Genomic DNA, 113,581 nt, shown 5'->3' with positions numbered 1-113,581 from the left:
AGAGCCGCCGGCCAGTCCGCACATTGAGGGTATGTGCACACGTAGATGGAACCTCTGCACATTTTTCCGCACCTGTTTTGAGAAATCCGAAGGTAAAAAGCACTGCGTTTTACCTGTGGGTTTAATGCGGTTTTGTGCAGATTCCACCTGCGGATTCCTATATTGGAGCAGGCGGAATCCGCACAAAGAATTGACATGCTGCGAAATAAACAATCCAGCGTTTAAGCACAGTTTTTTCTGCACAATGTGCACTGCGGATTTTGTTTTCCATAGGTTTACATGGTACTGTACAACGCATGGAAAACTGCTGCAGATCCGCAGCGTCAAAATCTCTGTGGATCCTCAGCAAAATCCGCAACGAGTGCACATAGCCTGAGGTCTGAATACTGGCCAATTTATACATCCGTCTGAATCCTCGGGGCTAGTGCAGATATCTGTATTTCCGGTCCAATCTATCCGAAAACATTGGATAGCACTTGTCCCCGCTATGGAGTTGTGCACATGTCCGATTTTTTCCTCGGATTGAGTCTGTTCAAGGAAGAAATCGCAGCATGCACAATTTGCATCCGTAAATCTGATCACACTCGTCCATGCAAGTCAATGGGTCTGTGGAAAAAAAATCGAACCACATTCCGATGACAGAGTTTGATCAGAGGATGTTTAGCACAATTGGACCAAGATGAGAGAAAATACAGCTGTGTGACCCTAGTCTTAATTTTGGGGTACAGTGTAATATGTGAGGTAATGTGAGTATAGAGTGTAATATGTGAGGTAATGTGGAGGTACAGTGTAATATGTGAGGTAATGTGGAGTTACTGTGTAATATGTGAGGTAATGTGAGTATAGAGTGTAATATGTGAGGTAATGTGGGGGGCAGTGTAATATGTGAGGTAATGTGAGTATAGAGTGTAATATGTGAGGTAATGTGAGTATAGAGTGTAATATGTGAGGTAATGTGAGTATAGAGTGTAATATGTGAGGTAATGTGGAGGTACAGTGTAATATGTGAGGTAATGTGGAGTTACTGTGTAATATGTGAGGTAATGTGGAGGTACAGTCTAATATGTGAGGTAATGTGAGTATAGAGTGTAATATGTGAGGTAATGTGGGGGGCAGTGTAATATGTGAGGTAATGTGAGTATAGAGTGTAATATGTGAGGTAATGTGAGTATAGAGTGTAATATGTGAGGTAATGTGAGTATAGAGTGTAATATGTGAGGTAATGTGGAGGTACAGTGTAATATGTGAGGTAATGTGGAGTTACTGTGTAATATGTGAGGTAATGTGGAGGTACAGTCTAATATGTGAGGTAATGTGAGTATAGAGTGTAATATGTGAGGTAATGTGGGGGTACAGTGTAATATGTGAGGTAATGGGGTTCAGTATATGTGAGGTAATGTGGGGGGCAGTGTAATATGTGAGGTGATGTGAGTATACAGTGTAATATGTGAGGTAATGGGGTACAGTATAATATGTGAGGTAATGTGGGGGGGGGCAGTGTAATATGTGAGGTGATGTGAGTATACAGTGTAATATGTGAGGTGATGTGAGTATACAGTGTAATATCTGAGGTAATGGGGTACAGTATAATATGTGAGGTAATGTGGGGGGGCAGTGTAATATGTGAGGTGATGTGAGTATACAGTGTAATATGTGAGGTAATGTAAGGGTACAGTGTAATATGTGAGGTGATAGGAGTATACAGTGTAATATGTGAGGTAATGTAGGGGTACAGTTTAATATGTGAGGTAATGTGGGGGTATAGTGTAATATGTGTGGTAATGTGGGGGGCAGTGCAATATGTGAGGTAATGTGGGTATACAGTGTAATATGTGAGGTAATGTGGGGGGCAGTGTAATATGTTTGGTAATGTGGGGGTACAGTGTAATATGTGAGGTAATGTGGGGGGCAGTGTACTATGTGAGGTAATGTGAGGGGGCAGTGTAATATGTGAGGTAATGTGAGGGGGCAGTGTAATATGTGAGGTAATGTGGGGGGGCAGTGTAATATGTGAGGTAATGTGGGGGGGCAGTGTATTATGTGAGGTAATGTGAGGGGGCAGTGTAATATGTGAGGTAATGTGAGGGGGCAGTGTAATATGTGAGGTAATGTGGGGGGGCAGTGTAATATGTGAGGTAATGTGAGGGGGCAGTGTAATATGTGAGGTAATGTGGGGGGGCAGTGTAATATGTGAGGTAATGTGAGGGGGCAGTGTAATATGTGAGGTAATGTGAGGGGGCAGTGTAATATGTGAGGTAATGTGAGTACACAGTGTAATATGTCATTACAGTGTAATATGTGAGGTAATGTGGGGGGGCAGTGTATTATGTGATGTGAGTACACAGTGTAATATGTGAGGTGGTGTTGGAGGGTGCACACTGACATGCACTCACTAATATAGGGGGGCAGACAAGCATTCAGTAATGTCGAGGTGCACACACATATGAGGTGGTGTTGGGGGGGTGCACTCAGGAATGTCGGGGTGCGCACATGAGGTGGTGTTGGAGGCACACACATAAGAAGTAATGTTGGGGGCACCCCTACAAGAACTTAGTGATGTGGGGGTGCACACATATGAGGAGGTGTTGGGGGGCACACATGTAAGCAGTAATGTTGGGGGCACCCAGACTGGCACTCCATGGTGTCGGGGTGTGCACGGCCCACACTATGGCTCCCGGCTGACGCGCCGTTGCTGGTGACCGTCGGCCCGGCCGTTGTTTGCTCCCGGGGACAGTCAGGGGGAGGAAGCGGAGGATCAGCTGAGGAGCCAGGAGGAGGAGGAGCTCGCAGCGGCCCCGCAACTTGTGTCTAAACAGCTCGGTGCTTCCGTGGCTGCCATGTCTGTATGACGAGTCCCGGATCACAGGGCGAGCCCGGGCCGTGAGCTGCCGCCATGAGAAGGGACGGGGGTTGCGGCATGAGGTCGGTGGTGGGCTTCCTGTCCCGGAGGGGCCTACACGGGGATCCGCTGCTGAAGGAGGACTTACAGCGGCGGAGGCTGCAGGCCTGCAGGAACCTGTATAAGAAGGACCTGCTCGGGCACTTCGGTTGTGTCAATGCCATCGAGTTCTCCAACAACGGTGGACACATGCTGGTGTCAGGTAAGTGGCGTGTGCCCCCATATCTGCCGGCCGCACCCCGGGATCTGCGCCTCGGCCCTGTCTGCTGCCTGTGGCCACCAGCTGTGGGGGAACTACAAGTCCCTGTGTGCCCTGACAGCTGCGCAGCCACAGGTTGCCTGTAACATGGTGTCTGACATCTGAGGGGTCTCTGGTCACCCCCGAGGCTGAGCACTGGGGCCAGGTGTGCTCTGTACCGCAGCCTTCCAGGGGTCTCTGCTTTTTGGTTATGTACTAACATTGTCACAATATGACTTGTGATCTGGGGGGTAAAGCGGTGGTCACAGTGCAGACGATCAGTCACCCCTGTGTAAGGCCATCTTACGGGGTACACATGTATCGGCAGCCCACCTCTGTGTAAGGCTATCTTACGGGGTACACATGTATCGGCAGCCCACCCCTGTGTAAGGCCATCTTACGGGGTACACATGTATCGGCAGCCCACCTCTGTGTAAGGCCATCTTACGGGGTACACATGTATCGGCAGCCCACCCCTGTGTAAGGCCATCTTACGGGGTACACATGTATCGGCAGCCCACCCCTGTGTAAGGCTATCTTACGGGGTACACATGTATCGGCAGCCCACCTCTGTGTAAGGCCATCTTACGGGGTACACATGTATCGGCTGCCCAGCCCTGTGTAAGGCCATCTTACGGGGTACACATGTATCGGCAGCCCACCCCTGTGTAAGGCCATCTTACGGGGTACACATGTATCGGCAGCCCACCCCTGTGTAAGGCTATCTTACGGGGTACACATGTATCGGCAGCCCACCTCTGTGTAAGGCCATCTTACGGGGTACACATGTATCGGCTGCCCAGCCCTGTGTAAGGCCATCTTACGGGGTACACATGTATCGGCAGCCCACCCCTGTGTAAGGCCATCTTACGGGGTACACATGTATCGGCAGCCCACCCCTGTGTAAGGCCATCTTACGGGGTACACATGTATCGGCAGCCCACCCCTGTGTAAGGCCATCTTACGGGGTACACATGTATCGGCAGCCCACCCCTGTGTAAGGCTATCTTACGGGGTACACATGTATCGGCAGCCCACCTCTGTGTAAGGCCATCTTACGGGGTACACATGTATCGGCTGCCCAGCCCTGTGTAAGGCCATCTTACGGGGTACACATGTATCGGCAGCCCACCCCTGTGTAAGGCCATCTTACGGGGTACACATGTATCGGCAGCCCACCCCTGTGTAAGGCCATCTTACGGGGTACACATGTATCGGCAGCCCACCCCTGTGTAAGGCCATCTTACGGGGTACACATGTATCGGCAGCCCACCCCTGTGTAAGGCCATCTTACGGGGTACACATGTATCGGCAGCCCACCCCTGTGTAAGGCCATCTTACGGGGTACACATGTATCGGCAGCCCACCCCTGTGTAAGGCCATCTTACGGGGTACACATGTATCGGCAGCCCACCTCTGTGTAAGGCCATCTTACGGGGTACACATGTATCGGCTGCCCAGCCCTGTGTAAGGCCATCTTACGGGGTACACATGTATCGGCAGCCCACCCCTGTGTAAGGCCATCTTACGGGGTACACATGTATCGGCAGCCCACCCCTGTGTAAGGCTATCTTACGGGGTACACATGTATCGGCAGCCCACCTCTGTGTAAGGCCATCTTACGGGGTACACATGTATCGGCTGCCCAGCCCTGTGTAAGGCCATCTTACGGGGTACACATGTATCGGCAGCCCACCCCTGTGTAAGGCCATCTTACGGGGTACACATGTATCGGCAGCCCACCCCTGTGTAAGGCCATCTTACGGGGTACACATGTATCGGCAGCCCACCCCTGTGTAAGGCTATCTTACGGGGTACACATGTATCGGCAGCCCACCTCTGTGTAAGGCCATCTTACGGGGTACACATGTATCGGCTGCCCAGCCCTGTGTAAGGCCATCTTACGGGGTACACATGTATCGGCAGCCCACCCCTGTGTAAGGCCATCTTACGGGGTACACATGTATCGGCAGCCCACCCCTGTGTAAGGCCATCTTACGGGGTACACATGTATCGGCAGCCCACCCCTGTGTAAGGCCATCTTACGGGGTACACATGTATCGGCAGCCCACCCCTGTGTAAGGCCATCTTACGGGGTACACATGTATCGGCAGCCCACCCCTGTGTAAGGCCATCTTACGGGGTACACATGTATCGGCAGCCCACCCCTGTGTAAGGCCATCTTACGGGGTACACATGTATCGGCAGCCCACCCCTGTGTAAGGCCACCTTACGGGGTACACATGTATCGGCAGCCCACCCCTGTGTAAGGCCACCTTACGGGGTACACATGTATCGGCAGCCCATCCCTGTGTAAGGCCATCTTACGGGGTACACATGTATCGGCAGCTCACCCCTCTGTAAGCCCATCTTACGGGGTACACATGTATCGGCAGCCCACCCCTGTGTAAGGCCATCTTACGGGGTACACATGTATCGGCAGCCCACCCCTGTGTAAGGCCATCTTACGGGGTACACATGTATCGGCAGCCCACCTCTGTGTAAGGCTATCTTACGGGGTACACATGTATCGGCAGCCCACCTCTGTGTAAGGCCATCTTACGGGGTACACATGTATCGGCAGCCCACCCCTGTGTAAGGCCATCTTACGGGGTACACATGTATCGGCAGCCCACCCCTGTGTAAGGCCATCTTACGGGGTACACATGTATCGGCAGCCCACCCCTGTGTAAGGCCATCTTACGGGGTACACATGTATCGGCAGCCCACCCCTGTGTAAGGCCATCTTACGGGGTACACATGTATCGGCAGCCCACCTCTGTGTAAGGCTATCTTACGGGGTACACATGTATCGGCAGCCCACCTCTGTGTAAGGCCATCTTACGGGGTACACATGTATCGGCAGCCCACCCCTGTGTAAGGCCATCTTACGGGGTACACATGTATCGGCTGCCCAGCCCTGTGTAAGGCCATCTTACGGGGTACACATGTATCGGCAGCCCACCCCTCTGTAAGGCCATCTTACGGGGTACACATGTATCGGCAGCCCACCCCTGTGTAAGGCCATCTTACGGGGTACACATGTATCGGCAGCCCATCCCTGTGTAAGGCCATCTTACGGGGTACACATGTATCGGCAGCTCACCCCTCTGTAAGCACATCTTACGGGGTACACATGTATCGGCAGCCCACCCCTGTGTAAGGCCATCTTACGGGGTACACATGTATCGGCTGCCCAGCCCTGTGTAAGGCCATCTTACGGGGTACACATGTATCGGCAGCTCACCCCTCTGTAAGCCCATCTTACGGGGTACACATGTATCGGCAGCCCACCTCTGTGTAAGGCTATCTTACGGGGTACACATGTATCGGCAGCCCACCCCTGTGTAAGGCCATCTTACGGGGTACACATGTATCGGCAGCCCACCCCTGTGTAAGGCCATCTTACGGGGTACACATGTATCGGCAGCCCACCCCTGTGTAAGGCCATCTTACGGGGTACACATGTATCGGCAGCCCACCCCTGTGTAAGGCCATCTTACGGGGTACACATGTATCGGCAGCCCACCCCTGTGTAAGGCCATCTTACGGGGTACACATGTATCGGCAGCCCACCCCTGTGTAAGGCCATCTTACGGGGTACACATGTATCGGCAGCCCACCCCTGTGTAAGGCCACCTTACGGGGTACACATGTATCGGCAGCCCACCCCTGTGTAAGGCCACCTTACGGGGTACACATGTATCGGCAGCCCACCCCTGTATAAGGCCATCTTACGGGGTACACATGTATCGGCAGCCCACCCCTGTGTAAGGCTATCTTACGGGGTACACATGTATCGGCAGCCCACCTCTGTGTAAGGCCATCTTACGGGGTACACATGTATCGGCTGCCCAGCCCTGTGTAAGGCCATCTTACGGGGTACACATGTATCGGCAGCCCACCCCTGTGTAAGGCCATCTTACGGGGTACACATGTATCGGCAGCCCACCCCTGTGTAAGGCCATCTTACGGGGTACACATGTATCGGCAGCCCACCCCTGTGTAAGGCCATCTTACGGGGTACACATGTATCGGCAGCCCACCCCTGTGTAAGGCCATCTTACGGGGTACACATGTATCGGCAGCCCACCCCTGTGTAAGGCCATCTTACGGGGTACACATGTATCGGCAGCCCACCCCTGTGTAAGGCCATCTTACGGGGTACACATGTATCGGCAGCCCACCCCTGTGTAAGGCCATCTTACGGGGTACACATGTATCGGCAGCCCACCCCTGTGTAAGGCCATCTTACGGGGTACACATGTATCGGCAGCCCACCCCTGTGTAAGGCCATCTTACGGGGTACACATGTATCGGCAGCCCACCCCTGTGTAAGGCCATCTTACGGGGTACACATGTATCGGCAGCCCACCCCTGTGTAAGGCCATCTTACGGGGTACACATGTATCGGCAGCCCACCCCTGTGGCTGGTGACAGAGCAGTAGTCAGGGATCCACGGTGCTGCTCACACGGGGACCTTGCACATGGACCACCATTGATCATACATGCAGGTAATGGCTGGAGACCCCCCACATTGTCCTGTACAGAGGGGTTATTGGCGGCAGATAATGCGCCCCTCGGGAAGGTTTCTTATTTATGGCTGAACATCCCCCCCGCAGACCTCAGTTTGGTTTGGGGATGGCGATCCGACCTCCGATGTAATGGCTGCCGGCCGGGCCTCAGATGTTGTGTGTAAACACTGCTGTTGTGAGCACAACATTATACCAGAGACTCCGATTGTCATTTCTAGAGACCAATGGTTTTATGAAAATTTCACATAAAGCCCACCCTGGGTCCGAGAAGGTATCGGACTGATTATTCACAGATAATCGTGCTGATATCCTACACAGTGCGGCGTAGTGTTTCTCAGCATCCCTCACTTGTTCAGTGTCTGCAGTATCTGCTAGAGTGAACTATTTCCTAAAGAGGTTGTCCGGCATCGTTATATTCATGCCCTATTATTGAGGCCAATAATATGGGGACTTGGTGTTTGTAGACCCCTCTAAACAAGTCAGCAGTCGCCAGATTAAAGAAGCCCTCCCGACAAAAATTGTGTTAGGCTACTTTCACACTGGCGTTTTTTGCCATACGTCGCAATGCGTCGTTTAGGGGAAAAAACGCATCCTGCAAAGTTGTTTGCAGGATGCGTTTTTGCCCCATAGAGTAACATTACCGACGCATTGCGACGTATTGATACACGTCGCAACCGTCGTGCGACGGTTGCGCCGTGTTGTGGCGGACCGCCGGGAGCAAAAAACGTTAAATGTAACGTTTTTTGCTGCCGACGGACCGCTTTTTCCGACCGGCATGTGCGGCCGGAACTCCACCCGCACCTCACAATGGGGCAGCGGATGCGCCGGAGAAATGCATCCACTGCCCCCGTTGTGCGGCGCATCAAACGCTGGCGTCGGAATCTCGGCCCGACGCAATGCGACGGGCCGAATCCGACGCTAGTGTGAAAGTAGCCTAACAAATCTTCCTCGGATTCCTGAGTCACTTGATTTCAACTCCAACTACCCCGATCCCACCAGGGCTTAGGTGCAGTGCTGGGATAAGGTGTTTTCTGAGCATGCTCGGGTGCTAACTGGGTGTCTCTGGCGTGCTTGAATAATATATTCAAGTCCCCATGGCTGTTTGACAGGTGCAACACATGCAGAGATTGCCTAAAAAACAGGAATTCCCTGCATGTGTTACAGCTGCCGAACAGCCGCGGGGACAGGAACATGTTATTCGAGCACACCGAAGATGGTTAGCGCCAGAGCATTCTCGGATAACGCCTTATCCCAGCACGATCGCTCGTCACTATGTGTGAACCAGAAGTGGCTTTTACAATGCAAGGTCCTGAAAGGGCGCCGGGTTTCACGTGTCCCAACACCACATCACAGCCCCGGAGAGTGCCAACACTGCGGGAATGGTGACTGCACAGGAGGTGAGTATAAGCTTTGTTATTTTATTTGGGCTGAGCATTTAGTATAAGACAGGGTTGTCCTAGTACTGGACAACCCCTTTAAGTTACAGCTGATCGTAGGTGACTCTGACTTTTCCTAAAACCATGTAAGTTAGAAGATATGTGCCCCAATGACTCCAGCGCCTCTAATAATCTAGACTAAAAAAAAATGTTATGTGTCATCCGCGAGACATTTTAACCTTTATTCACACTGATTATAGATTTTGCCGAATATCCATTCATTTTTGACAGGCAGATCTGCATATAGCTGAAACAAAGGAGGGTTTTTAGTAGGAAGAATTATTACATAATTGTACTCCCCACTATACAGCAATTGTGGAACTTTTAAAAAAAAAAATATCTATGTGGCAGATGTACTATCTACATTAAATTGAGGCAGAATTCTGGTATCCATGCCCCATGCCACATGAATTAACTTCTCCAGAACTGGGTGTTTGTTTTTTTTTCTTTCATTATTTCTTCATCTTCTTCCAAGGGCCATAACTTTTTTATTTTGAGGGTTTTTTTTCTTCGACGTACGAAGGCTTGTTTTTCGTTGGTCAAGTTGCTGTTTTGACGCCATTCATTTTGCCATGTGATGTACTTGAAAATGGGAAAAAAAATTCCAAGTGCTTTAGACATTTGTGTTTTTTGACTTTCATTGTGTTGTAAATATGACCGGGCAGCATGCTTCTGCATGTCAGTACAATTACAATGATTCCATAGATTGGCATAGATTTCTTTTTTTCTTTCAGTGATAAAAAAATATTTTTTAAGATTGTATATTATTTTTTTTTTAGAACTGTAATTAGTGATACCACTTTGGGGTATCTACTATATAATTGTCTAAGGGTCACTTCCGTCTTTCTGTCTGTCCTACGTGTCCTTCTGTCTGTCCTTTCTGTCACGGATATTCATTGGTCGCGGCCTCTGTCTGTCATGGAATCCAAGTCTCTGATTGCTCTCGCTAGCTGCCTGTCATGGCTGCCGCGACCAATCAGTGACGGCCACAGTCCGATCAGTCCCTCCCTACTCCCCTGCAGTCAGTGACCGGCGCTGTATATATACGGCACAGAGCCACGTAGTATATTGCCCAGTCACGTAGTATATTGCCCAGCCACGTATGTCACAGGTTAAAAAATCAAAAATAAACATATACTCACCTTCCGAGGGAGCCCTTGTAGTCATGTCGCCTGTGTGCGGTGCACTCGGCAGCTTCCGGTCCCAGGGTTGGATGAGCGCAGGACCCATGATGACATCGCGGTCACATGACCGTGACGCCATGGCAGGTCCTTCTCACGCAAGCGCAAAGGATCTGTGATGAGGTCGCGGTCACATGACCGTGACGTCATAGCAGGTCCTTGTCGCATACCATCCTTGCCACCGGAACCTGCCGCTTGCATGGAGCGGTTACCGGAGCGTCGCGAGGAGCGGGAAAGGTGAAGGAGGGTGAGTATATAATGATTTTTTTATTTTTTTTAATTATTTTTAACATTAGATCCTTTTACTATTGATGCTGCATAGGCAGCATCAATAGTAAAAAGTTGGTCACACAGGGTTAATAGCGGCGGTAAGGGAGTGCGTTACCCGCGGCATAACGCGGTCTGTTACCGCTGGCATTAACCCTGTGTGAGCGGTGACTGCGGGGAGTATGAAGTGGGCGCCGGGCACTGACTGCAGGGGAGTAGGGAGGGACTAATCGGACTGTGGCCGTCGCTGATTGGTCGCGGCAGCCATGACAGGCAGCTGGCGAGACCAATCAGCGACTTGGATTCCATGACGGACAGAGGCCGCGACCAATGAATATCCGTGACAGAAAGAAGGACAGACAGAAAGACGGAAGTGACCCTTAGACAATTATATAGTAGAGACTGTGTAGTTTTACAGATACATCTATATTAAATGCATTTTATTTTAATTTCTTTATTTTTAATAGGGCAAAGGGTATGATTCAATTTTTTTTTGTTTTTGAAAACCTTTTTTCTTTTTAAAGGGAACCTGTCACCCCGTTTTTTGAGATTGAGCTATAAATACTGTTAAATAGGGCCTGCGCTGTGCGTTACTATAGTGTATGTAGTGTACCCTGATTCCCCATGTATGCTGAGAAATACATTACCAAAGTCGCCGTTTTCGCCTGTCAATCAGGCTGGTCTGGTCAGGTGGGCGTGTTCACAGCGCTCTTTTCTTCCCCAGCTTTCTGTTGGTGGCGTAGTGGTGTGCGCATGTCGCAGTGACGAATCCACTGCGTGCACGTGAAGAAGCAGCGCGCGATCTGCGCTATTACCCCCTGTCATCGGTGGGGGCGGCCATCTTCCTGGGGCCGCGCGTGCGCAGATGGAGTGCTCTGCTGCACGGGGCTTCAGGAAAAGGGCCGCGGGATGCCGCGCGTGCGCAGATGGAGATCGTGGCGGCCATTTTCCCAAAGCCGAGTTTGCATCTCGGCTTTGGGAAAATGGCCGCCGCGATCTCTAATGCGCACGCGCGGCATCCCGCGGCCATTTTCCTGAAGCCCCGTGCAGCAGAGCACTCCATCTGCGCACGCGCGGCCCCAGGAAGATGGCCGCCCCCACCGATGCAAGGGATTACAGCGCAGATCGCGCGCTGTGTCTTCACGTGGGCGCAGGGAAGTCGGAACTCTGGACATGCGCACACCACTACGCCACCAACGGAAAGCTGGGGAAGAAAAGAGCGCTGTGAACACGCCCACCTGACCAGACCAGCCTGATTGACAGGCGAAAACGGCGACTTTGGTAATGTATTTCTCAGCATACATGGGGAATCAGGGTACACTACATACACTATAGTAACGCACAGCGCAGGCCCTATTTAACAGTATTTATAGCTCAATCTGAAAAAACGGGGTGACAGGTTCCCTTTAACATTTTTTTTAAATTTTTTTTTTAGTTTCTTTAGGGGATTTGAGCCTGCTATTGTCTGAGTGCACATACTATATGCTGCAGTGTAAAGGAATTGCAACTGAGATTCACAGGAGTACCAAAATGGCAGTGATGGGGTCTTCAGCAGCAATCTGAATGCTATAGTAATCCATTGGTCTCCCATGATTGTGTCACGGATCACGAAGGGTCAATGGGAGTCGGAGCTCATGCGCACTGGCAATTATGTAAGGGAGCCTGTCACTTTGTAGTTGCAGCCTGATATGTAAGTTTCTGGGAAAAGATTCAGTATAAGGCTAGGTTCACATTGCGTTAACAGCAGTTCGTTCAACACATGCATTAATGGGCTGCTGTGCTAGTGCAGGCAAATCTGCAACTTGTGCACATACCCTTATTCCTCCAAGGCATTTAGTAATATACCCCTATAACATAAAAGAATTGTAATGCATGGCAGTCAGTTTCTTCTCAAGTGTTGAGGAGGTATGGCACAACATACAGGACTAGTGATTTGTGGGGTTCTTCCCCCCTCTGTGTATGGGTGGTAAATGTCTATTGTGGGAAACCTATTGAATCTTAAAAATATATTATTTACCGTATCTATACCAGGGGTGGGGAACCTTTTTTCTGCCTGGAGCCATTCAATTGTTTATACCATCCTTCGAGGGCCGCACAAAAATATCAACTTGAAAATTATCCTGCTATATTTGGTCAAACGTTTACTTAAGTCACCCCTAATGTGACGGCTGGATCTGCTTATCTTTGGTGGCTAGATATGCTTATCTTGGGTGCGGATGTGATGTTAGGGTACTGTCACACAGTGCAATTTTCATCGCTACAACGGTACGATCCGTGACGCTCCAGCATCGTAACAATATCGCTCCAGCGTCGTAGACTGCTGTCACACTTTGCAATCTACGACGCTGGAGCGATAATTTCATGACGTATGTGCGATGTAGAAGCCGTTGGTTACTATGCGCACATCGTATACGATATATGTTACACCATGCGATCATGCCGCCACAGCGGAACACTAGACGACGAAAGAAAGTTTCAAACGATCTGCTACGACGTACGATTCTCAGCGGGGTCCCTGATCGCAGGAGCGTGTCAGACACTGCGATATCGTAACTATATCGCTCGAACGTCACGAATCGTGCCGTCGTAGCGATCAAAATTGCACTGTGTGACGGTACCCTTAGGTTGTATGGATGAGTTTCTACTTGTAACTGCTTTTCCAGGTTTGTATTGGTCTGGAACGCAGGAGACTCTTTGTGATAAGTTTTGTAAAGAACTCGAAGCAGAGGAGGTACTGTCACACTCAGCGACGCTGCAGCGATATAAACAACGAGCCGATCGCTGTTTAGGTCGCTGTAGAGACGTCAAACACAGTAACTCCAGAACGATGCAGGAGCGATCCAGTGACGTAACGGCGACTCACTTATCGTTCTCGCTGGTTGTTAGCTCCATGCAAAACATTGCTGGCATCGTTGCTTTTGCTGTCAAACATGACGATACACGCCGACCTGGCGACGAAATAAAGTTCTGGACTTCTAGCTCCGACCAACGATGACACAGCGGGATCCAGATTGCTGCTGCGTGTCAAACACAACGAGATCGCTATCCAAGATGCTGCAACGTCACGGATCGTTGTCGTTCTCGTTGTAAAATTGCTGAGTGTGACGATACCTTAAGTCGTACCGATACAGATGAATAATACACTGCAGGCAGAGCTGTGGAGCCCATTTTGGTGGAGTTTGAGTCAGTGTCATGGAAATTGAGATGGAGTCGGAGGTTTGGCTTACCGACTCCACAGCCCTGACTGCAGGTCTCCTCACAGGGGGACATTTATCATTACTGCTCATGTTACATTTATAGAACTCAAGCACTGGGAGAGCTGCAGTATATATCACATAGGAGACACCTATACTGCCGTATATACATCGCATAGGAGACAGCAAGACTGCGATATATGCATCACATGAGACACAAAGACTGCTCTATATACATTACAAAGGACACACCAATACTGTCGTATATACATCACATAAGAGACACCAAGACTGCTGTATATACAGACAGGAGACACCAAGACTGCTGTATATACATGACATAGGAGACACCAGGACAGCTTTATATACATGACATAGGAGATGCCAAGACTGCTGTATATACATCACAGTCAACAAGGGCCTGTGGCATATACATCGCAGGAGACATGGTGCTGGACCATATACATCGCAGGAGGCAAGGGGCTGTGGTATAAACATCCCAGGAGGCACAGGGCTGCAGCATAGACATCCCAAGAGGCACGGGGCTGCGGCATAGACATCCCAGGAGGCACGGGGCTACGGCATAGACATCCCATGAGGCACGGGGCTGCGGCATAGACATCCCAGGAGGCACGGGGCTACGGCATAGACATCCCAGGAAGCACGGGGCTGTGGCATAGACATCCCAGGAGGCACGGGGCTGTGGCATAGACATCCCAGGAGGCACGGGGCTACGGCATAGACATCCCAAGAGGCACGGGGCTGCGGCATAGACATCCCAGGAGGCACGGGGCTACGGCATAGACATCCCAGGAAGCACGGGGCTGTGGCATAGACATCCCAGGAGGCACGGGGCTACGGCATAGACATCCCAAGAGGCACGGGGCTGCGGCATAGACATCCCAGGAGGCACGGGGCTACGGCATAGACATCCCAAGAGGCACGGGGCTGCGGCATAGACATCCCAGGAGGCACGGGGCTACGGCATAGACATCCCAGGAAGCACGGGGCTGTGGCATAGACATCCCAGGAGGCACGGGGCTGTGGCATAGACATCCCAGGAGGCACGGGGCTTCGGCATAGACATGCTAGCAGACTCTTTGGGGCTGGGGCATAGGCATCACAGCAGACTCTTTGAAGCTGGGTAAGTTGAAATTTAAGGGCCGGCAGAAGTAAAAATGCAGCTGCTGACACAAGCACTGCGGTTCGTGGGAATTTGTCCGGGGGCAAGAGAAAAGTTCATTACGAGCCGTAAATGGCCTGTGCGGCTGAGGTTCCCCACCCTTAATGTAAATAATTATTCACCAACTCATCCAATAATTTACACACGTGGTCAAAATTGTTGGTACCCCTTGTTTAATGACAGAAAAACCCACAATGGTCACAGAAATAACTTGAATCTGACGAGAGTAATAATAAATAAAAGATCTATGAAAATGAACCAATGAAAGTCAGACATTTCTTTTCAACCATGCTTCCACAGAATTAAAAAAAAAATAACTCATGAAATAGGCCTGGACAGAAATGATGGTACCCCTGAAAATAATATGACAAAAGGGACATGTTAAATCAAGGTGTGTCCACTAACCAGCATCACAGGTGTCTACAATCTTGGAATGTATATAAGGCTACAGATACTCACTGTGCTGTTTGGTGGCATGGTGTGTATCACACTCAACATGGACCAGAGGAAGTGAAGGAAAGAGTTGTCTTAGGAAATTAGAAAGAAAATTATAGACAAACATGTTAAAGGTAAAAGTTATAAGACCATCTCCAAGCAGCGTGATGTTCCTGTGACTACAGTTGCACATAGTATTCAGAAATTTAAGATCCATGGGACTGTAGTCAACCTCCCTGGATGTGATTGCAGGAGGAAAATTGAAGACAATGATAATAAGAATGGTAACAAAAGAGCCCAGAAAAACTTCTAAACAGATTTAAGGTGAACTTCAAGCTCAAGGAACATCAGTGTCAGATCACACCATCCGTCATTGTATGAGCCAAAGTGGACTTCATGGGAGATGACCAAGGAGGACACCATTGTTGAAAAAAAATCATAAAGTCAGACTGGAGTTTGCCAAACTACATGTTGACAAGCCACAAAGTTTCTAGGAGAATGTCCTATGGACAGATGAGACGAAAATGGAACTTTTTGGCAAGGCACATCAGCTCTGTGGTTCACAGACTCAAAAATTAAGCATATCAAGAAAAGAACACTGTCCCTACTGTGAAACATGGAGGAGGCTCTGTTATGTTCTGGGGCTGCTTTGCTGCATCTCGCACAGGGCGTCTATAATCTGTGCAGGGTACAATGAAATTTCAAGACTATCAAGGGATTCTAGAGAGAAATGTGCTGCCCAGTGTCAGAAAGCTTGGTCTCAGTCACAGGTCATGGGTCTTGCAACAGGATAATGACTAAAAACACCCAAGAATGGCTAAGCAGAAAACATTGGATTATTCTGAAGTGGCTTTAGGTACCGTCACACTAAGCGACGCTGCAGCGATACCGACAACGATCCGGATCGCTGCAGCGTCGCTGTTTGGTCGCTGGAGAGCTGTCACACAGACAGCTCTCCAGCGACCAACGATGCCGGTAACCAGGGTAAACATCGGGTTACTAAGCGCAGGGCCGCGCTTAGTAACCCGATGTTTACCCTGGTTACCATCCTAAAAGTAAAAAAAACAACCACTACATACTTACCTACCGCTGTCTGTCCTCGGCGCTGTGCTTCTCTGCTCTGGCTGTGAGCACAGCGGCCGGAAAGCAGAGCGGTGACGTCACCGCTCTGCTTTCCGGCTGCCCGGCGCTCACAGCCAGAGCAGAGAAGCACAGCGCCGAGGACAGACAGCGGTAGGTAAGTATGTAGTGGTTGTTTTTTTTACTTTTAGGATGGTAACCAGGGTAAATATCGGGTTACTAAGCGCGGCCCTGCGCTTAGTAACCCGATGTTTACCCTGGTTACCAGCGAAGACATCGCTGAATCGGCGTCACACACGCCGATTCAGCGATGTCAGAGGGAGATACAGCGACGAAATAAAGTCCTGGCCTTTCTGCCCCGACCAGCGAAATCACAGCAGGGGCCTGATCGCTGCTGCCTGTCACACTGGACGATATCGCTAGCCAGGATGCTGCAACGTCACGGATCGCTAGCGATATCGTCCAGTGTGACGGTACCTTTTCTATGAGCCCTGACCTAAATCCTATGAGCATCTTTGGAAAGAACTGAAACATGCCGTCTGGAAAAGGCAAGCTTCAAACACGAGACAACTGGAGCAGTTTGCTCTTGAGGAGTGGGCCAAAATACCTGTCGAGAGGTGCAGAAGTCTCATTGATAGTTACGGGAATCGTGTGATTGCCTCAAAAGATTGTGTAACAAAATATTAAGTTAAGGGTACCATCATTTCTGTCATGAGTTTTATTTTTTTTAAATTCTGTGGAAGCATGGTTGAAAAGCAATGTCTGACATTCATTCGTTAATTTTCATAGATTTTTCATTTACTGTTACTTTTGTCAGATTCAATTTATTTCTGTGACCATTGTGGGTTTTTCTGTCATTAAACGAGGGGTGCCAACAATATTGACCACGTGTGTATGTATAGAAACAGGACATTTCTAGATCATTGGTCAATGGTCAAGACAATCCTGTTCAGTTCTGCACTATATAGTAAATAATAGCAATGCTCATAAAGAACTACAGACTGCAGCAGTTACCACACATGATAGCCATTTCACTACTACATAGATCTGAACAGAATTTTGTTTTATTAACTAATAAACTAGCAATGTCCTTCCCATTTATACAAATCGGTCCAAGACTGTAAGCCCTTTCCTAATGCCTCTCCGTCTTATCGGTGTCTGTGCCTTCTTATCTGACCTGTAACAGGCTATAGCTACAACAGGCATAATCTTAAGGTACCGTCACACTAGACGATATCGCTAGCGATCCGTGACGTTGCAGCGTCCTCGCTAGCAATATCGTCCAGTGTGACAGGCAGCAGCGATCAGGCCCCTGCTGTGCTGTCGCTGGTCGGGGAAGAAAGTCCAGAACTTTATTTCGTCGCTGGACTCCCCGCAGACATCGCTGAATCGGCGTGTGTGACACCGATTCAGCGATGTCTTCACTGGTAACCAGGGTAAACATCGGGTAACTAAGTGCAGGGCCGCGCTTAGTAACCCGATGTTTACCCTGGTTACCATCCTAAAAGTAAAAAAAACAAACACTACATACTTACCTACAGCCGTCTGTCCTCCAGCGCTGTGCTCTGCACTCCTCCTGTACTGGCTGTGAGCGTCGGTCAGCCGGAAAGCAGAGCGGTGACGTCACCGCTCTGCTTTCCGGCCGCTGTGCTCACACAGCCAGTACAGGAGGAGTGCAGAGCACAGCGCTGGAGGACAGACGGCTGTAGGTAAGTATGTAGTGTTTGTTTTTTTTACTTTTAGGATGGTAACCAGGGTAAACATCGGGTTACTAAGCGCGGCCCTGCGCTTAGTTACCCGATGTTTACCCTGGTTACCGGCATCGTTGGTCGCTGGAGAGCGGTCTGTGTGACAGCTCTCCAGCGACCAAACAGCGACGCTGCAGCGATCCAGATCGTTGTCGGTATCGCTGCAGCGTCGCTAAGTGTGACGGTACCTTTAGTGAGGAGTCTCAAACTTGGCCTGGTGAAATTTTAAGTTGACAGGCCACACTGCTTGCGGGACAAAATGATGTTTTCAGTGATGCCATTTTTTCTGTACTACTTGTTGTTCAGTTTTTCGGGTGCATTCTCACTATCCATGTTTGTTCAGGTTTTCATGCAACCTACTTTCCGCATGATTCCTGAACCTCAGCTCAATTGCGTTATTGTAATGCATTTTGTATGCGTCAAAAACACATACGTTTTTGTGAAGTATAGATATGGGTTAGATACAGTGAAGGAAATATTTATTAGATCCCTTGCTGATTTTGTAATTTTGCCCACTGACAAAGACATGAACAGTCTATAATTTTAAGTGTAGGTTAATTTTAACATTGAGAGATAGAATACCAAAAATAAAATCCCGAAAATCACATTGTATAAATTTATTTGCGTTTTGCAGTGAGAAATAAGTATTTGATCCCTCTGGCAAACAAGACTTAACCCCTTCATGACCCAGCCTATTTTGACCTTAATGACCTGGCCGTTTTTTGCAATTTTGACCAGTGTCCCTTTATGAGGTAATAACTCAGGAACGCTTCAACGAATCCTAGCGGTTCTGAGATTGTTTTTTTCGTGACTTATTGGGCTTCATGTTAGTGGTAAATTTAGGTCGATAATTTTTGCGTTTATTTGTGAAAAAAAATGGAAATTTGGCTAAAATTTTGAATATTTCGCAATTTTCAAATTTTGAATTTTTATTCTGTTAAATGAGAGAGTTATGTGACACAAAATAGTTAACAAATAACATTACCCACATGTTTACTTTACATCAGCACAATTTTGGAAACAAAATTTTTTTTTTGCTGGGAAGTTATAAGGGTTAAAATTTGACCAGCAATTTCTCATTTTTACAACGAAATTTGCAAAACCATTTTTTTTTAGGGACCACCTCACATTTGAAGTCAGTTTGAGGTGTCTATATGGCTGAAAATACCCAAAAGTGATACCATTCTAAAAACTGCACCCCTTAAGGTGCTCAAAACCACATTCAAGAAGTTTATTAACCCTTCAGGTGCTTCACAGCAGCAGAAGCAACATGGAAGGAAAAAATGAACATTTAACTTTTTAGTCACAAAACTGATGTTTTAGCAACAATTTTTTTTATTTTCCCAAAGGTAAAAAGGGAAACTTGACCCCAAAAGTTATTGTACAATTTGTCCTGAGTACGCCGATACCCCATATGTGGAGGGGACCACTGTTTGGGCGCACGACAGGGCTCGGAAGGGAAGGAGCGCCATTTGACTTTTTCAATGAAAAATTAGCTCCAATCGTTAGCGGACACCATGTCTCGTTTGGAGAGCCCCTGTGTGCCTAAGCATTGGAGCTCCCCCACATGTGACCCTATTTTGGAAACTAGACCCTCCAAGGAACTTATCTAGATGCATAGTGAGCACTTTGAACCCCCAGGTGCTTTACAAATTGATCCGTAAAAATGAAAAAGTACTTTTTTTCACAGAAATTTTTTTTTAGCCTCAATTTGTTCATTTCCACATGGGCAACAGGATAAAATGGATCCTAAAATTTATAGGGCAATTTCTCCTTAGTACACTGATACCTCACATGTGTGGGTAAACCACTGTTTGGGCACACGGCAGGGCTCGGAAGGGAAGGAGCGCCATTTGACTTTTTGAATGAAAAATTAGCTCCAATCGCTAGCGGACACCATGTCTCGTTTGGAGAGCCCCTGTGTGCCTAAACATTGGAGCTCCCCCACATTTGACCCCATTTTGGAAACTAGACCTCCCATGGAACTAATCTAGATGTGCGGCGACCACTTCAAACCCTCAAGTGCTTCACAGAAGTTTATAATGCAGAGCCGTGAAAATAAAAAATAATTTCTCTGATCGCCCATGACGGCACCACGGAGAGAGGGGATCCGCCCACCAAGGACAGGAAACCTACGGATAAAAAGGCGGTACCACTCTCCTGCATCAGTTGGTTTCCTGTCCTTGATGGGAGACCTACGGACTTACCAGTTCGACGTTGGAATTCCGGGGCCAACCAGTCCGACTCAGGCAGCTGGGGTCCCTCTGCCTCGGCTAGGGTGGTGACCCGAAGCGCCACCGCTGGGAGCCAGTGGGCCGACAGGGTGTGCGGGGGAGGTGACAAGGAGTTCGCGGTCACCTCCCCAGGTAAGATGCAGCAGCGGCAACATCCAGGGGGTCCCTCTGTGGTTGCGGGAGGTGCAGCGCGACCCTCCCTAAAACAAGCATCAGTCTGCATGCTGCACTGTCATCGGGCGTGCAGAGTAACGCGCTATAGGGACTGCATAGGACCGGGGGTGCCGGTCAGCAGCGCCATATCTGCTTTCCGGGCGCCATCTTGAAAGTTCGGCGCATGCCCGGGATCTAGGCTGGTCTCGCGAGGTTGAAGGACGCTTCCGCGCAGGCGCCGGCGGATCGCCGCTCGGGCGCTTGGTGCGGTCTGCGCAGGCGCCGGCGGGGTTGCCGCTCGGGCGCTTGGCGTGGTCTGCGCAGGCGCCAGCGGGGTTTCTGCTCGGGCGCTTGGGGCGGTCTGCGCAGGCGCCGGCGGGGTTGCCGCTCGGGCGCTTGGCGCGGTCTGTGCCGCTCATGCGCAGGCGCCGGTTAAGGCTTGATGCGCAGGCGCCGGCGTTCGGCGCTCCTCGCCGTGGACAGGCGCTACTGCGCAAGCGCAAGAAGAAGAAGAAAAAAAAAAGCGGCGGGAGGGTTTAAATAGGAGAATCCACATCCTCCCAGTGGCTCTGCAATAATATGCAGGAGCCTCAAGAGCTAATAGTCGCCGCAGCGCCAGCTCAGCTCGAGTATCAAGGCAGCATCCGCAGACCAGCAGCAGTATGAGCGACCCGGCATCACCTTTGCCCGAATCACCTCCACCTGTAGCATCGCCGCAGCAGCAAAAAAGGCGACAGCAGAAAGGGCACCAGGACACCAGCAAAGAAAGCCAAAGGTCCCAACACAGTAAGGAGTCCAGTACGGCGTCGGGGAAAAAGCCAGAGGCAGAGAATCCCCAACCGGTATTTATGGGTCCTGGAGGTGGTAAGTGGATCTTCGTGAAAGTCAGAGACAGTAAGATTGTTATTTGTCTCTTTTAGGGGAGGAAAAGCGTAGGTAAAACTAAGCACAAAATTGGTGCCATCTGTAGAGAGGATCTTCCACCTACCTGGGAGAAGAGACTATGCAATACTTGCATTCAGCAGACTGTATCTGAAAACCTTCCTGGGTTTGCAACAGATCTAAAAAGCCTAATTAAGGAGCAAGTGGAGGACACCTTTAGATCACTAAAAAGTGGGAAAAAAAGGAGAAAGACCAGACACAGGTCTCCATCTCCAGTCTCAAAATCCGACAGCGATAGTGAGAGTTCAGTGTCCTCCGACTCCTCCTCCGCATCTTCATCGTCTACTTCTTCCTCGGGGGGACATAACTGTTTCCCACTAGAGGATACCGATGGCCTCCTAAAAGCTGTGAGAAGTACCATGGGTTTGGTAGACTCCCACCCTAAAAAAATCGGTACAAGACATCATGTTTGGGGGCCTGGAACAGAAAAAGAGAAGAGCTTTTCCGCTTAACGAAGCAATAGCAGCCTTAATTAAGAAAGAATGGAAGATACCCATGAGAAAGACTCTTTTAACTCCAAAAAGGAAATACCCCTTCGAGGAGGAATCCTGCTCCTTTTGGGAGAAGACCCCCAAATTAGACGTAGCAATTGCTAAAGCATCAAAAAAATTCGCTCTCCCGTTTGAGGACATGGGGGTCCAAAAAGACCCTATGGACAAGAAGGCAGATGCCTTTCTCAAAGGCTCCTTGGAGGCAGCGGGAGGAGGCCTGAAGCCGGCAGTAGCAGCAGCATGTACTTCACGCTCCCTGATGATTTGGCTGAACCAACTAGAGGGTCAATTAAAGGGGAAAACTTCCCGGGACTCAATGCTGAATACATTACCAGTAATGAGGGGGGCCGCGGCTTTCCTAGCTGACGCCTCGGCCGACTCCATCAGGCTATCAGCCAGAGCAGCAGTGTTTGCTAATGCGGCCAGGCGCGCCCTATGGCTTAAGAATTGGCCAGGCGACCTGCAAACGAAAACAAAACTGTGTACCATCCCCTGCGAAGGAGAATTTCTGTTCGGTTCTACCTTAGATGACATCTTGGAAAAAGCAGGGGACAAGGAAAAGTCCTTCCCCTCTCTGGGTCTCCCTTCTTATAGGAAGCCCTTTCGGAACAAGAGGTTTTTCCGTAAGAACCCAGGGAGAGGCCATGGGAAATGGGAAGATAAGAAAAACAAAAATAAGGGGTTTATCTTTAACAAAAACCTCAATGACAACAAAAAACCTTCACAATGAAGGTTCGCCCCAGGTGGGAGGGAGATTATCTCTCTTTCTCCCAGCCTGGGAAAAGATTACCTCCAGTCAATGGATACTAAACATCATAGAATCAGGACTGAGGTTAACATTCAAGAGGTGCCCTCGTCCCTCTTTCAAGATAACATCCACAAGATCCTCGGCAGAAGAGCAGTTGACGCTAGAAAACGAGGTTGTCGGGTTAGTAAAAAAAGGAGTACTCCTGGAAGTTCCCCCTCAAGAAAGAGGGCAAGGGTACTATTCCCCTCTATTCCTGAGAAAGAAGCCAGACGGTTCCTTCAGGACCATTATCAATTACCTAAACAACTACCTAGAGGTTCAAGCATTCAAGATGGAAACGATAAAGTCATCTATCAAAATGCTGTTTCCTCAATGCTTCATGGTGGTCCTGGACCTGAAGGACGCATATTATCACGTCCCAATACACAAGGATCACCAAAGATTCCTCAGAATGGCGGTCCACATCAAGGGAGTCCTAAACCACTTCCAGTTCTCAGCTCTACCATTTGGCCTAGCAATAGCCCCGAGGGTTTTTACAAAGCTGGTCGCGGAGGTAATGGCTCACCTCAGGGAAGAAAACACCCTGATCGTACCATATCTGGACGATTTCCTGGTGATAGGCTCCTCCCCGCAACATTGCAAGAATCAACTAGATTTAGTGATTCATTCTCTAAAGGATCTGGGTTGGCTAATAAACCTAGAAAAATCCAGACTGGTGCCTTCTCAGGTTCAGGAGTACCTAGGTCTCACTCTAGACTCCAAAAAAATGGAATGTCGGCTCCCAGAGAGCAAAATACAAAAGATAAAAAGTTTAGTGTTAAGAGTACAATCTCTCCCCTCCATAACACTCCGTCAGGGCATGTCCCTATTAGGCTCTATGACCTCTTGCATCCCTGCGGTCCAGTGGGCCCAACTACATTCAAGAGATCTCCAATGGCAGCTACTGTCAGAGCAAATTCTTCTAGGAGGGCATTTAGACGGGCGGTTAACATTGTCTCCTCGCACCAATCACTCTCTGACTTGGTGGACGTTGCAGGAAAATCTTTCCCAGGGAGTCCCATGGGTAATCCCGATCTCGAAGGTCCTAACTATGGACGCAAGCCCCTCAGGGTGGGGGGCTCATCTGGGCGACCTAGTAGCCCAGGGCATTTGGTCTCCGTCCCTGGCAAACAAATCCTCCAATATGAAGGAACTCCTGGCAGTAAAATTTGCCCTTCAGGAATTCTTGGGAGTCCTTCAATCTCACCATGTAAGGGTGATGTCGGACAATCGGGTGGTAGTATCTTACCTAAATCACCAGGGGGGTACCCGTTCCAAAAATCTAATGGAAGTGACCAACTCTATCCTTCAAATAGCCGAGAGCAACCTTCTATCCCTGACAAGCCTGCACATAAAGGGAGTAGACAAGGCAGACTTCCTCAGTCGGTCCAGCCTAAAACAGGGGGAATGGGAACTAAATCCAGTGATATTTACCCAGATCACACAAAAATGGGGTGTTCCCAAAATAGATCTCTTTGCGAGCCATTTAAACAAAAAAGTAGCCTCCTTTTGCTCCCTATCTCCCCTCGGGAACCCAGTAGCTGTGGACGCTTTCCTGATTTCTTGGGGTCACCATCTGGTCTATGCCTTCCCTCCTCTCATTCTGATTCCAGCAGTGCTGAGGAAGATTCGGGAGGACGGGGCGCTGGTCATCTTAATTGCCCCGTTCTGGCCGAAGAGACCTTGGTTCTCATGGATGAGGAAGATGTCAATATCCGACCCTTGGGTATTACCAGACCTCCAGGATCTGTTGTCACAGGGCCCAGTCTGTCATCCACGAGTCAAGAACTTGCACTTGACAGCCTGGCTCTTGAGAGGAAAATATTAGAAAGCAGAGGGTTCTCTTCGGGGTTAATCTCAACTCTGTTAAAAAGTAGGAAGCCGGTTACAACAAAACAGTGTGGCAAAATATGGAAAAAGTTTGTCTTCTTCAGGTGCAAAAATAGGGAAAGAAATTCCCCTTAATTCCATATTAGAGTTCCTACAAAACGGGTTGGAGATGGGTTTAGCCACTAGTACCCTAAAAGTTCACGTGGCGGCATTGGGAGCCCTATTCAATTTTGACTTAGCTTCAAATAGGTGGGTCTCTAGATTCATCAGGGCGACAGGAAGATCGAGGCCTCTGCCAGTAAAAGTGGTTCCTCAATGGGACTTAAACTTGGTCCTTAAAGCCCTGACTAGTCCTCCATTCGAACCATTACACGAATCTACAATAAAAACGCTATCTCTCAAAACAGCTCTATTAGTCGCCCTCACTTCTGCCCGTAGGGTTAGCGACTTACAGGCTCTCTCAGCCAACCCTCCTCACACACAATTTCTAGAGGATAGGGTCGTTTTAAAAACAGACCCAGCATATCTCCCGAAAGTGGCTTCAAAATTTCACAGGTCTCAAGAGATATCTCTCCCCTCCTTCTGTCCCAACCCTAAAAACAAGGAGGAACAAACATTACATACACTAGATGTAAGAAGATGTCTCTTACATTACCTAGAAGTCACTAGAGAGAGTAGGGAGGATTCCTCTCTGTTTGTGTGTTTCCAGGGTCCCCGGAAGGGGAAAAAAGCATCTAAAGCCACCATAGCAAGATGGATCACAGACGCCATCAGTCTCTCATACTCGGCAAGTGGGATGTCCGTTCCCGGGGAGGTTAAGGCTCACTCAACAAGGGCAGTAGCAACTTCCTGGGCGGAGAAGGCCGGAGCTTCCATTGACCAGATATGTAGAGCTGCTACCTGGTCCTCACCATCCACATTCTATAGGCACTATAGATTGGACCTAATCTCCTCTTCAGACCTTACTTTCGGTAAAAGGGTTCTGGAGGCGGTGGTCCCTCCCTGAATGTACTATCTATGCAATTCTCTCCGTGGTGCCGTCATGGGCGATCAGAGAAAAATATAGTTCTTACCGATAACGGTATTTCTCTGAGCCCATGACGGCACCCGTACATTCCCTCCCTTCACTTATGGGTGCACACATTAAAAGAGTGCCATAGTCTATTTATAGTCTATTTATAGTTTAAAGTCACGCGGTATCTTATGCTAAACAGTTAAAATTTACAAATGTCTTAGTAGTCTCCCATCGTTCTCTATGTAAACAACTGATGCAGGAGAGTGGTACCGTCTTTTTATCCGTAGGTTTCCTATCCTTGGTGGGCGGATCCCCTCTCTCCGTGGTGCCGTCATGGGCTCAGAGAAATACCGTTATCGGTAAGAACTATATTTTTTTCTTTCCTCAAAAATTATTTTTCAGCCCGCAGTTTTTTATTTTCACAAGAGTAACATGAGAAATTGGACCCCAAAAGTTGTTGTCCAGTTTGTCCTGAATACACTGATACCCCATATGTGGGGGTAAACCACTGTTTGGGCACACGTCGGGGCTCGGAAGGGAAGTTTGCAGAGCCCCTGATGTGCCTAAACAGTAGAAACCCCCCACAAGTGACCCCATTTTGGAAACTAGACCCCCCAGGGAACTTATCTAGATATGTGGTGAGCACTTTGAACCCCCAAGTGCTTCACAGAAGTTTACAACGCAGAGCTGTGAAAATAAAAAAAATAATTTCTTTCCTCAAAAATGATGTTTTAGCAAGCAATTTTTTATTTTCACAAGGGTAACAGGAGAAATTGGACCCCAATAATTGTTGCCCAGTTTGTCCTGAGTATGCTGGTACCCCATATGTGGGGGTAAACCACTGTTTGGGCGCACGTCAGGGCTCGGAATGGAGGGAGCACCATTTGACTTTTTGAATGCAAGAATGGCTGGAATCAATGGTGGCGCCATGTTGCGTTTGGAGACCCCTGATGTGCCTGAACAGTGGAAACCCCTCAATTCTAACTCCAACACTAACCCCAACACACCCCTAACCCTAATCCCAACTGTAGCCATAACCCTAATCACAACCCTAATCCCAACCCTAACCCTAATCGTAATCCTAATCCCAACCCTAATCCCAACTCTAACCACAACCCTAACCCCAACACACCCCTAACCATAACACTAGCCACAAGCCTAACCCCAACACACCCCTAACCATAACCCTAACCACAGTCTAATCTTAACCCTATTTCCAACCCTAGCCCTAATTTCAACCCTAAGGCTATGTGCCCACGTTGCGGATTCGTGTGAAATTTTTCCGCACCATTTTTGAAAAATCCGCAGGTAAAAGGCACTGCGTTTTACCTGTGGATTTACCGCGGATTTCCAGTGTTTTTTGTGCAGATGTCACTTGCGGATTCCTATTGAGGAACAGGTGTAAAACGCTGCGGAATCCGCACAAAGAATTGACATGCTGCGGAAAATACAACACAGCGTTTCCGTGTGGTATTTTCCGCACCATGGGCACAGCCGATTTGGTTTTCCATAGGTTTACATGGTACTGTAAACGTGATGGAAAATTGCTACGAATCCGCAGCGGCTAATCCGCTGCCGATCCGCATCCAAATCCGCACCATGTGCACATAGCCTAAGGCTAGGTTCACATTGCATTAGTGCAATCCATTTAGCGCATATGCTAATGAAATGCGCTAACGCAATGTATAAAAAGGGTTTGCGTTTAGGGATCCTGCTAGCGCAGGTGCCCGATCTGCGCTAGCGAGAACGGACCCAAAAACGCTGCAAGCAGCGTTTGAGGTCCGTTAGAAAATAACGGGACATCGCTAACGCATGCTAAAAATGGCATACGTTAGCGATGCGTTAGATACATTGCGGTCAATGGCTGCGATAACGGATCCGTTACATTGCGTTAGTGGCGCTATGTAACGGATTCCGTTAGCGAACTGCCACTAACGCAATGTGAACCCAGCCTAATTCTAACCCTAACCCTAATTCGAGCCCTAACCCTAGCCCTAACCCTAACCCTAGCCCTAACCCTAGTGGGGAAAAAAAATATGTTTTCTTTATTTTATTTTTTACCCTACTTATGGGGGTGATAAAGGGGGGGGTTATTTATTATTTTTTTATTTTGATCGCTGTGATAGGTTCTATCACAGCGATCAAAATGTACTTGTAACGAATCTGCCGGCCGGCAGATTCGGCGGGCGCACTGCGCCTGCGCCCGCCATTTTCCAAGATGGCGGCGCCCATGCAGCAGCCGGACGGACACCGGGAGGGACACGGGAGGTCAGTAAGTATGATGAGGGGGGAGATCGGACAGCGGGGGGAGCGGACAGGAGGACGGAGGGGAGCGGAGGACAGGAAATGACAGGACAGAGGACGGAGGGAAGCAGATCGGTGGCGGTGGGGGGTCAGATTGCGATCTCCAGCCGTGGCTGATGCTATTGCAGCATCGGCCATGGCTGGATTGTAATATTTCACCAATTTTCATTGGTGAAATATTACTATCGCTCTGATTGAAAGTGAAACGTCACTTTCAACAGCCAATCAGAGCAATCGTAGCCACGTAACCCCCCCCCTGGGCTAAAGTACCACTCCCCCTGTCCCTGCAGATCGGGTGAAATTGGAGTTAACCCTTTCACCTGATCTGCAGGGACGCGATCATTCTGTGACACAGCATATGCGTCACAGGTCGGATTGGCACCGACTTTCATGACGCATACGCTGTGTCACGGGTCGGGAAGGGGTTAATACTTGGTGGCAAAACCCTTGTTGGCAAGCACAGCAGTCAGACTTTTTTTTGTAGTCGATGTCGAGGTTTGCACACATGTCAGGAGGAATTTTGGTTCGCTCCTTTTTGCAGATCATTTCTAAATCATTAAGATTTTGAGGCTGTCGTTTGTCAACTCGGAGCTTCAACTCTCTCCATAAGTTTTCTATGGGATTAAGGTCTGGAGACTGGCTAGGCCACTCCATGACCTTAATGTGCTTCTTTTGAGCCACTCCTTTGTTGTCTTGGCTGTATGTTTTGGGTCATTATCTTGCTGGAAGACCCAGCCACGACCCATTTTTAATGTCCTGGCAGAGGGAAGGAGGTTGTCACTCAGGATTTTACGGTACATGGCTCCATCCATTCTCCCACTGATGCGGTGAAGTAGTCCTGTGCCCTTAGCAGAGAAACACCCCCAAAACATAATGTTTCCACCTCCATGCTTGACAGTGGGGACAGTGTTCTTTGGGTCATAGGCTGCATTTCTCTTCCTCCAAACGCGGTGAGTTGAGTTAATGCCAAAGAGCTCAATTTTTGTCTCATCTGACCACATTATCTTCTCCCAATCACTCTCAGAATCATCCAGGTGTTCATTGGCGAACTTCAGACGGGCCTGCACTTGTGTCTTCTTGAGCAGGGGACCTTGCGGGCACTGCAGGATTTTAAATCTTTACGGCGTAATGTGTTACCAATGTTTTTCTTGGTGACTGTGGTCCCAGCTGCCTTGAGATCACTAACAAGTTCCCCCCTTGTAGTTTTAGGCTGATCTCTCACCTTCCTCATGATCATGGATACCCCACAAGGTGAGATTTTGCATGGAGCCCCAGATCGATGTCGATTGACAGTCATTTTGTATTTCTTCCATTTTCTTACTATTGCACCAACAGCTGTGTCCTTCTCACCCAGCGTCTTATTGTTTTGTAGCCTATTACAGCTTTGTGCAGGTCTATGATCTTGTCCCTGACATCCTTAGGCTATATGCACATGTTGCAGATTTGACTATGGAATATTCTGCCAGAAAATGCAGGTCAGAATCTGCACATTTTTTTTTGCGTTTTCGGTGCGTTTTTGTGCTGATTTGCTGCGGATTTCATCCTTTTTTTTTTTTTTTTTTACCCCTACGGATTTCTATTATGGAATGGGTGCAAAAACACAGCAGATCCGCAAAAAGAATTGACATGGTCCTTTTTTGAATCTGCTGAGTTTTCCGTGTGGATTTTTCTGCACCATTAGCACGGCCTTTTTTTTCCCCCATTGATTTACATTGAACTGTATATCACTTGCGGATCTGCAGCGTTTTTGCGCTGAAGAAAAACGCTGCGGAACCGCAGGAAATCTGCAACGTGTGTACATACCCTTAGAAAGCTCTTGGTTTTGCCCATGTTATAGAGGTTAGAGTCTTTCTGATTGAGTCTGTGATTAAAAGGAAAGGCGTGCAGGCTGAACCTGGAATGAATCCAGTAGAGTCATATACTTGAAAAAACGGCCGCATTCAAGAGATGGAGTTTCAAATGCATCATATAGGTGAAATTTTATTAGAAACACCACAGTGGTAATAAAGTGCTGAGGTAACGTTTCGACCCTTTGGTGGGTCTTTATCAAACCTCACTTTACAGTAGAGATTCAAAGGAAGGGGAAACACCGCATTGGAGAAAATCGTATGGAGGCTCCTAGGAAGAGCTACCGTAATTGTCCAACCTATTCTTTTACATACTCCATTGAAGAATAATGATACCCACACAGATAGATGATGGATAGATCGATCTATCTATAGCTATATCTATCTATCGATATATCTATCTATAGCTAGATAGATCGATGATAAATAGATGATAGATCATAGTTGATTGATAGATAATAGATAGACTTGTGTAAAAAAGAAAAAAAAGGCACTCACCGATCTAAAATTCCTTGCTTTATTGAATCTTCATTAAAAAATTCATGGCCGGGAGAGTGAGAATAGGAGCTAGTGTGAGCAGGTATGAACGACAGCCGTTTCGCGCTATGCCAGCGCTTCTACGGGCCTTTTTTTCTTTTTTACACAAGTGGATCAATTTGTTGGAGTATAGCTTACAACAGTTCAGGTTGAAAGATGCACCTGTGGGGAATATCAGTTAAAGGGAACCTGTCACCCCGTTTTTTAAAGATTAGATAAAAATAGTGTGAAATAGGGGCAGAGCTGGGCTTTACATTAGTGCCTTTTTGGTGCCTTTATTCCCCCATTAGGCTGCCGAAATACCTTTGTGAACTGGCCGTTTTGTCCTGTCACTCAAGTTGGTCAGATCGGATGGGCGTGGTCAAATAGCGGTTCCTCCCCCACCTCTTGCGTTTCCCTGCACAATTTAGTCCCGCCATTGGCGTTGTGTTTAGCGCCTGCGCAGTAACGTCTAATTTGGCGCCTGCGTATTATGCTTTGCCCAACTGTGGGCATAGCATAATTTACATCACTGCGCATGCGCGGGTTGTAACTAGTGTTGAGCATTCCGATACCGCAAGTATCGGGCGATACTTGCGGTATCGGAATTCCGATACCGAGTTCCGATACTTTTGTGGTATCAGGAATCGGTATCGGATCCATATTAATGTGTAAAATAAAGAATTAAAATAAAAAATATTGATATGCTCACCTCTCCGGAGGCCCCTGGACATCACCGCTGGTAACCGGCAACCTTCTTTGCTTAAAATGAGCGCGTTTAGAGCCTTCAATGACGTCACGGCTTCTGATTGGTCGCGTGCCACTCATGTAACCGCCACGCGACCAATCACAAGCCGCGACGTCATTCTCAGGTCCTAAACTCCTCATTCTAGGAATTTAGGACCTGAGAATGACGTCGCGGCTTGTGATTGGTCGCGTGGCGGTCACATGAGCGGCACGCGACCAATCAGAAGCCGTGATGTCATGGAAGGCTCTAAACGCGCTCATTTTAAGCAAAGAAGGCTGCCGGTTACCAGCGGTGATGTCCAGGGGCCTCCGGAGAGGTAAGTATATCAATATTTTTTATTTTAATTCTTTATTTTACACATTAATATGGACTGGGTGCCCCGGAAGTGATCATATGGGCATAGTGTTTATTTGGATGCCGGTAAAATTTTCTCAGCCCGAACTGCGAGCGTAATTTTGGCACCAAACTTAAGCTCGCAGTTCGGGCTGAGAAAATTTTACCGGCATCCAAATAAACACTATGCCCATATGATCACTTCCGGGGCACCCAGGCTAAAGTTACGACCCGCGCATGTGCAGTGATGTAAATTATGCTATGCCCACAGTTGGGCAAAGCATAATGCGCAGGCGCCAGAGGCGAATTCACTGTGCAACTGCTAAGAAAGAGCGCGATCTGTGCGATTCACAGATCGCGTTTACGACAGACACGCCGAGAAGCAGGGGGGAGGAACCGCTATTTGACCACGCCCATCCGACCTGACCAACTTGAGTGACAGGACAAAACGGCCAGTTCACAAAGGTATTTCGGCAGCCTAATGGGGGAATAAAGGCACCAAAAAGGCACTAATGTAAAGCCCAGCTCTGCCCCTATTTCACACTATTTTTATCTAATCTTTAAAAAACGGGGTGACAGGTTCCCTTTAAACAGTATAACGTTTGGAGAAGTGCCGTACATTTTTTTTAATTTTCTTTCTGTTAGATAGATAGATATATCGATAGATAATATATAGATATATATATCGATAGGTAATACCAAGCCCGATGTTTAGTAATAAGCATAATAAAATGGTAATCAAGAGTTAGGCCGGGATCACACATGCAAGAAATTCAGATGAGTCTTGCCTCTTAATACCTGCCACTGCTGCCAGCACTCGGGAGCGGAGCGTGCGGCTGCATGTATTTCTATGTAGCCGCACGCTCTGCTCCCGAGTGACGGTGGCAGTGCCGGGTATTAAGAGGCGAGACTTGTCTTGAGTTTCTTTCATGTGTGATACCGGCCTTAAATAAAGACACACACACTCTCTCTCTCTCTCTCTCTCTCTCTCTCTCTCTCTCACACTCACACACACTCTCACACTCACACACACTCTCACACTCACACACACTCTCACACTCACACACACTCTCACACTCACACACACTCTCACACACACACACTCTCACACACACACACTCTCACACACACACACTCACTCACTCTCTCATACCCATGGAGCTTCCCAGGCTATGAATATCAGCCCGCGGCTGCATATTTAGCCTTTACTGGCTATTAAAATAGGGGACCCCCCCCCCAAAAAAAAACGATGTGGGGTCCCCCTATAATTTATAGCCTGAAAGGCTACGCAGACAGCTGCGGGCTGATATTCATAGCCTAGGAAGGGACCATGGATATTTGCCCCCCTCCCCCCGGCTACAAATACCAGTCGCCCCAGCAATGGCGCAATTGTAACATTTCAGGGAATTCCCTCCACTATGCCGTAACATCTGGACACCATGCTAGTTTGACGCTGCGGCTCTATGCAGCGTCAAACACGCAGCGTTTCCTGACCGTGGAAACATACCCTTAACCCCTTCCCGACCTTTGACGCCACGTAGGCGTCATGAAAGTCGGTGCCATTCCGACCCATGACGCCTATGCGGCGTCATGGAAAGATCGCGTCCCTGCAGATCGGGTGAAAGGGTTAACTCCCATTTCACCCGATCTGCAGGGACAGGGGGAGTGGTAGTTTAGCCCAGGGGGGGTGGCTTCACCCCCTCGTGGCTACGATCGCTCTGATTGGCTGTTGAAAGTGAAACTGCCAATCAGAGCGATTTGTAATATTTCACCCATTATAACGGGTGAAATATTACAATCCAGCCATGGCCGATGCTGAAATATCATCGGCCATGGCTGGAAATACTAGTGTGCCCCCACCCCACCCCTCCGATCGCCCCCCCATCCCTCCGATCTGGCCGGTACACTGCTCCGGCTCCCCTCCGTCCAGTGCTCCGCTCCCCCCCGTGCTCTTGTCCGCTCCCCCGTGCTCCAATCACCCCCCCCGTGCTCCAATCACCCCCCCTGCACTCCGATCCACCCCCCCCGGTGCTCCGTTCCACCCCCCCCGTGCTCCATTCCAGCCCCCCCGTGCTCCGTTCCACGCCCCCCGTGCTCCGTTCCACCCCTCCCGCACTCCGATTCCCCCCCCCCGTGCTCCGATCCCCCCCCCCTGTGGTCCCCCCCCACCCCATCATACTTACCGATCCAGCCGGGGTCCCGTCCGTCTTCTCCCTGGGCGCCGCCATCTTCCAAAATGGCGGGCGCATGCGCAGTGCGCCCGCCGAATCTGCCGGCCGGCAGATTCGTTCCAAAGTGCATTTTGATCACTGAGATAGATTATATCTCAGTGATCAAAATAAAAAAAATAATAAATGACCCCCCCCCCCCCCCTTTGTCACCCCCATAGGTAGGGACAATAAAAAAATAAAGAAATTTTTTTTTTTCCACTAATGTTAGAATAGGGTTAGGGCTAGGGGTAGGGTTAGGGCTAGGGGTAGGGTTAGGGCTAGGGTTAGGGTTTCGGTATGTGCACACGTATTCTGGTCCTCTGCGGATTTTTCCGCTGCGGATTTGATAAATCCGCAGTGCTAAACCGCTGCGGATTTATGGCGGATTTACCGCGGTTTTTCTGCGCATTTCACTGCGGTTTTACAACTGCGATTTTCTATTTGAGCAGTTGTAAAACCGCTGCGGAATCCGCACAAAGAAGTGACATGCTGCGGAATGTAAACCGCTGCGTTTCCGTGCAGTTTTTCCGCAGCATGGGCACAGCGATTTTTGTTTCCCGTAGGTTTACATTGAACTGTAAACTCATGGGAAACTGCTGCGGATCCGCAGCGTTTTCCGCAGCGTGTGCACATACCTTTAGAATTAGGCTATGTGCACACGGTGCGGATTTGGCTGCGGATTCGCAGCAGTGTTCCATCAGGTTTACAGTACCATGTAAACATATGGAAACCAAATCCGCTGTGCCCATGGTGCAGAAAATACCACGCGGAAACGCTGCGTTGTATTTTCCGCAGCATGTCAATTCTTTGTGCGGATTCCGCAGCGTTTTACACCTGTTCCTCAATAGGAATCCGCAGGTGAAATCCGCACAAAAAACACTGGAAACGCAGTGCCTTTTACCCGCGGATTTTTCAAAAATGGTGCGAAAATATCTCACACGAATCCGCAACGTGGGCACATAGCCTTAGGGTTAGGGTTGGAATTAGGGTTGTGGTTATGGTTAGGGGTGTGTTGGGGTTAGGGTTGTGGTTAGGGGTGTGTTGAGGTTAGGGTTGTGTTTAGGGTTATGGCTACAGTTGGGATTAGGGTTAGGGGTGTGTTGGGGTTAGTGTTGGAGGTAGAATTGAGGGGTTACCACTGTTTAGGCACATCAGGGGTCTCCAAACGCAACATGGCGCCACCATTGATTCCAGCCAATCTCGTATTCAAAAAGTCAAATGGTGCTCCCTCACTTCCGAGCCCTGACGTGTGCCCAAACAGTGGTTTACCCCCACATATGGGGTACCAGCATACTCAGGACAAACTGCGCAACAATTACTGGGGTCCAATTTCTCCTGTTACCCTTGTGAATCAAAAAAAATGCTTGCTAAAACATAATTTTTGAGGAAAGAAAAATGATTTTTTATTTTCACGGCTCTGCGTTGTAAACGTCTGTGAAGCACTTGGGGGTTCAAAGTGCTCACCACATATCTAGATAAGTTCCTTGGGGGGTCTAATTTCTAAAATGGGGTCACTTGTGGGGGTTTCTACTGTTTAGGCACACCAGGGGCTCTGCAAACGCAACGTGACACCCGCAGACCATTCCATCAAAGTCTGCATTTCAAAACGTCACTACTTCAATTCCAAGCCCCGGCATGTGCCCAAACAGTAGTTTACCCCCACATATGGGGTATCACCATACTCAGGAGAAACTGGACAACAAATATTGGGGTCAAATTTCTCCTGTTACCCTTGGGAAAATAAAAAATTGCAGGCTAAAAGATCATTTTTGAGAAAATAATTTTTTTTTTTTTCATGGCTCTGCGTTATAAACTTCTGTGAAGCACTTGGGGGTTCAAAGTCCTCACCACACATCTAGATTAGTTCCTTTGGGGGTCTAGTTTCCAAAATGGTGTCATTTCTGGGGGATCTCCAATGTTTAGGCACACAGGGGCTCTCCAAACGTGACATGGTGTCCGCTAATGATTGGAGCTAATTTTCCATTTAAAAAGCCAAATGGCGTGCCATCCCTTCCGAGCCCTGCCGTGCGCCCAAACAGTGGTTTACCCCCACGTATTGGGTATCTGCGTACTCAGGACAAACAGGACAACAATATTTGGGGTCCAATTTCTCCTATTATCCTTGGCAAAATAGGAAATTCCAGGCTAAAAAATCATTTTTGAGGAAAGAAAAATTATTTTTTATTTTCATGGCTCTGCGTTATTAACTTCTGTGAAGCACCTGGGGGTTTAAAGTGCTCAATATGCATCTAGATAAGTTCCTTGGGGGGTCTAGTTTCCAAAATGGGGTCACTTGTGGGGGAGCTCCAATGTTTAGGCACACAGGGGCTCTCCAAACGCGACATGGTGTCCGCTAACAATTGGAGCTAATTTTCCATTCAAAAAGTCAAATGGCGCGCCTTCCCTTCCGAGCCCTGCCGAGTGCCCAAACAGTAGTTTACCCCCACATATGAGGTATCGACGTACTCGGGAGAAATTGCCCAACAAATTTTATGATCCATTTTACCCTACTGCCCATGTGAAAATGAAAAAATTGAGGCGAAAAGAATTTTTTTGTGAAAAAAAAGTACTTTTTCATTTTTACAGATCAATTTGTGAAGCACCTGAGGGTTTAAAGTGCTCACTAGGCATCTAAATAAGTTCCTTGGGGGGTCTAGTTTCCATAATGGGGTCACTTGTGGGGGAGCGCCAATGTTTAGGCACACAGGAGCTCTCCAAACGCGACATGGTGTCCGCTAACGATGGAAATAATTTTTCATTCAAAAAGTCAAATGGCGCTCCTTCCCTTCCGAGCCTTACCATGTGCCCAAACAGTGGTTTACCCCCACATGTGAGGTATTGGTGTACTCAGGAGAAATTGCCCAACACATTTTAGGATCCATTTTATCCTGTTGCCCATGTGAAAATGAAAAAATTGAGGCTAAAAGAATTTTTTTGTGAAAAAAAAGTACTTTTTCATTTTTACGGATTAATTTGTGAAGCACCTGGGGGTTCAAAGTGCTCACTATGCATCTAGATAAGTTCCTTGGGGCGTCTAGTTTCCAAAATGGGGTCACTTGTGGGGGAGCTCCAATTTTTAGGCACACGGGGGCTCTCCAAACGTGACATGGTGTCCGCTAAAGAGTGGAGCCAATTTTTGATTCAAAAAGTCAAATGGCGCTCCTTCCCTTCCAAGCCCTGCCGTGCGCCCAAACAGTGGTTTACCCCCACATATGAGGTATCAGCGTACTCAGGACAAATTGGACAACAACTTTCGTGGTTCAGTTTCTCCTTTTACCATTGGGAAAATAAAAAAATTGTTGCTAAAAGATAATTTTTGTGACTAAAAAGTTAAATGTTCATTTTTTCCTTCCATGTTGCTTCTGCTGCTGTGAAGCACCTGAAGGGTTAATAAACTTCTTGAATGTGGTTTTGAGTACCTTGAGGGGTGCAGTTTTTAGAATGGTGTCACTTTTGGGTATTTTCAGCCATATAGACCCCTCAAACTGACTTCAAATGTGAGGTGGTCCCTAAAAAAAATGGTTTTGTAAATTTCGTTGTAAAAATGACAAATCGCTGGTCAAATTTTAACCCTTATAACTTCCTAACAAAAAAAAATTTTGTTTCCAAAATTGTGCTGATGTAAAGTAAACATGTGGGAAATGTTATTTATTAACTATTTTGTGTCACATATCTCTCTGGTTTAACAGAATAAAAATTCAAAGTGTGAAAATTGCAAAATTTTCAAAATTTTCGCCAAATTTCCGTTTTTATCACAAATAAACGCAGAATTTATTGACCTAAATTTACCACTAACATGAAGCCCAATATGTCACGAAAAAACAATCTCAGAACCGCTAGGATCCGTTGAAGCGTTCCTGAGTTATTACCTCATAAAGGGACACTGGTCAGAATTGCAAAAAACGGCAAGGTCTTTAAGGTCAAAATAGGCTGGGTCATGAAGGGGTTAATGGTTGGTAGGGGATCAAGTACTTATTTCTCACTGCAAAATGCAAATACATTTATACAATGTGATTTTCTGGATTTTATTTTTGATATTCTATCTCTCAATGTTAAAATTAACCTACCCTTAAAATTATAGACTGTCTGGGTATGTGCACACGATGCAGATTTAGTTCAGATTTAGTGCAGAACTGCAGCACATTTTTCTGCAGCAGAAACGCTGCAGAACTGCACTGTGATGTACAGTACAATGTAAATCAATGTGAAAAAAAAAAAAGCTGTGCACATGGTGCAGAAAAATCTGCGCAGAAATGCTGCAGATTTCAAAGAAGTGCATGTCGCTTCTTTTGTGCAGTTCTGCAGCGTTTCTGCACCCCTCCATGATAGAAATCCACAGTGGTAAAATCTGCACAAAAAACGCACCTGCGGATTCTGCCAGGAGATGCAGATTTAGTGCAGAAAATTCTGTACCACATTTCCTACGTGTGCACATAGCCTAAATGTCTTTGTCAGTGGGCAATCTTACAAAATCAGCGAGGGATCAAATAATTATTTCCTTCACTGTAAATAATAGCTAGCTAGATATCCGTGAGATAAATTAGTGTCTTGCGTGTGTAGCTTACTGTTCTTGTATTAACCTAATAATTTAAAAAAACGACGAGGGGTCTCCCCTATTTTTGATATCCAGCAAGGGCAAAGCAGACAGCTGCAAGCTGCAACCCATTTCACACATAGAACATATTCTGCACAGAGATAATTGCATGTTTATTCTTGCAGATTACAGCGTTTCAATTTAAAGGGTAAAATTCACAGTACAAATATCACAACAGTATTAATAAAACTTTTAGTGGAAAGAAAAAGTTCAGATGAGCACTGAATTTATTGTACCTGTCTCGGGACAAGTGCAGGAGCTGCTGGCTCTAACTTGCATTATTCGGGTCTGTAAATGGACCAAGCTAGTGAACTCTGCATTTGTCTCACACATAGCTAAGGTCTATGGAAATTTGCCTGTGTGTGTTAGGATATAGGCTAAATTAAATTAATACATTTTAAAGATCGGAGGTGTAATGTGCAAAATTTAGCCAAACTGCAAATCCCTCATCTGACCAGGATTTTGTAAAATATGTTCATGCAGGGGGATATTGTGTAATTGTCATCACATAAAGATGTTTTTGCTTCCTAAATATAACGTCTGACTTGCCTTCTTATTACAGGGGGAGATGACCGCCGTGTGTTGCTGTGGCACATGGAAAAAGCCATCCAATCAAAAGCGAAGCCCATTCAGCTTAAAGGGGAGCATCATTCAAACATATTTTGTTTAGCGTTCAATAGCTGCAATACTAAGGTGTTTTCCGGAGGTAAGATCTTTAAAGTGGTTTCTCTGGGATAATTTTTTTTTATTTTAGAGAAGTTCCTTGGGGGGGGGGGGGGGGGGGGGAAGGTCTAGGTTCCAAATTATGTCACTTGTGAGGGGTTTCCACTGTTAAGGCACACAGGGGCTCTCCAAACGCGATATGGCATCCGCTAATTATTCCACCAAATTTTGCATTCAAAAAGTCAAATGGCGTTCCTTCCCTTCAAGCCCTGCCGTGCACCCAAACGGTAGTTTACATATTGGGTATTGGGGTATTGTATGGTACAATTTCTCCTGTTACCCTTATGAAAATTCAAAATTTGGGGCTAAAAAAAAACATTTTTTGTGGGGAAAAATGTGATTTTTATATTTTCACGACTCAACGTTATAACACCTTATCCAAGTTCGCTCATCACTAGTTATCAACAAACTTTCACAGGAAGAGATACAGTTAGGCCAAAGATAAACACTGCTTGTGTCACAATACCTGACCATGGCAGATGGTCTCCTGACCAGAGCGCATTAGTTTACGTCAGGAGACCCGCAATCTGAGCACAATCTGTGCTTCAAAACTACATCTGGAAAGAAGTAATCTCCAGCTTGCAATCATTTTTTTGTTTTATTAAAGTAGGCCATTTTTATTGCAGCATTCTTATTAAAGTCGGACAATAAAATAAGTTTAACAAGACACCCTGCAGGAACTTGCTCAAAAAGAATTCAATTTTTAACTTTACTGTGTGAATCACAATTTACGTTGTAGCTGAACTGCAGTACCAGACATGGACAGGTGAGGTGTTGTTTCTCAATAAATCATCCATTTATATATTACTAGATGGTGGCCTGATTCTAACGCATCGGGTATTCTAGAATATGCATGTCCACGTAGTATATTGCCCAGCCACGTAGTATATTGCCCAGCCACGTAGTATATTGCCCAGCCACGTAGTATATTGCCCAGATCCACGTAGTATATTGCCCAGATCCACGTAGTATATTGCCCAGATCCACGTAGTATATTGCCCAGATCCACATAGTATATTGCACAGATCCAAGTAGTATATTGCACAGATCCAAGTAGTATATTGCACAGATCCACGTAGTATATAGCACAGATATGTGGTATATTGCACAGCCACTTAGTATATAGCACAGCCCACGTAGTATATTGCACAGCGATGTAGTATATAGCACAGCCACAGAGTATATACTCACCTTCCGTCCGCAGCTGTCACCGCCGCATTTGCTGCGCTGTTTCCTGCAGTTGCAGCCGTCATGAATAACCGCGGCCGTCATCACTGACCGCGGCTGCAAATTTAGTCCCCGGCTTTTGGTGGCGGTAGGCACAACAGCGCCCATGGTCCCGGGCAGCTCCGCCTTCCTCACGGCGACTCCGCCCCCTTTGCAGCGCTTCTGGCTGGCCTGTATTGGCTGGCGACGGCTGCTAATTTAGTCCCCGGCCTTTTGCTGCGGTGGGCCCAACAGCGCCCATGGTCCCGTCCGACTCCGCCCCCTTTACAGCGCTTCTGGCCGGGCCTGTACGGAGTGGGCGGGGACTTGCTCTGCATACTTCCTTGCTTCCCCTGCCCTTTTGTCTACGCCAACTGGCTGGCCTCGACCAATGAATATCCGGGACAGAAAGACGGAAGTGCCCCTTAGACAATTATATAGATAGATAGGCCCCATAGTGCAGCCCATTGTTAATGCCCTCAATGGCCAAATGTGTGTGGTCATCGCACCCATGTAAGCTTGTTGGACATCCCAGGGATGTAAATGTGGAATTGGACTTCCTTTTGTCACCTTTTATCAACCTTCACCCTTCTGGAAGATTTTCAACAAGATTTTGTAGCGTGTCTGAATTTGCGCTTATTTGACGTCAACATTCTATTTATTGCAAAAAATTTCCTCCCCTCTTCTCGTCAAAAATATATTTCTTTGGATCTTTGTATACAAGGGCACAGTCATGGTGGAATAGGATAGTGCTTGCCCCTAATTTGGAAATAGTTTTTTACCAAATGTTACTGGATGCATTGTGCATTACTAATGTTCCCTGGCATCTGCCAATCCTAAATCAATCGATCAGGCTGCCGAATAGTGACCATCTGCTCCAGGGTCCGGCATAGGTGTAGTGAAAATACACTATAATAATTCTGATGTTATGAACATTTTATTGACAGACTTTTTAAAACGTTTCACTTACTTTGCAGGAAATGATGAACAGGTGATCCTCCATGATGTGGAGAGGTAGGTGTGCTTTACATTAAACAGCCATTGTGAATGTGCATACCAGAATAAACATTGTTTTTCAAATATTTCTCTACTTTTTAGTGGTGAAACACTGGATGTCTTCACTCATGAAGAGGCAGTGTATGGACTGTCGGTCAGTCCAGTGAATGACAATGTGTTTGCCAGTTCATCAGATGATGGAAGAGTGTTAATATGGGACATCAGGGAGTCTCAACAAGGTGGTAAGGAGCATTATTTTTATTATTTTCTGTAAACTCCACTTTTACCTATTAGTTTACTTTAACCACTTTACCCCCAAGGGTGGTTTGCACGTTAATGACCGGGCCAATTTTTGCAATTCTGACCACTGTCCCTTTATGAGGTTATAACTCTGGAACGCTTCAACGGATCCCAGTGATTCTGACATTGTTTTCTCGTGACATATTGTACTTCATGATAGTGGTAAAAATTCTTTGACAGTACCTGCGTTTATTTGTGAAAAAAAAAAAAGGAAATTTGGCGAAAATTATGAAAATTTCGCAATTTTCCAACTTTGAATTTTTATGCAATTAAATCACAGAGATATGTCACACAAAATACTTAATAAGTAACATATCCCACATGTCTACTTTACATCAGCACAATTTTGGAACCAACATTTTTTTTTTTGTTAGGGAGTTATAAGGGTTAAAAGTTGACCAGCAATTTCTCGTTTTTACAACACCATTTTTTATTTTAGGGACCACATCTCATTTGAAGTCATTTTGAGGGGTCTATATGGTAGAAAATACCCAAGTGTGACACCATTCTAAAAACTGCACCCCTCAAGGTGCTCAAAACCATATTCAAGAAGTTTATTAACCCTTCTGGTGCTTCACAGGAATTTTTGGAATGTTTAAATAAAAATGAACATTTAACTTTTTTTCACAAAAAATTTACTTCAGCTCCAATTTGTTTTATTTTACCAAGGGTAACAGGAGAAATTGGACCCCAAAAGTTGTTCTACAATTTGTCCTGAGTACGCTGATACCCCATATGTGGGGGTAAACCACTGTTTGGGAGCATGTGAGAGCTCGGAAGGGAAAGCGCCGTTTGACTTTTCAATGCAAAATTGACAGGAATTGAGATGGGACGCCATGTTGCGTTTGGAGAGCCACTGATGTGCCTAAACATTGAAACCCCCCACAAGTGACACCATTTTGGAAAGTAGACCCCCTAAGGAACTTATCTAGATCTGTTTTGAGCGCTTTGACCCACCAAGGGCTTCACAGAAGTTTATAATGCAGAGCCGTAAAAATAAAACAAAAAAATTTTCCCACAGAAATTATTTTTTTAGCCCCCAGTTTTGCATTTTCCCGAGGGTAACAGGAGAAATTGGACCCCAAAATTTGTTGTCCAATTTGTCCTGAGTGCGCTGATACCCCATATGTGGGGGGGAACCACCGTTTGGGCGCACGGGAGGGCTCGGAAGGGAAGGAGCTCCATTTGGAATGCAGACTTAGATGGAATGGTCTGCAGGTGTCACATTGCATTTGCAGAGCCCCTAATGTACCTAAACAGTAGAAACCCCCACAAGTGACACCATTTTGGAAACTAGACTCCCTAAGGAACTTATCTAGATGTGTTGTGAGAGCTTTGAACCCCCAAGTGTTTCACTACAGTTTGTAACGCAGAGCCGTGAAAATAAAAAATCTTTTTTTTCTATTCGCCACGACAGCACCCACTAGAGAGAGGGGATGCGCCCCTAGGAACAGGAAACCTACAGAGAGATGAAAGGGGCGGCCCCCCCTCGCTCCTCAGTTGGTTTCCTGTTCCCAAGGAGGAAACCCTCAGAGAGAATCTCTGCAGCTAAGAAGAGGAAAAGCTCGCCTGGAACACAGCCTGTACGTCTCTGTTGAGCGACAGGGGCCCCAGAGCGAGCGTCAGAGACGGGTGTTCCTGTTGGTTCCCCCCTCATCTGGATACATCAGCAGCATGCCGGGATCACAACAGTCTCCCTGTTGGGAGACCGTTGGTTTTTGCTCCACCGCCTAAAGAATCCCCGTCGGCACATCAAGTAAGTGTCGCTATGGAAAGCGCTTACCCTCCGGCCACAGTGGGGCATGAACGGCCGCGGTAGCAGGAGCTTCTCTTCCTCTGCAGCATAGAAGGAAGACGCGCGAGCGCACATGCAGGCGCTGTATGGTCGGCGTACCCGGATGTAAAGAGGAACTTCCGGGTATGCGGGGTCAGCTGAGCGTGCTGGCGTGGACGCCTTGGCGCTCAACAGCGGTGGAGAGGGCCAATAAAGTTGGTCAGGTAAAAAAAAAAAAAAAAAAAGGGGGGAGGAAAGATGGGGGCGTGTATCCCTTGTAAGAACGGCACTATATAAGGCTGAAGACACATGGCACTGTGCGCACCATGTCGTCTCAGGAAGATATTGAGCGCCCACTGGAGGTCGTAATCCTGCCTAGTGGTGATGCTAATAAGAAAATCAGTGGACACTCAAAAATGAGTGATTCCACGGATAAATCAGGGAAAAAATCGTCCCGTTCCAAACCCCAGGCCGACCAGACAACTCTGCAGCCGGTATATATTTTATTTTCCGGATAAGTGTATATATAGCTTCATATCTCTTAGAGTAGTCTCCTCTGCTTGTGTCTTTTTTGTAGGCTAAGCGGACGTCAAAATCTAAACATAAGCAGTGTAAGATATGTAATGAGCCCCTACCTGACTCATATATTAAGGAGCTATGTCAACATTGCATTGATAACACTTTACAGCAGGAGAGTTCGGTCAGGATGAATGACATACGTCTCATGATCCGGGAAGAGCTTCAGTCCTTGAGGGGTAGTCCGGCGGTTAATATGGAAAGGAGAAGTAGAAGGACTCTTTCACCTATAGCCGACACATCAGCAGAAAGTGGAGAGGTGGACTCAGACATCTCTCAGAGATTGGATTCCTCGGAGGAGGAAGATTGTCTGTTTTCCTACAGACAATGTAAATAATTTGGTTAAAGCTGTAAGAGGAACAATGGGGGTGTCAGAGTCTAAAGATCCCCAGACACCACAGGACATCATGTTCGCAGGTTTATCGCAGCGAAAGGGCCAAGTATTCCCTGTGAATCAGGCCATTAAAGACCTTGTTAAAAAAGAATGGGCTAAAGGACAGAAGGGCTTTGTACCGGTATCATGTAAGAGGCGGTACCCCTTTGATGATGAGGACTTGGCAGTTTGGTCTAAAATTCCTAAAGTGGATGCGGCTGTAGCATCAACTTCTCGCCGATCCTCCTTACCCGTAGAGGATGCGGGCTCCTTGCCTGACCCCATGGATAGAAAATCAGACGCTCTGCTTAAAAGGTCATGGGAAGCTTGTGTCACGGCATTTAAACCGGCGATCTCAGCCACGTCCACTAGTAGATCTATGCTGGTCTGGCTGGAGCAGTTGGACCAAAATATTAAGAGTGGTGTATCTAGGGAGAAACTACGTGCCTCTATCCCTTTGATTAAGGGGGCGGCAGCCTTCATTTCTGATGCCTCTATAGACTCTCTCCGCCTAGCAGCCAGAACAGCCAGCCTCACTAATACGGCACGGCGCGCTTTATGGTTAAAGAATTGGAAAGGGGATGCCCAGTCCAGGGCTAAATTGTGTACTATACCCTGCCAGGGTGAGTACCTCTTTGGAACGGTCTTAGACGAAATTCTCACTAAGGCAGGTGAAAGGAAGAAGGGGTTCCCTAATCCCTTTATACCTTCTTACAGAAGGGCGTTCAAGAAGCCACCATTCGGAAGGAAGGGAGGCTTCAGGGACCGATGGAATAACAAAGATTTCAAACAAAAAGGAAATTTGTTCAATAAGCGCCCCTTCAAGCCAGCAGATAAATTCCGCTGATTATATTTCACCGGTGGGAGGAAGACTAAAACAATTTAGTAAGCAGTGGAAAGACATAACGGTTAATCCATGGGCCATTGATTTAATATCTTCAGGCCTCACATTAGACTTTATTAGAAGGCCTCCGGACTCCTTCCTCCTTACCACCTTAAGATCCAGGCCTCAACAAGAGGCACTTGAAACCGAAGTTAAATCCCTCTTACTCAAACAAGTCCTGGTAGAGGTTCCATCTTCCCAGATAGGGAGGGGATTTTACTCTCCCTTATTTCTGATTAGTAAGCCTGATGGCTCTTTCAGAACTATAATTAACTTGAGAAAACTGAACTCCTTTATAAGACCCAAAACATTTAAAATGGAATCCATACGTTCGGCCATAAAAAATCTATTTCCAAACTGTTACATGGTAGTATTGGATCTTAAAGATGCTTATTACCATATTCCTATACACCATTTACATCAGCAATTTCTTCGGGTAGCAGTTTGTATAGAAGGGCAAATTCGTCATCTACAATACCGGGCAATGCCCTTCGGTTTATCTATGGCCCCAAGGGTTTTTACTAAATTGCTAGCGGAAGTAATGTCCTTTTTACGGGTAAAAGATACCTTGGTCATTCCGTATTTGGATGACCTATTGATTGTAGGTAAGAACTCCCTACAGTGTGAGCAGAGGTTACAGGAGGTAGTGTCATCCTTACAAAACCTGGGCTGGCTGGTTAATTGGGAAAAATCTAGACTCCAGCCAGTAACGTGTCAGAAATTCCTTGGGCTCCTTCTAGATTCAGTTGACCAGATTTGCAAGCTTCCTGAGGATAAGAAAACTTCCATATTCGATAAAGTGTCCTTAGCAATCAGAAAGCGTAGTATGTCATTAAGGAATGTCATGTCACTACTAGGTTCTCTAACATCGTGCATTCCTGCGGTCCAGTGGGCGCAGTTCCATACTAGGCATCTACAAAAATTTGTATTGGATGAGGACATTAAAAATAGAGGATGTCTGGATAGAACAGTTTTCCTAACGTCAGAAGTAGTACACTCCCTTATGTGGTGGTTGAATCGAAAAAATCTTTCGAGAGGGGTTCTATGGGTAATCACCCCTTCTAGTATAGTGACCACAGACGCTAGTCCTGAAGGCTGGGGGGCACATTTTCGGGATCAGTGGGTCCAGGGTCTTTGGTCCAGTTCAGAACTTAATAATTCCTCAAATGTCAAAGAGTTGAGGGCTATATACTACTCCCTACTTCACTTTCTTCCTCAGCTCAGCGGCTCTCACACAAGAGTATTCTCCGACAACACCACTGCGGTGGCTTATCTGAACCATCAAGGAGGTACAAGGTCGGACAAACTCAGAGAAGTGGCTTCAGACATCATGGAGTTGGCCGAAGGTCATCTGCTATCCTTGTCAGCAGTGCACATCAGGGGCATAGACCATTTTCATGCCGATTTCCTCAGCCGTCACACTCTTCATCAGGGAGAATGGATGCTGAACAGGAAGATTTTCAGATTAATAACAGCTCGATGGGGTGTTCCTCAAATAGACTTGTTTTCCACAAGAGCCAACCGTCAGGTCAGGAGGTTTGCCTCTCTATGCAGGGAGGACAAGCCGGACATACTCGATGCCCTCCAGGTACCATGGACATTCGACCTGGCCTATGCTTTCCCCCCATGGAATCTATTACCTATAGTAATAAGAAAAATAAGGGAGGAAGGCGCAAGAGTTCTGTTAATAGCCCCATTCTGGCCCAAAAGGCCATGGTTCTCATGGCTGAGGGCGATGTCAGTGTCAGACCCGTGGATTCTGCCTCAGTCCAAGGACTTGCTCTCTCAGGGACCATTCCTCCATCCTCAGGCAAAGGGCATGAACCTATAAACCAATCAAAAAACTACTTGAATATAAATAGTCAAAAAAATATATATAAAAGTTCAAAAATATTTTATTGACACCAATAGAACAATACACAAATAATAATTAAAAACAAGAGGAGTAGCTTTGGACATCCAGAATAATAATATATATCTACTGTTTTATTGATGGATATATCCTATTCTAATAATAAAGTACTGTTAGTAGCAAGACAATAATAACTGCTTCTCAGAACTGCTGTACAAGTATATATCTTAGGGCTGCTGTATTGGTATATTTCCACCATGGGACATAAGTGTAGGAGAAGGTACAACAGTATCAATAACCAAGTGGAGATCCTAAAGATGACCTTTCATATCCCACACCTACCCTTTACATAAAGCAGTTTTGAAGCCAAAAAAAGTGCATAGTGCATAGTGCAAAAAGTATACATACTAACCAGTAGTCATGATAGATGGACCGAAGCTACCTCCTCACACTCCAACGCGCGTTTCACACGTCTTGCTTCTTCAGGGAGTGATGACATCACTCCCTGAAGAAGCAAGACGTGTGAAACGCGCGTTGGAGTGTGAGGAGGTAGCTTCGGTCCATCTATCATGACTACTGGTTAGTATGTATACTTTTTGCACTATGCACTATGCACTTTTTTTGGCTTCAAAACTGCTTTATGTAAAGGGTAGGTGTGGGATATGAAAGGTCATCTTTAGGATCTCCACTTGGTTATTGATACTGTTGTACCTTCTCCTACACTTATGTCCCATGGTGGAAATATACCAATACAGCAGCCCTAAGATATATACTTGTATAGCAGTTCTGAGAAGCAGTTATTATTGTCTTGCTACTAACAGTACTTTATTATTAGAATAGGATATATCCATCAATAAAACAGTAGATATATATTATTATTCTGGATGTCCAAAGCTACTCCTCTTGTTTTTAATTATTATTTGTGTATTGTTCTATTGGTGTCAATAAAATATTTTTGAACTTTTATATATATTTTTTTGACTATTTATATTCAAGTAGTTTTTTGATTGGTTTATAGATTTGTGCATCTGCTTGAAGCATAATTGTTTCTATTTGGGGATTCTTTCCTTGTCGGATTAAAGGGCATGAACCTGACTGCCTGGAGTTTGAGAGGCAGTTACTAAGTATAAGGGGGTTTTCTAGTGGGTTAATTAACACTCTTATGAAGAGTAGAAAACCTTCAACTACTAGAATTTATGTTAGAATTTGGAGAAAATTTCTTCAATTCCATACTGCACAACTTTCATCTGAAGTTCCTATATTTCCAGTGTTGGAATTTCTACAAAGAGGTTTGGAATTAGGACTCTCCGTAAGCACTCTGAAGGTCCAGGTTTCAGCTTTAGGAGCTCTTTTTAATTATGATGTTGCGGGTAATAGGTGGATATCCCGATTTATATCTGCCTGTGAGCGTTCAAGACCAATTAGCATACCGCAGGTTCCTCAGTGGGATTTATCCATAGTCCTGGAAGCATTGACACAGCCACCGTTTGAGCCTCTCCATACAGCCTCACTGAAAAATATTTCTTTGAAAACGGTATTGTTAGTGGCATTAGTTTCTGCTAGAAGAGTGAGCGATCTCCATGCATTATCTATAGATCCTCCCTTTTTATCGGTAACATCAGATAGGATAATTTTGAAAACAGACCCTTGTTATCTTCCTAAAGTAGCCACTACTTTTCATAGAGCCCAGGAGATCTTGTTACCTACCTTTTATGAGAACCACTCAACTCCAGAAGAAGTAAAACTTCATACTCTAGATGTAAAAAGGATTGTGTTAGCCTATTTAGAGAGAACCAGGGACTGGAGGAAGAGTAGGGCTCTCTTTGTGTCTTTCCAGGGTAAAACCAAAGGTACCAGAGTGACAAAGAACACATTATCTCGCTGGATCAGAGAGGCCATAATCTTGGCGTATAAAGCTGGAGGTAGAGATCCTCCAATGCATATAGGAGCACACTCTACAAGAGCCTTGTCGACTTCCTGGGCAGAACGGGCGAATGTGCCAATAGACCTTATATGTAAGGCTGCAACTTGGTCTTCACCTAATACCTTCTATAAACATTATAGATTAGATCTATCTTCTGCTTCTGATCTGACTTTTGGGGTATCGGTCCTTGACTCAGTAAACCCACCCAGTCTATAGTCTCTGAAATTCTCTCTAGTGGGTGCTGTCGTGGCGAATAGAAAATACCGGATTACTCACCGGTAATGCTCTTTTATAGAGCCCACGACAGCACCCTTTCACATCCCTCCCTTTTCTGTATATAGTCGCACGTGGTGCTTCTTTGGTGAGGTGTAAATATTAGAAGAAAGTAGCATAAGGTTGTAAATATGTGTATATATATATATATATATATATATATATATATATGGATATACCTGAACCTGTTAACTAAAACCTGGCGGCGGTTATTCCTATTCTCTGTAAAACAACTGAGGAGCGAGGGGGGGCCGCCCCTTTTATCTCTCTGTAGGTTTCCTGTTCCTAGGGGCGGATCCCCTCTCTCTAGTGGGTGCTGTCGTGGGCTCTATAAAAGAGCATTACCGGTGAGTAATCCGGTATTTTTTTCCCACAAAAATTATTTTTTAGCCCCCAGTTTTGTATTTTCCCAAGGGTAACAGGAGAAATTGGACCTCAAAAGTTGTTGTCCTATTTGTCCTGAGTACGCTGATACTGCATATGTTGGGGTAAACCCCTGTTTAGGCGCACGGGAGAGCTCGGAAGGGAAGAAGCACTGTTTTACTTTTTCAACGCAGAATTGGCTGGAATTGAGATCGGACGCCATGTCGCGTTTGGAGAGCCCCTGATGTGCCTAAACAGTGGAAACCCCCCAATTATAACTGAAACCCTAATCCAAACACACCTCTAGCCCTAATCCCAACAGTAACCCTAACCACACCCCTAACCCTAATCCCAACCCTATTCCCAACTGTAAATGTAATCTAAACCCTAACCGTAACTTTAGCCCCAACCCCAACCCTAACTTTAGCCCCAACCCTAACTGTAGCCCCAACCCTAGCCCTAACTTTAGCCCTAACCCTACCCCTAACGGGAAAATGGAAATACATACATTTTTTTTTAATTTTTCCCTAACTAAGGGGGTGATGAAGGGGGGTTTGATTTACTTTTATAGCGAGTTTTTTTAGCGGATTTTTATGATTGGCAGCTGTCACACACTGAAAGACGCTTTTTATTGCAAAAAATATTTTTTGCGTTGCCACATTTTGAGAGCTATGATTTTTCCATATTTTGGTCCAGAGTCATGTGAGGTCTTGTTTTTTGCGGGACGAGTTGACGTTTTTATTGGTAACATTTTCGGGCACGTGACATTTTTTGATCGCTTTTTATTCCGATTTTTGTGAGGCAGAATGACCAAAAACCAGCTATTCATGAATTTCTTTTGGGGGAGGCGTTTATACCGTTCCGCGTGTAGTAAAATGGATAAAGCCGTTTTATTCTTCGGGTCAGTACGATTACAGCGACACCTCATTTATATCATTTTTTTATGTTTTGGCGCTTTTGTACGATAAAAACTATTTTATAGAAAAAATAATTATTTTTGCATCGCTTTATTCACAGGACTATAACTTTTTTTATTTTTTTGCTGATGATGCTGTATGCTGGCTCGTTTTTTGCGGGACAAGATGACTCTTTCAGTGGTACCATGGTTATGTATATCTGTCTTTTTGATTGCGTGTTATTCCACTTTTTGTTCGGCGGTATGATAATAAAGCGTTGTTTTTGCCTCGTTTTTTTTTCTTTTCTTGCGGTGTTTACTGAAGGGGTTAACTAGTGGGCCAGTTTTATAGGTCGGGTCGTTACGGACGCGGCGATACTAAATATGTGTACTTTTATTGTTTTTTTTTTTTAAATTTAGATAAAGATATGTATTTATGGGAATAATATATATATATATATATATATATATATATATATATATATAGAATATATATATATATATATATATATAATTTTTATTTTTTTTATTTTATTTTTTTTTTTCATTATTTAGGAATATTTTTTTTAATTTTTTTTTTTTTTTTTACACATTTGGAAATTTTTTTTTTTTACTTTGTCCCTGGGGGGGACAATACAGATCGGTGATCTGACAGTTTGCACAGCACTCTGTCAGATCACCGATCTGACTTACAGCACTGCAGGCTTCACAGTGCCTGCTCTAAGCAGGCTCTGTGAAGCCACCTCCCTCCCTGCAGGACCCGGATGCCGCAGCCATCTTGGATCCGAGTCTGGAGCAGGGAGGGAGGTAGGAGCCCCCTCCCTGCGCGATGCTTCCCTGTACCGCCGGCACATCGCGATCATGTTTGATCGCGGTGTGCCGTGGGTTAATGTGCCAGGAGCGGTCCGTGACCGCTCCTGGCACATAGTGCCGGATGTCAGCTGCGATAGGCAGCTGACACCCGGCCGCGATCGGCCGCGCTCCCCCCGTGAGCGCGGCCGATCGCTATGACGTACTATCCCGTCGGTGGTCATAGGGGCCCACCCCACCTCGACGGGATAGTACGTCTAATGTCAAAAAGGGGTTAATTTCCATTCACAACAACATTTGTCATCATTGTCAACTTCTGGGATGCTTATTTATAGGTACCGTATATACTCGAGTATAAGCCGACCCCCCTAATTTTGCCACAAAAAACTGGGAAAACTTAATGACTCGAGTATAAGCCTAGGGTGGAAAATGCAGCAGCTACCGGTAAATTTCAAAAGTAAAAATAGATACCAATAAAAGTAAAATTAATTGAGACATCAGTAGGTTAAGTGTTTTTGAATATCCATATTGAATCAGGAGCCCCATATAATGCTCCATATTACAATATGCCCCATATAATCCTGCATAAAGAGTAATAAGGGCCCCATAAGATGCTCCATAGAGATATTTGCCCTATATAGTGCTGCACAAGTGTTATGGCCCCATAAGATGCTCCGTACAGTCACTTGCCCCATATAGTGCTGCACAAACGTTATGGCACCCTAAGATGCTCCATACAGTCACTTGCCTCATAGAATGCTGCACAAGCGTTATGGCCCCATAAGATGCTCCGTACAGTCGCTTGCCCCATTATAGTGCTGCACAAGTGTTATGGCCCCCTAAGATGCTCCATACAGTCACTTGCCCCATATAATGCTGCACAAGTGTTATGGCCCCATAAGATGCTCCGTACAGTCACTTGCCCCATTATAGTGCTGCACAAGTGTTATGGCCCCATAAGATGCTCCATACAGTCACTTGCGCCTTATAGTGCTGCACAAGCGTTATGGCCCCATAACATGCTCCGTACAGTCACTTGCCCCTTATAGTGCTGCACAAGTGTTATGGCCCCATAAGATGCTCCGCACAGCCACTTGCCCCTTATAGTGCTGCACAAGTGTTATGGCCCCATAAGATGCTCCGTACAGTCGCTTGCCCCATTATAGTGCTGCACAAGTGTTATGGCTCCATAAGATGCTCTGTACAGTCACTTGCCCCATATGCTTTTGCTGCAATATTCTCAGGACCCCGGCACTTTCAATATTTACCTGCTCCTTGTGCGGCTCCGTCTTCTGCACTGACTTTCAGCAGAGGGCGCTCACTGACTACGTCACCGCGCCCTCTGACCTGAGCGTCACAGCCAGAGGACGCTGGAGACGGAGCCGCACCGGAACTAGGAGCGGTAAATATCGCGCAGCGCTCCCCTCCCTGTATACTCACCTACTGCTGGCGCGGTCCCTGGACGTCCCTGCTTCTTCCAGCGCTGCATCTTCTTCCTGTATTGAGCGGTCACAGTTACTGCTCATTACAGTAATGAATATGCGACTCCACCTCTATGGGAGGTGGAGCCGCATATTCATTTCTGTAATGAGCTGTACCATGTGACCGCTCAGCACAGGAAGAATCTGCAGCGCTGGAAGAAGCAGGGACGTCCAGGGACCGCGCCAGCAGTAGGTGAGTATAATTACACAGCCCCCGCTCCCCCTCTCCTGCCGACCCCGGGTATGACTCGAGTATAAGCAGAGAGGGGGACTTTCAACCCAAAAAAAAGGGCTGAAAATCTAGGCTTATACTTGAGCATATACGGTAAGTTGATATCTGTAGAGGACTTTATGACAAAACACCCCATTTAATGCAACAAGGAAAGTGTCAAAAATGTTTAACTGAGCATTTTCCCCTTTTGACCTCCATCTACATTTTCCTCCTTTAATTCGATAGGCAATGTTTCCTAAAGGTGGCAAAGAAACACCCTTTTAGGCCAACTTTTAGAAGGCTCATGCTTTGTAAAAACTCCAGATGTGTGCTCGAAAGCAACAGCCCTCAGCTTAATGCTTGTACCACTCATAGTGTCTGGGGGGGATTCAACAGCTCATTTTAAGAAAACGTCAATGACTCTTTAAGGTATAGCTCACCAATTTACATGGGTTTTCCAGGACTGTAATATTGATGACCTCTCCCTAGCATAGGTCATTAATATAAGATCGATTGAGTCTAACTTCTGGCACCCACACCAATAATGCTAATTTAAAGGGGTCATCCAACCTTAGTGAAATCTTTGGCAAACGGTTGTCATGTGACCACAAGTGTTGAATTCGTGGTCATGTACCTATTAGAGTCTGTCGTGTCTCAAAGTTTTCTATATAATTGCAGATAAAGCTCATCACACAGAGGTTTGAAATCCAATGATCTCTGATGTAAATCCCTTAAAGTTTAGAAGAGACAGAGGAGTTTTTCTGACGCGTTTCGAGTCAATCCAACTCTTAATCGTAGATGTATCTAACAAAGCTAATTAGGTTTACTTCTCAACCGCTGGAACCAAAAAGCGTAGCTGAACCCTAATGCTATGTGCATTACTCACTGTCAGAATTTGGCAAGCTGCAGCGCTTGACAAAGATTTTACAAGGGGCAGACAATCCCTTTGAAGGTCTTGGTGCCCCAGAATAGGCACAGCTTCTTACATTGTGTAGAAGCTATGAATGGTACTGCAATTCTAACAGGAAAAATAAGTTTATTGTATTGGGATGGACCCCGCCTTTTGATTTCACAATTACTTTATTTTTAACCCCTACAAAAGTATGACAAGCTTGACATTTTTCAGTCACTAACCCTTGGTGGTTGTAGCTTGTAATTGATGGGTTCATACTTTTGACCGTGAGAGCTGTCGCATGTAAGAATGTGACTTAATCTGGCTGCTGGCTTTTCCAGAACTATTTTTGCTGCTGTGGGTCTCTGGGAGGTTACCGACTACCACAGCGTACCCCTCTGTGGAATCTCTTCCCACTGCTGCCACCAAGTGTGGAGACATGGGGGTTAGTGGGTGCTGTCGTCCGCTGGCCCGAGACCGCATGGACCAGGGCTCATTCCACTGAACGCTCGCTCTCCTTCCTCGTGGGCAGAATACTAATCAGACAACACAGGGTGAGAATAAAACTGCGTTACAATACTCTATTGAACCACCAAACAGACAATAACTTATAGAACAGGTCCAGCAAAATACCCAAGATAGTGCAAATTACAGGGTCTCATCTTTCTGCTGGCTCGTCAGGATTTGAGCAGTTGTGGCTTTGGTGCTTCCAGGGCCGACTAGCCCCACGAATGTTATTTTGCTTTTGCGGTCACCCTCAGAGTGGTGGTAACGTCAAGCTTAGGAGCTGACAGTCCATTGAGGTACGTGGCCAGGTGACCTGATAGTACCAGCCTGGATTATTCAAACTTCTTTGATGGTTTGGTGGTGGTCAATGGAGCATCTCTGTATTTCTTCAGTTGGAGCCATTATGCCATGGCTAATGTCATGTAGAGTTTCTCTTCATGGAGTCATGGTGTCCTGGCTGTCAAGTCATGGTGGAAACAGAGGCAGATCCCCATTTATAGTACACAGCTGTTATTCAGGCATTTTTTCCTCAGGATTGGGGGAAGGTGGCAGAATCTCCTTTCACATTGTTGGAAAGTTCATAGTTTATCCTTCAGTATTTTGCAAGTCAGCAAACTGCATGGCCTGGTACAATGGCTAATCAACGTATTATCAAAGATCAATTGTTCAATGACCCTGTGTTCCTGTCCTCCAAAGATAGCAGACAATAACCTGTAGGAGCTGATCTAAGAAGTAAACAGCAGGCATTCAATAATTAACAAATATCAACTGAAGTGTCGACGTTCAGACTCTTATGAACAATAGTCTGTGTTTATTGACCAACCAAAGAAAAAATACATAAATTCAATTGTCAATGTTCAGACAATAGCCTATGTCTCTGGGCCTACTGAAAATAGCCACGCTTAGTGCTTATTTACTCGGACTCCCATGACAGCACGACGAGAGAGGGGATCCGCCCATTAGGAACAGGAAACCTACAGATACAAAAGGGCGGTACCTCTCCCTTGCCTCAGTTGGTTTCCTGTTCCTGAGGGGACGGGTGCCTACAGACAGAAGGCCCAGGCCGGCCGGCCGATTACGGTAGCGGGGGGGTCTCCTACCTCGGCCGGTGCGGAGATCCCTGGAGACGCCATGGTGGTCCTTGCTGGACTTCATGGCAGTGGCGTTCGCAGCAGGGAGCGGAGTCCGGAGGATTTCCTGCATCCATCAGCGCAGGTAAGTATTCCCATTGGTGGTGCAGCGGTGCGGCATGGCTGCGGGTGCCGGGCTCGGATGTGTGGGGAGCTCCGGAGCGCTGCCGATCCGCCCCGGCGTCCTGCACCGCTCTCAGCATGTGCTGGAGCGTTTCCGGGTGCGGTGACGTGGGGGGGTGGAGTTTGGTAGCCGCTTCCGGGTCGTCGGACGTCTGCGCATGCGCGGACGATCCAAGATGGCGGCGCCCATCGCATCTGAACGCCGGTTCGTCCAACAGCCCTCTGCCCTCCTTGCTGTGTCCAGAACCAATAGGGATAGCGCTGGCCTATCTGCTGACCGGATCCAAGGGGGATATAAGCAGGTTACAATGGCAGAACCCTGCTTTTGGTCGTAATCCGTCATGGAGAGTGGTGGTGAGCAGCAGCAGCTGTCAGACGAGATGCGTCAGAAGCCCAAAAAGGATAGAGGCGACCAACCCAGTCGAAAAAGCTCATCCGAACAGGGATCCAGAGCTTCGACTAGGAAAGAACCCCCTCGGATTCCGGTACTTGACTTGGGCGCACGGGTAAGTGACCTACGTGAAAGTTTACTCTGTGACGCGGGCCCCTTATACTTTATCTTTCCAGGGGAAGAAAAGTACGGAAAAATCCAAGCATAAGGAGTGTGCCCTCTGTGGAGTCCCCTTACCCGACTCTTGTACTAAAAAGTTATGTGCCCCCTATATACAACAGACGGTGAGGTCTACAGGAGTGGTTGGGTGGAAGTGACCTTAGGTCAGATAGTGGTTATCACCTATATTGTCCTCCCCCAGGTAGCAGAAGAGTCCGTGAGTACGGCAAATTTAAAAGAAATGATCCGGCTAGAGGTAAGGGAGTCATTACGATCCCTATCCCAAGCGGAAGGCCCGAAGCATAGGACCCCTCTGGACTCTAATTCGTCAGAAGAGGAAAGAGGAGAAAGTATCTATCTCTCTAGTCCTTTCTCCTCTTCATCAGATGAGGAGTCTGGACGATTTTGTCTACCCTTGGATAAGATTGACAAGGTAGTCAAATCAGTTAGAGGCACGATGGGTATAGAGGAACCCAAATCACAGCCCTCAAAACAGGAGTTAATGTTTAGTGGTTTAGATCGTAAGAAACATAGATCTTTTCCGGTAAATGAGAAAATCCAAGAATTGATACTCCGAGAATGGAAGAAACCGGAAAAAAAGGGGGCCTTACCGCCAGCTTTAAAACGCAGGTATCCCTTTGATGATCCGGTGGTGGAGACATGGGATAAAGCTCCGAGGTTGGACGCGGCAGTAGCAAAGGCGTCAAAGAAAGCCTCATTACCCTTTGAGGATATGGGGTCCCTCAAAGATCCCCTAGACAGAAAGGCGGATATCTTTCTAAAAGGTACCTGGGAGATGGCGGCTGGATCCCTCAGACCAGCAGTGGCCGCAACGTGCACAGCCAGGTCATTAATGGTCTGGCTAGATCAATTAGAGTCTCAGCTGAAGGATGGGGCATCCAGAGATTCTATTCTGAAAGCGCTTCCGACAATTCAGAATGCTGCAGCCTTCCTATCGGATGCTTCTGTGGACTCTGTCAGGATGGCGGCCAGAGCGGCAGGTCTATCTAACGCGGCTCGCAGGGCCCTATGGTTAAAGTGCTGGTCAGGTGACATCCAGTCCAGAACTAAGCTCTGCGCCATTCCGTGCGAGGGACAGTATCTCTTTGGTCCAACGCTGGACGAGTTGCTGGAAAAGGCAGGCGATGATAAAAAGAAGTTTCCAAGCCTGTACTCGGCATCCTACCGCCGACCCTTCAGTCGAAGAAGATTTGGTCGTGGGAAGAAACGCGGGTCCTCTCCCACTAGAGAGAGTTTCAGATGGGAAGACAGACGCGGTAGAGGTACGGGATATATGTTTCGCCGTTCCTCAAAGGATCAGAAAAAACCAGACCAATGACTAGCAATCCCTGTGGGGTGTAGACTGTCAGCATTCTCCTCAGCATGGCTTGACATAACGAACAGTAGATGGGTCAGAGGCATTGTTACTAAAGGTCTAAAGCTGGACTTCAATCATTGGCCTCGGGATAAATTCAAATTAACCCCTTATCGTTCCTCCCCCCTGGAGCAAGCAGCCCTAGAGGCTGAAGTCATGAACTTATGCGCCAAGAATGTATTGGTGGAAATTCCAGATTCAGAAAAAGGAAGGGGGATTTTATTCTCCTCTTTTTCTGATCAAGAAGCCGGATGGATCATTTAGAACGATCATTAATCTAAAGTGTCTTAATGAGTTCCTGGTTAATGAATCCTTCAAAATGGAAACGATTAATTCAGCAATAAAGATATTGTTTAATCACTGTTTCATGGTAGTTGTAGATCTTAAAGATGCATACTATCATGTTCCAATACATGAAGATTTCCAGAAGTTCCTGAGAGTAGCGGTGTCAATGGAGGGTAGCATTCGCCATTTCCAGTTCAGAGCTCTCCCCTTTGGCTTATCAGCGGCTCCTAGGGTGTTCACAAAACTAGTGGCCGAGGTCATGGCGCACTTACGAGAGTCCGACATCCTGATCATTCCCTACTTGGATGACTTCCTTATAGTAGGGAGCTCAGCAGACCATTGCCTGTCCCAGCTAGAAACAGCCACATCCAGACTGGAGCGTCTGGGGTGGATCATAAATTATGAGAAATCTCGTTTACAGCCTCAAAAAATACAAAGATTCTTAGGACTGTTATTAAACTCAGAATCCCAACAGTGTTGTCTTCCACCCGACAAATCATTACATATCCAGCAACAGGTGTCTAAGGCAATTGACAAACCATCCATGACCCATAGACAGGCTATGTCACTATTGGGTTCCTTAACCTCTTGCATTCCCGCTGTCCGTTGGGCCCAATTCCACACCAGACCATTACAATCTGAGGTGCTGGTTAATGACAAAATCTTACAGGGGTCCCTGCAGAGTCAGGTTACTTTAGGTCCAAAAGCACTCACATCTCTTAAGTGGTGGCTAGTCAGTGAAAATTTATCGGCGGGGGTTCCCTGGGTGTCTCAGGTAACACGTGTGGTAACAACTGATGCTAGCCCTGCGGGTTGGGGAGCACACATGGATGACATGATGGTTCAGGGTCTATGGCCCCCTTCCCTAATGTCAGCCTCCTCCAACCAGAAAGAGTTAATGGCAGTAGAGCTTTCAGTGAAAAAATTCCTCTCATATCTGCAGGGTCATCATGTCAAGATCCTATGGACAACCGGGTGACGGTCGCGTACATAAATCATCAGGGTGGAACTCATTCCGAGTCACTGATGAGAGTGGCGGATCGTCTGTTCCAGACAGCAGAGAATCACTTTTTATCCCTATCCGCTCTACACATAAGAGGAAAGGAAAACGACAAAGCGGACTTTCTTAGCCGCAACACCTTGAAGCAAGGGGAGTGGTCCCTAAACAATCGTGTGTTCGATCAGATTGTCCACAAATGGGGGCATCCAGATGTAGATCTATTTGCTACCAGGGACAACCGGAACACAACAAAATTCTGTTCCCTAAATCCCAGGGAGAATCCTCTAGCCGTAGACGCTTTTCTGATCAATTGGGATTTTCAGCTGGCATATGCATTTCCTCCACTAGGCCTATTACCCTTAGTAGTCAGGAAGATAAGAGAAGATCGAGCCAGGGTTATATTGATTGCCCCATTCTGGCCCAGAAGGGCCTGGTTCACTTGGCTCAGGATCATGTCAGTGGAGGATCCCTGGGTGCTTCCGGAGATTCCGGATTTGCTCTACCAGGGTCCGATCAGTCATCCGCAAGTAAAGAACCTTCATTTAACGGCATGGATTTTGAAAGGGCGTTACTGAAAAACAAAGGGTTCTCCCCGAGTTTGATTGAAACCCTTATGAAAAGTAGGAAACAAATAACCACAACGATCTACGCCAGGACCTGGCGGAAGTTTCTGGCCTCTTCTGATTTCAAATTAGAAGAAGGAATACCTGTAAAACAAATTTTAGAATTCCTGCAAAAAGGCTTAGAGCTAGGTCTATCCACTAGTACTCTAAAGGTACAGGTCTCGGCCCTAGGGGCTCTATTCTCCTGTAACGTCGCCAATAATTACTGGATCTCAAGGTTCATTAAGGCATCCAGTAGATCTAGACCCATTCAGAAAGATAGATCTATGCCTTGGGATCTCAACTTAGTCCTATCAGCATTGACTAAAGAGCCATTTGAACCTTTACAATCAGCTTCAATTAAGGCCCTATCCCTTAAGACAGCTTTTCTGGTAGCAATTACATCTGCCCGTAGAATAGGAGACATACAAGCTCTCTCCAGGGTATCCACTTATACAGAGTTTCTACCAGACAGAGTAATCCTCAGACCGGACCCAGCCTATTTACCAAAAGTGTCATCACGGTTTCACAGGTCACAAGAGATAATTTTACCATCCTTCCTCCCTAATCCTGCTAACCCTAAGGAAGAACTACTCCATACATTAGACGTTAGGAAATGCCTGCTAGAATACATCTCTGTTACCGACACATGGAAGAAAGATGATGCATTATTTTTATCTTTCCAAAATCCTAGAAAGGGACTCAGGGTATCAAAATACACACTAGCAAAGTGGATTAGGGAGGCTATCTCTTTGGCTTATACTGCAGGTGGGGGTCCGGCTCCGCAGAGTCTGAGGGCGCATTCCACCAGGGCCATGGCTACATCCTGGGCGGAAAAATCTGGAGTATCAATCGACCAGATATGTAAGGCGGCCACATGGTCATCCCCGTCCACCTTCTTTAAGCACTATAGGTTGGATTTGGGGGCTTCCTCTGATCTCACATTCGGGTTAAGGGTGCTACAAGCCATAGTCCCTCCCTAAGGTAGTTTTACATCTCTGTAATTCTCTCGTCGTGCTGTCATGGGAGTCCGAGTAAAGCATTAAGCTACTTACTGGTAGCGGCATTTCTCGGAGGCCCATGACAGCACCCTTAGTTCCCTCCCTATTCACGTGGGGCTTGCACTTCCTATAGATGTATATATCTCACACATGATACCAGTTCCAAATATATAGCTGGAGATTTGTATATAATCTGTATATAATTTGTATATAGTGTATATTTTTTGTGCCACTAACCGCGGTAGTCCTCTCAAGACTCTGAAATACAACTGAGGCAAGGGAGAGGTACCGCCCTTTTGTATCTGTAGGTTTCCTGTTCCTAATGGGCGGATCCCCTCTCTCGTCGTGCTGTCATGGGCCTCCGAGAAATGCCGCTACCAGTAAGTAGCTTAATGCTTTTTTTGCTGATACAAAAGGAACCACCGTCACCAATTCAATAGAACTTATCATGGATACTGTAAAGGAGGAAACCGTGTCAGCCGTGGGAAGTAAGTTTTAAACACTAAACCATGGTGTGGTAACACTCATGAGAGGCAGGGATACTTATGCTGTCTGGGCATTCAAGGCGTCATGTGTTGCTCCCCCACCTGTACATTCTGATAGCTCTTTTGTCCCATGGGAAGAATGCCATATTTTTAAACTGGTGCTCTGACGACACATCATTTAATCTTAAATATCCAGTTGTGAATTTTCAGTAGACTAGTGGGCATAGACTATTATCTTTAAGTTGACTTTTGAATTTGTGTTTTATTCCTTTGGTTGCTCAAGAAACACAGACTATTGTTTGTATGAGCCTTCAATGTTGATTTTTGAGTTGATGTTTGTTCTTATTGTTTATTTTGGATGACAAGGATGCAGGGTAATTGAACAATAGATGTTTTTAATATGTTGATTACATATTGTCCGGCCAGCTAGCTAGTTTGCTGACCTGCAAAACAGAAGATGACAAACTATGCAGATTGATTAAATACTCAAATAATGAATGATAAACTCATCCCACCTCCCCCTGATCTGTGCATGATGACCTGAGACACAGAAGTGGGTATAAAGAGGGATTTCTATCTTTTTGCATGGAGAAACAAGTGACTTGCCAGAACAGTCTAGACACCATAACTCCATAAAGGAACACTACCAGGATAACATGTATACGAAAGAAAACACATACCAGCGCCTATAATCAATATCCAAAGATCATAAATCGTAGAGTTCAGGCACTGACAAAGGACTTATAGTAGACAGACTGCAACTCAGAATACAATAAAAAACACAAGAACAAAAGCAGTCCAAAAAGTCCAATTATATGCAAAATATCAAAAATGTTTATTAAGAATATAGGTGAACAGACAGCAGGGAATGGATTCCCCATGATAGCCTCAACACATCTAGAAAGGGCACAGATAGGTGTGCAGCAGAGTATCCCATAAAAAGCATAATACACAGCCCATTCAGTAAGCACATATAACAGTCAGGTGACATGCATCGCTATAAAGCATAAACATATGAGTGGTACATACCCGTAGATACAGATAGTGGTCACTGCGCACACCTAATCGCGCGATTAGGTGTGCGCAGTGACCACTATCTGTATCTACGGGTATGTACCACTCATATGTTTATGCTTTATAGCGATGCATGTCACCTGACTGTTATATGTGCTTACTGAATGGGCTGTGTATTATGCTTTTTATGGGATACTCTGCTGCACACCTATCTGTGCCCTTTCTAGATGTGTTGAGGCTATCATGGGGAATCCATTCCCTGCTGTCTGTTCACCTATATTCTTAATAAACATTTTTGATATTTTGCATATAATTGGACTTTTTGGACTGCTTTTGTTCTTGTGTTTTTTACAGGATAACATGTCTCCATCAAGAGGGACACAGATTTGACATTCCACAGGATGTCAGCTTAGGGGGCTACAGCTCCACACACAAAGTAGTGACTCAAAAAGAACAACATTAAGGTCATGGAGTGGCCTAGCCAGTCTCCAGACCTTACTCCCATAGAAAACTTATGGAGGGAGTTGAAGCTCCGAGTTACCAATCGCCAGCCTCAAAATCTTAATGATTTAGAGATGATCTGCAAAGACGAGTGGACCAAAATTCCTCCTGACATGTGCGCAAACCTCATCATCAACTACAAAAAAAAGTCTGACTGCTGTGCTTGCCAACAAGGGTTTTGCCACCAAGTATTAAGTCTTGTTTGCCAGAGGGATCAAATACTTATTTCTCACTGCAAAATGCAAATACATTTATATAATTTATACAATTTGATTTTCTGGATTTTATTCTTATAGTCGGTCTCTCAATGTTAAAATTAACCTACCCTTAAAATTATAGACTGTTCATGTCTTTGTCAGTGGCCAACTTACAAGATCAAATACTTATTTCCTTCACTTTATATTTATTATATACACACACCATAAAATGTTTAGTGAAGAAACCTGATGATTTGAATAGTATGTAATTATCTGATAATAACTATGACAATATTCATGTAGCATAGGTGAAATATCCAGGTTGAGAACATACCCCAATATTTTAAGGTGTTCTCCCTACAATTTAATAGAAAGAGAATAAAGCGGTGGAGTATTCCTATACATATTGAATACTCGTGAAATCACCTTGCTTCCCCAGCACGTGTTTCGCCTAACTGCTTTTTCAAGGGCATTTGTGGTCGCTAGGACATTATGGGTGGAAGCACATGTCATTCTGAACTTTGTATCTACCGTAGTAATTATCCAGGTGTTCAGGGGATCCTTACTAGCACTATGATTATTTCTATGTGCAATTGCTGATATTTGACCTTGGTGTATTTGCTGGGGCTCCCCCAGGTTTCTCCCATATCCCACACTGTACTCTGCCTATCCTTACACTTTTTCTTGTTTCCTCCTTATTAGACCTTGATATTTTACATTGATATTTGTCATTTTTAAATTTTCACAATAAACTTGTACTTTTTAATTGGTGGTTTGTGGTTACTCCAATTCCTGGTGGTTTCACAAATTTACATGATTTGATAAAGCCTCCTCATGCCTATAAAATACGCAGAGAAATGGATTGATAATTGTTTCCTGTGTTTGGACCAATAGTAACTACACTTGTATAGAATTAGTGTTTTTTAACACCACCTTATATCCTTTTACTTGTGGTAAGTAATTTGCCAAATATCAGTAGTTGAAATGTTTAGTAAGGTTTCCGAGTCCTACATATTATATTTTTTTTATAATAACAGTTCCAGAATTCTGTAAAAAATAAATAAATAAAGACATACATATCCAATGCATTGATGCTCCATCCTGGCGTTTTCTGGGACCCTTTGCCCGTCTCTGCTTCCTTTTATCACTTGACACAGAGGAAGTGACTACTCAGCTAATCACTGATGACAGTGGGGACCCACTTGAGCCAGGCGGTGGCCGCGGCGGGGATCCACTTGAGGCAGTCAGTGGCTTAGTTTCATATCTTGTGTGTCGAGTGGGGACCAAGAAGCAGAGATTGACAGGAAACCTGGGAAGTGTTGGAAAGAGAGTGGCGTGGGTTATTGCTGCAATGAGTATGACTTTTTTATTAGAAAAAAATGTCAGCCCCTTTTAAAATAATCTTTGCCCAAACTTTTTTTTTAGGTCTCATGCATGTTGTGTTAATAAAATAACGGGCCTTACTTACCCCCCGTTGCTCCACGCTGCCTCATAGCTGCTACTCTTGGTCTCTGTTAATATGGCTGCAGTGAGGATGTCTATAGCACGTGACCTTTGCAGCAGTCCTCACTGCCGGGCTGTCATGGTCACGTGCTGTTGTTTTGATGACAATGTGGCATCCACTTTTCCAAAGACGAGGGGCAGCAGCACAAAAGCAGCAAATGCTAAGTGAAGCTGATTTGAGGTTATTTTTTAACCCCTTCCCGACCCATGACGCCACGTAGGCGTCATGAAAGTCGGTGCCAATCCGACCCATGACGCCTATGTGGCGTCATGGAAAGATTGCGTCCCTGCAGGCTGGGTGAAAGGGTTAACTCCCATTTCACCCGATCTGCAGGGACAGGGGGAGTGGTAGTTTAGCCCAGGGGGGGTGGCTTCACCCCCTCGTGGCTACGATCGCTCTGATTGGCTGTTGAAAGTGAAACTGCCAATCAGAGCGATTTGTAATATTTCACCCATTATAACGGGTGAAATATTACAATCCAGCCATGGCCGATGCTGCAATATCATCGGCCATGGCTGGAAATACTAGTGTGCCCCCACCCCACCGATCGCCCCCCCAGCCCACCGATCTGGCCGGTACACTGCTCCGGCTCCCCTCCGTCCAGTGCTCCGCTCCCCCCCGTGCTCTTGTCCGCTCCCCCCGTGCTCCAATCACCCCCCCGTGCTCCAATCACCCCCCCTGCACTCCGATCCACCCCCCCCCGTGCTCCGTTCCACCCCCCGTGCTCCGTTCCACCCCCCCGTGCTCCGTTCCAGCCCCCCCGTGCTCCGTTCCAGCCCCCCCGTGCTCCTTTCCACGCCTGCCGCGCTCCGATTCCCCCCCCCCCCCCCGTGCTCCGATTCCCCCCCCCCCCCCACCCCATCATACTTACCGATCCTGCCGGGGTCCCATCCGTCTTCTCCCTGGGCGCCGCCATCTTCCAAAATGGCGGGCGCATGCGCAGTACGCCCGCCGAATCTGCCGGCCGGCAGATTCGTTCCAAAGTGCATTTTGATCACTGAGATAGATTATATCTCAGTGATCAAAATAAAAAAAAAATAAATGACCCCCCCCCCTTTGTCACCCCCATAGGTAGGGACAATAAAAAAATATTTTTTTTTCCACTAATGTAGGGGTAGGGGTAGGGTTAGGGGTAGGGTTAGGGCTAGGGTTAGGGTTTCGGTATGTGCACACGTATTCTGGTCCTCTGCGGATTTTTCCGCTGCGGATTTGATAAATCCGCAGTGCTAAACCGCTGCGGATTTATGGCGGATTTACCGCGTTTTTTCTGCACATTTCACTGCGGTTTTACAATTGCGATTTTCTATTGGAGCAGTTGTAAAACCGCTGCGGAATCCGCACAAAGAAGTGACATGCTGCGGAATGTAAACCGCTGCGTTTCCGTGCAGTTTTTCCGCAGCATGTGTGCAGCGATTTTTGTTTCCCGTAGGTTTACATTGAACTGTAAGCTCATGAGAAACTGCTGCTTTTCCGCAGCATGTGCACATACCTTTAGAATTAGGCCATGTGCACACGGTGCGGATTTGGCTGCGGATTGGCCGCTGCGGATTCGCAGCAGTGTTCCATCAGGTGTACAGTACCATGTAAACATATGAAAAACCAAATCCGCTGTGCCCATGGTGCGGAAAATACCGTGCGGAAACGCTGCGTTGTATTTTCCGCAGCATGTCAATTCTTTGTGCGGATTCCGCAGCGTTTTACACCTGTTCCTCAATAGGAATCCGCAGGTGAAATCCGCACAAAAAACACTGGAAATCCGTGGAAAATCCGCAGGTAAAACGCAGTGCCTTTTACCCGCGGATTTTTCAAAAATGGTGCGGAAATATCTCACACGAATCCGCAACGTGGGCACATAGCCTTAGGGTTAGGGTTGGAATTAGGGTTGTGATTAGGGTTGTGATTAGGGTTATGGCTACAGTTGGGATTAGGGTTAGGGGTGTGGGGGGGTTAGTGTTGGAGGTAGAATTGAGGGGTTACCACTGTTTAGGCACATCAGGGGTCTCCAAACGCAACATGGCGCCACCATTGATTCCAGACAATCTCGTATTCAAAAAGTCAAATGGTGCTCCCTCACTTCCGAGCCCTGATGTGTGCCCAAACAGTGGTTTACCCCCACATATGGGGTACCAGCATACTCAGGATAAACTGCGCAACAATTACTGGGGTCCAATTTCTCCTGTTACCCTTGTGAATCTAAAAAAATGCTTGCCAAAACAAAATTTTTGAGGAAAGAAAAATGATTTTTTATTTTCACGGCTCTGCGTTGTAAACGTCTGTGAAGCACTTGGGGGTTCAAAGTGCTCACCACACATCTAGATAAGTTCCTTTCGGGGTCTAGTTTCCAAAATGGGGTCACTTGTGGGGGGTTTCTACTGTTTAGGCACATCAGGGGCTCTGCAAACGCAAAGTGACGCCCGCAGAGCATTCCATCAAAGTCTGCATTTCAAAACGTCACTACTTCAATTCCGAGCCCCGGCATGTGCCCAAACAGTAGTTTACCCCCACATATGGGGTATCACCGTACTCAGGAGAAACTGGACAACAAATATTGGGGTCAAATTTCTCCTGTTACCCTTGGGAAAATAAAAAATTCTGGGCTAAATAATTATTTTTGAGGAATGAAAACGTATTTATTATTTTCACGGCTCTGCATTATAACCTTCTATGAAGCACTTGGGGGTTCAAAGTGCTCACCACACATCTAGATAAGTTCCTTTGGGGGACTAGTTTCCAAAATGGGGTCACTTGTGGGGGGTTTCTACTGTTAAGCCACATCAGGGGCTCTGCAAACGCAACGTGACGCCCACAGAGCATTCCATCAAAGTCTGCATTTCAAAACGTCACTACTTCACTTCCGAGCCCCGGCATGTGCCCAAACATTGATTTACCCCCACATATGGGGTATCAGCGTACTCAGGAGAAACTGGACAACAACTTTTGGGGTCAAATTTCTCCTGTTACCCTTGGGAAAATAAAAAATTGCAGGCTAAAAGATCATTTTTGAGAAAATAATTTTTATTTTTTATTTTCATGGCTCTGCGACATGGTGTCCGCTAATGATTGGAGCTAATTTTCCATTTAAAAAGCCAAATGGCGTACCATCCCTTCCGAGCCCTGCCGTGCGCCCAAACAGTGGTTTACCCCCACATATGGGGTATCCGCCTACTCAGGACAAACTGGACAACAATATTTGGGGTCCAATTTCTCCTATTATCCTTGGCAAAATAGGAAATTCCAGGCTAAAAAATCATTTTTGAGGAAAGAAAAATTATTTTTTATTTTCATGGCTCTGCATTATAAACTTCTGTGAAGCACCTGGGGGTTTAAAGTGCTCAATATGCATTTAGATAAGTTCCTTGGGGGGTCTAGTTTCCAAAATGGGGTCACTTGTGGGGGAGCTCCAATGTTTAGGCACACAGGGGCTCTCCAAACGCGACATGGTGTCCGCTAACAATTGGACCTAATTTTCCATTCAAAAAGTCAAATGGCGCGCCTTCCCTTCCGAGCCCTGCCGAGTGCCCAAACAGTGGTTTACCCCCACATATGAGGTATCGGCGTACTCGGGAGAAATTGCCCAACAAATTTTATGATCCATTTTATCCTACTGCCCATGTGAAAATGAAAAAATTGAGGCGAAAAGAATTTTTTTGTGAAAAAAAAGTACTTTTTCATTTTTACAGATCAATTTGTGAAGCATCTGAGGGTTTAAAGTGCTCACTAGGCATCTAAATAAGTTCCTTGGGGGGTCTAGTTTCCAAAATGGGGTCACTTGTGGGGGAGCGCCAATGTTTAGGCACACAGGAGCTATCCAAACGCGACATGGTGTCCGCTAACGATGGAAATAATTTTTCATTCAAAAAGTCAAATGGCGCTCCTTCCCTTCCGAGCCTTACCATGTGCCCAAACAGTGGTTTACCCCCACATGTGAGGTATTGGTGTACTCAGGAGAAATTGCCCAACAAATTTTAGGATCCATTTTATCCTGTTGCCCATGTGAAAATGAAAAAATTGAGGCTAAAAGAATTTTTTTGTGAAAAAAAAGTACTTTTTCATTTTTACGGATCAATTTGTGAAGCACCTGGGGGTTCAAAGTGCTCACTATGCATCTAGATAAGTTCCTTGGGGCGTCTAGTTTCCAAAATGGGGTCACTTGTGGGCGAGCTCCAATTTTTAGGCACACGGGGGCTCTCCAAACGTGACATGGTGTCCGCTAAAGAGTGCAGCCAATTTTTGATTCAAAGAGTCAAATGGCGCTCCTTCCCTTCCAAGCCCTGCCGTGCGCCCAAACAGTGGTTTACCCCCACATATGAGGTATCAGCGTACTCAGGACAAATTGGACAACAACTTTCGTGGTTCAGTTTCTCCTTTTACCATTGGGAAAATAAAAAAATTGTTGCTAAAAGATCATTTTTGTGACTAAAAAGTTAAATGTTCATTTTTTCCTTCCATGTTGCTTCTGCTGCTGTGAAGCACCTGAAGGGTTAATAAACTTCTTGAATGTGGTTTTGAGTACCTTGAGGGGTGCAGTTTTTAGAATGGTGTCACTTTTGGGTATTTTCAGCCATATAGACCCCTCAAACTGACTTCAAATGTGAGGTGGTCCCTAAAAAAAAATGGTTTTGTAAATTTCGTTGTAAAAATGAGAAATCGCTGGTCAAATTTTAACCCTTATAACTTCCTAACAAAAAAAAATTTTGTTTCCAAAATTGTGCTGATGTAAAGTAAACATGTGGGAAATGTTATTTATTAACTATTTTGTGTCACATATCTCTCTGGTTTAACAGAATAAAAATTCAAAATGTGAAAATTGCGAAATTTTCAAAATTTTCGCCAAATTTCCGTTTTTATCACAAATAAACGCATAATTTATTGACCTAAATTTACCACTAACATGAAGCCCAATATGTCACGAAAAAACAATCTCAGAACCGCTAGGATCCGTTGACGCGTTCCTGAGTTATTACCTCATAAAGGGACACTGGTCAGAATTGCAAAAAACGGCCAGGTCTTTAAGGTCAAAATAGGCTGGGTCATGAAGGGGTTAAACAGCTATGCCTGTGAATTAAAAAAAAAAGTGGACAACCCCTTTAACTCACTTACATGATACAGGATATATCAATGAGAAATGTCTGTTTTATCCCCAGATCCTTTCTGTTTGGCTCATTATCCCTCGGCCTTTCATAGTGTTATGTTTAACCCCGTTGAGCCCAGGCTGCTGGCCACTGCCAATTCCAAGGAGGGTGTCGGACTGTGGGACATCAGAAAACCTCACACGTAAGTTTTGTTTTTAACTCTGTTGCCAAGAATTTGCTGATAAGTTACATGAGCACAGTATACATCTTCTGACCTCCAGTCATTTAGTCTATGATCATTTATCATACTGAAACAGAAATGTACTATATAAAAAAATTATCTATACATTACCTGGATTACTGGATTACAGTGTATGTTTTATAATATAATAACACCAACTCGTCCATGAGATTATCTGGGCGCACAAATATTAGGGCACAGGCTAGATAGGCTCCAAAATGCTGTTTCCAACTGGCTGCTCTTTATAGGGCTACAGATGTGACCTCACGTCTACAACAAGGAAATGCTGCCCACTGATTGGCTGCAGCAGTCACGTGTTGTAGACATGACCTCACTGACTGAGCCCTGTGTACAATAGGCCCGTAGAGAGCATCAGGAATGTTTTCATCTGGTAAGCACTGCTGGTCTTTATTATTTTAAAGTATTTCCTGCCTGTCCTCCAATGTTCTTGAAAACGGACATTGTTTTTAGTGAATTATTTTGATACAATTTTTTGGAAAATGAGAAAGCAAGAGAAATAAATGCATATTGCATGTTCACCAGTAGGTGGCACCGGCTGCTCATTCTGCGGGAGGCTTCTCTCTGTGACCACAGTACTAAAAAAAAAAATCTTGTCTTGTACTGACAAGAAGCCTTCCAGACTTCACACAGGGAGCCACATTCTTCAGATTCCGATCCTTTCTTGGATGGCGGGATTTATCAAACATGACACCCTATTTACACTATGCCTCCGGCTGGGAGCACACCGAGGGGTGCAGAAAGTCAGGCACTCGCTTAGGAGAAAGCATATTTACAACCGTTGATCATATAAGGAAGAGTAGTGGGTGAGATGAACGGCTACGTATGCTAATGGTAGCACACCGCATAACAAATAAAGCTTATACAAGGTACTAATCCCATCTGTCATCTGATAGAGCTGGATGACATAGTGATAATTGGTGCACACCCCAGCAATTTACTAGAAATTACTTTTATCTGGATTACTGCGCCTATTGTATCCACATTTAGTACTGCCGCCTCCACCGTGTGCCCAGTATCATTTTTCTGTAGTTCTGCGATGTTGCACCACTGCACTACTAAAGTCCCAGTTACAAAAGCTATTACCTTCCAGTGACCCAAGAGCTTAACCAGATCTGTTGTATACAAAAAAGCTAGTCTTTTATCCCTTTAATGATTACCAATATGCCTTTTCACAGGGCTTTACTTTTTCACATTGCGTTCTTTATTCATGGAGTAAGTTCATAGCGTCTCCCAGTGGGTGCAGAATGAGTGTGTCAGCAGCATAGTCTACAGTCTGTAGTAGCATCCATTGTGGTTGTTTAACCCCTTAGATGTCACTGTCCTCAACGACGGCGGCATCTAGATAATTAACAGTTAGATGAGGCTCCCTCTTTAACACCATTGACACCCCCGCAAAACAGTCACAAGGTGCCGATGGTTGATCTTGGGGTCTGCTTGACGCAGTGGGCTATTAGGCCATAAGCCAGGTCTAACTGGCAGTATGTCAGTGTAATACTAACAGGTCTCGTGTCCTGCAATTCAGCGTTATTGCAGCAATCAAAGTGAAAAATTTTCCAAGTCCCATAATGGGTCAAATTAAAAAAAAAAAAACTACGAAAAAATTACAGACTACTGTTTCGCCATGAAAATATGGGTTTTATGTAAAAATTCCCTCAAAAACAAACATAATATTGTCTTGTCGGTTTCCTAGTCACTGGTACCACAAAGGCTCTGGAAAAGTGACATGTCTCCCCCTGGAGTCACTTGTTAGGGGTTTTTGATTTACTGGCACCTCAGGGGCTCTGCAAATGGCACCTAAAATCTATTCCAACAGAATTTTTATTCCACAAGCCGAATATCACCCCTTCTCTTCTGTGCCCTGCCATATGTCCCAATAGTATTGTATGACGACATTAGGGCTTTGCTGCGTTAGGTAGAAATTGCATAACAAATTATGGCTTCCATTTTCTTCTATTACCCCTCGTGAAAATGTAAAATTTGGGACAGTTTTGTCTAGAAAAAAAATTGTGCATATTTTTTTTTTATTTTATTTTCACAGCGCAGTGTTTAAAGTTCTTTAAAGCACCTGCGGGTTAAAAATGCTCCCAACACCCCTAGGTGAATTCATTGAGGGGTCACTTGTGGCAGGTTTCTGTTGTTTTGGCATTACTGGGGGCTCTGCAAATGCGGCATGGCGCCCACAACCTTTTCTGTACAAATAGTACTCCAAAAATCAAACAGTTCCCCTTCCATTGTGAACCCAGCTATGTGCCTAAACAGTAGCTTTTGACCACATGGGATAGTGCCACATTTGTGATAAACTGTGCAACAAATTGTGTTTTTTTTGTTTTCTCCTGTTCTCCATTGTAAAAATGAAAACTTTGGGCCTAAAACATCATTTTAATGAAAAAAAAAATGTAGTTTTTTATTTTATTATTCCACTTTGCATTAATTCTTGTGAAGCACCTGAAGAATTAATAAACTTCCTCACAACAGTCTTGAATGCCTTGAGGGGTACAGTTTTCACAATGGTATCACTTTTGTGGGTTTTTAGGTATATACGCCCCTCAGTCACTTCCATACTGAATAGGTCTTGAAAACAAAATGTTTTGTAAATGTCCATGGAAAAAAAAAAGAAAGAAAAATTGCTGCTGAACCTGTAACCCTTCCAGCATCCTGACAGAATAAAAGAAATTTGAAAACTAATGCCAGATGTAGACACATGGGGAATTTTATCAGCTTGTTTGTGTGGTATGATTATCTGGGTTAAGGGCATTAAAATTCATACTTTTAAAATGACTAATCTTTCAAAATTTTGGTCAGACTTTAGATCTTTGCATAAATAAACACAAATGACTTAAATTTGACGCTAACGTAAAGTACAATGTGTCACAAATAACCAGAACCGGTGGGACGTGTGAAGGTGCCCCAGAGTAAACGTTAAGAGGCTTTTTGGTACCTTGGATTTGTTAAAATGACTGTACTTGTAATACTGTGTTTCCAGCCCTCGCACGATTGTTATATAGTCAGACATGAAAAATATTTTGTCTTGACACATTTGCTAAAACTTCCTGGAATTTGCCAACTTCCACAGACGTGTAGGATTTGTCATAACATGTATTATGGGGCTAGAGTATATTATAAGCTGGTGTAAAAACTCATGAGCTGCACATAGATAAAATATTGTCTAAGTTGACGAATCTCTTACAGAGGAACCCAAATTTTGGCTTTTGATTATGCGCCCAGTGCAGTCGCCTAAAGTTACTACTGCAGTAATCCATGCGGACAGGCAGAGTTCTACCCCTATATGAATTACAGATCTGTCAGTGCACATCTAAAGTTAAGTTGGACTGTGTGACCACAGATCAGCAAACGAGCAGCTAGTTGGGGACTGTTTTTAGTAATGCCTGTCAACCGTCCCTTAAGCCCCCATTCATTTGTCCTATAGACAGCTGCACTTGCTCTGCCTGGCGCTCCTGTGTTGCTTATAAGAGAGCTGCTGGCAGACATCTTTGATGGAGGTTTATCTCTAGAGAAAAAAAATTACAGTCTGAAATTGGATATGCCAAATCGTTAAAGAGGACCTTTCTACAAATTTTTCATGTTCAACTGGACCTAAGTGAACTGGATGTAATAGTAATAGTAGGCTGCAGAGCTGAATAAAACTTTTTTTCCCCAGGACGTTCCTCATGACAGCACGACAGGAGGTAGTCTTATTTATCCTCTAGGGACAGGAAACACACGAGGTTAAAAGCCCCCCACTTCCGCCTCACCCCCAGTGTTTTTCCTGTCCCTTGCAGGACAGGGCGTGCAAGAGGAGTGCAGGAGCGCAATACTTACCAGAGCTCAGTGGGATCAGAGGGGACTGAATCTTTTCCCTTCCTGCTATCAAGAGACTCTATTGCTGATACCTCACTGGGCGGGGGTCCCTCAGCTTATTGGGAGAGCACCCGTCGTTGCTTCTTCCCTCTCCGGAGGGCTCTCTGCTCCACACAGCCGGTGGCCGTTTACTTCTGGTCGCACGAGTAAGCATGCGTTCCACCAGGGATCGTCTTTCCGGCCGGATGCCTTTCGAGGATGCAGACTTTTCTGGTTTAGAGGTGCACGTCCGATCGGGGTGGCGCATTGTGCATTCCAATCAGGAACACATAAAAGAGCTGTGGGGGTAATCTGGAGGCCGCCTGGACAAGGTAAGACCCTTTAAAAGGGTACTCACAAAATGGATGCTGTGCACAGTCTGAACCATGGATGTTAATCCACCTCGCTCAGAAGCGCCAGCCGAGCAGTCCTTGGCCAGTTTAAGTAACGCCCTAGTGCCTGCTTTACCATAGGTTAATGGTCACTCAGAAAGAATAGAAAATGTTCACTTTTTTGTATTCGGATAAAGGGACTCCCTTAAGGTCCGGCTCCTCTTCCCAGAAAAGAATGAGGAGATGCCTGACATGCAACACCAAGTTGGCAAATTCATACACAATGCAGTTATGTGCAGAGTCTGTTGCAAAATTCCTGAAAGAAGAACAGGTGTCCTTACTAACGGATATGCCGGCCATAATTAGGGAAGAAGTCCAGAACACAGTGTCCAGTCTCGTGCCGCCGCAGCCAGATCCAAGCACCTCCCGTCACAAGAGAGCCAGATAGGAGATGGAGGAACCCTCGGAGAAAGCGTACCCATATTCGTACTATTTTACAGTTAGAAAAACCCCCCATAAAAAATAGATACTTTATTAGATAACAATAATTGAAAAAATAAGGATAAAAACCTACAAAACCCTATCTAATACGTCTAGTCCTTCAGGGGAGAGGAATAAAATCCCCTACAGTAAACCCTAATACATACTGGTAGAATGCCCCACACGCAAAAATGTAGATATCATAACAGACATGTGATTAAACAATTTGTGATATCAAGTAGCAGCTATAAGGGTGTATCGATATAAGTGGAAATATCCCTCCAGGCTACAAAAAATAAACCTACAAGCTGATACTACCTAGATGCGGAGGTTGGCACCCTAGGAGAAGTATCGAGAATGGCGCCCCCGCTCGTACGACGACTATCCCTGGTCTCCTACCTTCTCCCTATAAGAGATAGGTGAAGAAACAGAAGGCCAGATGGCTGAAAATAACGTGTGGAAATATGTGATACCAATTATACAGCAACTCAGGCCCTCCCCTCCAATGTGATGTAAGGCCCAAGGATAGAGAAAACTAACTATGATATCACTATATATATCATTAATAACAAATTGAAACTACAGGACATACAAAATAAATAAACCAGTACTATTGTTGACTCATAAAAGATCCATAGCCAATGCTACTTTGGACTGACTAATAATATACAAGACACATATACCATATAGATAAATAACACAGCGCCACCACAAACACCTAGATAAATAACAAATAAATACATTCAGCAATGTGGATAATGCAGTTAATAGACAATACAGTCAAGATAGTAATGATATACTCATCTACTGCATTCAATCGTCCACAGCTGATGATAAATCCAGATGTAGTGGCTCAAAACACGCAGCCCTATCTTTGCAACTTGCTACTGCCATGTCGCTATCTAGTCTCTCCTGATGAACCCAACTATGTGGGGGAAACGCGTCGAGAGGTGTTTTGGAGGTGTTGTTCGCGCAGTCATCGTGTTTTGAGCCACTACATCTGGATTTATCATCAGCTCTGGACGATTGAATGCAGTAGATGAGTATATCATTACTATCTTGACTGTATTGTCTATTAACTGCATTATCCACATTGCTGAATGTATTTATTTGTTATTTATCTAGGTGTTTGTGGTGGCGCTGTGTTATTTATCTATATGGTATATGTGTCTTGTATATTATTAGTTAGTCCAAAGTAGCATTGGCTATGGATCTTTTATGAGTCAACAATAGTACTGGTTTATTTATTTTGTATGTCCTGTAGTTTCAATTTGTTATTAACCCCTCTGTGACCTTAGACGTACTATCCCGTCCAGGTGCCCTGGGCCTATCTGACCCTGGACGGGATAGTACGTCATAGCGATCGGCAGCGCTCACGGGGGGAGCGCCGCCGATCGCGGCCGGGTGTCAGCTGCTTATCGCAGCTGACATCCGGCACTATGTGCCAGGAGCGGTCACGGACCGCCACCGGCACATTAACCCCGACACACCTCGATCAAAGATGATCGCGATGTGCCGGCGGTGCAGGGAAGCACCGCGCAGGGAGGGGGCTCCCTGCGGGCTTCCCTGAGCCCCCCGCAGCAACGCGATGTGATCGCGTTGCTGCGAGGGTCTTACCTCCCTCCCTCCCTGCTCCAGGCCCGGATCCAAGATGGCCGCGGATCCGGGTCCTGCAGGGAGGGAGGTGGCTTCACAGAGCCTGCTCAGAGCAGGCACTGTGAAGCCTGCACTGCTCTAAGTGAGATCAGTGATCTGACAGAGTGCTGTGCAAACTGTCAGATCTCTGATCTGTGATGTACCCCCCTGGGACAAAGTAAAAAAGTTTAAAAAAATTTTTCCAAATGTGTAAAAAAAAAAAAAATATTCCTAAATAATGAAAAAAAAAAAATATTATTCCCATAAATACATTTCTTCACCTAAATAAAAAAAACAAAACAATAAAAGTACACATATTTAGTATCGCCGCGTCCGTAACGACCCGACCTATAAAACTGGCCCACTAGTTAACCCCTTCAGTAAACACCGTAAGAAAAAAAAAAAAAAAACGAGGCAAAAAACAACGCTTTATTATCATACCGCCGAACAAAAAGTGGAATAACACGCGATCAAAAAGACAGATATAAATAACCATGGTACCTCTGAAAACGTCATCTTGTCCTGCAAAAAACGAACCGCCATACAGCATCATCAGCAAAAAAATGAAAAAGTTATAGTCCTGAGAATAAAGCGATGCAAAAATAATTATTTTTTCTGTAAAATAGTTTTTATCGTATAAAAGCGCCAAAACATAAAAAAATTATATAAATGAGGTGTCGCTGTAATCGTACTGACCCGAAGAATAAAACTGCTTCATCAATTTTACCAAACGCGGAAAGGTATAAACGCCTCCCCCAAAAGAAATTCATGAATAGCTGGTTTTTGGTCATTCTTCCTCACAAAAATCGGAATAAAAAGCGATCAAAAAATGTCACGTGCCCGAAAATGTTACCAATAAAAACGTCAACTCGTCCCGCAAAAAACAAGACCTCACATGACTCTGTGGACCAAAATATGGAAAAATTATAGCTCTCAAAATTTGGTAACGCAAAAAATATTTTTTGCAATAAAAAGCGTCTTTCAGTGTGTGACGGCTGCCAATTATAAAAATCCGCAAAAAAACTCGCTATAAAAGTAAATCAAACCCCCCTTCATCACCCCCTTAGTTAGAGAAAAATTAAAAAAATGTATTTATTTCCATTTTCCCATTAGGGCTAGGGTTAGGATTAGGGCTAGGGTTAGGGCTAGGGTTAGGATTAGGGTTAGGGTTAGGGCTAGGGTTAGGGCTAGGGTTAGGATTAGGGCTAGGGTTAGGGCTAGGGTTAGGGTTGGGGCTACAGTTAGGGTTAGGGTTTAGATTACATTTACAGTTGGGAATAGGGTTGGGGTTAGGGGTGTGTCAGGGTTAGAGGTGTGGTTAGGGTTACCGTTGGGATTAGGGTTAGGGGTGTGTTTGGATTAGGGTTTCAGTTATAATTGGGGGTTTTCCACTGTTTAGGCACATCAGGGGCTCTCCAAACACGACATGGCGTCCGATCTCAATTCCAGCCAATTCTGCGTTGAAAAAGAAAAAAAGTGCTCCTTCCCTTCCGAGCTCTCCCGTGTGCCCAAACAGGGGTTTACCCCAACATATGGGGTATCAGCGTACTCAGGACAAATAGGACAACAACTTTTGAGGTCCAATTTCTCCTGTTACCCTTGGGAAAATACAAAACTGGGGGCTAAAAAATAATTTTTGTGGGAAAACAAAAAGATTTTTTATTTTCACGGCTCTGCGTTATAAACTGTAGTGAAACACTTGGGGGTTCAAAGTTCTCACAACACATCTAGATAAGTTCATTGAGGGGTCTAGTTTCCAATATGGGGTCACTTGTAGGGGGTGTCTACTGTTTGAGTGCATTAGGGGCTCTGCAAACGCAATGTGACGCCTGCAGACCAATCCATCTAAGTCTGCATTCCAAATGATGCTCCTTCCCTTCCGAGCCCTCCCATGCGCCCAAACGGTGGTTCCCCCCCACATATGGGGTATCAGCGTACTCAGGACAAATTGGACAATAACTTTTGGGGTCCAATTTCTCCTGTTACCCTAGGGAAAATACAAAACTGGGGGCTAAAAAATAATTTTTGTGGGGAAAAAATTTTGTTTTATTTTTATGGCTCTGCATTATAATCTTCTGTGAAGCCCTTGGTGGCTCAAAGTGCTCACCACACCTCTAGATAAGTTCTTTATGGGGTCTACTTTCCAAAATGGTGTCACTTGTGCGTGGTTTCAATGTTTAGGCACATCAGTGGCTCCCCAAATGCAACATGGCGTCCCATCTCAATTCCTGTCAATTTTGGCATGAAAAGTTAAACGGTGCTCCTTCCCTTCCGAGCTCTACCATGTGCACAAACAGTGGTTTACCCCCACATATGGGGTATCAGCGTACTCAGGACAAATTGTACAACAACTTTTGAGGTCCAATTTCTTCTCTTACCCTTGGAAAAATAAAAAATTGGGGGCAAAAATATAATTTTTGTGAAAAAATATGATTTTTTATTTTTACGGTTCTGCATTATAAACTTCTGTGAAGCACTTGGGTCAAAGTGCTCACCACACCTCTAGATAAGTTCCTTATGGGGTCTACTTTTCAAAATGGTGTCACTTGTGGGGGGTTTCAATGTTTAGGCACATCAGTGGCTCTCCAAACGCAACATGGCGTCCCATCTCAATTCCTGTCAATTTTGCATTGAAAAGTCAAATTGCCCTCCTTCGCTTCCAAGCTCTGTCATGCGCCCAAACAGTGGTTTACCCCCACATATGGGGTATCGGCGTACTCAGGACAAATTGTACAACAACTTTTGGGGTCCATTTTCTCCTGTTACCCTTGGTAAAATAAAACAAATAAGAGCTGAAGTAATTTTTTTGTGAAAAAAAGTTAAATGTTCATTTTTATTTAAACATTCCAAAAATTCCTATTAAACACCTGAAGGGTTAATAAACTTCTTGAATGTGGTTTTGAGCACCTTGAGGCGTGCAGTTTTTAGAATGGTGTCACACTTGGGTATTTTCTATCATATAGACCCCTCAAAATGACTTCAAATGAGATGTGGTCCCTAAAAAAAAAATGGTGTTGTAAAAATGAGAAATTGCTGGTCAACTTTTAACCCTTATAACTCCCTAACAAAAAAAAATTTTGGTTCCAAAATTATGCTGATGTAAAGTAGACATGTGGGAAATGTTACTTATTAAGTATTTTGTGTGACATCTCTGTGATTTAATTGCATAAAAATTAAAAGTTTGAAAATTGCGAAATTTTCAAAATTTTCGCCAAATTTCCGTTTTTTTTCACAAATAAACGCAGGTACTATCAAAGAAATTTTACCACTGTCATGAAGTACAATATGTCACGAGAAAACAATGTCAGAATCACCAGGATCTGTTGAAGCGTTCCAGAGTTATAACCTCATAAAGGGACAGTGGTCAGAATTGTAAAAAGTGGCCTGGTCATTGACGTGCAAACCACCCTTGGGGGTAAAGGGGTTAATGATATGTATAGTGATATCATAGTTAGTTTTCTCTATCCTTGGGCCTTACATCACATTGGAGGGGAGGGCCTGAGTTGCTGTATAATTGGTATCACATATTTCCACACGTTATTTTCAGCCATCTGGTCTTCTGTTTCTTCACCTATCTCTTTTATAGGGAGAAGGTAGGAGACCGGAGAAGGTAGGAGACCAGGGATAGTCGTCGTACGAGCGGGGGCGCCATTCTCAATACTTCTCCTAGGGTGCCAACCTCCGCATCTAGGTAGTATCAGCTTGTAGGTTTATTTTTTGTAGCCTGGAGGGATATTTCCACTTATATCGATACACCCTTATAGCTGCTACTTGATATCACAAATTGTTTAATCACATGTCTGTTATGATATCTACATTTTTGCGTGTGGGGCATTCTACTAGTATGTATTAGGGTTTACTGTAGGGGATTTTATTCCTCTCCCCTGAAGGACTGAACGTATTAGATAGGGTTTTGTAGGTTTTTATACTTATTTTTTCAATTATTGTTATCTAATAAAGTATCTATTTTTTATGGGGGGTTTTTCTAACTGTAAAACATTATTACTTTCCCTTAGTTTATTTATTAGTTTAGTAAGCCATATTTGTACTACTCAGAGGCAGATGCTGAAGACGGGGAAGAACGTTTTTCCCAGAGGCCGTCCGATTAGAGGAAGAAGTATTTTATTTTTTTTCTCATTCGAAAATACGGACGACCTGTTGAAGGCCGTTAGAGCGACTATGAAGATTGAAGAAATGGAGGTCCCTCGCACACTTCAGGATGAGATGTTTGGCGGACTCAGAACCCAAAGGAATAGTGTTCCCGATCAACCAGCACATTAGAGCCATGATCCTGGAAGAATGGGAAGATACAGAAAAGTGCCTAGTCATCCCTTGAGACTTTAAGGCCCGCCTTCCCTTTGACCCTTCGGAGATCAAGGAATGGGAGGAAATCCCCAAAGTGGACATTCTATTGCCAGAGTGGCAAAGAAGACTGCTATACCATTTGAGGACTCTTCCTGCCTGCGGGACGCCATGGACAGGAAAGCAGAGTGACTGTTAAGGAGGAGTTGGGAGTCTTCGGGGGCGATTATTAAGACCACCTCAGTAGCTAGGTCCATGTGTGTCTGGATTGACGAGCTGTCCATTCCAAAAAATCTAACACCCCTAGAGAGGTTATATCAGAATCTATCCCTATGTTAAAGATGGCGACGCAGTTTATGGCAGATGCTTCAGCGGAGTCCGTAAGGTTTGCAGCTAGGAGTAATGTACTCTCTCACTCGGCACGGCGGGCCATCTGGCTTAAAACATGGTCAGGGGACAGCCAGTCTAAAAGCAAGCTCTGCTCCATCCCTATCTCAGGTACACATGTTTTTGGTCCAGTACTAGACGACATTTTAGAGAGGGCTGCTGACGACAAGAAGGGGTTCCTGGAGGAAAAAGCCAGGAGATTTCGTTCCTTTCGTAGGCCCCGTCAGTCCCCTAGGCAGGACTATAAGGGGAAGGGAAAATCAGGCAGGTGTAGTTACCCCAAGGGGAGTTAAGGGTAGACCCACTCAGTTCTCCTCCGGCTCACTTAAAAGGTCTTGACGCCAGGAAGGTAGGGGGGAGACTGCAGTTTTTTTCTAGGAAAATGGGGAACCATAACGGACAACCAGTGGATCCTGCGGACCATAGGAGAAGGTTACAGGATAGGCTTCTCCCTTTTCCCACCCCAACGGTTTTGCACCACCAAACCCCAGTCCCTTTCCGCGCAAAGCAGGCTCTGGACAGATGTCAGGAACCTCTTAGAGTTGGGGGCAGTCGAGCCGGTACCTGTTTTAGGGGTAGGTCAGGGCCACTACTCTTCCCTGTTCTCCATAAAAAAGCCTTCAGGCAAATGTCAGACCATTATAAATCTAAAGCCCGTGAATCAGTGGGTCAGATACAAAAGATTCAAAATGGAGACCATAAAATCAACCATCCAGGGAGAGACAATGCCATGTGCACCTTAAACCTAAGAGATGCATACTACCACGTGCCAGTTCACCCAGACCACCACCAATATCTGAGTGAGGTTTGCTTTCGACCATCAAGGTTCGAGCCACCATTTCCAATTTACGTGCCTTTCATTTGACCTATCCACAGCCTCACGCATCTTTATGAAGATAATGACGTAGGTGGCAGCTTTTCTGATGAGGCAAGGGATTATCGTGGTCCCCTACCTCGATGACATCCTGCTGTTAGCAGACTCGGCTATCAGCCTCAATCAACAACTGGCCCAGACTATCAGCGTTCTAGAGGGCCTGGGTTGGCAAGTGAACTGGGAGAAAGCCGACCTAAGTCCAGGGGCCTAAAAGGTGTTCTTAGGAGTTCACCTCGATTCCCATCGTAGGATGTCTTCCCTGCCCTGCGTGAAACAGGAAGAGATCAGGAGCAGGATCTGGGCGTTACAGAGGAAGAGGACAATCTCCATCATATACACCATGAGGATTCTAGGGCTGATGACATCCTGCATTCCAAGCGTACTTTGGAGTCAGGCTCATTCAAGACGGCTTCAAAGTTCGATCCTTACATCCTGGAACAGGCATCACTCGGACCTGGACAGAAAGATGAGAATCCCGGCCAGTCCAAGGCATTCCCTGTCATGGTGGACATCCAGGGATAATCTCGTAAGATGAGTGCTATGGATCCTTTCTCCCTACATCCGTATTACCACCGACGCAAGTTTGAAGGGATAGTGTGCAGAGGTAGACGTTCATTACCTGCAGGGTACATGGTGCTCGGAAGACCAGAGAAGATCCTCCAATTACAGAGAGCTAAAGGCAATATGGGAGACTCTGCAACGTTGTCGGGATACGGTCAGAGATCGTCATGTGAAAGTCCTGTCGGACAACATCACAGCAGTTTCCTTTCTGCGGTGCCAGGGAGGTCCAAGGGGCCAGCTCCTAGAGACCTTAGCGGAAAATATTTCGGTGGTCAGAAAGAAACGTACGGTCCATCTCCGTGGTGCACTTGAAGGGTTCTGAGAACATAACAGCGGATTTTCTCAGCAGAGAAAAGCTTTGGGCCTCCGAGTGGGAACTGAACCCAGAAGTATTCCACCAGCTGACCCGGAGATGGAGAACACCATGTATAGACCTGTTTGCGACCCAGAAGAACGCGAAGGTGGCAAGATTCTTCTCCATAAATCCAGGTGACAACCCAGAAGGCATAGATGCCCTATCTCAGAGTTGGGAAGAAGGTCTTCTGTGTGCATTTCCCCCATTTTCCCTCATGCTGAGGATCCTGAGGAAAATCAGAGAACAGGCCACAGTTATATTGGTAGCTCCTTTCTGGCCCAAGAGGAGTTGGTTTCCAGTATTGCACCGTATGGCTTTGGAAGATCCAGTTCCCCTTCCAGACAGACACGACCTGTTGTACCAGTGTCCTCTCTGGCACGAAGACCCTCGTCTTCTGCGCCTGGCGGCCTGGATCCTGAGTGCAAAATCCAAAGCTCCAGGGGGTTGTCAGACAAGGTGATAACTACTATGCAGCCGAGTAGGAAACCAGTGTCCTTAGCGATCTATTCCAAAGTATGGAAGAGGTTCTGTTCTTTCGTGGGGGAGTCTACTTTGAGCGCAGCCCGCCCAGACATTCCCAGAATATTGGACATCCTCCAGAGAGGATTTGAGATGGGCCTAAGGCCTAGTACGTTAAAGTACAGATATCTGCCCTTAGTACCTTCCTTTAGCGGACCACCCTTTTGGTAGCAAGGTTCTCTCGAGCCATTACCAGATTAAGACCCACAGTCAGAGAGACCGTTCCTCCTTGGGACCTAAACCTTGTGTTATGTACGTAGTGCACATCCCCCTATGAACCCTAGAAAGAATCCAGCAACAACTTTCTCTGTATGAAGACTGCATTCCTGGTGGCAGTCACCTCAGCGAAACGTTTGAGTGAATTACAGGCACTGTCAGTCAAGGTGTTATGGCTGGCAATCAGGCAACACAGCGTGCAGTAATCAGCGCACATACAGAGATCTGGCAATAACCAAAAACAATAGGACGAGCTCTGAGACGTGGAATCTCTGTAGACTGCAGTACCTGATCTATCCTCACACAACTATAAGCAGCAGAGGATTGCGCCTATCACTACCTATGCAACTCGGCACTGCCTGAGGAGCTGACTAGCCTGAAGATAGAAATACAAGCCTGACTTACCTCAGAGAAATACCCCAAAGGAATAGGCAGCCCCCCACATATAATGACTGTTAGCAAGATGAAAAGACAAACGTAGGAATGAAATAGATTCAGCAAAGTGAGGCCCGATATTCTAGACAGAGCGAGGATAGCAAAGAGAACTATGCAGTCCACAAAAAACCCTAAAACGAAAACCACGCAAAGGGGCAAAAAGACCCACCGTGCCGAACTAACAGCACGGCGGTGCACCCCTTTGCTTCTCAGAGCTTCCAGCAAAAGATAATAGCAAGCTGGACAGAAAAAACAGAAAACAAACTAGAAGCACTTATCTAGCAGAGCAGCAGGCCCAAGGAAAGATGCAGTAGCTCAGATCCAACACTGGAACATTGACAAGGAGCAAGGAAGACAGACTCAGGTGGAGCTAAATAGCAAGGCAGCCAACGAGCTCACCAAAACACCTGAGGGAGGAAGCCCAGAGACTGCAATACCACTTGTGACCACAGAAGTGAACTCAGCCACAGAATTCACAACATCAAGGATCCCTATTTGCAGATTCTAGAGGATCGGTTAATATTTAGGATTGACCCGTCCTTTTTGCCGAAGGTTGTGTCAGAGACAAATTTGAGCCAAAAGATCGTTCTTCCTTCTTTTTGTCACCTCCCAAAAAATGAGAAAGCGAGACTGTTTTACACACTAGACGTGAGAAGGGCAGTGATGCGCTATGTAGAGGTCAGCTGCTTGGAGGCAAGACTCAAATCTATTCATACAATATGCAGAAAATAATAAGGGTAAAAAAGTCTTGAAATTAACTTTGTCTAGGTGGATCACATCAACCATAGCACTAGCTTATGAGTCTTCCATAGACCAGATTTGCAGGGCCACAACTTGGTGTAATATAACGACCTTTTGTAAACACTACAAGTTAGATGTGATGTCAGGTCAATAATTGGCTTACAGACGAAAGGTCCTACAGGCAGTGGTCCAACCTTAAAATGCCATTTATTTGGTATTTCTCCTGTCGTGCTGTCTTGAGGGACGTCCTGGGAAAATAGAAATTAGACCTACCGGTAATTGTATGTCCAGGAGTCCATCATGACAGCACCATTACATTCCCACCCCTGAATTCTGGAGTTCAAAAAAATAGAGTTGCATCCATCCTGGTGTGTACTAATTGGTAAAAGACACTGGGGGTGAGGCGGAAGGGCGGGCTTTTTAACCTCTTGTGTGTTTCCTGTCCCTAGAGGATAAATAGGACTACCTCCTGTTGTGCTGTCATGATGGACTCCTGGAAATACAATTACCGGTAGGTCTAATTTCTATTTTTATTTTGCCTCTCTATTGCAGAGATACTAGTAATCAAAGTATTTGGCACCTAATGAGTTCATTTTAAGTCCAAGTGAGTATTATTTGTTTTCACTGGGGGCGTGTACTTCTTCCTCCTGCATGATGCTGAGCAATAAGCCGACCGCAACAAAACAGAAAAACAAAACACTGAGGTCACACATTTCCCCGCCTGTTTTATCACAGGAGCGAGCGTTTTTACTGCGTCTCCACTCTCTGAGCTCATCATAACCTGACCTCATGACCTATAAACTCATCAGCTGCTGGTGCTCCTGCCTCAGTTACTTAATTTATGATGAGCACAGAGGGCCGGCTATGCAGTCGAAACACTCACTCCTGTGATACAACAGGCTGGGAAATGTGTTGCCTTAGAAAGTAGCAGCTGTTAGCCCCTGCTGTGTCATGTTTGTATACTCTTGTATCATAAAGGTACCGTCACATTTAGCGACGCTGCAGCGATCTAGACAACGATCCCGATCGCTGCAGCGTCGCTGTGTGGTCGCTGGAGAGCTGTCAAACAGACAGCTCTCCAGCGACCAACGATCCCGAAGTCCCCTGGTAACCAGGGTAAACATCGGGTTACTAAGCGCAGGGCGTGTACTAAGGAGGACAGAAAATGAACTTCAATCCAATATTGCAGCCAGCATGCAGCCAGCGGGTAAGGAAAGGGTGAATCAAAAACCCGCCTCCATGGCTGAAGATTGTTCCCTCCAAATTCAGGTGACAGTGTCCCTTTAACATGCAATCCACCCCTGGAGGTGAAGGGGTTAAGGCACAAGTTAGGTCTTCCAGCATTCCTTATTTTCATTTGATCAAGAGAAGTAAGTGATGTATGTTTGCGTCTCTGATGTTTCTTGAGAAATGTGACAATATAGCGCTTTCTTACCACTAATTTTAAAGCCTCCATTATTCTAAAGGGAAACTTGCACACGTGTATTCGATGCTTAATTTTTATTTGTACAATCATTTATAAGGAAATGACTGCTGGTAGAAGCACTTACCTGTGAAATCTCCGTAATCCTTCCTGTAATCAGGACATGACAGATGAGTTTGCTGTGTACAGTTTTATTGAATGTAATGAATGAAGATGAAACAATCCTGGTGTGTAATTGTGCCCACAGGAGAACACAATTTAGAACTTTATACTGTGTACTGGGACTGGATTCCTTTCTACGTTGCTTCCATGGCCAAATCTGCCTGCCAGACAGTCCTCGGCTCCAGAAAAGAGGCTCTGCTTTGCCACACTCAGCAAATGCAATACCGATGTGCAAACATTTGAGTTGAATCACAAATAGCGAGACTGAAAATCAGGCTGTGTATGAAACTATATCAAAGAGGTTGTTTGCTTTGGAAATCTTTTTGCTACAAGGGTCCTTCAAAAAAAATAATTTGATAACTGTATCTTTAGCACTTGGACACCCAAGATGCCATCTTTGAGGAAATGAGACAGCAAGTTGAACCTGTCATCATATTTACAGCCACTAAACCCCAAACCTAAAGGGAGAAAGTGTATAGTGTCAGGTAGGCAGTCCCGCAGTGTTTGCGTCATTGATTTGCCCCAGGCCAGCAACATCTGGTGCATGTGCAGATGATGCAGAGGACATCATGCCTCCCTTCTCTGAGCAAATGCATGATAATTCTATTGGAGCTGGCTTGTAATGATGTATCCCAGCCTATAAGATGACACTCCTGTCAGGAGGGAATGCCCACATGACTCTTTTATTATCCTTAAAAAGGGTGCCCAGACTTGGGGTACAAATCTGTAGTCAATCTGTGTGTGCAGACGTGTAAATCCTCACATCTCGCACTGCAAGTAGTCAGGATTCTCCTGTGGCACACATGTGATTTCCATACATGTGGTCACATGCTGACAAGATGGGCACAGCCTCACGAAATACAAGTGAATTGAGCAAGGTCAGCTACGTCTAGTCGGAATGTAGCCAGAAGTCTCCAGATCGCATACTTGCGTCACGTTACCGCCCGGTCCCAACTTTGAATCCTAACATTGTGCAGTGCACGCGATGTGAGGATTCACAAGAATGCAGTGAACCAGACAACCCCTTGAAGATTATAAAGAATCGCGTGCGTGGCCCCTAGCCGCTCCTGGCATGACTGTCGTCTCACAGGCTGGGATACGTTACTTAAAGCCATTGTAGAGTGGCTGCACACTTGTACACTAATGCCGGACAGTACAGAGAATGCCATGTTGAATAACTTTTTACCATCCTGTATGACCTTACGTTCGTGGTCATGGAGCTGTACTTGCAATAAGAGGATCCTTTTAATACCCTCATATAGCCTTCACAATGGAAATTAAACATGGCACAATTTGCATTGAAGCCAATAAACTGGTGATGTACACGGACATCCTAGATGCTCTTTGTAGTCTTTCTTGACTAAAATAAATAAATCTTGGAGAAGGTCCTAAATCCCTGTTTACCGACGATAACTTTGAATTTACTAAAAGGTTATTGGAAAAAAAAATGTTTTCTGAACTAAATAACGCCCTGTCTCCTTGACCAAGACCCCATCACGGATTAGACAAGGGCGCACAAGCATAGTAATGATATGATAGGTTCTCTTTCTTCCGGAAAAATACATTCCTTATAGGGGTATGTTCACACCAGAGGTGTTTTTTTTTTTTTATTTCAAATGTGGATTTTGATGCTTGTAAAAAGTGAACATACCCTCATATATTCACCCTGCGGCCCACCTGGCCGGCTCAGGATGCCCATCTTAATGAAATAATAATATGCAAGTAAGAACTTGTATTAAGTAAAGACTCACTTGTGATGAACTAAATACAGCCTCGAGTCACATATTTTTAGTTCAAGAACATCCTGATGTGTGTAAAGCAGTTTCCGGTGAGAGCCTTGTGGCCCTTAGGCAGAGGTGGGGACTGATTATACATAGTGAGGCAATAATAGAGCTCTGGAGCAGGATCGCAAACCTCTTCGTATGTGTGAGAGACGTGGGCTTATTAATGAGGGAATATAATGAGCCTATCAGGCCAGGGTGCATTACTAAAGCACATGTCATCGTAATAGGGCACATTCACATCTGTCTCATCTGTGACGTACTCCTGCTATCACGTTACTTTTACACTCAAAATTCTAAATTGGAGGCGTTGTTGTGGCCAACATTATTGGTTGCCTCCCAGCTTTTTCCAAAACACACAAGACCAGGATGAGCATGCAAAGTATATTGAGTGGATTTTATTTATTTTCCTGGGATTTACTTACCTTAAGGCTAGTTGTATGTAATGCCATTATTTACTCCGTAACTCTCCCTTTTTTTATTTTTTACTTTAGATCTCTTCTACGCTACGGTGGAAATCTTTCCCTGCAGAGTGCGATGAGTGTGAGATTTAACAGTAGCGGGACTCGGCTGCTGGCCCTGCGCCGGCGACTGCCACCTGTCCTGTACGACATTCACTCACGTCTGCCCATATTCCAATTTGACAATCAGGGTTACTTTAACTCGTGTACCATGAAGAGTTGTTGTTTTGCTGGAGACCGAGATCAGGTGAGCAAATTGATAAACTAAATAGGAGATATATATGTATGGCTACGTTCACACTAGCGTTATGCTAGTGTGCGTCGGGTTAGCGTCGGGCGACGCACACGTCATGCGCCCCTATATTTAACATGGGGGACGCATGCGTTTTTGTTTGTTGCGTTGTGCGACGCATGCGTCTTTTTTGCCGCAAGCGTCGGACCAAGAAAACGCAACAAGTTGCATTTTTCTTGCGTCCGATTTTCGGCAAAAAAACGACGCATGCGTCGCAAAACGCAGCGTTTTTGCGTGCGTTTTGCTGCGTTTTTGCATGCGTTGCGTCGCCGACGCAGCGGCGCACAACGCTAGTGTGAACGTAGCCTATGTATGTATGTATGCTTTCTGCACATAGTCCACATTCATTAAAGTGGCTTAAAGGGAACGTGTGATGTCAAAAAATGCAAATAACCTGCAGATATTGAAGCAATCTGTAGGTTGATAGCATTCTAAATCTGTGCATCTGTATGGAGGAAATTAACTTTATTGCAACCAGCACAGCTGTTATGGCTTCATTCACGGCTCAGTACATAGTGAGCTGTAATCGTGCAGCAGCACTGACATTCGCCTCTGCTGCGCCAACTGTTAGTGCTGCTGCGCGGTGACAGCTCACTATGTACTGAACAGTGATGCATGTACTCATGTATGTCCTTTTTTTTTTTTTCTAAGGCTACGTTCACATTCGCGTCTTTGGACACAGCGTCGTCGCCGCAAAACAACGCATGCATCATGCATCCCTATCTTTAACATTGGGGACGCATAGGCATGCGTTTTGGTGCGTTTCGCGACGCATGCGTCGTTTCGACGCACCTGGCAGGGCACGGCAAACGCAACATGTTGCATTTTTTCTGCGTCCAAAATTTTAAAAAAACGCATGCGTCGCACTTGCATTGCATTTGTGTGTCGTCGACGAGTCAAAAACTCCATTGAAGTGTATTGGCAACGTAGAAGACGCAAGTACTTGCGTTGTTGTGCGTTGTACGATGCATGCGTTCTTTACTTAAAAAATAGAGACACCGAAAAGACCATATATATATATATATATATATATATATATATATATATATATATATATATATATATATATATATATATATATTACAAAACCTCCTCATACATATATACATATATATATAAAAAGGTTGAACGGATGCGTCAAAAATGCCTGCGTTTTACTTGCGTCTTTCGTGCGTCGCGTCCACGACGCTGCGTCCAAAGACGCGAATGTGAACGTAGCCTAACCTCCAGGAAAGCCTCTTTAAGCCTCGCTGGCGCATAGCATAACCCTGTGTCACTGAGTGTGTTCTGTGGCAAGGCGAGGAGGTTTTGTAACCCTTGTAAGACATCCTAATAATCCTTGTTTTTGTAGTTGTACATGCAGCGCTCCTCATTCATCTGAGGCCCAGACGGGGTAACCACAAGTCTCATTCATGCATTTACATCACTATCCACTCCCACCGTCCTTGCTAAATTTCAGTGGGCGCTAACGAGGAATGCACCATCTGCCTGAAGGCCAAATTCTGTGTAAACAGAGCCAGCTGACAGTCTGTCTGTAATTTGGCATCAGACAGGAGATGATCCTTCTATGAGAACAGTTTTTGGTCACTGCACCCTCCATCAATGTTTTTGGCAGCAAAATCTCATACTTTGCATACTTATGGATTATGGCTCTGGAACTTTGGTCTAAATCATATACATTTATTATCTCTGTCAATGTGGATAGGTGCAGCCCTGAGACCAGGCTTGTAAATGAGCCTCCGGTAATGATCGCTCCAGTGTCACAGTCCAAAAAAAATAACTTATGTTTTTCACGCGGTCTTTAAATATCGGGCCCCAATGATTTAGACCGTAGCGCTCACCTTCCTGCTTATGACATAGCCCTTATACTTTTCTAAAACTTGCTTCCATGTAAGGCAGCTTCTGCTTACCGGTGCCTGAAGGCTTCCTCCACCCCCTGTAATTGCTTCCAGGAACAAAAATGCAGCCCTCATGAAATGAAAGAAGGACTCTGGTTTTCATGGCTTCTGTTCACATTCCTTCCAGACATCAGCACATGCTCTGAGCTGATATCAGATCATCTGTCAGCGCCCGCCTGCCTTCCTGTGGGGTGTGAATGGCAGGAGGTAAGAGAATTTCAGTCTTCTCTGCAGCACATATCCCAGCTTTGCGTATAGCTGATGTGGAAGCTGTGCTAGAAGCTGTACCATAAAAATCAGCCGGCGAGAGCCTAAGTAGAGATAGGAGTGACTTTCAGAGCAAGTTTAACAAACTTCACCATATAAAAGGATAAATAGAGCGGACATACCATTTGTGCAGATGCATAAGGGCCCAAAAGGTATAGGGGTCCAATTCTACCTCCAAAGCAGCATGCAGCGCCTGTTGCTGACATTTTTCCACTGCAAAAGGCTCATACCTTGCACAGAGGTTCTTTTGCATGTGTAACGAGTACAGTAATATACACACTGGTCACCATCTTCTGCCGTTTTCAGCAATGCTCCGATACCCTCCAGTGCCATGTGACTGCATATGTGACCTGACAAATCACAAAGCTTCTCCTGGGTGTCACATTTTAACATTTTCTCAATGCAAGTCTATAAGACTCAGAATGAGTAACAGCTGCTCCGCACAGCAGACACCGAGTGATCCGTCACAAATGCGGTCATGTGACAACGGAAAGACTGATGCAGTGCAGAAAACGGAAAACTATGAGTACGTTACTGCTTTAGGGTATGTGCACACGTCAGGTTTTTTTCCTGACAAAATCCGGAGAAATCTGCCAGAAAATCGCGTTTTTTTCCGCGCGTTTTTCTCGCGTTTTTTGCGCGGATTTTTTTTTTTTTTTTTTTTCCCTGAATGCATGAAATCCGCAGAAAATCCGCAAAAAGAATGAGCATGGCCATTCTTTTTGCGGATTGCGTTTTTTTTGCGGAAAAAACGCATACATCTGCACAAAAAATGCGGAATGCATTCTAAATGATAGGATGCATAATTTGAGCGTTTTTTATGCGGATTTATAGCGTTTTTATCGGGAAAATACGCAAAAAAAACGCGAAAAATCCGGACGTGTGCACATACCCTAAATCACACATAACTAATTACTACTGGAGGTTGAAATACAACATTTAGTAGAAGTGGTTCTATAAGTCACTTTTTTTTTTTTTTTGTCTTGTGGTATTGTGGGGTTTTTTGTTTTTTTTTGGTACGGAATTCTTAAAAATGGTGCATGTAATTCATGGATATTGCACAAAATTAAAAAAAAAGAAAAAGCTCGTTTTTTCTTTCACATTTTTGGGACTTTTCAATGAAAACTGCCGCATGTGTCACTAAATGATGCAAAATTTGAGCTTAAAATATAAGACTGGGAAACACCAGAGGAAATTTGGACCAAAGTTTGTGACTTTTTAGGCTATGTGCACACGTTCACGATTTATTACAGAAATTTCCTGAGAAAACCACGTTTTTACTGCGTTTTTGGTGCATTTTTTTCCGGACATTTCCCAATGCATTTTATAGTGGGAAATCCGCCAAAAAAAACGCAAAATAATGAACATGCTGCATTTTTTTTTACCGCGATGTGTTTTTTTTTCGTGGAAAAAAACGCATCATGTGCAGAAAAATTGCGGAATTCATTCTAAATGATGGAATGCATAATGTATGTTTTTTCTTTGCGTTTTTTTTAGCGTTTTTATAGCGAAAAAAACGCGAAAAATTAGCAACGTGTGCACACAGCCTTAAAGGGAACCTGTCACCCCAAAAATCGAATCTGAGCTAAGCCCACCGACATCATGGGCTTATCTACAGCATTCTGTAATGCTGTAGATAAGCCCCCGATGTATCCTGAAAGATGAGAAAAAGAGGTTAGATTATACTCACCCAGGGGCGGTCCGGTCCGATGGGCGTCGCAGTCCGGTCCGGGGCCTCCCATCTTCTTATGATGACGTCCTCTTCTTGATTTACCAATTATGTACCTGTTCTCCGAAGGTATTCTTGTATTTGGAGTCTTTTAGGGTATGTGGTCTGTCAACAGCAGCCGCCTCCTTTCCTGGTTTAGGTTTACTGATCCCCATACATCATTGCATTCCTTAATCGCAGGTCACGTGTCCGTGTGTCTCAGACATTAGGCAGCTATAGTCTGGCACCTAGTTATCAACTCAGACTCCCCCATAACCTGTTTTTCCGGTGACAGCAGACATAGTCGGGGACTATCTGGCTACCGCTCCAAATACATGAGATTGCTGATTATTCTGGCCGAAGTCAGCAGCTTCTCTTGGCAAGAACGTGTCATGGGGGCCTTTGTCTAACTTGTATTAAGTTGTACAGTCTGTCTATTTCTAACAAGTATGTTCTCCTTGGATTTACTTGTATCCTTAGTAAATCCATTGGGATCTTCTATGCTGCTTGTTCAGATGATGTAAGGGTTATTATTTTTGCTGCCTAATAAACGTGACTATGAATGGAAGCTGAAGTGTATCTTGTGTGTTATGGAGAACAGATGTCTGCTAGTTTGCAGAGCGCTTCTGTCATGTAGGGATTAATGTATAGCATTTCTCTATCCTATGTCTTATAAACTTATAGAGGAACCTGAGGACTGAGAGATTCATATAATAAAGTGTCTAATATATATTTTTGTTTTAGTACATTCTCTCCGGCTCAGATGATTTCAACCTGTACATGTGGAAGATCCCGTCCAGCCCAGAAGCAGGTGTGTTAATGCATTTGTAGATCTTTTATAAGCAGCTCATACACATTAGGTAACCTATATGTGACAATTTCCAGCCTTTCCAAGCCTGGCTTCATCCAACAAAACAACAGTGGGTGACAGTGATTAAAACAAGAGCCAACAAAGTAAGCACAGTCTAAAGCAGGGATGCCAAATACATAGAAGACGAAAATGAGAAACTTTGACAAAGTCACGGGCCAACTGGTACACAGTATAATGGGACCCACGTAGTTCTCCATACAGAATAATGGCACCGCGTAGTCCTCCATACAGAATAATGGCACCACATAGTCCTCCATGCAGAATAATGGCCCCATATAGGCCTCCATGCAGAATAATGGCCCCACATTGTCCTCCATACAGAATAATGGTCCCACATAGGGGTGGTGGTTCTGGTGTCACGAGACAAATGAAACCACCCTGCAGGCCAGATTTGGTCCACAGGCCAGAGTTTGACGTGTATGGTCTAAAGATATGGCAAATGTATCATCCAGCATGACTTTTGTGTTTGAAACTGTTAAACTGTAAAGCGCTGCGGAATATGTTGGCGCTATATAAATAAAGATTATTATTATTATTATTATGAGCCACCAGGATAAATTTGGCAAATTTATAGTCTATTCTAATCCAGTCTGTCAATCAAGCTGATGTCAGTAGTGATGACCTGACAACTGATAAACCCAGAAGAGAAGTGATTAAAGCAATGGTCGGGCGGTCAGCCGAAGTAGAATAATTAAGGCCAAAGACATCATGTGCCCACAGCAATAGGGGCGGACAGAGAATAAAGCAAATAGTGACTATATTGGACACGGTTTGCATTCTTCATACTAATTTTACGGAAGAATAACTGGAATCTCAAAGAAAACTTGCCCCCATGTATGTGAAACAAGTCTGAGAAAGAGTTTAGTACAATTTTTCACAGCAAGATAGAACTACCGTACTTATCACCTTATATGTATAATCACTACATTACTAGCACCATGCTTTGATACATGTTATGTACTATGTTGCTGAGGTTGACAAAAAATATATAATTTTGGGGTAAGAATAATTCTGTTACTTAGTATAATAGTTGTGTTATTTAGTATAATATGTGAGGGGTTGACACGCTTAGCTGCTTCCTCAGGTAGACACAGGAACACTTTATGAAAGTCAGCATAGACCAAGGCAGGGTTCAGGAAAAACAAAAGCAGAGCCTTCCTGGCTTAACGGACAACAAAACAAAGTCCTTTCTCTGCATGTTTCAACGTGCAGACACTACACACTGTCCCCAGCTCCTTCTTGGAGGCACGTGGGAGTACCTACTCTCCCAAGACAACCACACAGACTGTCTCCCATGTCCAGGTGATCGTGACATCACCGCAGGTCCTGCTAGTACACATGCCGATGTTGGCTCTGCAGGAGGGGATATGCTGAACACCCTCCCTCTCACACTATGAGTGCTCACTTAAAACCAGCCCAAGTATAACTTTAAATTAACCCTCTCAGCAATTAGCATGCTGGAAGCAAAAAATATCCTGTTTTTTGCATCACTGACCGCTGTATGTGCAGTGACACGTATCTCCCCTCATACACTGTGCCGGTGACTCTGTCACATATTTCCTTTCTCTGCCCAAAGCCGGGGGTTTTGGCACCTTCAGACATCAAACTGGGAATTCGGAGAGCGCATCTGCATTACCATGTAACCTCCCTGGCCTATGCTCTACCTGTAAAGTGAAGTCTTGAAGGGCTAAGAACCACCTTGTCACCCTGGCATTCTTACCCTTCTCTCTCAACTATCTCAGAGGGTCATGGTCTGACACTAACTTAATAACTTAAACCTACGGTCTAGCAGGTAATACTTCAGGGTGTTTACGGCTCACTTTATAGCTAAACATTCCTTCTCTACTATGGCATAATTTTTGTCGCAAGAAGAGAGTTTCCGGTATAGAATGGAATGCTCTTCACCATTTATTTCCTGTGACAGCACGGCTCTCAACCCAACCTCTGACGCATCGGTCTGGACCGGTGCAACCAGAACCGGATGCTTGCACAGCGTCCGCTTGAGGTCTTGAAACGCCATCTCTGTGTCAGGAGTCCATTGCACCATCATCAACTTGATGCCCACAAGGAGATCCGTTAGCGGTGCACCAATTACAGCGAAGTTTGGGATAAAACACCGGTAATACCCAACAATTCCACAAAACACCCTCACTTGCTTTTTGGAGAGCGGTTGCGGCCACTCCTGAATTGCTTCTATTTTATTCAACTGGAGCTTGATTTCGCCTCTTCCGACGATGTAGCCTAACTACCTGGCCTCTTCCTTCCCTAAGGCAGACTTCTTTGCACTTATGGTGAATCCCGCTTTCCTTATTGTATTGAGGATCACTTGTACCTTTGGCAGATGCGAACTCCAGTCATGGCTGAAGATGTCAATATCATCCAAATAGGCTGCAGCATACTTCTTGTGTGGAGCCAAGATTCGAGGCATCGCCCTCTGGAAGGTAGATCTGCAGTCCGAAGTGCATTCTGGTGAAAACACCCATCTGGCGTTGAGAAGGCCATCTTCTCCTTGGCGCTCTGGGACATGGGGATCTGCCAGTACCCCTTCGTCGGGTCGAGAGTTGTGATGTGCCTAGCGGGCCCGAATCGCTCAATTAGTTCATCCACTCAGGGCATCGGGTACACGTCAAAACTGGACACCTCATTGAGCCTGCGGTAGTAGTTAAAAAAAACCGCCACTCACCATTGGACTTCGGTACAAGGATGATGGGACTTGACCAGCCACTTCTTGACTCCTCTATCACCCCGAGGACCAGCATTCTCTTCACCTCCTTTGAAATTATCTCCCAGCGTGCTTCGGAGATTCCGTAGGGCTTTGAGGTTTACCCGTACATGCGGCTCTGTTAGCACTTCGTGTTCAGTGACTTGGGTGCGCCCTGGCAACTCCGAGAACAGGTCACGGTTCTGCTGCAGCTGTTCTTGACATTGTTGCTTCTGGGCCAGCGTTAGCGTCTCAGAAATCACGATCTCCTCAACCTTGGCTTTGGTACGGGCCCCCAGGCAAGGAGCTTCCAGCGGTTCATGGTCCACACAAGGTTTGAGTAAGTTCACATGGTATACCCAGTATGGCTTCCTGCGACTGGGCTGGTATACCTTGTAATTCACGTTCCCGAGTTTTTGCACGATCTCATACTGGCCTTGCCACTTGGCCAAGAACTTGCTCTCCACCCTAGGGATAAGTACTACCACGCTGTCCCCGGGCTGGAATTGCCTTAGCCTCGCTGATCGCTTGTATACCCTCGCTTTGGGTCTCCTGTGCCTGAAGATGTTTCTTTATGATAGGCATTATGTGACATCCTTTCCTGCAGCAGGGTGGCATGCTCAATAACACTCTGGTGCGGCATGACCACGGATGTCCAGGAGCCCTTGTGGATGTCGGCGGTACAGGAGATCGAATGGCGAGAAGCCAGTGGAAGCCTGTGGGTCTTCTCTGATAGAAAAGAGCAGGAATGGGAGTAGATAGTCTCAGTCCAGAACGTCCTTCTCAACGACCCTCTTGAGCATGGACTTCAAGGTCTTGTTGAAGCGCACCACCAGTCCATCGGTCTACGGATGGTAAACTGAGGTTCGCAGCTGGGTGATCTGGACAACTCTACACAGCTCTCGCATCACTTTGCTCTTAAACGGGGTAACCTGGGTCATCAAAATCTCCTTGGGCAAACCAGTCCTGGCAAAGATACGGACAAGCTCCCGGGCGATACTTTTAGCCGAAGAGTTCCACAGTAGCACTGCTTCTGGGTTCCGGGTCGCGTTGTCCATGACCACTAAGATATACTGATGGCCACGTGCAGATTTAACAAGGTGACCTAGGTGCATAGCAATCCTCTCCAAGCAAACTAAGGGGCCCTGAAAGTGAGAAGCAGCAGATACATATATATACATACATATATATATATACACACACACACACACACACACACACACACACACACACACACACACATATATATATATATACACACACACACACACAGTACAAACCAAAAGTTTGGACACACCTTCTCATTTAAAGATTTTTCTGTATTTTCATGCCTATGAAAATTGTACATTCACAGTGAAGGTATCAAAATTAGGAATTGACACATGTGCAATTATACACTTAACAAAAAAGTGTGAAACAACTGAAATTGTCTTATATTCTAGGTTCTTCAAAGTAGCCACCTTTTGCTATGATGACTGCTTTGCACACTCTTGGCATTCTCTTGATGAGCTTCAACAAGAGGTAGTCACCGGGAATGGTTTTCACTTCACATGTGTGCCTTGTCAGGTTTAATAAGTGGGATTTCTTGCCTTATAAATGGTGTTGGGACCATCAGTTGTGTTGTGCTGAAGTCTGGTGGATACACAGCTGATAGTCCTACTGAATAGACTGTTATAATTTATATTATGGCAAGAAAAATCAGCTAAGTAAAGAAAAATGAGTGGCCATCATTACTTTAAGAAGTAAAGGTCAGTCAGTCAGAAAAATTGGGAAAACTTTGAAAGTGTCCCCAAGTGCAGTGGCAAAAACCATCAAGCGCTACAAAGAAACTGGCGCACATGAGGACCGCCCCAGGAAAGGAAGACCAAGAGTCACCTCTGCTTCTGAGGTTTAGTTTATCCGAGTCACCAGCCTCAGAAATCGCAGGTTAACAGCAGCTCAGATTAGAGACCAGGTCAATGCAACACAGAGTTCTAGCAGCAGACACATCTCTACAACAACTGTTAAGAGGAGACTTTGTGCAGCAGGCCTTCATGGTAAAATATCTACTAGGAAACCACTGCTAAGGACAGGCAACAAGCAGAAGAGACATGTTTGGGCTAAAGAACACAAGGAATGAACATTAGACCAGTGGAAATCTGTGCTTTGGTCTGATGAGTCCAAATTTGAGATCTTTGGTTCCAACCACCGTGTCTTTGTGCGACGCAGAAAAGGTGAACGGATAGACTCTACATGCCTGGTTCCCACCGTGAAGCATGGAGGAGGAGGTGTGATGGTGTGGGGATGCTTTGCTGGTGACACTGTTGGGGATTTATTCAAAATTGAAGTCATACAGAACCAACATGGCTACCACAGCATCTTGCAGCGGCATGCTATTCCATCCGGTTTGCGTTTAGTTGGACCAGTTATTTATTTTTCAACAGGACAATGACCCCAAACACACAAGACCTGAACCCAATTGAGATGGTTTGGGGTGAGCTGGACCGCAGAGTGAAGGCTCATCAAGAGTGTGCAAAGCAGTCATCAAAGCAAAAGGTCGCTACTTTGAAGAACCTAGAATATCTACTATATAATTGTCTAAGGATCACTTCTGTCTGTCTGTCTTTCTGTCACGGATATTCATTGGTCGTGGCCTCTGTCATGGAAATCCAAGTCGCTGATTGGTCGTGGCAAAACGCCCACGACCAATCAGCGACGGCCATAGTCTGGCAGCGAAATGGCCGCTGCTTTACTGCCCTGCAGTCAGCGCTTAGCGCTCACACAGGGTTGATGCCAGCGTTAATGGACCTCGGTGTAACGCACTCCGTTAACGCAGCTATTAACCCTGTGTGACCAACTTTTTACTATTGATGCTGTGTATGCAGCATCAATAGTAAAAAGATCTAATGTTACAAATAATAATAATAATAATAAAAAAAAAGGTTATTCTCCCCCTCCGACGTCGCACGCTGTCCTCGGCAGTGCAAGAGGCAGGTTCCGGTGCCAAGAATGCAATGCGAGAAGGACCTGCCATGACGTCACGGTCATGTGACCGCGACGTCATCACAGGTCCTGCGCTCATACCAACCCTGGGACCGGAAGCTGCCACGTGCACCGCACACAGGGCCAGGACTTCAAGGGGCCTTCGGAAAGTGAGTACCGGTATATGTTTTTTGTTTTTTTTTTACCTTTTTTTTTTTAACCACGCATCTAGTGCCCACATTGCTATATACTGCGTTGGCTCTGTTATATACAGTACTACATCTCTGTGCTATATACTATGTAGCTGGGCAATTTACAATGTGACTGTGCAATATACAACGTGACTGTCCAATATACTACCTGGCTGTGCAATATACTACATGGCTCTGCTACATACTACGTGGCTGACCAATATACTACATACCTGTGCAATACACTACGTGGCCTGTGTTATATGCTACGTAGCTCTGCTATATACTACGTACGCTGTGTTATATACTACGTCGGTTGTGTTATATACTACGTCACTGTGCGATATAGTACGTAGCCTGTGCTATATACTACCTACATATTCTAGAATACCCGATACGTTAGAATCGGGCCACCATCTAGTAAGACATAATTTCAGTTGTTTCACACTTTTTTGTTAAGTATACAATTCCACATGTGTTAATTCATAGTTTTATATATGTGTGTGTGTGTGTATGTATATATATGTATGTATGTATATACATACATACATACATACATACATACATACATACATACATACAACTATATGACAGGTGGGGTAGGAACTGCCATAATTTAGGAACTCTCAGTAACACCCTGGCCAAAAGGACCTCTGTTTCACTCTCTTCTGAGTTTTCTCCATCCCCAGATGTCCACCCAAAACATGCGAATAGGCCATGTTTAAAACCCTCCGACGGTTGGGTCCTGGAACTAACAGGTGCTCTACTATCTCTCTCCCCCTGTTTAGTCACCCGATACAACAACTTGCCGTGGATTGCAAAATGAGGGAACCTGGTGTCCACCCCTGGCTCTTGAGCAATCCCTTTACATACAGTCACATTCTTCAATGTAAAGTCTCGAAGTTGAGCACTCCCAAAGTCTCTTCGGGCACCTCTAAGTTAGAGAAGCTGGACTCCTCTGTTACCGTCTCGTCCTCCAATTCCAGCGAGGACACATAGAGGAAACTCCTTCACCTTTGATTCTGATGGAGCCGTTTTCAGAGGGGCCTGGCTTTTTACGGGACACTTTGTACAGCCCCCTTTTGCCTCAAGTTCCAAAACATAGAAAACTCCCGCCCCAGTATGACAGGATGGATTAAGTCTTTTACTACCCCAACCTCATGTGACTTATTACCACAGTCTGTTCCCATGGTTACTCTAGCTACAGGGTAGTCCTTGGCGTCCCTGTGTATGCAGCGACGCCCACAAACTTGTTAGGAATTAACTGGTGAGGCAGTGCAGATCTGATTCGGGTCACCAGATTACCAGAGTCTTAACAGTCCCCGAACCATCACCCCATTGACGGACACTGCACATGACTGCGGGCCGCAGCTGGGTTGACAGTCCATACTGCAGGCCAGATAGGCATAATAGGAGCAGTCCATGGGTTCAGTCCATGGGTTCAGGGGACATATGACACCGGGTGGGTACGTGTCCAGGGTTGTGACACCGCCAACACACCACATCCTTCATAACAGCCTTAGGGGATTCTTCAGCAGGGCCTATCCCCTTTTCGTGGTGAGCTTGCCCCCCTTTGGGTATCCCAGTACGGGGAAGTAGCAACATCTGTTTTCCCAAGGGATTTCTCAACAACCAAGCCAACCAGGTCGTCTGCATTCGAAGGGTCGCCCTGGGCAACCCAGGTCTGTGTTAGCCTGGAAAGGGAGTGGATGAATTTGTCCATTACCACACGCTCGACCATCTAAGCCAGAGTGGAAGTCTCTGGCTGTAGCCACTTCTGGACCAGGTGCAACAAATCGAACATTTGGGAGCATGGAGGTTTGTCGCCAGCATACGCCCAGCAGTGTACTCGCTGAGCCCTTACAGACATTGCTACTCCCAGGTGTGCCAGAATTTCAGTTTTTAATTGCCTGTATTCTTTGGCATCCTGGAGGGCTAGGTCGTAATGTGCCTTTTGGAGTTTCCCCCGAAAGATAAAGCGCCAGTACCTCTGCCCACTGCTCTGGTGGTAGCTTCTCACGCTCTGCCACCCACTTGAACACAGTCAAAAAGGCTTCAAAATCCTCCCCTGGGGTCATTATCCGTATGGCTCGCCTTACCCTTTTCTGGAAGTACGCATCATCAGCTGGAGACGGAGAGGAGGTCAGCCGTAAATGAACCGCTTCTGCGAGGATCTCCATTTGCCGTGCTAGCGCCTTCTGCTGCTGTCTCTGCTGCAGATGGTGTTGAAGCTGCTGTGCGAACAGCTCAGTCATCTCCTTTTGCGCCAAATTCTGTTGTTGACTGGCAGCAGTTGTTGCTGCTGTACCTGGACAAGATGTTTCACAACCTCCTCCTTGCTGCCGGACATCTCGCTCTGAATGGCAGATTTCACCCAGGACATGTAGTTGTCCTCAGTCTCTGTGCGTGTTCCTGGAACACTGCCCGCACTCAAAACACCACGTGTGAGGGGTTGACACGCTAAGCTGCTTCTTCAGGTAGACACAGGAACACTTTGACCATAAATGATCAATGGAATACATAACCAGTCTATAGTACCAACATACCCATATTTGTAAATTTATTAGCAGAAGTAATCACATGAAAGGACAGGACCATATCGGACCAACTGCATATTCACTAAGAATGTACTACCCATAAAGAAGCAGTCCTGAGTCCAAATATACAAACGTGCAAAAAACTTTATCAATATTAACAGGCATAAAACATAGCAAGTGGGAAGTCCCTTGCGCCAAACTCAGCACATACAATGGGACAGGTGAAGGTGCATGTGGCAATACCTCTATCAAATATCAGTGCTATCCAACAACATTATGAATGTAAGGGGATAATACAGAGAATCAGTCATAATAGACCAGCAGCACGGACATTTGTGGTATCATATTTACATGCAAGTGCAACAAGTATACATACCAATAGGCAGGATGTCGGGGAAGACGGAAGCTGTGTGCGTGTGTGCTTTGACATCACAACAAACAAAAGCAGAGCCATTTTGGCTTAACGGACAACAAAACAAAGTTCAACAGAATCCTTTCTCTGCAGGATTTAGGGTATGTGCACACGTATCTTTGAGGGCTGTGGATTTTTCCGCAGCGGATTTGATAAATCCGCAGTGCAAAACCGCTGCGGTTTTTACTGCGGATTTAATGCGGTTTCCGCTGCGGGTTTACACCTGCAGTTTTCTATTGGAGCAGGTGTAAACCCGCAGCAGAATCCGCACAAAGAATTGACATGCTGCGGAATGTAAACCGCTGCGTTTCCGCGCGTTTTTTTTCTGCAGCATATGCACTGCGGATTTCATTTCCCATAGGTTTACATTATACTGTAAACGCATGGGAAGCCGCTGCGGACCCGCAGCTGCGGATCTGCAACAAAATCCGCAGCGTGTGCACATACCCTAAGGGTATGTGCACACATCAGGATTTCTTGCAGAAATTTCCTGAAGAAAACCGGAAATTTTCTGCAAGAAATCCGGAAATTTTTTTTGCCGTTATTTTTTCCTGTTTTTTTTGCGTTTTTTTTTTTTTTTTGCATTTTGCAAGCGAAATTAGCTTGTAGAATGCTAAAGTTTTCTAAGCGATCTGTAGCATCGCTTGGAAAACTGACTGACAAGTTGGTCACACTTGTCAAACATAGTCTATGCAGCATCAATAGTAAAAGATAGAATGTTTAAAAATAATAAAAAAAATGGTTATACTCACCTGCAGACAGCCGATCTCCTCAGCGGCGTCCGTTCCTATAGATGGTGTGTGTGTGTGTGTGTGCAGGACCTTCGATGACGTCGCGGTCACGCGACCAATCACAAGACTGCGACGTCATCGCAGGTCCTTCACACACACCATCTATAGGAACGGAAGCGGCAGCATGCACCGCTGAGAGGCGGGAAGACTCCGGGGCCATCGAAGGTGAGTATTTCACTATTTTTTATTTTAATTCTTTTTTTTTTTTATACCAATTATATGGTGCCCAGTCCGTGGAGGAGAGTCTCCTCTTCTCCACCCTGGGTACCAACTGCACATAATCTGCTTACTTCCCGCATGGTGTGCACAGCCCCATGCGGAAAGATAGCAGATCAATGCATTCCTAGGTGTGCGGAATCCCCGCAATTCCGCAAATTTAATGAACATGTTGCTTTTTTTTCCGCGATGCGATTTTTTTTCGCGGAAAAAAATGCAACATTTGCACAAGAAGTGCGGAATACACTGTAAATAATAGGAGGCATATGTAAGCGTTTTTTTCGCGTTTTTATAGCAAAAAAACACGAAAAATACTGAACGTGTGCACATGGCCTTAAACTTTATTACACTAGTACACACTGTCCTCAGCTCCTCCTTGGATCTACATGGGAGTACCTCCTCTCATAAGACACCCACAAAGACTGTCTTTCATGTCTAAGTATTTAACCAGGACCATGTGATGATCACATGATCATGACATCACCGCAGGTCCTGCTAGTACACATACCGGTATCCATTCTGCAGGAATGCATACCTGAGCATCCTCCCTCCTACTCTATGGGTGCTCACTTAAAACCAGCCCATATGTAACTTTAAATTAACCCTCTCAGCACGGAGGCTGAAGGCAAAAAATATCCTGGTTTTTACATCACTGACCGCTGTATGTGCAGTGACACATATCTCCCCTTATACACTTTGCCAGTGACTCTGTCACAAATAGTTGTGTTACTTACTATAATAGTTGTGTTACTTAGTGTAATAGTTGTTACTTCTATATAATTGTCTAAGGGATCAGCGATGGCCACAGTCCGATTAGTCCCTCCCTACTCCCTTGCAGTCAGTGCCCGGCGCCCGCTCCATACTCCCCGCAGTCAGCGCCCGCTCCATACTCCCCTCCAGTCACCGCTCACACAGGGTTAATGCCAGCGGTAACGGACCGCGTTATGCCGCTGGTAACTCACTCCGTTACCGCCGCTATTAACCCTGTGTGACCAAGTTTTTACTATTGACGCTGCCTATGCAGCATCAATAGTAAAAAGATCTAATGTTAAAAATAATAATAAAAAAAAAAAACCTGCTATTCTCACCTTCCATAGTCCGACGATGCGCTCGCGCCTGCCGCCAGCTTCCGGTCCCAGAGATGCATTGCGCTAAGTGATCTGGGTAATTTCGCAATGCATCCTGGGAACGCAAGATGGCAGCAGCCGCGCGCGCATCGCCAGAGGTTCGCTGGTTCCCGGCGGGTGAGTATGTAACTGTTTTTTATTTTAATTATTTTTTTTTAACAGGGATATGGTGCCCACACTGCTAAATACTACGTGGACTGTGTTAGATACCACGTGGCTGCTATATACTACCTGGCCAGTGTTAGATACTATGTGGGCTGTGTTTTATACTGCGTGGGCTGCGTTATATACTACATGGCTGCTATATACTACGTGGGCAGTGTTATATACTACGTGGCTGTGTTCTATACTGCGTGCTATATACTACGTGGCCACTGTTAGATACTATGTGGGCTGTGCTATATATTACGTGGGCTGTTATATATTACGTGGCCAGTGTTACATACTACGTGGGCTGTGCTATATACTGCGTGGCTGCTATATACTGTGTGGGCTGTGTTATATACTACGTGGGCTGTGTTATTTACTGCGCGGCCTATATTAACTCATCGGGCATTCTACAATATGTTTGTATGTATATAGCAGCCACATGGTATATACCACAGGCCACGTAGTACTCCTATATACTATGTGGCCTGTGCTATATACTGTGTGGCTGCTATATACATACATATTCTAGAATACCCGATGCGTTCGAATCGGGCCACCATCTAGTAGTGTAATAGTTGTGTCAATTAGTTGTATTTTCTCTCTGCTACTTTTGCTCGTCCTAGCTGTGATTCTCTGCATATGAACAGATTGCGGTCCAAGCATACTGCACACATTAGGCATGCAGTCACAAATAGGCTAATGTCTTCCTGAGCAAAGGAGATTATTGCATCACCGTTGTTGTAAATGGCTTGGCATGAATCCAGAAGCTTCTGATTACTGTGTAACATGCTCAGGACATGACTGGCGTTCTTCATGAAAGGGCAAGATGCAATAAGATGCAGCAGATTAGTAATCAGTCTTAATATAATTTCTGTGTTTCTTTACTCTTCATTAGATTGCCAATTATCCTGTCTGTGTTATTGTGTTCTACTCGTTTCTCTCGTAGGTGGACCAGGAAGAGTTGTAAATGGCGCTTTTATGGTTCTAAAGGGACATCGGTCAATTGTTAATCAAGTGCGATTTAACCCTGACAGCTACATGATCTGTTCTTCAGGCGTAGAGAAGATCATAAAGGTGATGTGCTCAATAAAGCTGCTTGTATTATTCTGTGAATCAGTATAAGAAAATCACACCTAGTGTAGCTACGTATACGCTTCTCCTTACACTAATTTATGTCCACAGTAACATTTAAGCCAAAATAACGTTCTGTGGTATACACCCAGTTGGTTGAATGAGAACATTTTCATAAGGAGGGGTACAGATGAAAAAGAAAACTGTTCCATGATCAGTAGAGCAGCAATAATTGGAGGAGGCAATCCCTGAACAGCCGCGAGACATGCAGCCACAAAGGCTCAAACATATTTTTTGATGACGCCGAATACACTCGGTTAGCACCCGAGCATACTCTGATAACACCTTATCCGAGGACATTCGCTCATCGCTAATGTTTATATCTTGGTTCCCTTGACAGTACCAACTCTTGTACCAGCCTGAGTTGTGCAAAGGGGACACCTGTATATAAAAAAAAAAAATACTACTACTATATACTGTACATATCTACTCATGGAGAAGATAGGTTGGGATTGAGGGGGAAGGATTATCCTTGGGTTTTATTGTAGTTTGTTATATTCTTAAAAACTTTAACAAATAATTATCTCATAAAAAAAGTAAAGGTCTCGTAATAAATTAACATGGTTGGATAATCTCCAAGCTGGCCTTATTGATTGGTAGCCAGTGTCTATATTGTAGGCCTAGAAATATCCCCTGTACAGGTAGCCAGTTGAATAAATCCCATCCATGGATATTGCCGCTAGTATTCCTTCTCATGTGATGATTGTTGGTTGTGTTTTATGAACATTATTTATTATGAATATTAAGTTTGTTGTCTTTTGTTTCTAGATATGGAGCCCGTATAAGCAACCCAACTGTTCTGGGGATCTTTATGGAGAGAGAGAGGACGATTCCCGCAGTTTGTACACACATGAAGAATACATTGGACTTGTGCTCAATAGTGGAAGTGGATTGTCCCATGATTATGCCAACCAGTCGATCCAGGAAGACCCACGAATGATGGCGTTTTTTGACTCGCTTGTCAGGCGTGAGATAGAGGGTTGGAGCTCAGACTCTGATAGTGACAGCACAATCCTGCAGCTCCACCCTGGCGTCAGTGAACGCTCAGCATATAGTGACTCTGAGTCGTCCACTTCCCTACCTCCTTCTCCCGCACAGATCCCCGAAGAGTCTGACGAGGCGGCCACAGCTGGGGAATCGCAGAGATCAAATGACTCTCCCTCTAGAAGATCTAGGACTACATCCCAAAAATTACGACTATTAGCACTTACAAAATACCAGGACAAATATCTAGCAGCCATTGCCAACAACTCGGATTCTGAGGACAATGCAGGGGAAACTGAAGCAGAGGATAGCACTCTCCCTCGCCCACGCTCCCCAAGCCCTGAGGAGAACCGATCCAGCAGCAGCAGCACCAGCAGCAGTAGTAGTAACAGCAGCAGCAGCGATGAGGAGGACACACTAAATGACCGTAGGAGTTCAATGCGACAGCGCAACGCATTAAGGCAGAAGCAAAAAATGCAAAAGGAGGAAAAGGAAAAATTGAACTCTGAAAGTACATCAGTAACAATTGGCGAGGATGTGTTTGATTACCCTCAGATTACAGTGGATGAACTGTCTACATCTGCTGAGTCTTCACCAGATAGAAGTCCTACCCGAGTGGACCGGAAATCTTCACTCTGTCCTAATATAGACTCTGTTGAAAGAAAAATCTACAAAGCTTATAAATGGCTTCAATATTCTTACATATCTTACTCTAAAGGTAAAGATGGTGAATCTTCCACTATGGATGGAGACAGTGATGACACAAGGCCAGGAACCAGCAGAAGAAGTAGTAATACATTGCCACCGGTTGTAGAAAACGACCATACTTCTGATAGTAAAGACTCCTTACTAGATAGCCTTATCCACCAAAAGAAGCATCACAAGGAAAAGCAACCTTGCTCAGAAGATATAGAAAATTCTTCTCAAGACGCAGGGTCGATAGAATATCCATCCGAGTCAAAAAAACTGAATGGCACGTCCATCCATAAAGAGCTAACGTCCAGCTCTGATGACTCTTGTGATGTGCACGATAGCAGTTCAGTGCAAACAGGCACCGAACCTCGTCCGGTCACAGTAAACCAGCAATCCCCTTGTACCAGCACAGACAGCAGCATAAAGGGCCAGGAGGGTGAAATAAAAGCCGAGGATGCAGGTGTGACCTGTTCTCACCAGACCAATGGTCATTTGCATCTTCATTCATCAATAGACTCTAACAACGGCGGGCAAAGTTATGTGGAGCCGGTAGCCACTTGTTGCCGTACGCACCCCAATACAGACAATACTATCTCCCTGCCAGAGGTGGCATCACTGAATAGATGCATATGCTTAACAGACGTGGGCTCTTCTAGGGGTACCAAAGAAAATGCCACATGTCACACAGACAAGGGAGGTCTACAGCCTCCAAGCGGACTAAAAAGACACTGGCCAGAGGAACAAGAAAATTCTTCCTCTGAAAAGAAAATGAAACTTTAGGTTTTTCTTTTCGTCTCCTCATGTTGTTGCGGAGATTTCCTAAAGTGTGTACAATTCATAAAAAAGAAAAAAAATCTGAGGCTACGTCCGTCAATTTGTGAGACATAGTCCAGTTGAGTTTGCACTAAAGGCAGCAGTGTTTTCTTTCAGCTATTTTTATAATGGTTTCTCTCCCTTTTTATGTTAAGGTTAGGTATGAAATATCTGCCAACAGTAGGTACCTGCACTGCTGGATATATATATAAAAAAAATAATAATAATCTTTTAGTGGAGTGGAAGTGGCACAATGCTGCGGCTAAATCCCAACTGTTAACAGGTTTCTTTTCTGTTTATTGCCAAAGCAAACACTTGATCTGTTTTGGATCGATGTATATCTGTGACCGGAAAATCTTAGGACTGACCCAAGAAATTAAAAAAAATCCTTCTTTTCAGTCACTTCTTGTTCAGGTGGTTTTCTTTAGCAATTTTGGGTGATGCTATGTCCATTAGTTTGGCACTGCTGGATGTTTACCCACTAACAATGAACAATAAGGAACGAACCTGATGTCACGTGAGTGAAATGAAAGTTTATATGGCTCGGAAAGTTATCTTTAGCCTTGTTTGGTTATGGCACATGGCCTACTGCAGCATGGTTTTATTACAACGTAACACTACTATCAGTCGGTGATTTTAGTAATCTTCATCCCAGGCGTGCGCCAGCAAAAATTACACAGCAATGACCGCGAACAGCTGAAACTTCGAATTAAGTGTTAGCGGTCTCTCTGCCTCACAAGTAGGCAGTAGCTTTACCCACAAAACAGCATCCATTAACAACCAATGTTATACACTAGTGCTTCCATAGACCTATCTAAGGGAATGGGGCAGTGAGCACACACCATAGTGCTCTGTTCACATTGGACTTTGTAACCCCCGCTTTGTAGATCTGTCAGGGTCTCTGCAGTCATGGAATAACCCTTAGATCTATTCACTCCATTAGATCAGAGAGGGAGATCCATGGGGACAAATTTTCTTTCATGCTGAATGTCAACCAAAAAGCCGTAACTTTATTCTGCATTTTATAATGGGCTCTCATTTTCTTTTGTATGTTTGCGGCTTTTTTTTTTTAGAGCTGGAAATGAACTTCCTTTTTTCGTGTCCATTTAATGTATTCTTCTTAATCATGGCATTATAGATTTCATGAGCTTTTCTCAGTTGCTATTGTTGGGCGTTTTTCTCCCATGTCTTATCTGTATTCCATCGTTTTTTTTTCCATTGTCATGTTGCAATGTACAAGTTAAAATGGATGGAAAATGATGCCTTAAAAGGCAATCTGTCAGTAGGATCAACCCTCCTATTGTGTCTATATGGGCATGTAGATCACTGAAAGCTGAATTAAATGACACACCATATCTGTGATCCGATATATTATTCCACATAAATCCACGTTTTTCTTATAAATAGAGCTGTTAAGATCTATGGGCTGGACATAGATCTCCCAGAGAATCTGCTGCCAGATATTACTTTAGATGAAAGGAGGCGTTACCAGACTTCTGGTAATGTCCTGTTTCATCAAAAATAATCTCTGGAGGCATATTCTCGGCGAACTTTACGTCCAGCCCATAGATCTTAACAGCTCATTTACATATTAAGGAAAAATGGGGATTTCTCTGGAATTAAGGTACCGTCACATTTAGCGACGCTGCAGCGATCTAGACAACGATGCCGATCGCTGCAGCGTCGCTGTGTGGTCGCTGGAGAGCTGTCACACAGACAGCTATCCAGCGACCAACTATGCGAAGTCCCCTGGTAACCAGGGTAAACATCGGGTTACTAAGCGCAGGGCCGCGCTTAGTAACCCGAATTTTTACCCTGGTCACCAGTGTAAATGTAAAAAAAAAACCAAACACTACATACCGTATATACTCGAGTATAAGCCAACCCGAGTATAAGCCGACCCCCCTAATTTTGCCACAAAAAACTGGGAAAACTTATTGACTCGAGTATAAGCCTAGGGTAGAAAATGCAGCATTTACCGGTGAATTTCAAAAATAAAAATAGATGCTCCATACCGTTCATTATTGCCCCATAGATGCTCCATATACAACTGTGCTATATAGAATGCTCTGCACCGTTGATTATGGCCCCATAGATGCTCCTTATAATGCTGTGCCATATATGCTCTGCACCTTTGATTATGGCCCCATAGATGCTCCTTATAATGCTGTGCCATATATGCTCTGCACCTTTGATTATGGCCCCATAGGTGCTCCTTATAATGCTGTGCCCCATATATGCTCTGCACCTTTGATTATGGCCCCATAGGTGCTCCTTATAATGCTGTGCCCCATATATGCTCTGCACCTTTATGGCCCCATAGGTGCTCCTTATAATGCTGTGCCCCATATATGCTCTGCACCTTTATGGCCCCATAGGTGCTCCTTATAATGCTGTGCCCCTTATATGCTCTGCACCTTTATGGCCCCATAGGTGCTCCTTATAATGCTGTGCCCCTTATATGCTCTGCACCTTTATGGCCCCATAGGTGCTCCTTATAATGCTGTGCCCCTTATATGCTCTGCACCTTTATGGCCCCATAGGTGCTCCTTATAATGCTGTGCCCCATATATGCTCTGCACCTTTATGGCCCCATAGGTGCTCCTTATAATGCTGTGCCCCTTATATGCTCTGCACCTTTATGGCCCCATAGGTGCTCCTTAGAATGCTGCTGGTGCTGCCATAAAAAAAAAAAAAAAAAATCACATACTCACCTCTCTTCTCAGGACGCCGGCGCTTTCAATAATTACCTGCTCCTCTGCGGCTCCGTCTCCAGCACTGACGCTCAGCAGAGGGCGCGCACTGACTACGTCACAGCGCCCTCTAACCTGAGCGTCATTGCTAGAGGACGCTGCAGACGGAGCCGGAGCGAGGAGCAGGTAATTATAGCGCTGCGCTCCCCTTACCTGCTGCGGCGCGGTCCCTGCAGTCCCTGGCTTCTCCGGCGCTGCAGCTTCTTCCTGTAATTGAGCGGTCACATGGCACCGATCATTTACAGCAATGAATATGCGGCTCCTCCCCTATGGGGGTGGAGCTGCCTATTCATTTCTGTAATGAGCGGTGCCATGTGACCGCTCAGTGCAGGAAGAATCTGCAGCGCCGGAGAAGCCAGGGACTGCAGGGACCGCGCTGGGAGCAGGTAAGTATGATTACACAGCCCCCGCTCCCCCTCACCTGCCGACACCCGGGTATATGACTCGAGTATAAGCCGAGAGGGGGACTTTCAGCCCAAAAAAATGGGCTGAAAATCTCGGCTTATACTCGAGTATATACGGTACTTACATTCCGCTGTCTGTCCCCCGGCGCTCTGCTTCCTGCACTGACTGTGAGCGCCGGCTGGCCGTAAAGCAGAGCGGTGACGTCACCGCTGTGCTTTACGGCCGGCCGGCGCTGACCGTGCAGGGAAGCACAGCGCCGGGGGACAGACACCGGAATGTAAGTATGTAGTGTTTGTTTTTTTTCACATTTACACTGGTAACCAGGGTAAACATCAGGTTACTAAGCGCGGCCCTGCGCTTAGTAACCCGATGTTTACCCTGGTTACCAGTGAAGACATCGCTGAATCGGCGTCACACACGCCGATTCAGCGATGTCTGCGGGAGATCCAGCGACAAAATAAAGTTCTGGCCTTTCTGCTCCGACCAATGATGTCACAGCAGGATCCAGATCGCTGCTGCGTGTCAAACACAACGATATCGCTATCCAGGACGCTGCAACGTCACGGATCGCTAGCGATATTGTTGTTTAAGACATCAGATCGCATACATCAAGCAAGGTGTTATTTTATTCAGCTTTCTATGACCTGTGTTCCCATATAGACAGACTGCTTAGGAAGGTAGATCCTACTGACAGATTCCCTTTTAATCTTTCACATAATTCATGCTGTCCAACTCGCAGGCAGCATTAATCAGATCCTAGCTGCACGAGTGCAGCCAGGTATATTTTTCTATGTAACGCTCTGGCGTTTCAGAAAGAATATACTTTCTTAATGGCTAATGTACATGTGTTCTTTTATGAAACAAGTTAGTCTAATAAAATGGCCCCAGTTGTTGGTGTGAAAATATAAGATTTCAACTTTTCATTTTTAGTACAGATTATGATATAGGGAAAAAATACATTTACCCCTTCATGACCCAGCCTATTTTGACCTTAAAGACCTTGCCGTTTTTTGCAATTCTGACCAGTGTCCCTTTATGAGGTAATAACTCAGGAACGCTTCAACGGATCCTAGCGGTTCTGAGATTGTTTTTTCGTGACATATTGGGCTTCATGTTAGTGGTAAATTTAGGTCAATAAATTCTGCGTTTATTTGTGATAAAAACGGAAATTTGGCGAAAATTATGAAAATTTCGCAATTTTCACATTTTGAATTTTTATTCTGTTAAACCAGAGAGATATGTGACACAAAATAGTTAATAAATAACATTTCCCACATGTTTACTTTACATCAGCACAATTTTGGAAACAAAATTTTTTTTTGTTAGGAAGTTATAAGGGTTAAAATTTGACCAGCGATTTGTCATTTTTACAACGAAATTTACAAAACCATTTTTTTTAGGGACCACCTCACATTTGAAGTCAGTTTGAGGGGTCTATATGGCTGAAAATACCCAAAAGTGACACCATTCTAAAAACTGCACCCCTCAAGGTACTCAAAACCACATTCAAGAAGTTTATTAACCCTTCAGGTGCTTCACAGCAGCAGAAGCAACATGGAAGGAAAAAATGAACATTTAACTTTTTAGTCACAAAAATGATCTTTCAGCAACAATTTTTTTATTTTCCCAATGGTAAAAGGAGAAACTGAACCACGAAAGTTGTTGTCCAATTTGTCCTGAGTACGCTGATACCTCATATGTGGGGGTAAACCACTGTTTGGGCGCACGGCAGGGCTTGGAAGGGAAGGAGCGCCATTTGACTTTTTGAATCAAAAATTGGCTCCACTCTTTAGCGGACACCATGTCACGTTTGGAGAGCCCCCGTGTGCCTAAAAATTGGAGCTCCCCCACAAGTGACCCCATTTTGGAAACTAGACGCCCCAAGGAACTTATCTAGATGCATAGTGAGCACTTTGAACCCCCAGGTGCTTCACAAATTGATCCGTAAAAATGAAAAAGTACTTTTTTTTCACAAAAAAATTCTTTTAGCCTCAATTTTTTCATTTTCACATGGGCAACAGGATAAAATGGATCCTAAAATGTGTTGGGCAATTTCTCCTGAGTACGCCGATACCTCATATGTGGGGGTAAACCACTGTTTGGGCACATGGTAAGGCTCGGAAGGGAAGGAGCGCCATTTGACTTTTTGAATGAAAAATTATTTCCATCGTTAGCGGACACCATGTCGCGTTTGGAGAGCTCCTGTGTGCCTAAACATTGGCGCTCCCCCACAAGTGACCCCATTTTGGAAACTAGACGCCCCAAGGAACTTATCTAGATGCATATTGAGCACTTTAAACCTCCAGGTGCTTCACAGAAGTTTATAACGCAGAGCCATGAAAATAAAAAATAATTTTTCTTTCCTCAAAAATGATTTTGTAGCCTGGAATTTCCTATTTTGCCAAGGATAATAGGAGAAATTGGACCCCAAATATTGTTGTCCAGTTTGTCCTGAGTACGCTGATACCCCATATGTGGGGGTAAACCACTGTTTGGGCGCACGGCAGGGCTCAGAAGGGATGGCACGCCATTTGGCTTTTTAAATGGAAAATTAGCTCCAATCATTAGCGGACACCATGTCACGTTTGGAGAGCCCCTGTGTGCCTAAACATTGGAGATCCCCCAGAAATGACCCCATTTTGGAAACTAGACCCCCAAAGGAACTTATCTAGATGTGTGGTGAGCACTTTGAACCCCCAAGTGCTTCATAGAAGTTTATATTGCAGAGCCGTGAAAATAATAAATACGTTTTCTTTCCTCAAAAATAATTATTTAGCCCAGAATTTTTTAATTTTCCCAAGGGTAACAGGAGAAATTTGACCCCAATATTTGTTGTCCA

The 113,581-nt window shown here is 45.5% G+C and overlaps 1 protein-coding gene across 1 annotated transcript; it reads left to right on the top strand.

The window, feature by feature from the left end:
• Positions 1-2,479: 2,479 nt before the first annotated feature.
• On the top strand, positions 2,480-107,986 carry DCAF5 (DDB1 and CUL4 associated factor 5). Its single transcript, XM_069732304.1, has 9 exons — positions 2,480-3,101; positions 38,763-38,906; positions 41,107-41,143; positions 41,228-41,367; positions 69,151-69,280; positions 87,875-88,088; positions 92,751-92,817; positions 104,910-105,037; positions 105,863-107,986. Exons 1-9 carry the CDS (start codon positions 2,894-2,896, stop codon positions 107,549-107,551), a joined length of 2,757 nt encoding a protein of 918 aa, XP_069588405.1. The 5' UTR covers positions 2,480-2,893; the 3' UTR covers positions 107,552-107,986.
• The last annotated feature ends 5,595 nt before the right edge of the window (positions 107,987-113,581 follow it).

The sequence above is a fragment of the Ranitomeya imitator genome, chromosome 1, assembly GCF_032444005.1.
Source record: "Ranitomeya imitator isolate aRanImi1 chromosome 1, aRanImi1.pri, whole genome shotgun sequence".
NCBI classification, from domain to species: domain Eukaryota; kingdom Metazoa; phylum Chordata; class Amphibia; order Anura; family Dendrobatidae; genus Ranitomeya; species Ranitomeya imitator.
The sequence above is the reverse complement of the archived record's forward strand: the minus strand, read 5'-3'. Positions and strand labels throughout refer to the sequence as shown.

What these genes read in the sequence shown, in the direction of transcription:
- DCAF5 (XM_069732304.1), top strand. Translation starts at nt 2,894, where the DNA reads ATGAGAAGGGACGGGGGTTGCGGCATGAGGTCGGTGGTGGGCTTCCTG. An exon ending in ATCCTCCATGATGTGGAGAG is followed by an intron (nt 41,144 to 41,227) that starts GTAGGTGTGCTT and finishes TCTACTTTTTAG; the next exon opens with TGGTGAAACACTGGATGTCT. An exon ending in TTGCTGGAGACCGAGATCAG is followed by an intron (nt 88,089 to 92,750) that starts GTGAGCAAATTG and finishes TTTTTGTTTTAG; the next exon opens with TACATTCTCTCCGGCTCAGA.